Source organism: Pelophylax lessonae (genome assembly GCF_965119305.1).
Source record: "Pelophylax lessonae genome assembly, chromosome: 6".
In the NCBI taxonomy this organism is placed as follows: Eukaryota; Metazoa; Chordata; class Amphibia; order Anura; family Ranidae; genus Pelophylax; species Pelophylax lessonae.
The window spans coordinates 1,566,528-1,689,364 of NC_138773.1; the positions used below are offsets into that span (position 1 = coordinate 1,566,528).

At 50.7% G+C, this 122,837-nt stretch overlaps 1 protein-coding gene and 1 pseudogene across 2 annotated transcripts; one reads left to right on the plus strand and one right to left on the minus strand.

Annotated features, from left to right (window-relative positions):
* Positions 1-4,552: 4,552 nt before the first annotated feature.
* Positions 4,553-104,358, minus strand: ITGAL (integrin subunit alpha L; the record flags this gene model as incomplete). Its single annotated transcript, XM_082260526.1, has 30 exons — positions 4,553-4,714; positions 19,165-19,275; positions 34,893-34,988; positions 35,249-35,329; positions 35,409-35,483; positions 35,566-35,673; positions 37,257-37,329; positions 37,477-37,563; positions 37,750-37,829; positions 41,071-41,163; positions 41,270-41,476; positions 42,224-42,286; positions 42,990-43,103; positions 43,250-43,404; positions 46,509-46,654; positions 46,736-46,857; positions 46,948-47,151; positions 52,928-53,065; positions 54,787-54,929; positions 56,085-56,205; positions 63,555-63,622; positions 71,446-71,641; positions 73,101-73,245; positions 78,357-78,502; positions 84,469-84,599; positions 84,905-85,019; positions 88,122-88,186; positions 88,269-88,351; positions 104,121-104,235; positions 104,310-104,358. The coding sequence occupies 30 exons, from the start codon at positions 104,356-104,358 to the stop codon at positions 4,553-4,555; spliced, it is 3,492 nt and encodes a 1,163-aa protein (XP_082116652.1).
* Positions 51,815-52,439, plus strand: LOC309559143 (annotated as a pseudogene). Its single transcript has one exon. The product of its transcript is annotated as an uncharacterized misc_RNA (transcript).
* Positions 104,359-122,837: the final 18,479 nt, after the last annotated feature.

Here is a 122,837-nt window from a genome sequence, read left to right on the forward strand (position 1 = left end):
CATCCAACCTGACAGAACTGGAGAGGATCTGCAAGGAGGAATGGCAGAGGATCCCCAAATCCAGGTGTGAAAGACTTGTTGCATCTTTCCCAAAAAGACTCCTGGCTGTATTAGATCAAAAGGGGGGATTCTACTAAATACTGAGCAAAGGGTCTGAATACTTAGGACCATGTGATATTTCAGTTTTTCTTTTTTAATAAATCTGCAACAATGTCAACAATTCTGTGTTTTTCTGTCAGTATGGGGTGCTATGTGTACATTCATGAGGAAGAAGAATGAACTTAAATGATTTTAGCAAATGGCTGCAATATAACAAAGAGTGAAAAATTTAAGGGGGTCTGAATACTTTCCGTACCCACTGTATATATATATATATATATATAAAAAAAAAAAAAAACCACAAATACCAGCCCTTAGAAGGGCTTTTTGGGGTGCTGATATTACAGCAGTAGTGGACCAAGAACACTGCAAGACCAGGAACACTGACTAACTGTCCCTAGCTTAACAGCAGCAGCAGCAGCTCTCTCCCTACTCTCACTACACACACTGCTTCAGAATGATCTAAGATGGATGCTGCCCTTGCTTATTTATAGGAGGTGGGAGGGTGTGGGAGGGAGGTATGCTGATTGGCTGGAAATGTGTCTGCTGACTGTAAAGTTCAGGGTCAAAGTTTGCCTCAATGATGTCTTATGGGGGGCGGACCGAACATCGCATATGTTCGCCCGCAGCGGCGAATGCGAACATGCTAAGTTCGCCGGCGAACAGTTCTATACATCTCTATAACAAACCCCACCTCACTATCTAGCAAGGGTCTATGAGACACTCCTACAATATTCTAGCAATCTGAAAAGTCAAATTGTTTATCTTCATATATTTTCCGAGTGATATTGTCCAGAAATATTATTGTCCCAAGTGAAAGAGGCCCTTCATTCTTTCAACACAAACCACACATATACAGTCAGGTCCATAAATATTGGGACATTGACACAATTCTAATCTTTTTGGCTCTATACACCACCACAATGGATTTGAAATGACACAAACAAGATGTGCTTTACCTGCAGACTTTCAGCTTTAATTTGAGGGAATTTACATCCAAATCAGGTGAACGGTGTAGGAATTACAACAGTTTGTATATGTGCCTCCCACTTTTTAAGGGACCAAAAGTAATGGGACAGATTAACAATCATAAATCAAACTTTCACTTTTCAATACTTGGTTGCAAAACCTTTGCAGTCAATTACAGCCTGAAGTCTGGAACGCATAGACATCACCAGACGTTGGGTTTCATCCCTGGTGATGCTCTGCCAGGCCTCTACTGCAACTGTCTTCAGTTCCTGCTTGTTCTTGGGGCATTTTCCCTTCAGTTTTGTCTTCAGCAAGTGAAATGCATGCTCAATCGGATTCAGGTCAGGTGATTGACTTGGCCATTGCATAACATTCCACTTCTTTCCCTTAAAGAACTCTTTGGTTTCTTTCGCAGTATGCTTCGGGTCATTGTCCATCTGCACTGTGAAGCGCCGTCCAATGAGTTCTGAAGCATTTGGCTGAATATGAGCAGATAATATTCCCCGAAACACTTCAGAATTCATCCTGCTGCTTCTGTCAGCAGTCACATCATCAATAAATACAAGAGAACCAGTTCCATTGGCAGCCATACATGCCCACGCCATGACACTACCACCACCATGCTTCACTGATGAGGTGGTATGCTTTGGATCATGAGCAGTTCCTTTCCTTCTCCATACTCTTCTCTTCCCATCACTCTGCTACAAGTTGATCTTGGTCTCATCTGTCCATAGGATGTTCCAGAACTGTGAAGGCTTTTTTAGATGTTGTTTGGCAAACTCTAATCTGGCCTTCCTGTTTTTGAGGCTCACCAATGGTTTACATCTTGTGGTGAACCCTCTGCTGTATTCACTCTGGTGAAGTCTTCTCTTGATTGTTGACTTTGACACACATACACCTACCTCCTGGAGAGTGTTCTTGATCTGACACACATACACCTACCTCCTGGAGAGTGTTCTTGATCTGGCACACATACACCTACCTCCTGGAGAGTGTTCTTGATCTGACACACATACACCTACCTCCTGGAGAGTGATCTTGATCTGGCCAACTGTTGTGAAGGGTGTTTTCTTCACCAGGGAAATAATTCTTCGGTCATCCACCACAGTTGTTTTCCGTGGTCTTCCGGGTCTTTTGGTGTTGCTGAGCTCACCGGGGCGTTCTTTCTTTTTAAGGATATTCCAAACAGTTGATTTGGCCACACCTAATGTTTTTGCTATCTCTCTGATGGGTTTGTTTTGTTTTTTCAGCCTAATGATGGCTTGCTTCACTGATAGTGACAGCTCTTTGGATCTCATATTGAGAGTTGACAGCAATAGATTCCAAATGCAAATAGCACACTTGAAATGAACTCTGGATCTTTTATCTGCTCCTTGTAAATGAGATAATGAGGGAATAACACACACCTGGCAATGGAACAGCTGAGCAGCCAATTGTCCCATTACTTTTGGTCCCTTAAAAAGTGGGAGGCACATATACAAACTGTTGTAATTCCTACACCGTTCACCTGATTTGGATGTAAATACCCTCAAGTTAAAGCTGAAAGTCTGCAGTTAAAGCACATCTTGTTTGTTTCATTTCAAATCCATTGTGGTGGATCACACCTATGGGAGAGATTGAGGTGTCAGATCACACCTGTGGGAGGGATGAGGGTCTCGGATCACACCTGTGGGAGAGATGGGGGTGTCAGATCAGTCCTGTGAGAGAGATGGGGGGGGGTGTCAGATCACACCTGTGGGAGAGATGGGGGGGGGGTGTCAGATCACACCTGTGGGAGAGAAGGGGGTGTCAGATCACACCTGTGGGAGAGATGGGGGGGTGTCGGATCACACCTGTGGGAGAGATGGGGGTGTCGGATCACACCTGTGGGAGAGATGGGGGTGTCGGATCACAACTGTGGGAGAGATGGGGGGGTTGGATCACACCTGTGGGAGAGATTGGGGGGGGTGTCAGATCACACCTGTGGGAGAGAAGGGGGGTGTCAGATCACACCTGTGGGAGAGAAGGGGGGGTGTCAGATCACACCTGTGGGAGAGATGGGGGGGTGTCGGATCACACCTGTGGGAGAGATGGGAGTGTCGGATCACACCTGTGGGAGAGTTGGGGGTGTTGGATCACACCTGTGGGAGGGATCGGGGGGGGGGGTCAGATCACACCTGTGGGAGAGATGGGGGGGTGTCAGATCACACCTGTGGGAGAGATGGGGGTGTTGGATCACACCTGTGGGAGAGATGGGGGTGTTGGATCACACCTGTGGGAGAGATGGGGGTGTCAGATCACACCTGTGGGAGGGAGGGGGGTGTCAGATCACACCTGTGGGAGAGATGGGGGTGTCATAGCTCAGATCGCTGACTGTAGCTGTGGAAGGATTTTCCATTGAGGGGGGGATACTAACTACCACTGACTTCCATCAGGAGGCGGGCTCAGCTGCAGCCTGAGGGGAGGAGATAATCTGTTTTACACCTATAATAGCTCTCCACTTCCCACTGAACCACAAGTCCAGCCCCATACCTCCTCTGGTAATGCTGAGACTTGTAGTCCGGTTGGATGAGTAGCAGATTGGGGTAAAGAATGAAGATCCATCACACATCAGTCACACTTTATTCATTTATTTATGATTATTTACAGATTTCAGAGATTGTACAGGAAGAAACCAATCATCTCTGATCACCAAATACCCTCCTACACTGGGGGGCGATAGTATCCTGATAGGACACCCATACCCCCCCTCCTCCTACACTGGGGGGGGGGGGCGATAGTATCCTGATAGGAAATCCATAACCCTCCCCCCTCCTACACTAGGGGACTATAGTATTCTGATGGGACACCCATAACCCCCCCCCCCCCACACTGAGGGGCAATAGTATCCTGATAGGAAACCCCCAAACCCTCCCCCCTTCTGTTACACTGGGAGGCAATAATATCCTGATAGGGAAACCATAAACCCCCACCCCTACCCAAACGCTGGGGGGTGATAATACAGTATACCAATAAGAAACCAGTAACTCCCGCCCCCCTTCAATGGGGGGATAACAATACCATCATAAGAGACCCATCACCCCCCCTCTCCCATCCAGCAATGGGGGATGATAATATCCTGATAAGTGACCCATCACCACCCCCCCCCCTGCACTGGGGTTGATAATATGCCAACAAGAAACCCGTCAACCCCCCCTCCCCCACTCAGCACTGGGGGGGGGGGGGGATAATATCCCAATAAGATACCCGTCATCCCTCCCCCACCCAGCACTGGTGGGTGATAGGATCCCAATAAAACACCTGTCACTCCCCCCTCCTCCACCCAGCACTGGGGAGGGGGTGATAGAAGACCCATAAGAGACTATATAGGCCTACACTGTATATATATATATATATATATATTATGGGGAGAAGTGTACGGAGGGCTGGTAATGTGTCCCCCCTCCCCCCCCCCGGAAGGTTTTGGGGGCAGATTTCCCCTGTAAGTCGTTTTTATTAAGGATCTTCATTGTCCTTCAGAGGCCTCTGGTGGAAGATCAGCAGGTTCAGTAAGTGATGTCAGTGGCTTCTGTGCCCCCTTTATGTTATCTTCATCAGACGGCGAGATTTGCTGGACAGCGGTGTAATCTTCCTCCATCGGAAATCTATTCCTCTTAAAGAAACCGCACTGAGGGAGGAGAGCAGACGGGAGGGTGAGAAGTGTAGGCAGGAGGGTAAGGAACGCAGGCGGGAGGGTGAAGAGCGCAGACGGGAGGGTGAGGAACGCAGGCGGGAGGGTGAGGAGCGCAGACGGGAGGGTGAGGAACGCAGGCGGGAGGGTGAGGAGCGCAGACGGGAGGGTGCGGAACGCAGGCAGGAGGGTGAGGAGTGTAGGCGGGAGGGTGAGGAGTGCAGGCGGGAGGGTGAGGAGTGTAGGCGGGAGGGTGAGGAGCGCAGGCGGGAGGGTGAGGAGTGTAGGCGGGAGGGTGAGGAGAGCAGGCGGGAGGGTGAGGAGCGCAGGCGGGAGGGTGAGGAGCGCAGACGGGAGGGTGCGGAACGCAGGCAGGAGGGTGAGGAGCGCGGGAGCAGGCGGGAGGGTGAGGAGCGCAGGCAGGAGAGTGAGGAGCGCAGGCGGGGGGGGGGGGTTGGGGGTGAGGAGAGCAGACGGGAGGGTGAGGAGAGCAGGAGGGAGTGAAGAGTGTGGCAGCAGGCGGGAGGGTGAGGAGTGCAGGCGGGAGGATAAGGAGTGCAGGCGGGAGGGTGAGGAGCGCAGGGGAGAGGGTGAGGAGTGCAGGCGGGAGGGTAAGGAGTGCAGGCGGGAGGGTGAGGAGTGCAGGCGGGAGGGTGAGGAGTGCAGGGGGAGGGCGAGGAGTGCAGGCGGGAGGGTGAGGAGAGCAGGCGGGAGGGTGAGGAGTGCAGGCGGGAGGGTGAGGAGTGCAGGGGGAGGGCGAGGAGTGCAGGCGGGAGGGTGAGGAGAGCAGGCGGGAGGGTGAGGAGTGCAGGCGGGAGGGTGAGGAGTGCAGACAGGAGTAGTGTGGCCTCCTGCAGTGGCCACTTTGTCAGTGTAGTTTGTAGTTCCCTCAGACTCATTGTGAAGTTCTTCACCTGGCTTTTCCCTAGGCTTCAGTTGATGTGTAATTCTTACTGTGGCCAGTAGATGTCCCTGCCATCACTGGTCATAGAAGGAGATTTCAATACTAACAAAACTTATGAATATTTATACTTCCTTCAGTCAATCCAGTAGGAGGTTTATGTCACTGGTGCATGCTGGGGCAGGATATAAATATCTGGGACAGGCCATGTGCTGTCTTTCTTCCTCTGGGCTGAAGCCTGGGGAAGTGCTGCTGGATGGGGCTGAAGTGTTCCTGAAGCTGTCCTGCCTGGTCTGGAGGAAGCTGTGCCAAGGAGGCATCAGAAGGGCCCGGTGACTCATTTGGAGGACGCATGGAATTCGGGAAAGTGCTGACAGTGTTGTCGGGACGGCTTAAAGGTTCTGACACTGAAGTTGGACCTGGATCTGGAGAGCCTATCAGTGATCAGCTACAGTATCCGGGACCCCCAACCCTCACCTCCTGCTATAAGAAGTGACTGCCGCCCCAATATCCTTCCACTGTCCCCCCATTTTATCCATAGACTCAGCCCTGACCTCTGGGGGTGCTATTCTGCCCCTGGGGTGATGCACCTACAGTATCTGACAAAAGTAAGTACACCCCTCACATTTTATTCTATCTTTTCATGTGACAACACTGAAGAAATGAGACTTTGCTACAATGTAAAGTAGTGAGTGTACAGCTTGTATAACAGTGTAAATTTACTGTCCCCTCAAAATAACTCAACACACAGCCATTAATGTCTAAACCGCTGGCAACAAAAGTGAGTACACCCCTAAGTGACAATGTCCAAATTGGGCCCAAAGTCTCAATATTTTGTGTGGCCACCATTATTTCTCTATCGTTCATTGACGGACACAGCTCCATATCTTCTTCATCCTTGGGTTATGCTGCTCCCTACAGGAGTAGGACATTAGGCAGTAAAGAATTGACTATGCCTATGGGTGGTCCCAGGGGGTATACTCCCCCTCTCTGCTATGGGCACTGCCTAGTCAGGAGTAAGGACCTCGCTCCTTGCTGGGATTTCTGTCCTGGCATTTCTTCCTTTCTAAACTGAATTTTTTTCTTCTTTTCTGTTCCTGTGAGAACGACAATCAACTGCCGGACTGCACAACGGAATGGATATCCTAGATCCTTATGGTCTTCCCAGTCTGGCCAGCGAGTGCAACCCGACTATTAGCTCCGCGATAGGTCGGCCGCAACAAAGCCCTACTGGAAGGTGGCTGATTGGTGAGTTAAACCCCTTGCGAGGACGCATAGCCCTGGTCACGACCTGAGTCCCTTCTGGTGGCTTTTTGGGGTGAAAGTGGGCCCCCGAGTGCCCTTCCTTCCCTCATGTCACTCCCCCTTACTATCGGGGTCCCTCTGCGGAGCACCCCCCGTTCACCCATGCCTAGCTCCCCCCCCCCCCTTCCTCGGGGCGGCCATGCCTGTTTTTTTCTGTTTGGGTGTGTCAAGGGGGTGCTAGGGGGCCAGGGGTGGGGGGAGGCGCGTCGCTGGCTGCGCAAAACGCAGTTTTTAGGGAGGATGGTCCTGATGGGGGTCCCTAGCGGGGTTGCCCCTTACTGTCCAGGTATAACTAGGGGTCCTCTTGGGGTCCCGGTTGCTGCATATAGCTGCCATTTTGTCGTGGATGACTGCATGTATAATCGCAGGCCATGTTTGTGTAGTCCGGCGGACATTTTCTTGTAGTTTCCTATTGCTATCACACGGCGGCCATGTTTTTGAACCATATGGAGCAGTGAATCAGCGGTGGGCCTCTAGTGTCAGTTCCTGAACTTCCTGCACAGAATGCAGCCTGGCTCTTGGCTCTGCATCTGAGGAGGGGGTGGTGAGTTTCTGTGATGGCTAAACGGCTCCCTCTTTCTGTTAATGGTATTTGCTGCGCTGGGACTTGTAGTGCCGCTGGTGCAGCGGTGGGGGGAACGTTTAACAGCGGGGTCCCTAAGCCCTTCGCTAGAAGGTATCTTTTTGAAGAGTCCCTGTTAAAGAAACTGACAGTACCCCTGGGGGTGGCTCGCAGGTTTCCAGGTTGAATAAAGCCACCCTTCTTCTGGTGGGGGACTCTCCGTCCTTTAAAGACCCTTTTGACAAGAGAGCTGAATCTCTGGTCCGATACCTTTTTACCATGGCCGGTTCTATTCTGTGGCCGGTGTTTGCCATAACTAGTGAGCCGAACAGCCCCCCCCCCCCCCCCCCCCGGTTCGGTTCGCACCATAAAATCGCCAACAGAGGAAAAGTTTGTTCGAACAAGCAAACCGCATTGAAGTCTATGGGAATCGAAAGTCAAACGGCCTCATTTTGAAGGCTTAAACGCAAGTTATTGCCCCAAAAAAGTGTATGGGGGTCCGGGTCCTGACCTGGGGAACGTGTAGCAATGAAAAAAGTTTTAAAAACGATCATTTTTAAAGGAGCACTGATTTTAATGAGGCTTAAAGTGAAACTATAAAAATGGAAACTTCCTTCAAATATCGTGCCTGGGGGTCCCCTGAATGTGCCTGTAAAATGTGGCATCTGTACGATGTAGGTAGCCTGCTGCAGCAATACTGACATTTCTAAAGGAAAAAATGTCATATACAAATATACATACAAGTTTCAAATCGAATGTACTGGTCATACGAGTGCAGAAAAATTGGGCCTTGGGTGTTGATGGTGCCTGAACACCGTAACCCCTTACAGTTACTCTTGCTGGGCGCAGGAACGGAACCTGCTGGTAAGAATTCCATGCAAATTTGAAATCGCATGTGCTATACAAGTGCCAAAAATTGGGCCTTTGGTGTTGGTGGTGCCTGAACACCGTAACCAGCCCCTCACAGTTAGCAGGGCACAGGGACAAGGCTCTTATAAATGACATACGACATTTAAATTGTATGCACCTGTCATACAAGTGCAGAAAAATTAGGCCTTGGGGGTTGGTAGTGACCAAAACCAAAAACATTGTTGGAAGCAAGCAGAATCAAGGTAGAGGAATAGGATAGGCAGCATATGCAGTCTTCAAGGGATGGCAGACCCCTAGCAAATTAAATCAGTTACATCAGAATCAGGGGCCTGATAGTTGATCCAGGACTGCTTCATTTTGATAAAAGTCAGCTGATCAACAGAGTCTGTGGACAGACGCACTCTTTTGTCCATCATAAAAACCTCCAGCAGCACTGAACGTCCATTCGGAAAGCACGCTGGAAGCAGGACAGGCCAGTAGCTCCATTGCATATTGAGCAAGTTCTGGCCAGTAGTCCATCCTCAAGACCCAGTAACCCAGTGGATGCGCAGCTGGAAAGGTCTCCAAGTCTGCTCTTGCGCCTAGATAATCCTGCACCATATGATGGAGACGCTGGCGATGGTTGCTTAAACCTAACAGCGCTGGGTGCTGCTGAGGACAAAAGAACTGTTTAAAGGCATCGGCCAGCCAGCCGCCTTCTCCACCACTACTCCTTTGGCTGAACGATGCCTCAGAAACAGGTCCACGGAATGTTGACCTCCCAGTGTCTGGAAAGGTGGTACACAATTATTTATTTTCAAGGCTTTCTCAAGATGTTTCATCCTCTGCTTCCTCTGCGAAGGCAGGGTGAGCTCTGCAACTTTACTCTTGTAATGTGGATCAAGAAGGGTTGCCAACCAATAATTATCCCTCTCCTTGATAGAACGAATCCTCGGGTCCTTTCGCAGGCTTTGCAGAATCAGGGAGCCCATGCAACGTAAGTTGGAGGAGGCATGAGCTTCTGAGTCCTCTGGGTCACTAAGGATGACATTGTCAGCAGGAGCAACCTCTCCCCAACCACGTACAACTCCTGGGATTTCTGGGGAATCAAAACCATCCCTTGTAGACTGCTGTATGCTATCCTCTTCCTCTACATCCATGCTGCCGAAATCCTCATCCTCCTCCTCTTCCTCCTGTGTGTTTTGTGGCCCTGCAGGAATGATATCTGCATAAAGGGGGCCTTGTGAGGAAAGGAAGTCCTCCTCTTCCTCCCGCTGTTCTGCCTCAAGTGCCCTGTCCATGATTCCATGCAGCGTGTGCTCCAGCAGGTAGACTAGCAGGATAGTGTCACGGATGCATGCATCGTCCTGGCTCACCATCCGAGTGGCCTCCTCAAATGGTGACAGGGCGATGCATGCATCCTTAATCAAAAGCCAAGCTCCCCTGACCCTGTCCTTGTGCCATACTCACATAGGTACTCATTGATGGCCCTCTGCTGCGTGTGCAGCCACTGCAGCATTGCCAACGTTGAGTTCCACCTGGTGGGCCTGTCACAAATGAGGCGGTTGGTGGGCAGGTTGAATTCCCCTTGAATGTCAGATAAGCGAGCACTGGCATTGAACGAATTGCGGAAATGGCCACAGACTTCCTGGCCTGCCTCAGGAGATCTTGGAAGCACGGGTATCTCCTCAAGAAACGCTGCACCACCAGATTCAGTACATGTGTCAAGCATGGAACATGTGTCAAGTGTCCCTGTCAGAGTGCGGAGCGGAGAGAAGGTTGGTGCCATTATCGCATACAACCATTCCTGGCTCAAGCTGTCATGGCGTCAACCATCTCTGAGCCTGCCCTTGCAGAGCTGACAGAATCTCTGCACCGGCGTGACTCCTATCCCCTAGACAGACCAACTGAAGCACAGCATGGCATCTTTTAGCCTGACTGCTTGCGTAGCCCCTTGAACACTTAGGGAGCACTGCTGCTGCAGAGGAGAATTGAGCAGAAGAGGATATTGAGGAAGAGGGGGTGGTGGTGGAGTAGCCAGAAGTGGCAGAACCAGCACCAGCTTTTTGGAGGCGTGGTGGCAAAACAAGCTGCAAAACCAAACCTTGTCTTGCATCCTTCCCAGCTGCCAGCAGAGTTACCCAGTGAGCCGTGAAAGAAATGTAACGTCCCTGTCCATGCCTGCTGGACCAAGAGTCACCAGTAATGTGCACCTTCCTGCTGACCGCTTTGTCCAACGAGGCCAAAACACTACCTTCCACATGACGGTAAAGAGCCAGAATGGCCTTACGCGAAAAGTAATGCCTTTTTGGGACCTGCCACTGTGGTGCAGCACCTTCCACAAATTCGTGAAAGGGAGCAGAGTCTACCAGCTGAAAAGGCAGCAACTGTAATGCTAGCAATTTGGCCAAGCTAGCATTAAGACGCTGAGCTTGTGGATGGCTGGGACAGTATTTCTTTCTACGGTTCAAATACTGGGGTAGTGAAATTTGCCTGCTGCTCAAATCAAGCGGTGGTGTACTGCTAGCAGATTGGGTGCAAGTCTCTGTGCCACTCATTGCTATACCATCATCCCTCTCAATTCTGGTATTTGAGAAGGCATAAGGTATAGGGTTAGAGATCGCAGATGAGGAGCAAGGTGCAGTATGCTTGTTTTGATCTTGTGCCTCTTTCAGGTGCTGTTGCCAACAGACTGCATAGCAGGTTGTCATATGCCTTGTCAAGCATGTGGTGCCCAAACGGCTGGTGTTCTGGCCACGCTTGATCCGTTTCAGTCAGATGTTGCAAACAGCAACGCTGCGGTCTACTGAACAGGTGCTGAAAAAAGCCCACAATAATGAACTTTATGGAGTCTGCAGGGATTTTGCAGCACCCTGCACCTGTGGAGCTCTGTGCTGTGACATAATAGTTTGGCCCCTGGAGCACATCCTGCCTCGTTGCAGTTGTGCATCCTCCTCATCCTCTTCCTCCTCCTCCTCTATCCTGTCAGGCACCCAAGTACAGTCAGTGACCTCATCATCCCCTCCCTCCTCATCACTGGAGCAAACTTGGCAATATGCTTCAGCTGTGGCAACAATATCACAGCTTTCAAATTGCTGCGCATCCTCCAGCAGCATATCACTGACACTATGATCGAATAGTTCAGGTGACTCCTCCGTGCATGATGGTGGGGCAACTGAAGGAGTAGCTGTTGAGAAGGAGCCTGTGGAATGGGCCGCTTTGGCAGCTGTGGTGGAAGGCAAACTACTGGGAGCGTGGGTGTCAGAGGAAGATGAGGATGGCTTATTGATCCCCTCCACCAACTCTTCCACATCTTGTGGATGAATAGCACGGGCAGCACCAGAAATAAAGGACGGGCGTGCCCGCCTGCAGAGGATGCACTATGTTGAATGTGACCACCACTTTTCACAATGGACACAGAGGCTGCTTACCCTCTTTTTGTGGCCTGTGAGTGTCGGCCTTTCGCATATGATGTTGATAAAGATCAATATAGGGTATACACAACTGACCAATAGATACTCAATGACCTGATATGATGTTATTGATAGCCCTATAGATGAGCTGTGGTGGTTATAGATGTCCGCAAGTGACCGATTATCAATACTCTCACTATATCTGTAATCTATAATCCTATAGATGGATGATCTGTGATCCCTATAGAAAGATCCACAACTGAGCAAAGGTTACTGTGGCTGATATCTGCAGTGATCTCTATTCCTACAGTTCTATAAATATTTTAGAATGTTGCAGAAACTGAAGGATGAACAATACTGTGACTTGTATCTGATGTAAAGAAAGAAAGCTCTCCCTACCTCACACAGAAACCTCGCCCTCCCTACACTGCTAGGAATGTCTCTCTGCACTGTCTGACTCAAAAAAAAAGACTCTCTCCCTGCCTGAATCGCATGCCTATCCCTGTCTGATCGCCTGCACAATGACTGCGCGAGCAGCCTTTATGTAGTGTGGGGGCGTGTACTTGGCCCCTGAGCCATGATTGGCTAAAGTCAGCCTGCCTTTAGTCCAATCATGGCAGAGATCATTTGATTGGCCAAAGCATGAGGTCAGGGTGCATGCTTTCGCCAATCACATAACGCGCTGCACGCGCGGTGTCCATGCAGTGCATTATGGGAAACTCAAATTTCCCGCGAAGAAGCACATTTGTTCGTCATTCGACCAACGATCGAATTGGTGATGTTTGAGTCGAACTTACCTTCGAATCAAACTCGAAGCTCATCCCTAGCCATAACCTTGGTTTCCTAGACCTTAACAGAATGGGCTAAGCTTCTGCACCAGGATTTGAAAGGGGGACAGTCCCCTCCTGACCTGGCAGAGCTGGCAGCGCAGTTGGTCCAGGGGTTGCAGTATATCTGTGATGCATCTCTGGATGCGGCCCCCTTAGCCTGTAGGGTGTCCGTGACAGCGGTGACTCTTCATCGCATGATATGGGTGAAATACTGGTCTGTGGACCAGACTTCCAAGATAGTATTGACTGATCTCCCTTTTGTAGGAGACTGCCTGTTCAGAGCTTCCATGGAGGAGATCATTAAGGGTCTTACAGGAGGTAAGAGTACTCTGCTTCTGCAGACTACCAGGAGCAGAGTCTCATTGCAAACGTGTCCCTTTCTTCTCTGTCGATAAGCGGTCCTTTCGTCCCTTGGGTTTTAAGGACCAGGGGTGGGGGGACGTCTTTGCTTCTTTCCTGGTCCATGGACCTCCTCAATTCAAGACAAATGGGTCCACGAGTTGATTTGGTCTGGTTACAAGATTGAGTTCTGGTCCTTGCCTCCGGCGAGGTTCCTTCCTTCCAACCTGTGCTTGTCCCCAGACCGCCTACGAGGTCTTCTTGGGGCTGTACAGGATCTGCTTTCTCAGGGGGTCATTTTACTGGTTCTGGAATCTGAACTCTTTAGGGGTTTATTCAAACCTATTTATTGTTCTCAGGAAGGAAGGCAAGGTCCATCCAATTCTGGACCTCAAGGCCTTGAACCGCTTTGTGCAGGTTCAGAAATTTTGATTGGAGTCCATTCACACGGTAGTGGCTTCCCTTCATCAAAGGGATTTCCTGGCCTCTATCGATATCAAGGATGCTTACCTTCATATCCCAATATATGTCAGGCATCAGTGTTTCCTTTGCTTTGCCGTGGGTGAGGAGCATTGCCAATTTGTGGCGTTTCCCTTTGGTCTCGCCTCAGCTCCTTAAGTGTTTACAAAAGTTTTGGCCCCGGTGTTAACATTGCTAAGGCAGAAGGGGATTGCGGTACTGGGGTACTTGAAAGATCTCCTTCTGCGAGCAGAGTCCCCAAATGCCTTAAAAGACAGTCTGGATATTTTGGTGCGAACTCTGCAAGAGTTCGGATGGAAAGTGAATTTCCAAAAATTGGTCCTTACCTGGTAAGTGAAAAAACGAAAAGAGTGGTATTTCACCGGCGGCGCCCCGCTGTGGGGGCGGTGGCCTCCCACTTATCCTTCACCTCTCATGTCTCTTCACAGTTGCAGATGAGAGCTAAGCTCAACAGGGTCTTCTTTCCCCACCAAGCTGAACTATCTGGGCCTGACCCTGGATACGGCCTCAGCCCGGGTGTTTCTTCCGGAGGTGAAACTCCAGAAGTTGCAGAATGCGATACGGCTCCTGTTGTCCAGCTGGCGGTCATCTCTCAGGACTTGTATGCAAGTGCTGGGCTTGATGTTCTCCACCTTTGAAGCGGTTCCATTTGCTGAGTTCCATACCAGATCTCTGCAACAGGAGATTCTTGCCAAATGGAACAAGAATCCACAGTTTCTAGACAATCTGATCCTGTTGAGCCGGGGTACGAGGGGGTCCCTGATTTGGTGGCTCCCCTCTCCGACACTTCAACAGGGAAAATCCTTTCTCCCCCTGTACTGGACGGTATTCACTACGGATGCCAGCCTGTCCGGGTGGGGAGGTGTCTTGGGTATCCTGGAAATTCAGGCGATCAGGCTTTGCCTAACCCAGGGATCCTCAAACTACGGCCCTCAAGCTGTTCCGGAACTACACATCCCATGAGGCATTGTAAAACTCTGACATTCACAGACATGACTAGGCATGATGGGAATTGTAGTTCCTGAACAAATGGAGGGCCATAGTTTGAAGACCCCTGGCCTAACCCAATAGACGGATCATCTGCAGGGGCCCTAGATAAGGATTCAATCGGACAACGCCATGGCTGTGGCATATGTCAATCATCAAGGAGGCACCAAAAGTGCCAGAGCGGCCCAGGAAGTAGCTGGCATTCTAAGGTGGCAGAACGCTTAGTTCCAGCCATCTCTGCTGTGCATATTCCAGGGGTGGAAAATTAGCAGGCGAACTACCTCAAGCGGCAGACGTTGGATCAAGGAGAATGGTCTCTCCACCCGGAGGTGTTTCATCAACTGTGTCTCCGATGGGGGACTCCCGATGTGGACCTGTTGGCCTCTCATCTCAACAGGAAGGTGCAGAGGTTCGTAGCAAGGTCTCAGAATCCTCTGCCCGATGTCACAGATACTCTGGTGGCCCCTTGGGGCCAGTATCGTCTAGTATACGTATTTCCTCCGATAACTCTTCTGCCGAGACTCCTGCGAAGAATCAAGGCAGAAGGGAATCCGGTCATCCTAGTGGCCCCGGACTGACCTCGCAGGTCTTTGGTATGCAGACCTGGTACAGCTGGTCGCCAATGTCCCAATGTCCCATGGAGACTTCCTCTCAGAGAAGATCTTTTAGCCCAAGGGCCGATCTTCCATCCTGCTTTACAGTCGCTGGCTTTAACGGCCTGGCTATTGAAAGCCAGGTGCTGAAAGATAACGTGTCTGATAAGGTGTCTGAATTCGTGAGTCCTACACTGTTCAGACCCGGTTCACACTCATGCGAGTGCCGGGTTCGCATGTAATGTCGGAGCGCACTGCTCCGACATTACATGCGATCAGCTGTGCGGTGCGAGTTTAGCCATACAGTTTGTATGGCTAAATTCGCATCGCACCCGGTGCAAACACGCACAGGAGGCATTTTTGCAGCCGCATCAGGATCGGATCGCACAGCGGTTCACACTTGTGCGATCCCATCCTGTGCGAACTGCACGATCGCACTGCGATATGCGATCAAACTGGGGGTGTCGTTAAGATTACATTGACACCCCCAGCGTATCGCATATGGCAGTGTGAACTGCCGGGGGTGCGTGTGCGATGCGGGAAAAGGCTGCGAATTCGCAGCCTTCCCGCATCGCATAAGTGTGACCCGAGCCTAAAAGCTAGAAAATCTACTTCTAGGAAGATTTATCATTGAGTCTGGAGGGCATACATTGCGTGGTGTGAGTCTCGGGGGGTCTCCCCCCGTTCCGTTGTCTTGTGTCTTGGAGTTTCTCCAAAGAGGTGTAGATCAGCGTTTGGCCTTAAGTACCATCAAAGGCCAGATTTTGGCCCTGCGATTTTCTTTCAGCGCCTGTTGGCCACGAATTCCTTGGTTCACACCTTTGTTCAGGGGGTCCACCAGTCTCTGTCACCTCAGTGGGACCTCAATTTGGAGCTGTCGGTTCTTCAGAAACCGCCTTATGAAAATATTTGTGGGCTTCCTCTACTTACTTTGTCGCAGAAGGTAGCCTTTTTGGTGGCTATTACGTCTGCGCGCAGGGAGTCGGAGTTGGCTGCGTTGTTTTGTTGTTCACCTTACCTGGTTGTTCACAGGGACAAAGTGGTGCTTCGTCCATACCAGCCGTTCCTTCCTGAGGTCCTCTCCATTTAAAGGAAGACATTGTGTTGCCTTGCTTGTGTCCTAAGCCTAAGCATCCTAAAGAGTTTGCCTTGCATTCTTTGGATGTGGTTCGGGCAATAAGGGTGTACCTGGCGGTGACTGAGTCGTTCCAAAAATCGGATTCTGTAATTGTCCTTATCGATGGACCCCGTAAGGGGCTGGCCGCTTCTGCTGCAACCATTTCCAGATGGATCAGGCAGACGGTGGTGCAGGCCTACTCCATTTAGGGTCTGGATCCTCCTTTCCCTGTTAAAGAGCATTCTACGAGGGCGCTTAGTGCCTCTTGGGCCTTCCGTCATCAGGCGTCAGTGGTGCAGGTTTGCAAGGCGGCCACCTGGATATCCGCGCACACTTTCACAAAACTTAATAAGGTGGCTGTGTTGGCATCTGCAGATGCTGCCTTTGGCCGCAAGTTTTTACAGGCCACTGTTGGAGAGGATTAGTCCTCTTTGAGGGTGTATTTTTTGTCAGGTGAGCTCCAGTTGTTCCTGGTTGAGCTCCAGTTGTTCCTGGTTGACTGCGTTTAGCCTTTTGGGAAGTGTGTTTATTGCTGTGTTCTTCCCACCCCTTATGTTGACACTGCTTTGGGACGTCCCAAGGGTCAAGAACATATGAAGTTGTGTCCGTCAACGAATTAAAGTGAAAACTGGATTTTTGTCTTACCGTAAAATCCTTTTCTCTGATGTTCATTGACGGACACAGCACCCGCCCTTCTATTAAGTTGGGTTATATTTCCTTCTGACACTGCTTGTTACAAAACTGAAGACGTATAGCAGGAAGTGGAAGTATACCCCCTAGGACTGCCCTATAGGCGTAGTCAAACTATATTTCCACCTAGTATCCTACTCCTGTAGAGGGCAGCATAAACCCAAGGGTCAAGAAGATATGGAGCTGTGTACGTCAAAGAACATCAGAGAAAAGGATTTTACGGTAAGACAAAAATCCAGTTTTTCCAGCACTGCCTTAACCCTCTTGGGCATGAAGTTCACCAGAGCTTCACAGGTTGTCACTGGAGTCCTCTTCCCCTCCTCCATGATGACATCACAGAGCTGGTGGATGTTAGAGATCTTGCGCTCCTCCCCCTTCTGTTTGAGGATCCCCACAGATGCTCAATAGGGTTTAGGTCTGGAGACATGCTTGGCCAGTCCATCACCTTCACCCTCAGCTTCTTTAGTAAGGCAGTGGTTGTCTTGGAGGTGTTTGGGGTCGTTATGTTGGAATATTGCCCTGCCCCCCAGTCTCTGAAGGGAGGGGATCATGCTCTGCTTCAGTATGTCACAGTACATGTTGGCATTCATGGTTCCCTCAATGAACTGTAGCTCCCCAGTGCCGGCAGCACTCATGCAGCCCCAGACCATGACACTCCCACCACCATGGTTGACTGTAGGTAAGAAACACTTGTCTTTGTACTCCTCACCTGGTTGCCCCCCCACACGCCTGACACCATCTGACACCAAATAAGTTTATCTTGGTCTCATCAGAGCACAGGAGATGGTTCCAGTAATCCATGTCCTTAGTCTGCTTGTCTTCAGCAAACTGTTTGTGGGCTTTCTTGTCCATCATCTTTAGAAGAGGCTTCCTTCTGGGATGACAGCCATGCAGACCAATTTGATGCAGTGTGCGGCGTATGGTCTGAGCACTGACAGGCTGACCCCTCCCCCACCCCTTCAACCTCTGCAGCAATGCTGGCAGCACTCATACGTCTATTTCCCAAAGACAACCTCTGGATATGACGCTGAGCACGGCACTCAACTTCTTTGGTGGACCATGGTGAGTCCTGTTCTGAGTGGAACCTGTCCTGTTACACCGCTGTATGGTCTTGGCCACCGTGCTGCAGCTCAGTTTCAGGGTCTTGGCAATCTTCTTATAGCCTAGGCCATCTTTATGTAGAGCAACAATTCTTTTTTTCAGATCCTCAGAGAGTTCTTTACCATGAGGTGCCATGTTGAACTTCCAGTGACCAGTATGAGAGAGTGAGAGCGATAACACCAAATTTATCACACCTGCCCCCCATTCACACCTGAGACCTTGTAACACTAACGAGTCACATGACACCGGGGAGGGAAAATGGCTAATTGGGCCCAATTTGGAGATTGTCACTTAGGGGTGTACTGACTTTTGTTGCCAGCGGTTTAGACATTAATGGCTGTGTGTTGAGTTATTTTGAGGGGACAGTAAATTTACACTGTTATACAAGCTGTACACTCACTACTTTACATTGTAGCAAAGTCACATGGGAGGGGTGTACTTACTTTTGTCAGATACTGTATATACATTATGGAATTTTCTTTGTGCACTGGTGCGCAGTCATGTTGGAACAGGGAGGGGCCATCCCCAAACTCCTCCCACAATGTTGGGAGCATGAAATTGTCCAAAATATTTTCGTATTCTGACGCCTTAAGAGTTCCCTTCACTGGAACTAAGGGGCCAAACCCAACCCCTGAAAAACACCCCCACACCATAATCCCCCTCCCCCACATCATAATACCCCCTCCACCAAATGATTTGGACCAGTGCACAAAGCAAGGTCCAAAAAGACATGGATGAGCGAGTTTGAGGTGGAGGAACTTTACTGGCCTGCACAGAATCCTGACCTCAACCCGATAGAACATCTTTGAGATGAATTAGAGCAGAGACTGTGAGCCAGGCCTTCTCATCCAACATCAGTGCCTGACCTAAGAAATGCTCTTCTGGAAGAATGGTGAAACATTCCCATAGACACTCCTAAACCTTGTGGACGGCCTTCCCAGAAGAGTTGAAGGTGTTATAGCTGCAAAGGGTGGAGCCAACTCAATATTGAACCCTACGGACTAAGACTGGGGGGTCATTAAAGGTCATGTGTGTGTAAAGGAGGCGTCCCAATACTTTTGGTAATATAGTGTATATAGAGGGGGGTGTATAGTGTATATATAGAGGAGGGAAGGGGGTGTATATATAGAGGGGGGTGTATAGTGTATATAGAGGGGGGGGAGGGTGTGTGTATAGTGTATATAGAGGGGGGAGGGGGTGTATACTATGTGTGACCGATAACAGAAGGCCTCCATGCCACTGACTAGAGGGGATGACACGGCCACCTACCTGTCACTTACCTTATAGAGCAGCACAATGATGACGCAGAGCAGGAGCACCCCTCCGGCCGTTCCTCCAGCAATTAACGCCACACTATTGGGAGGAACTACAAAATCCACTTGTGTCATCACCTGGAGAGATGGAGAACGTCACTCTCGTCATATGATCGGTCAGGACTCCCCCGTCACTCTCGTCATGTGATCGGTCAGGGCTCCCCGTCACTCTCGTCATGTGATCAGTCAGGACTCCCCGTCACTCTCGTCATGTGATCGGTCAGGGCTCCTCCGTCACTCTCGTCATATGATCGGTCAGGACTCCCCCGTCACTCTCGTCATGTGATCGGTCAGGGCTCCCCGTCACTCTCGTCATGTGATCAGTCAGGACTCCCCGTCACTCTCGTCATGTGATCGGTCAGGGCTCCTCCGTCACTCTCGTCATGTGATCGATCAGGACTCCCCCGTCACTCTCGTCATGTGATCAATCAGGACTCCCCCGTCACTCTCGTCATGTGATCGGTCAGGGCTCCCCCGTCACTCTCGTCATGTGATCGATCAGGACTCCCCCGTCACTCTCGTCATGTGATCGGTCAGGGCTCCCCGTCACTCTCGTCATGTGATCAGTCAGGACTCCCCGTCACTCTCGTCATGTGATCGGTCAGGACTCCCCCGTCACTCTCGTCATGTGATCGGTCAGGGCTCCCCGTCACTCTCGTCATGTGATCAGTCAGGACTCCCCGTCACTCTCGTCATGTAATCGGTCAGGACTCCCCCGTCACTCTCGTCATGTGATCGGTCAGGGCTCCCCGTCACTCTCATCCTGTGATCGGTCAGGAGGACTCCCCGTCACTCTCGTCATGTGATCGATCAGGACTCCCCCGTCACTCTCGTCATATGATCGGTCAGGGCTCCCCGTCACTCTCGTCATGTGATCGATCAGGGCTCCCCGTCACTCTCGTCATGTGAACGATCAGGGCTCCCCGTCACTCTCGTCATGTGATCGGTCAGGAGGACTCCCCGTCACTCTCGTCAAGTGATCGATCAGGACTTTCCCGTCACTCTCGTCATATGATCGGTCAGGGCTCCCCGTCACTCTCGTCATGTGATCGGTCAGGGCTCCTCCGTCACTCTCGTCATGTGATCGATCAGGACTCCCCCGTCACTCTCGTCATATGATCGGTCAGGGCTCCCCGTCACTCTCGTCATGTGATCGGTCAGGGCTCCCCGTCACTCTCGTCATGTGATCGGTCAGGGCTCCCCCGTCACTCTCATCCTGTGATCGGTCAGGAGGACTCCCCGTCACTCTCGTCGTGTGATCGATCAGGACTCCCCCGTCACTCTCGTCATATGATCTGTCAGGGATCCCCGTCACTCTCGTCATGTGATCGGTCAGGACTCCCCGTCATTCGAGTCATGTGATCGGTCAGGACTCCCCGTCACTCTCGTCATGTGAACAGTCAGGAGGACTCCCCGTCACTCTCGTCATGTGATCGATCAGGACTCCCCCGTCACTCTCGTCATGTGATCGGTCAGGGCTCCCCGTCACTCTCGTCATGTGATCAGTCAGGACTCCCCGTCACTCTCGTCATGTGATCGGTCAGGGCTCCTCCGTCACTCTCGTCATGTGATCGATCAGGACTCCCCCGTCACTCTCGTCATGTGATCGGTCAGGGCTCCCCCGTCACTCTCGTCATGTGATCGATCAGGACTCCCCCGTCACTCTCGTCATGTGATCGGTCAGGGCTCCCCGTCACTCTCATCCTGTGATCGGTCAGGAGGACTCCCCGTCACTCTCGTCATGTGATCGATCAGGACTCCCCCGTCACTCTCGTCATATGATCGGTCAGGGCTCCCCGTCACTCTCGTCATGTGATCGATCAGGGCTCCCCGTCACTCTCGTCATGTGAACGATCAGGGCTCCCCGTCACTCTCGTCATGTGATCGGTCAGGGCTCCCACGTCACTCTCATCCTGTGATCGGTCAGGAGGACTCCCCGTCACTCTCGTCAAGTGATCGATCAGGACTTTCCCGTCACTCTCGTCATATGATCGGTCAGGGCTCCCCGTCACTCTCGTCATGTGATCGGTCAGGGCTCCCCGTCACTCTCGTCATGTGATCAGTCAGGACTCCCCGTCACTCTCGTCATGTGATCGGTCAGGGCTCCTCCGTCACTCTCGTCATGTGATCGATCAGGACTCCCCCGTCACTCTCGTCATGTGATCAATCAGGACTCCCCCGTCACTCTCGTCATGTGATCGGTCAGGGCTCCCCCGTCACTCTCGTCATGTGATCGATCAGGACTCCCCCGTCACTCTCGTCATGTGATCGGTCAGGGCTCCCCGTCACTCTCGTCATGTGATCAGTCAGGACTCCCCGTCACTCTCGTCATGTGATCGGTCAGGACTCCCCCGTCACTCTCGTCATGTGATCGGTCAGGGCTCCCCGTCACTCTCGTCATGTGATCAGTCAGGACTCCCCGTCACTCTCGTCATGTGATCGATCAGGACTTTCCCGTCACTCTCGTCATATGATCGGTCAGGGCTCCCCGTCACTCTCGTCATGTGATCGGTCAGGGCTCCTCCGTCACTCTCGTCATGTGATCGATCAGGACTCCCCCGTCACTCTCGTCATATGATCGGTCAGGGCTCCCCGTCACTCTCGTCATGTGATCGGTCAGGGCTCCCCGTCACTCTCGTCATGTGATCGGTCAGGGCTCCCCCGTCACTCTCATCCTGTGATCGGTCAGGAGGACTCCCCGTCACTCTCGTCGTGTGATCGATCAGGACTCCCCCGTCACTCTCGTCATATGATCTGTCAGGGATCCCCGTCACTCTCGTCATGTGATCGGTCAGGACTCCCCGTCATTCGAGTCATGTGATCGGTCAGGACTCCCCGTCACTCTCGTCATGTGAACAGTCAGGAGGACTCCCCGTCACTCTCGTCATGTGATCGATCAGGACTCCCCCGTCACTCTCGTCATGTGATCGGTCAGGGCTCCCCGTCACTCTCGTCATGTGATCAGTCAGGACTCCCCGTCACTCTCGTCATGTGATCGGTCAGGGCTCCTCCGTCACTCTCGTCATGTGATCGATCAGGACTCCCCCGTCACTCTCGTCATGTGATCGGTCAGGGCTCCCCCGTCACTCTCGTCATGTGATCGATCAGGACTCCCCCGTCACTCTCGTCATGTGATCGGTCAGGGCTCCCCGTCACTCTCATCCTGTGATCGGTCAGGAGGACTCCCCGTCACTCTCGTCATGTGATCGATCAGGACTCCCCCGTCACTCTCGTCATATGATCGGTCAGGGCTCCCCGTCACTCTCGTCATGTGATCGATCAGGGCTCCCCGTCACTCTCGTCATGTGAACGATCAGGGCTCCCCGTCACTCTCGTCATGTGATCGGTCAGGGCTCCCACGTCACTCTCATCCTGTGATCGGTCAGGAGGACTCCCCTTCACTCTCGTCAAGTGATCGATCAGGACTTTCCCGTCACTCTCGTCATATGATCGGTCAGGGCTCCCCGTCACTCTCGTCATGTGATCGGTCAGGGCTCCTCCGTCACTCTCGTCATGTGATCGATCAGGACTCCCCCGTCACTCTCGTCATATGATCGGTCAGGGCTCCCCGTCACTCTCGTCATGTGATCGATCAGGACTCCCCCGTCACTCTCGTCATGTGATCGGTCAGGGCTCCCCGTCACTCTCGTCATGTGAACGGTCAGGGCTCCCCGTCACTCTCGTCATGTGATCGGTCAGGGCTCCCCCGTCACTCTCATCCTGTGATCGGTCAGGAGGACTCCCCGTCACTCTCGTCGTGTGATCGATCAGGACTCCCCCGTCACTCTCGTCATATGATCTGTCAGGGATCCCCGTTACTCTCGTCATGTGATCGGTCAGGACTCCCCGTCATTCGAGTCATGTGATCGGTCAGGACTCCCCGTCACTCTCGTCATGTGAACAGTCAGGAGGACTCCCCGTCACTCTCGTCATGTGATCGATCAGGACTCCCCCGTCACTCTCGTCATGTGATCGGTCAGGGCTCCCCGTCACTCTCGTCATGTGATCAGTCAGGACTCCCCGTCACTCTCGTCATGTGATCGGTCAGGGCTCCTCCGTCACTCTCGTCATGTGATCGATCAGGACTCCCCCGTCACTCTCGTCATGTGATCGGTCAGGGCTCCCCCGTCACTCTCGTCATGTGATCGATCAGGACTCCCCCGTCACTCTCGTCATGTGATCGGTCAGGGCTCCCCGTCACTCTCATCCTGTGATCGGTCAGGAGGACTCCCCGTCACTCTCGTCATGTGATCGATCAGGACTCCCCCGTCACTCTCGTCATATGATCGGTCAGGGCTCCCCGTCACTCTCGTCATGTGATCGATCAGGGCTCCCCGTCACTCTCGTCATGTGAACGATCAGGGCTCCCCGTCACTCTCGTCATGTGATCGGTCAGGGCTCCCACGTCACTCTCATCCTGTGATCGGTCAGGAGGACTCCCCGTCACTCTCGTCAAGTGATCGATCAGGACTTTCCCGTCACTCTCGTCATATGATCGGTCAGGGCTCCCCGTCACTCTCGTCATGTGATCGGTCAGGGCTCCTCCGTCACTCTCGTCATGTGATCGATCAGGACTCCCCCATCACTCTCGTCATATGATCGGTCAGGGCTCCCCGTCACTCTCGTCATGTGATCGATCAGGACTCCCCCGTCACTCTCGTCATGTGATCGGTCAGGGCTCCCCGTCACTCTCGTCATGTGAACGGTCAGGGCTCCCCGTCACTCTCGTCATGTGATCGGTCAGGGCTCCCCCGTCACTCTCATCCTGTGATCGGTCAGGAGGACTCCCCGTCACTCTCGGCGTGTGATCGATCAGGACTCCCCCGTCACTCTCGTCATATGATCTGTCAGGGATCCCCGTCACTCTCGTCATGTGATCGGTCAGGACTCCCCGTCATTCGAGTCATGTGATCGGTCAGGGCTCCTCCGTCACTCTCGTCATGTGATCGATCAGGACTCCCCCGTCACTCTCGTCATGTGATCGGTCAGGGCTCCCCGTCACTCTCATCCTGTGATCGGTCAGGAGGACTCCTCATCACTCTCGTCATGTGATCGATCAGGACTCCCCCGTCACTCTCGTCATATGATCGGTCAGGGCTCCCCGTCACTCTCGTCATGTGATCGATCAGGACTCCCCCGTCACTCTCGTCATATGATCGGTCAGGACTCCCCGTCACTCTCGTCATGTGATCGGTCAGGACTCCCCGTCACTCTCGTCATGTGATCGGTCAGGGCTCCCCGTCACTCTCATCATGTGAACGGTCAGGGCTCCCCCGTCACTCTCGTCATATGATCGGTCAGGGCTCCCCTGTCACTCTCGTCATGTGATTGGTCAGGGCTCCTCCGTCACTCTTGTCATGTGATCCGTCAGGGCTCCCCATCACTCTCGTCATGTGATCGGTCAGGACTCCCCGTCACTCTCGTCCTGTGATCGGTCAGGGCTCCCCCGTCACTCTCGTCATATGATCGGTCAGGGTTCCCCCGTCACTCTCGTCATATGATCGGTCAGGGCTCCCCCGTCACTCTCGTCATGTGAACGGTCAGGGCTCCTTCGTCACTCTCGTCATGTGATCGGTCAGGACTCCCCGTCACTCTCGTCATGTGATCGGTCAGGGCTCCTCCGTCACTCTCGTCATGTGATCGATCAGGACTCCCCCGTCACTCTCGTCATGTGATCGGTCAGGGCTCCCCCGTCACTCTCGTCATGTGATCGATCAGGACTCCCCCGTCACTCTCGTCATGTGATCGGTCAGGGCTCCCCGTCACTCTCATCTTGTGATCGGTCAGGAGGACTCCCCGTCACTCTCGTCATGTGATCGATCAGGACTCCCCCGTCACTCTCGTCATATGATCGGTCAGGGCTCCCCGTCACTCTCGTCATGTGATCGATCAGGACTCCCCCGTCACTCTCGTCATATGATCGGTCAGGACTCCCCGTCACTCTCGTCATGTGATCGGTCAGGGCTCCCCGTCACTCTCGTCATATGATCGGTCAGGACTCCCCGTCACTCTTGTCATATGATCGGTCAGGGCTCCCCGTCACTCTCGTCATATGATCGGTCAGGGCTCCCCGTCACTCTCGTCATGTGATCGATCAGGACTCCCCCGTCACTCTCGTCATATGATCGGTCAGGGCTCCCCGTCACTCTCGTCATGTGATCGATCAGGACTCCCCCGTCACTCTCGTCATATGATCGGTCAGGGCTCCCCGTCACTCTCGTCATGTGATCGGTCAGGACTCCCCGTCACTCTCGTCATGTGATCGGTCAGGGCTCCTCCGTCACTCTCGTCATGTGATCGATCAGGACTCCCCCGTCACTCTCGTCATGTGATCGGTCAGGGCTCCCCGTCACTCTCATCTTGTGATCGGTCAGGAGGACTCCCCGTCACTCTCGTCATGTGATCGATCAGGACTCCTCCGTCACTCTCATCATATGATCGGTCAGGGCTCCCCGTCACTCTCGTCATGTGATCGATCAGGACTCCCCCGTCACTCTCGTCATATGATCGGTCAGGACTCCCCGTCACTCTCGTCATGTGATCGGTCAGGGCTCCCCGTCACTCTCGTCCTGTGATCGGTCAGGACTCCCCGTCACTCTCGTCATATGATCGGTCAGGGCTCCCCGTCACTGTCGTCATATGATCGGTCAGGGCTCCCCGTCACTCTCATCCTGTGATCGGTCAGGAGGACTCCCCGTCACTCTCGTCATGTGATCGGTCAGGACTCCCCCGTCACTCTCGTCATATTATCGGTCAGGGCTCCCCGTCACTCTCGTCATGTGATCGATCAGGACTCCCCCGTCACTCTCGTCATATGATCGGTCAGGACTCCCCGTCACTCTCGTCATGTGATCGGTCAGGGCTCCCCATCACTCTCGTCCTGTGATCGGTCAGGACTCCCCGTCACTCTCGTCATGTGATCGGTCAGGGCTCCCCGTCACTCTCGTCATGTGAATGGTCAGGGCTCCCCGTCACTCTCGTCATGTGATCGGTCAGGGCTCCCCCGTCACTCTCGTCATGTGATCGGTCAGGACTCCCCCGTCACTCTCGTCATGTGATCGGTCAGGGCTCCTCTGTCACTCTCGCCATGTGATCGGTCAGGGCTCCCCCGTCACTCTCGTCCTGTGATCGGTCAGGGCTCCCCCGTCACTCTCGACATGTGATCGGTCAGGGCTCCCCCGTCACTCTCGTCATGTGAACGGTCAGGGCTCCTCCGTCACTCTCGTCATATGATCGGTCAAGACTCCCCGTCACTCTCGTCATGTGATCGGTCAGGGCTCCTCCGTCACTCTCGTCATGTGATCGATCAGGACTCCCCCGTCACTCTCGTCATGTGATCGGTCAGGGCTCCCGCGTCACTCTCGTCATGTGATCGATCAGGACTCCCCCGTCACTCTCGTCATGTGATCGGTCAGGGCTCCCCGTCACTCTCATCCTGTGATCGGTCAGGAGGACTCCCGTCACTCTCGTCATGTGATCGATCAGGACTCCCCCGTCACTCTCGTCATATGATCGGTCAGGGCTCCCCGTCACTCTCGTCATGTGATCGATCAGGACTCCCCCGTCACTCTCGTCATGTGATCGGTCAGGACTCCCCGTCACTCTCGTCATATGATCGGTCAGGGCTCCCCGTCACTCTCGTCATATGATCGGTCAGGGCTCCCCGTCACTCTCGTCATGTGATCGATCAGGACTCCCCCGTCACTCTCGTCATATGATCGGTCAGGGCTCCTCCGTCACTCTCGTCATGTGATCGGTCAGGACTCCCCGTCACTCTCGTCATGTGATCGGTCAGGGCTCCTCCGTCACTCTCGTCATGTGATCGATCAGGACTCCCCCGTCCCTCTCGTCATGTGATCGGTCAGGGCTCCCCGTCACTCTCATCCTGTGATCGGTCAGGAGGACTCCCCGTCACTCTCGTCATGTGATTGATCAGGACTCCTCCGTCACTCTCGTCATATGATCGGTCAGGGCTCCCCGTCATTCTCGTCATGTGATCGATCAGGACTCCCCCGTCACTCTCGTCATATGATCGGTCAGGACTCCCTGTCACTCTCGTCATGTGATCGGTCAGGGCTCCCCGTCACTCTCGTCCTGTGATCGGTCAGGACTCCCCGTCACTCTCGTCATATGATCGGTCAGGGCTCCCCGTCACTCTCGTCATATGATCGGTCAGGGCTCCCCGTCACTCTCGTCATGTGATCGATCAGGACTCCCCCGTCACTCTCGTCATATGATCGGTCAGGACTCCCCGTCACTCTCGTCATGTGATCGGTCAGGGCTCCCCGTCACTCTCGTCCTGTGATCGGTCAGGACTCCCCGTCACTCTCGTCATGTGATCGGTCAGGGCTCCCCGTCACTCTCGTCATGTGATCGGTCAGGGCTCCCCCGTCACTCTCGTCATGTGAACGGTCAGGGCTCCCCGTCACTCTCGTCATGTGATCGGTCAGGGCTCCCCCGTCACTCTCGTCATGTGATCGGTCAGGACTCCCCCGTCACTCTCGTCATGTGATCGGTCAGGGCTCCTCTGTCACTCTCGCCATGTGATCGGTCAGGGCTCCCCCGTCACTCTCGTCCTGTGATCGGTCAGGGCTCCCCCGTCACTCTCGTCATGTGATCGGTCAGGGCTCCCCCGTCACTCTCGTCATGTAATCGGTCAGGGCTCCCCGTCACTCTCGTCCTGTGATCGGTCAGGACTCCCCGTCACTCTCGTCATATGATCGGTCAGGGCTCCCCGTCACTCTCGTCATATGATCGGTCAGGACTCCCCCGTCACTCTCGTCATGTGATCGGTCAGGACTCCCCGTCACTCTCGTCATGTGATCGGTCAGGGCTCCCCGTCACTCTCGTCCTGTGATCGGTCAGGGCTCCCCCGTCACTCTCGTCATGTGATCGGTCAGGGCTCCCCGTCACTCTCGTCCTGTGATCGGTCAGGACTCCCCGTCACTCTCGTCATATGATCGGTCAGGGCTCCCCCGTCACTCTCGTCATGTGATCGATCAGGACTCCCCCGTCACTCTCGTCATATGATCGGTCAGGGCTCCCCGTCACTCTCGTCATGTGATCGATCAGGACTCCCCCGTCACTCTCGTCATATGATCGGTCAGGGCTCCCCCGTCACTCTCGTCATATGATCGGTCAGGAGGACTCCCCGTCACTCTCGTCCTGTGATCGGTCAGGGCTCCCCCGTCACTCTCGTCCTGTGATGGGTCAGGGCTCCCCCGTCACTCTCGTCATGTGATCGGTCAGGGCTCCCCGTCACTCTCGTCCTGTGATCGGTCAGGACTCCCCGTCACTCTCGTCATATGATCGGTCAGGGCTTCCCGTCACTCTCGTCATGTGATCGATCAGGACTCCCCCGTCACTCTCGTCATGTGATCGGTCAGGACTCCCCCGTCACTCTCATCATATGATCAGTCAGGGCTACCCCTTCACTTTCGTCATGTGATTGGTCAGGGCTCCCCGTCACTCTCGTCATGTGATCGGTCAGGACTCCCCGTCACTCTCGTCATGTGATCGGTCAGGGCTCCCCGTCACTCTCGTCATGTGATCGGTCAGGGCTCCCCGTCACTCTCGTCATGTGATCGGTCAGGGCTCCTCCGTCACTCTCATCATGTGATTGGTCAGGGCTCCCCGTCACTCTCGTCATGTGATCGGTTAGGACTCCCGTCACTCTCGTCATGTGATCGGTCAGGGCTCCCCCGTCACTCTCGTCATGTGATCGGTCAGGGCTCCCCGTCACTCTCGTCATGTGATCGGTCAGGAGGACTCCCCGTCACTCTCGTCATATGATCGGTCAGGACTTCCCCGTCACTCTCGTCATGTGATCGGTCAGGGCTCCCCGTCACTCTCGTCATGTGATCGGTCAGGAGGACTCCCCGTCACTCTCGTCATGTGATCGGTCAGGAGGACTCCCCGTCACTCTCGTCATATGATCGGTCAGGAGGACTCCCCGTCACTCTCGTCATGTGATCGGTCAGGGCTCCCCCGTCACTCTCGTCATGTGATCGGTCAGGACTCCCCCGTCACTCTCGCCATGTGATCAGTCAGGGCTCCTCCGTCACTCTCGTCATGTGATCGGTCAGGAGGACTCCCCGTCACTCTCGTCATATGATCGGTCAGGACTCCCCCGTCACTCTCATCATATGATCAGTCAGGGCTACCCCTTCACTCTCGTCATGTGATTGGTCAGGGCTCCCCGTCACTCTCGTCATGTGATCGGTTAGGACTCCCCGTCACTCTCGTCATGTGATCGGTCAGGGCTCCCCCGTCACTCTCGTCATGTGATCGGTCAGGGCTCCCCCGTCACTCTCGTCATGTGATCGGTCAGGGCTCCCCCGTCACTCTCGTCATGTGATCGGTCAGGGCTCCCCGTCACTCTCGTCATGTGATCGGTCAGGAGGACTCCCCGTCACTCTCGTCATATGATCGGTCAGGACTCCCCCGTCACTCTCATCATATGATCAGTCAGGACTCCCCCGTCACTCTCATCATATGATCGGTCAGGGCTACCCCTTCACTCTCGTCATGTGATTGGTCAGGGCTCCCCGTCACTCTCGTCATGTGATCGGTCAGGACTCCCCGTCACTCTCGTCATGTGATCGGTCAGGGCTCCCCGTCACTCTCGTCATGTGATCGGTCAGGGCTCCCCGTCACTCTCGTCATGTGATCGGTCAGGGCTCCTCCGTCACTCTCGTCATGTGATTGGTCAGGGCTCCCCGTCACTCTCGTCATGTGATCGGTCAGGACTCCCCGTCACTCTCGTCATGTGATCGGTCAGGGCTCCCCCGTCACTCTCGTCATGTGATCGGTCAGGACTCCCTCGTCACTCTCGTCATGTGATCGGTCAGGGCTCCTCCGTCACGCTCGTCATGTGATCGGTCAGGGCTCCCCCGTCACTCTCGTCGTGTGATCGGTCAGGAGGACTCCCCGTCACTCTCGTCATATGATCGGTCAGGACTCCCCCGTCACTCTCATCATATGATCAGTCAGGAGGACTCCCCGTCACTCTCGTCATGTGATCGGTCAGGGCTCCCCGTCACTCTCGTCCTGTGATCGGTCAGGACTCCCCGTCACTCTCGTCATGTGATCGGTCAGGGCTCCCCGTCACTCTCGTCATGTGATCGGTCAGGGCTCCCCCGTCACTCTCGTCATGTGAACGGTCAGGGCTCCCCGTCACTCTCGTCATGTGATCGGTCAGGGCTCCCCCGTCACTCTCGTCATGTGATCGGTCAGGACTCCCCCGTCACTCTCGTCATGTGATCGGTCAGGGCTCCTCTGTCACTCTCGCCATGTGATCGGTCAGGGCTCCCCCGTCACTCTCGTCCTGTGATCGGTCAGGGCTCCCCCGTCACTCTCGTCATGTGATCGGTCAGGGCTCCCCCGTCACTCTCGTCATGTAATCGGTCAGGGCTCCCCGTCACTCTCGTCCTGTGATCGGTCAGGACTCCCCGTCACTCTCGTCATATGATCGGTCAGGGCTCCCCGTCACTCTCGTCATATGATCGGTCAGGACTCCCCCGTCACTCTCGTCATGTGATCGGTCAGGACTCCCCGTCACTCTCGTCATGTGATCGGTCAGGGCTCCCCGTCACTCTCGTCCTGTGATCGGTCAGGGCTCCCCCGTCACTCTCGTCATGTGATCGGTCAGGGCTCCCCGTCACTCTCGTCCTGTGATCGGTCAGGACTCCCCGTCACTCTCGTCATATGATCGGTCAGGGCTCCCCCGTCACTCTCGTCATGTGATCGATCAGGACTCCCCCGTCACTCTCGTCATATGATCGGTCAGGGCTCCCCGTCACTCTCGTCATGTGATCGATCAGGACTCCCCCGTCACTCTCGTCATATGATCGGTCAGGGCTCCCCCGTCACTCTCGTCATATGATCGGTCAGGAGGACTCCCCGTCACTCTCGTCCTGTGATCGGTCAGGGCTCCCCCGTCACTCTCGTCCTGTGATGGGTCAGGGCTCCCCCGTCACTCTCGTCATGTGATCGGTCAGGGCTCCCCGTCACTCTCGTCCTGTGATCGGTCAGGACTCCCCGTCACTCTCGTCATATGATCGGTCAGGGCTTCCCGTCACTCTCGTCATGTGATCGATCAGGACTCCCCCGTCACTCTCGTCATGTGATCGGTCAGGACTCCCCCGTCACTCTCATCATATGATCAGTCAGGGCTACCCCTTCACTTTCGTCATGTGATTGGTCAGGGCTCCCCGTCACTCTCGTCATGTGATCGGTCAGGACTCCCCGTCACTCTCGTCATGTGATCGGTCAGGGCTCCCCGTCACTCTCGTCATGTGATCGGTCAGGGCTCCCCGTCACTCTCGTCATGTGATCGGTCAGGGCTCCTCCGTCACTCTCATCATGTGATTGGTCAGGGCTCCCCGTCACTCTCGTCATGTGATCGGTTAGGACTCCCGTCACTCTCGTCATGTGATCGGTCAGGGCTCCCCCGTCACTCTCGTCATGTGATCGGTCAGGGCTCCCCGTCACTCTCGTCATGTGATCGGTCAGGAGGACTCCCCGTCACTCTCGTCATATGATCGGTCAGGACTTCCCCGTCACTCTCGTCATGTGATCGGTCAGGGCTCCCCGTCACTCTCGTCATGTGATCGGTCAGGAGGACTCCCCGTCACTCTCGTCATGTGATCGGTCAGGAGGACTCCCCGTCACTCTCGTCATATGATCGGTCAGGAGGACTCCCCGTCACTCTCGTCATGTGATCGGTCAGGGCTCCCCCGTCACTCTCGTCATGTGATCGGTCAGGACTCCCCCGTCACTCTCGCCATGTGATCAGTCAGGGCTCCTCCGTCACTCTCGTCATGTGATCGGTCAGGAGGACTCCCCGTCACTCTCGTCATATGATCGGTCAGGACTCCCCCGTCACTCTCATCATATGATCAGTCAGGGCTACCCCTTCACTCTCGTCATGTGATTGGTCAGGGCTCCCCGTCACTCTCGTCATGTGATCGGTTAGGACTCCCCGTCACTCTCGTCATGTGATCGGTCAGGGCTCCCCCGTCACTCTCGTCATGTGATCGGTCAGGGCTCCCCCGTCACTCTCGTCATGTGATCGGTCAGGGCTCCCCCGTCACTCTCGTCATGTGATCGGTCAGGGCTCCCCGTCACTCTCGTCATGTGATCGGTCAGGAGGACTCCCCGTCACTCTCGTCATATGATCGGTCAGGACTCCCCCGTCACTCTCATCATATGATCAGTCAGGGCTACCCCTTCACTCTCGTCATGTGATTGGTCAGGGCTCCCCGTCACTCTCGTCATGTGATCGGTCAGGACTCCCCGTCACTCTCGTCATGTGATCGGTCAGGGCTCCCCGTCACTCTCGTCATGTGATCGGTCAGGGCTCCCCGTCACTCTCGTCATGTGATCGGTCAGGGCTCCTCCGTCACTCTCGTCATGTGATTGGTCAGGGCTCCCCGTCACTCTCGTCATGTGATCGGTCAGGGCTCCCCGTCACTCTCGTCATGTGATCGGTCAGGACTCCCCGTCACTCTCGTCATGTGATCGGTCAGGGCTCCCCCGTCACTCTCGTCATGTGATCGGTCAGGACTCCCTCGTCACTCTCGTCATGTGATCGGTCAGGGCTCCTCCGTCACGCTCGTCATGTGATCGGTCAGGGCTCCCCCGTCACTCTCGTCGTGTGATCGGTCAGGAGGACTCCCCGTCACTCTCGTCATATGATCGGTCAGGACTCCCCCGTCACTCTCATCATATGATCAGTCAGGAGGACTCCCCGTCACTCTCGTCATGTGATCGGTCAGGACTCCCCGTCACTCTCGTCATGTGATCGGTCAGGGCTCCCTCGTCACTCTCGTCATGTGATCGGTCAGGACTCCCTCGTCACTCTCGTCATGTGATCGGTCAGGGCTCCTCCGTCACGCTCGTCATGTGATCGGTCAGGGCTCCCCCGTCACTCTCGTCGTGTGATCGGTCAGGAGGACTCCCCGTCACTCTCGTCATATGATCGGTCAGGGCTCCCCCGTCACTCTCGTCGTGTGATCGGTCAGGAGGACTCCCCGTCACTCTCGTCATGTGATCGGTCAGGACTCCCCCGTCACTCTCGTCATGTGATCGGTCAGGAGGACTCCCCGTCACTCTCGTAATATGATCGGTCAGGGCTCCCCGTCACTCTCGTCATGTGATCGGTCAGGAGGACTCCCCGTCACTCTCGTCATGTGATCGGTCAGGGCTCCCCCGTCACTCTCATCATGTGATCAGTCAGGGCTCCCCCGTCACTCTCATCATGTGATCGGTCAGGGCTCCCCCGTCACTCTCGTCATGTGATCGGTCAGGACTCCCCCGTCACACTCGTCATGTGATTGGTCAGGACTCCCCGTCACTCTCGTCATGTGAACGGTCAGGGCTCCCCCGTCACACTCGTCATGTGATCGGTCAGGGCTCCCCCATCACACTCGTCATGTGATCTGTCAGGGCTCCCCGTCACTCTCGTCATGTGATCGGTTAGAGCTCCCCGTCACTCTCGTCATGTGATCGGTCAGGAGGACTCCCCGTCACTCTCGTCATGTGATCGGTCAGGGCTCCTCCATCACTCTCGTCATGTGATCGGTCAGGGCTCCCCCGTCACTCTCGTCATGTGATCAGTCAGGGCTCCCCCGTCACTCTCATCATGTGATCGGTCAGGGCTCCCCCGTCACTCTCGTCATGTGATCGGTCAGGACTCCCCCGTCACACTCGTCATGTGATTGGTCAGGACTCCCCGTCACTCTCGTCATGTGAACGGTCAGGGCTCCCCCGTCACACTCGTCATGTGATCGGTCAGGGCTCCCCCATCACACTCGTCATGTGATCTGTCAGGGCTCCCCGTCACTCTCGTCATGTGATCGGTTAGAGCTCCCCGTCACTCTCGTCATGTGATCGGTCAGGAGGACTCCCCGTCACTCTCGTCATGTGATCGGTCAGGGCTCCTCCATCACTCTCGTCATGTGATCGGTCAGGGCTCCCCCGTCACTCTCGTCATGTGATCGGTCAGGAGGACTCCCCGTCACTCTTGTCATATGATCGGTCAGGACTCCCCCGTCACTCTCGTCATGTGATCGGTCAGGAGGACTCCCCGTCACTCTCGTAATATGATCGGTCAGGGCTCCCCGTCACTCTCGTCATGTGAACGGTCAGGGCTCCCCGTCACTCTCGTCATGTGATCGGTCAGGGCTCCCCCGTCACTCTCGTCATGTGATCGGTCAGGAGGACTCCCCGTCACTCTTGTCATATGATCGGTCAGGGCTCCCCGTCACTCTCGTCATGTGATCGGTCAGGAGGACTCCCCGTCACTCTCGTCATGTGATCGGTCAGGGCTCCCCCGTCACTCTCGTCATGTGATCGGTCAGGACTCCCCCGTCACACTCGTCATGTGATTGGTCAGGACTCCCCCGTCACTCTCGTCATGTGATTGGTTAGGGCTCCTCCGTCACTCTCGTCATGTGATCGTTAGGGGCTCCCCCGTCACTCTCGTCATGTGATCGTTCAGGGCTCCCCCGTCACTCTCGTCATGTGATCGGTCAGGGCTCCCCCGTCACACTCATCATGTGATCGGTCAGGGCTCCCCCGTCACTCTCGTCATGTGATGTTATTGGCCGGTCAGGACTGATCAGTCAGGCGGTGGCCCCGGTGAAAGCATGAAGTTCCCATCCCCCGATATATAGAAGCCACCCCGGAGTTACCTGTACATGGTGGAACTTCCTCCCCAGCTGGCTGTGATATCGCGTCTCATTATAGCCGACCATCACCACGGTACTGAGATTCACCGACTTCGTCACCTGGAATTCACACACATCGATCGTCATTATGGGAAGTGTGATCGGTGGACACAGGAAGAGAGGAGAGTAACCAGAAATTGCTTCCCCCAACACTCCCACCTCCAGCTGACCTCTAACCCCATCACCCGATACCCCTACATCCTCCAACCCTCAGATCCAACCCTTTATACATGGACTGAATTGTGCCGAACTCTCCCATCCCACCACCAAACCAGCCGGCATCACATGACACACCATGGGGGGGGGGGGGGGGTAATTACCGTCCAGGCGTGCCTTGGCCTCAGCGTCCCCGTCACTTGTATGTTGATGGTTCCGTGTTGCTCCACTCTACATAGAAAAATCTGTGGATGAGAAAGGAACATATGATGTCATAGTCTGCCGTCGCTATGACATCACCACCACCAGCCAATCACACCATACCTGGTTTCCTGGTGGTTTTATGGGTGGCTCTGGGGTCTGGGAAGGGTCCGGCTCTTCACAGCTACCATTGGTGACCTGGAAGATGGATTACACATCATGTACACGCGTGTCACAGAGACAACATCCCAGATGTATGAAACAATGTGCCGGATCTTACCCAACGTGTCACATGGTAATCCCAAACAAGGTCATCCGTCTGTACCGCCGGAGTCATCACTGTGACGCTAAACTCCGTGTCTACCAGGCTGGATCCCAGGTTCCGGATCTGGAAAGGGTTCATATGGAGGGTCAACCCAACAAGTCTCCACCCTTAATGTACAGAACCCACCGAGGAGCCGGCGTGTGGAGGCTGCTGACCCTTCCCCCATACACACTATGGTCTCACCTGATACCCCCCATACACACTATGGTCTCATCTGATACCCCCATACACACTATGGTCTCACCTGATACCCCCCATACACACTATGGTCTCACCTGATACCCCCCATACACACTATGGTCTCACCCGATACCCCCCATGCACACTATGGTCTCACCTGATACTCCTCCATACACACTATGGTCTCACCTGATACCCCCCCATACACACTATGGTCTCACCTGATACCCCTCCATACACACTATGGTCTCACCTGATACCCCCCATACACACTATGGTCTCACCTGATACCCCTCATACACACTATGGTCTCACCCGATACCCCCCATACACACTATGGTCTCACCCGATACCCCCCATACACACTATGGTCTCACCTGATACCCCCCATACACACTATGGTCTCACCTGATACTCCTCCATACACACTATGGTCTCACCTGATACCCCCCATACACACTATGGTCTCACCTGATACCCCCCATACACACTATGGTCTCACCTGATACCCCTCATACACACTATGGTCTCACCCGATACCCCCATACACACTATGGTTTCACCTGATACCCCCCATACACACTATGGTCTCACCCGATACCCCCCATACACACTATGGTCTCACCCGATACCCCCCATACACACTATGGTCTCACCTGATACCCCCCATACACACTATGGTCTCACCTGATACCCCCCATACACACTATGGTCTCACCCGATACCCCCCATGCACACTATGGTCTTACCTGATACTCCTCCATACACACTATGGTCTCACCTGATACCCCCCCATACACACTATGGTCTCACCTGATACCCCTCCATACACACTATGGTCTCACCTGATACCCCCCATACACACTATGGTCTCACCTGATACCCCTCATACACACTATGGTCTCACCCGATACCCCCCATACACACTATGGTCTCACCCGATACCCCCCATACACACTATGGTCTCACCTGATACCCCCCATACACACTATGGTCTCACCTGATACCCCCCATACACACTATGGTCTCACCTGATACCCCTCATACACACTATGGTCTCACCCGATACCCCCATACACACTATGGTTTCACCTGATACCCCCCATACACACTATGGTCTCACCCGAAACCCCCCATACACACTATGGTCTCACCCGATACCCCCCATACACACTATGGTCTCACCTGATACCCCCCATACACACTATGGTTTCACCTGATACCCCCCATACACACTATGGTCTCACCCGATACCCCCCATACACACTCCACCCTCACCCGATACCCCCCATACACACTCCACCCTCACCCGATCCCCCCCATTCACACTTCACCCTCAGCCGATCCCCCCATTCACACTTCACCCTCACCCGATCCCCCCCATTCACACTTCACCCGTTCCCCCCCCCCCCGTTAACACTTCACCCGTTCCCCCCCCCCCCCCCCCGTTCACACTTCACCCTCACCCGATATGCATGGGTCACATCGCTCTGATTTTCTTTTTCGATGAACCGAAGATACTTTGTTGAGTTTTCCACCCTGTGAGGTGACAACATACATAGAACATGAAGAACACAGCCCATCATAGACCTCATCAAAACACATGGGGAGACACGTATGTACAACCCCCCCCACACGCACACACAGATCACATAGGAAATGACCTATGAATACGGGTGAACAGACCTGTGACTGATGATGTTGATCGGATACATGACAGGGATCTCTTTGGTCACCTTATTCGTCATGCTGGTCTCATTCCCATCGTTCTCACTGTCCAGAAAATAAAATATCAGCAAACTTCTCCTTTCTTTTGTCCCCCATCCATTGAAAACCCCCCCTGACCAATCACAGGACTGAATATATTCCCCCGACCTCCTGTGAGCCCGAACCATAAACAGTTACAGGGAGGAAATGGGATATCTGCAGACAATGAACTATGGCCTCTTCCACTCTCACCTTGTGACCTGAAGAGTTAGCTGGACCCGATCCGGCCAGGAGACATTGGTGACAATTCCAAACATGATGTGGATCTCCGCCTGTAAACCAAAATCACCGTTCAGTTGGTCCTTCATACCTGAAGATCATCACTAACCAGCATCTTCTATTCCTCGACTCCCTCTGTCTTCTCTAAAGTCATTTTCATCCTTTCTAGGATGTTCATCTCCTTTCTCTCATGTCTCATGGAATCTATTTTTCCCTGCCTGGATGTCATCTGTCATCTCGTGTCCTCCATACATCTTATCCAAATATCTCCATACATTTCATCCAAACATCTTCACACATATCCTCCCTACATCTCATCAAAACATCTCCTTCATAAATATCCCCAATACATGTCCACCAAACATCTCCTCCATAAATATCCCCAATACATGTCCTCCAAACATCTCCTCCATAAATATCCCTAATACATGTCCTCCAAACATCTCCTCCATAAATATCCCTAATACATGTCCACCAAACATCTCCTCCATAAATATCCCCAATACATGTCCTCCAAACATCTCCTCCATAAATATCCCCAATACATGTCCTCCAAACATCTCCTCCATAAATATCCCCAATACATGTCCACCAAACATCTCCTCCATAAATATCCCCAATACATGTCCTCCAAACATCTCCTCCATAAATATCCCCAATACATGTCCTCCAAACATCTCCTCCATAAATATCCCTAATACATGTCCACCAAACATCTCCTCCATAAATATCCCCAATTCATGTCCTCCAAACATCTCCTCCATAAATATCCCCAATACATGTCCTCCAAACATCTCCTCCATAAATATCCCTAATACATGTCCACCAAACATCTCCTCCATAAATATCCCCAATACATGTCCTCCAAACATCTCCTCCATAAATATCCCTAATACATGTCCACCAAACATCTCCTCCATAAATATCCCTAATACATGTCCACCAAACATCTCCTCCATAAATATCCCCAATACATGTCCTCCAAACATCTCCTCCATAAATATCCCCAATACATGTCCTCCAAACATCTCCTCCATAAATATCCCTAATACATGTCCACCAAACATCTCCTCCATAAATATCCCTAATACATGTCCTCCATACATCTCCTCCATAAATATCCCCAATACATGTCCTCCATACATCTCCTCCATAAATATCCCCAATACATGTCCACCAAACATCTCCTCCATAAATATCCCCAATACATGTCCACCAAACATCTCCTCCATAAATATCCCTAATACATCTCCTTCATACATGTCCTCCAAACATCTCCTCCATAAATATCCCTAATACATCTCCTTCATACATGTCCTCCAAACATCTCCTCCATAAATATCCTCAATACATGTCCTCCAAACATCTCCTCCATAAATATCCCTAATACATCTCCTTCATACATGTCCTCCAAACATCTCCTCCATAAATATCCCTAATACATGTCCTCCAAACATCTCCTCCATAAATATCCCTAATACATGTCCACCAAACATCTCCTCCATAAATATCCCCAATACATGTCCTCCATACATCTCCTCCATAAATATCCCCAATACATGTCCTCCAAACATCTCCTCCATAAATATCCCTAATACATGTCCTCCAAACATCTCCTCCATGAATATCCCCAATACATGTCCTCCAAACATCTCCTCCATAAATATCCCCAATACATGTCCTCCAAACATCTCCTCCATAAATATCCCCAATACATGTCCTCCAAACATCTCTTCCATAAATATCCCTAATACATGTCCTCCAAACATCTCCTCCATGTTCATCTCCTTTCTCTCATGTCTCATGGAATCTATTTTTCCTGCCTGGATGTCATCTGTCATCTCGTGTCCTCCATACATCTTATCCAAATATCTCCAAACATCTCATCCAAACATCTTCACACATATCCTCCAAACATATCCTCCAAACATCTCCTCCATAAATATCCCTAATACATGTCCTCCAAACATCTCCTCCAAACATCTCCTTCATAAATATCCCCAATACATGTCCACCAAACATCTCCTCCATAAATATCCCCAATACATGTCCTCCAAACATCTCCTCCATAAATATCCCTAATACATGTCCTCCAAACATCTCCTCCAAACATCCCCTTCATAAATATCCCCAATACATGTCCACCAAACATCTCCTCCATAAATATCCCCAATACATGTGCTCCATACATCTCCTCCATAAATATCCCCAATACATGTCCTCCAAACATCTCCTCCATAAATATCCCCAATACATGTCCTCCAAACATCTCCTCCATAAATATCCCCAATACATGTCCTCCAAACATCTCCTACATAAATATCCCCAATACATGTCCACCAAACATCTCCTCCATAAATATCCCCAATACATGTCCTCCATACATCTCCTCCATAAATATCCCCAATACATGTCCTCCAAACATCTCCTCCATAAATATCCCTAATACATGTCCTCCAAACATCTCCTCCATAAATATCCCCAATACATGTCCTCCAAACATCTCCTCCATAAATATCCCCAATACATGTCCTCCAAACATCTCCTCCATAAATATCCCTAATACATGTCCTCCAAACATCTCCTCCATAAATATCCCCAATACATGTCCTCCAAACATCTCCTCCATAAATATCCCCAATACATGTCCTCCAAACATCTCCTCCATAAATATCCCCAATACATGTCCTCCAAACATCTCCTCCATAAATATCCCCAATACATGTCCTCCAAACATCTCCTCCATAAATATCCCCAATACATGTCCTCCAAACATCTCCTCCATACATTTCATCCAAACATCTTCACACATATCCTTCCTACATCTCATCAAAACATCTCCTTCATACATATCCCCAATACATGTCCTCCAAACATCTCATCCAAACATCTCCTCCATAAATATCCCCAATACATGTCCTCCAAACATGTCCTCCATACATCTCATCCAAACATCTCCTCCATGCATCTCATTCAAATACCCCCCCCCCCATGCATCTCATCCAAACATATCCTGCATACATGTCCTCCATGCATCTCCTACATACATCTCATCAAAACATCTCTTCCATACATCTCTTCCAAACATCTCCTCCATACATGTCCTCCATGCATCTCCTCCATACATCTCATACAAACATCTCCTGCATAAATCCTCTTCCTCACACCATCCAATGTCTCCCCTCCACCTGCCTTCCCATACTTTCTTCCTCATCTAACAAAAACACAATTCTCTTCCATTTCCTTCCTTGAACCTCTCTTCTTCACACCTTCCCTTCCCACTTATAGACTCACCCAGGAGGCCCGTCTCATGATAGGGTGACTGATATTACAGGAGAGGCTTTGGGTCTCCAAATCTTCACACAATATTGAGATCCTCCTTGATGCCTTCAAAGACCAAGAGATTATGGTTATTTCTAAAGAATAATGGACAGAAACTAAGAGAATTACTTAGCTGACCCCCACAACCCCATCACATGACCTCACTCAGTACCTCTGTGATATTGACTTTGCGGAAAGACAATCCAGTTGAGTAGTTGACCCAAAGATTAACCCTTTGGGCATTTTCTCCCTTGTTCTGAAGTTTGAGGAACACAGAGAATGAGGCTCCCTCCTCCACAACCAAATCTTCCATCCTGCAACAGACAATGTATGTGATCCAGTAACACGGACATAAGGTCACAGAAATAGAGTTGACCTTCTAGTAAAATGTAAGTTCAACCTGTGTGGTTCAGTTTGAAGAACCCCTGAACAAACCTGGTCATATTTAGCCAATTTGCCTGCCTGAATACCCAACTGCAGTATGAAGACAAACTAGCCAGGGATCCCCAGTGATGTCATTGACAAATTAAGGTCATGACCATATTTGGGCATTTAAGTCACCTGGAATCCTTGGTGCTGTTGTATAAATGATGGGAGTGCCGGTGATTCTGTTATTTAGTGGTTGTAGTGTGGTGCTGAGGAAACATACTCAGGAGGCAGGTCGCTGCCAATGATCTCCACCAAGCACGTTATTTAAAGCATTTGTAGAAACACCCCCCCCCCCCCACACACACACACAACCCCCAACTGTACAGTATGGTATTTACCAGCATTTAGCCTATGGCAGTGCCCAACTCCCCATGCCCCATACCTCCATTTTATCAACAGATTGTTAAATTAGCCTGTAGGCTTAAAAAAGGTTTCACTGCTAAGTTCATTGTTGGCAGATTTGCAGCTGGTTTCACTGAACTCCCCTTCCCTGTGAATCGAACGCGGCCTGGTTTACTCATCTCTACGCTCATTCACTGTAGGGTATGATCTGGGCTCAGAGTACTGGAATATCTGGATAAATACTGACTACACCCTAAAGGCTAGAGACCCAATCCGTTGCTTAGATCTCCTCCACAGAAACTCTGTTGGAAGTCCTGGAGCAGATTTAAACCTCTGGGTGAAAATTTGGTACTTACGATAGATGAAGGTGAAAGTCGGGCTCACAGCTTCCTCCACTGCCACACAGCTGGAAGGGAATCTACGAGGGGCAAAAAAGATGCCATGAGATTATGGGATATTTGGGTTTTTATACACCCAGTGGCCACTTTATTGGGTAAACCTATTCACTAACACACAATGCCAATGTGCATTCCAGGTCAAAAGGCTCAACCAATCAGAATGGAGAAGAAGTATGAGTTGAGTAAGCATTGAATAATTAATGGTGGCAGACTTGGTTGTAGCATCTCTGAACCTGCTGACCTCCTGGCATTTCACACAATGCCATCTCTGCAGATCTACTCTAGAGAAGATGTGACTGTCAGCTCTGTGGTAAACACACCTTGTTATTGGGAGAGGTGGAAGGAGAATGGCCGGACTGGAAGTCTATGGCTTCCCTGATAACTGCTCTTTACAGCTGTGCAGAGAGGCGTCTCTGGACAACAATACGAGGAACCTTGAAGACGATAAAACAAGAACAACACCCTGGGCTCCTCTCCAGGAAAATGAGGCCACAGGGGACACCAGATCATCAGCAATGGAGGACTGAAGATTGAAGAGTGTTGCTTTTCTGTTCAGTCTCGATTCATTGAGCGTCAGGAATTGAGTCATGACCCCTGAGTCCATGGATCCATCCTCTCTGGTGTCAGTGGTTCAGGCAGATGATGTGATAATAGTTTGCTATTGTTTTTTGTGTTGGCCCATTGTGAGGGCCAATCAGTGAGCCTAAGAGGCTCCAGACGTACCTGGGTGCTGTCTGTAAGACTGCTGGATGGAGAGAGAAGCCAATGAGAGACATGTGGGATCCGAGAGGCCGTAACAGACACCAACACCGGAGAGCTGTCTTCCAGAAAACAGTCCTGAGAGAGACAGAGACCTCAGTCACAACCCAGGACAAGAAATCCAATATGATGAGATTCTGTACAACACCCAGCCTATTGGAATGCCCCCATCAAGAACGACCAATCAGAGGGAGGGACAGAGATAGCATGAGGACATCTCTTACCAGAAGGGAAATGCTGTGATTCTGGCACACAGGCTCCTCCATTTGGAGAACGATGGTCTTATTCATCTCCTTCTGACTGTTTGTGAAGGACATTCGACTGACAGATCGCTCAGATTCCAGAAATACAGAGTACTGGAGGGAGACATTCAGGGGCTCTAAAAGAGAGGAGATAACGTGACCGGGGGCCTGGGGCTGAAGTCTCCGATAATGGGGCATATAAGAATGTTCAGGGATCCTGAGAGGGAGAATAATGGGGGATCTTAGAGAGAGGAAAGGAGAGTAATGGGGGGGGGGTCTTCATAAAAAGAAAAGGAGAGCAATGGGGGGGGGGGGGGGTCCTTAGAGAAAGGAAACAAGAGTATTCAGAAGGATCCTTAGAAGAAAGAAGAGTAATAAAGGGTCCTTAGGGAGAGGAGAGCAGTTGGGGGAAGGAGTTAATTAGAGAGAGGAAAGTTGAGTATTTGGTGGTGGGGGGGGGGGGTCCTTAGAGAGAGGAAAGGAGAGTAATGGGGGACGGAGACTCTTAGAGAGAGGAAAGGAGAGTAATGGGGGAAGGAGACTCTTAGAGAGAGGAAAGGAGAGTAATGGGGGACGGAGACTCTTAGAGAGAGGAAAGGAGAGTAATGGGGGACGGAGACTCTTAGAGAGAGGAAAGGAGAGTAATGGGGGACGGAGACTCTTAGAGAGAGGAAAGGAGACTAATGGGGAACAAAGACTCTTAGAGAGAGGAAAGGAGAGTAACGGGAGATGGGGACTCAGAGAGAAGAAAGGAGAGTAATGGGGCACAGAGGACTCTTAGAGAGAGGAAAGGAGACTAATGGGGGACAGAGACTCTTAGAGGAAAGGAGAGTAACGGGGAATGAAGACTCTTAGAGAGAGGAAAGGAGACTAATGGGGGACAGAGACTCTTAGAGGAAAGGAGAGTAACGGGGAATGAAGACTCTTAGAGAGAGGAAAGGAGACTAATGGGGGACAGAGACTCTTAGAGGAAAGGAGAGTAAGGGGGAATGAAGACTCTTAGAGAGAGGAAAGGAGAGTAATGGGGGGCAGAGACTCAGAGAGAGAAAAGGAGAGAGGAAAATAGGGTAATGGAGGACGGGGACTCTTAGAGAGAGGGAAGAAGAGTAATGGAAAAGAGAGTAATGATGAAGGGAATCCTTAGACAGAGGAAAGGAGAGTAATGGGGGACGGAGACTCTTAGAGAGAGGAAAGGAGAGTAATGGGGGACGGAGACTCTTAGAGAGAGGAAAGGAGACTAATGGGGAACAAAGACTCTTAGAGAGAGGAAAGGAGAGTAACGGGAGATGGGGACTCAGAGAGAAGAAAGGAGAGTAATGGGGCACAGAGGACTCTTAGAGAGAGGAAAGGAGACTAATGGGGGACAGAGACTCTTAGAGGAAAGGAGAGTAACGGGGAATGAAGACTCTTAGAGAGAGGAAAGGAGACTAATGGGGGACAGAGACTCTTAGAGGAAAGGAGAGTAACGGGGAATGAAGACTCTTAGAGAGAGGAAAGGAGACTAATGGGGGACAGAGACTCTTAGAGGAAAGGAGAGTAAGGGGGAATGAAGACTCTTAGAGAGAGGAAAGGAGAGTAATGGGGGGCAGAGACTCAGAGAGAGAAAAGGAGAGAGGAAAATAGGGTAATGGAGGACGGGGACTCTTAGAGAGAGGGAAGAAGAGTAATGGAAAAGAGAGTAATGATGAAGGGAATCCTTAGACAGAGGAAAGGAGAGTATTTTGGGAGGTCCTTGGATACAGGAAAGGAGATTAACTGGGGGGGGGTAAGGGGGGTCCTTGGAGAGTGAAAAGGAGAGTGTGGGGTCCATAGATAATGGGGGGTGAAAACTCTTAGAGAGAGAAAAGGGGAGTAATGGGAGAGGGGCTCCTAGAGAAATGTAGGGGGGGGGGGGTAATGAATGGGGGGAATCACTAAAGAGAGAAAATGAGTGTAATGGGGTCCTTATAGAGGGGGGAGAGAAGAGTAGCAGAGGGGGGTCCATAAAGAGAGGAAAGGAGAGTATTGGGGGGGATCCTTAGAGAGAACAAAGGAAAGTAATTGAGGGGTCCCTAGAGAGAAGAAAGAAGAGTATTGGGGGGATAGGGGCTTAGAGAGAGGAAAGAGGAGTAAAAAGGGGTTCTTAGACATAGGAGAGTGTGACGGGGATCCTTTGAGAGAGGTAAGGAGAGTAATGGTGGGGGCCCTTAGAGACAGCAAGGAGACTAATTGGGGGTTCCTTGAAGAGGGGAAAGTAGAGTATTTGGGGGATCCTTAGAGGGAGGAAAGGAGAGTAATAGTGGGCGGTCCTTGGAGAGAGGAAAGGAGAGTAATGGAGGGATGGGGGCTCTTGGAGAGAGGAAAGAAGAGTAATGGAGGAATGGGGGCTCTTGGAGAGAGGAAAGGAGAGTAATGGAGGGATGGAGGCTCTTGGAGAGAGGAAAGGAGAGTAATGGAGGGATGGGGGCTCTTGGAGAGAGGAAAGGAGAGTAATGGAGGGATGGAGGCTCTTGGAGAGAGGAAGGGAGAGTAATGGAGGGATGGAGGCTCTTGGAGAGAGGAAAGGAGAGTAATGGAGGGATGGAGGCTCTTGGAGAGAGGAAAGGAGAGTAATGGAGGGAGGGGGGCTCTTGGAGAGAGGAAAGGAGAGTAATGGAGGGATGGAGGCTCTTGGAGAGAGGAAAGTAGAGTAATGGAGGGATGGAGGCTCTTGGAGAGAGGAAAGGAGAGTAATGGAGGGATGGAGGCTCTTGGAGAGAGGAAAGGGGAGTAATGGAGGGAGGGGGGCTCTTGGAGAGAGGAAAGGAGAGTAATGAAGTGATGGGGGCTGTTGGAGAGAGGAAAGGAGAGTAATGGAGGGATGGGGGCTCTTGGAGAGAGTAAAGGAGAGTAATGGAGGGATGGGGGCTCTTGGAGAGAGGAAAGGAGAGTAATGGAGGGATGGAGGCTCTTGGAGAGAGGAAAGGAGAGTAATGGAGGGATGGAGGCTCTTGGAGAGAGGAAAGGAGAGTAATGGAGGGATGGGGGCTCTTGGAGAGAGCAAAAGGAGAGTAATGGAGGAATGGGGGCTCTTGGAGAGATGAAAGGATAGTAATGGAGGGAAGGGGGCTCTTGGAGAGAGGAATGGAGAGTAATGGGGGGGGGGGGTCATAGAAAGAGGAGAGGAGTATAATAGAATGGTCCTTCTAGAGAAAAGTATAGAAGAGATCTCTCAGTTGATAGGATGACTCATAGAATGACACAATATGGAGGACCTCTTCACCTTTATATTGGGTGGTGAGGATTTCGGGCTCCACACATATCTGCAGGATGACTTCAATCCCACAGCTGGCGCCCTCCAGGGTGGGGATGGGGATCTCCGGCGGGATGGAGGTCAGGGTGACACTGACATTGAGCAGAGGTTGTGACCTGGACAGGAGACACCAGAAGGGTCATTAACAATTCTGAATCCAACAAATCTAAAATAGAAAAGAGGAGAAGAAGAAGGACCTGAAAAGGGTGACACTGCCCGCCGCTCCCACCACAACGTCCATCAGTCCGTCCTGCGTCATGTCCATCACTCCATCAACTGACAGCCCGAAACCAGAAATCCCAGCCGGAGCCGTCAGACGCTGAGAAGAGGAGAAAACAGCTCAATGCCCATAGAAGGGGCCACTCAGCCCTCCCGAGACCCCTTCATACAACCTCTTCCATCTACTTACCTGGCTGTATTCAGAGTTCACCCCTCCGGACCCTCCTCCGAATATATACAGTGCTCCTCTCCCCTCCATCTCATATGGAGCTCCAACAGCCACATCGCTGAATCCATCCCCATCCAGATCACCCAGAGACGAGACCGCCGCTCCAAACTGAGAGTGAAGGTGACCCGACTCCCCATGGAGAAACCCCCCGAAATGGAGACGACCCTGAGAGTGCAGGAGAGAGATGACCCAGAATACATGAGAGAAGGGGAAAGGGCAGGAGAGAGGGAGGAAAGGAAGGAGAGGGAGGAAAGGAAGGGGAGGGAGGAAAGGAAGGGGAGGGAGGAAAGGAAGGAGAGGGAGGAGAGAGGGAGGAGAGAGAGGAAAGGAAGGTAAGGAGAGAGAAGAGGAGGGAGAGAGAGGAGAGAGAGAGAGGAGGGAGGAAAGGAAGGAGAGAGACAATGAAGGGAAGGGAAGAGAAGAGAGCGGAAATAAGGGAAGGAGAGAGAGAGAGGGAAGGGAAGGTGAGGGAGGATTAGAAAGAAGGAAGGAGGGAGAAGATAGAGGAAGGGAAGGGGAAGAGAAGAGAAGAGGAAGGGAAGAGAAGAGGAAGGGAAGGGAAGGGAAGGGAAGGGAAGAGGAAGAGGAAGGGAAGAGGAAGGGAAGAGGAAGGGAAGACAAGAGGAAGAGGAAGAGAAGAGGAAGGGAAGGGAAGAGGAAGAGGAAGAGAAAGAGAAAGAGGAAGGGAAGGGGAAGAGGAAGGGAAGGGGAAGAGGAAGGGAAGAGGAAGGGAAGGGGGGGAGGGAAGGGGAGGGAAGGGAAGGGAAGGGAAGAGGAAGGGAAGGGAAGAGGAAGGGAAGAGGAGAAAGAGGAAGAGGAAGAGGAAGGGGAAGAGGAAGGGAAGGGGGGGAGGGAAGGGGAGGGAAGGGAAGAGGAAGGAGGGAAGAGGAAGGGAAGGGAAGAGGAAGGGAAAGGAATGGAAGGGAAGAGGAAGGGAATGGAAGAGGAAGGGAAGGGAAGAGGAAGGGAAGGGAAAAGGAAGGGAAGGGGAAGGGAATGGAAGAGGAAGGGAAGGGAATGGAAGGGAAGAGGAAGGGAAGGGAAGAGGAAGGGAATGGAAGAGGAAGGGAAGGGAAGAGGAAGGGAAGGGAAGAGGAAGGGAAGGGGAAGGGAAGGGAATGAAGAGGAAGGGAAGGGAAGGGAATGGAAGGGAAGAGGAAGGGAAGAGGAAGGGAAGGGAATGGAAGAGGAAGGGAAGGGAATGGAAGGGTAGAGGAAGGGAAGGGAAGGGAAGGGAAGAGGAAGGGAAGGGAATGGAAGAGGAAGGGAAGGGAAGGGAAGGGAAGAGGAAGGGAATGGAAGAGGAAGGGAAGGGAATGGAAGGGAAGGGAATGGAAGAGGAAGGGAAGGGAAGAGGAAGGGAAGGGAATGTGTTAGCATACAAGGTTTGTATTTAATCAGCAACAAATACTATATGTCATTGTTGTGTGCCTATTACATTGTATGACCACTGGATGGCAGTGTTACATTTGTGAGTTCATGTTTTGTCTATGCCTCAAAGAGTAATAAAGAAGAGTTCCTGCTCAGAACAGGAAGCAGTGTTCAGTGAAACAACAGACTGTCTGCTCTGTGCATTGTTTTAGCCCCAAAAGGTTATATCTAACAGGTTATGGGCCCAGGACAAGTTACAGAAGGCCAGGATATAATACAGATTACCCCTGGATATAGCCAGATACAGTGAGCTAAAGCAAGTGAGTACAGGAGACAGCAACAGAAAGACAAACAGCAGAAATGGCTGCTGCCATCCCCTCAGCAAAGTTCTCCATTGCAAATCTGACAAATCAGAACTACCAATCTTGGAAATTCAAGATGAAAATGCTGCTTATAAGAGAAGGTACGTGGAAATGTATAAATGAATCAAGACCTGCACAGCCCACAGAGGAGTGGTTAGACAGAGATCAGAAAGCACAGAGCACAATCTCCCTGTGCATAGATGATGATCAAATCATACATATATGTAACTGTCAGACTGCTAAAGACATGTGGGAAGAGTTACAGAAAGCACATGAAAGAGTTAATCTCAGCAATAAACTGTATTTAATCAGAAAGCTCTATCAGACTAAGCTACAGAAAGACCAGGACATGCAGGACTATATAAGACAGACCTTAGAGATGGTGGAGAGACTGAGAGGGATTGGAGAAGAAATAAAAGATTTCCATGTTGCAGCACTGTTATTAAGTGGACTTCCTGAAAGTTATGAGACACTTGTCACAGCACTAGATGCACGTCCAGATGATGATCTGACACTGGAATATGTTAAAGGCAAGCTTGTGGATGAATACAAGCGCAAAACTGAAAGCATGAGTAATGTGAGTGTGTGTTCAGAGACAGCTTTAAAGACAAAAATCAAAAATAAACACAGTAACGTGCAGCTAGAAAAGCGGGAATGCTTTGTGTGCAAGAAACCAGGACACCTAAAAGCAGATTGTAGAATCTGGAAAGCTAGAATGCAAAAACAAATTGCATTACAACAAGCTAAGAATGTCATAGAAACAAAGGAGTATGCATTCGGATCCAAAAATGGTGTCACCTCTGTGCAAGCATGGTGTGTGGACTCAGGTGCTACAAGTCACATGACAAATGACCGAAGTTTCTTCACTCAGCTTGATGAAAGCAAAACAGAAGGGATAACTACAGCTAATGGACAATTTATGAAATCAGTGGGAATAGGAGATGGCTTTCTATACTGTCCTATCTCTCCAGATATCACTAAAAAGATCCATATGAGGAATGTTCTGTATGTGCCAGATCTTGAAAGCAACCTTTTGTCAGTAAAGAAACTCACTAACCAAGGCAATGTAGTCACATTTCAGGGTGACAGTTGTATCATAACAAAAGGGGATTGCTTGCTTGCAAAGGCTAAAATCATAGATGAACTGTATCAGCTGAACTGCAGTGAAATGGTTAAAATAGCCAAAGAGGATAAACATTCAAACTGCATCCACACTTGGCACAGACGATTGGGGCACAGAAATTCTGATACAATAAAGAAAATAGTTGAGAATAACTATGCAAGTGGTATTAAGATTAATCCATGTGATCACATAATGATTTGTACCAGCTGTATTAAAGGAAAAATGGCAAGGACACCTTTTCCCAAGCAGACCAACAGCAAATTCCAAAAACCTCTGGACTTAATACATTCAGATCTTTGTGGTCCAATGAAAACTATGACTCCAGGAAAGAAAAAATACTTCCTGACCTTCATTGATGATTACTCCAGGTATACCACAGTATTTCTACTTCACAATAAAGATGAAGTGCCAGAGAAATTAGAAGAGTATCTCGCTCAAGTAAATAATATTTTTGGCAGAATGCCCAGAGTACTACGAACAGATAATGGCTCAGAATATACAAGTGGTAAAACACAAGCCATTCTCAGGAAGCATGGAATTATGTTCCAGACAACAGTTCCATATAACCCAGAGCAAAATGGAGTTGCAGAGAGAATGAACCGCACAGTGTGAAAGTGGGAGGAGCATGCTATTTGATGCTGATATGCCAACTACATACTGGGGAGAAGCTATCACAACTGCATGTTATCTTCAAAATCGTTTGCCGGGAAAAGCAACAACAAAAACTCCATATGAACTGTGGAACAAAAGGAAACCAGATTTAAGACACATCAGAATTTTTGGAAGTAAAGCCTATGTACACATTCCAAAAGAAAAACTTACAAAATGGGATGCATGTGCAAAAGAAGGTGTACTTGTGGGGTACAGTGAATCTCAAAAAGGATACAGGATTTTACATCAAGACACGAACAAAGTAACAGTCAGCAGAAGTGTGATTATTGATGAAAGTTCTGTGTGCTCAAAGTTTGAACAACAGACTCAAACTTTTCAAACTGAGAAAGAATCAACATCAGTCACTCAAGAAAATAAGGAAAGTGATACAGAAATAGAAATTACTGCAGAAGAATCAAAACCTGAAACTGAACCAGAAAAACCTTCAGTCAGAAAATCAACCAGAATCAATAAAGGTGTTCCAGCTGAACGTTTATCTTACATAGCTCGCAGAGCTGTTCAAACTGAACCAGGTTCATGGAAAGAGATGCAGAAACTGCCAATGCATGAGAAACAAGTATGGTATAAAGCCGCTGATGAAGAAATTACATCACTCAAAGATCTCCAGACATGGACACTTTCAGAGCTACCTCAAGGTAAACATGCCATAGGATGCAAATGGGTTTTTAAAACCAAATGTAACTCTGAAGGGAAAGTCTGTCGGTACAAGGCAAGGCTGGTTGCTAAAGGTTACTCACAGAAGTTCGGTGAGGACTATGATGCTACTTTTGCTCCAGTTGCTAAACAAAGTACTTTCAGAACACTAATGACAGTGGCTGCCATGCGTACAATGATTGTGAAACATCACGATATTAAGACAGCTTTTCTTAATGGTGATATTGAAGAAGAAATTTACATGTCACAGCCAGAAGGATATTTAAAAAAGGGACAAGAGCATCTTGTCTGCAAGTTGAATAAATCTCTTTATGGCCTTAAACAATCAGCTCGAGCATGGAACCTGAAGATTAATCAAGTTCTACTAAATGAAGCATTTACAAGAAGCAAAGCTGATCCGTGCCTATATGCTAAACAAGTAGACACTGAGTGGATGTATCTGCTAATTTATGTAGATGACCTGATCATTGCTCACAAAAACGACAATGAAATTGCAAAGTTAACAGGAGTACTCAACAAGCACTTTGAAACTAAAGACCTAGGTGAAGTGACATATTATCTTGGAATTGACATCCAGCGTGAGAAAGATGGAAGTTTCCTGTTGAATCAGAGTGCAAAAATTGAATCTATTCTTCAGCAATTCAACATGACAGAGGCGAAAGGAGCAAGCACACCTATGGATACAGTCTATCCAAAGTTAGAAGGAGAAGATGATCTTCTCACATCCAATGAACAATACAGACAAGCAGTGGGGGCACTTCTCTACATTGCAACCACTACACGTCCAGACATTGCAGCCAGCATGTCTCTTCTTTGCAGGCGAGTTGATAAACCACGTCAAAGAGACTGGAATGCGATCAAAAGAGTTATGAGATATCTGAAACAGACAAAAGACTTAAATTTGAAACTATCAGGAAGTGGTGGTTTAAACCTCGTGGGATATGTGGACTCCGATTGGGCAGGTGATCACAGCACACGCAAATCCACAAGTGGTTACTTATTAAAATTGGGAGACAGTCCTATATCATGGTCCAGCAAGAAACAGATGTCAGTGGCATTGTCCTCTACAGAAGCTGAATACATATCTGCAGCTTATGCCAGTCAAGAAGTTGTGTGGTTACAGCAATTACTCAAGGATCTTGGAGAAGCAACATCAGAACCTACCGTCTTATTTGAGGACAATCAGGCTTGCATTAAGCTTGCAACAAGTGAGAAAATTAATGGAAGAACCAAGCACATCGATGTCAGACATCATTACATTCATGACTTAGTTGATCAGAAAGTGATTGTACTTGTGTATTGTGAGTCGGAAAAAATGATTGCTGATGCTTTGACAAAGCCACTAGCTAGAACCAGATTTGTGGATCTTAGATCAGAAATGGGATTGACATAGATAGTAGTTGTTGAGTGGGGGTGTTAGCATACAAGGTTTGTATTATATCAGCAACAAATACTATATGTCATTGTTGTGTGCCTATTACATTGTATGACCACTGGATGGCAGTGTTACATTTGTGAGTTCATGTTTTGTCTATGCCTAAAAGAGTAATAAAGAAGAGTTCCTGCTCAGAACAGGAAGCAGTGTTCAGTGAAACAACAGACTGTCTGCCTGTGCATTGTTTTAGCCCCAAAAGGTTATATCTAACAGAATGGAAGAGGAAGGGAAGGGAAGAGTAAGGGAAGGGGAAGAGGAAGGGAAGGGGAAGGGAAGAGGAAGGGAAGGAAAGGGAAGAGGAAGGGAAAGAAAATATGGTCTCACCTGAATATAGTGATATACAGACACCTGTCCAGACCTTCGAATATCATAGAAATGAGGAGCCGCAATCAGCACCACATCTGAGCGACCGTCCTGGTCAATGTCACAGACCTCCATCTCTGCGCCAAAGTATGAGCCGACCTGACACAGCACAGAGAAGATACAAATCCAATGACTCCATCTATATATTTATATAGTCTGTATCCTCTGTGCAGTCTCTGTACCCTCTGGGCAGTCTCTGTACTCTCTGTGCAGTCTCTGTACCCTCTGGGCAGTCTCTGTACCCTCTGGGCAGTCTCTGTACCCTCTGTGTAGTCTCTCCCTGTCTATAGTACAATAGGAGGACCTCTTGCATGGAGAAGTCTCTGTACCCTCTGTTCAGTCTCTGTACTCTCTGTGCAGTCTCTGTACCCTCTGGGCAGTCTCTGTACCCTCTGGGCAGTCTCTGTACTCTCTGTGTAGTCTCTCCCTGTCTATAGTACAATAGGAGGACCTCTTGCATGGAGAAGTCTCTGTACCCCCTGTTCAGTCTCTGTACCCTCTGGGCAGTCTCTGTACCCTCTGGGCAGTCTCTGTACCCTCTGTGCAGTCTCTGTACCCTCTGTGCAGTCTCTGTACCCTCTGTGTAGTCTCTGTACTCTCTGGGCAGTCTCTGTACCCTCTGTTCAGGCTCTGTACTCTCTGTGCAGTCTCTGTACCCTCTGGGCAGTCTCTGTACCCTCTGGGCAGTCTCTGTACTCTCTGGGCAGTCTCTGTACCCTCTGGGCAGTCTCTGTACTCTCTGGGCAGTCTCTGTACCCTCTGTGCAGTCTCTGTACCCTCTGGGCAGTCTCTGTACCCCCTGTTCAGTCTCTGTACCCTCCGGGCAGTCTTTGTACCCTCTGGGCAGTCTCTGTACTCTCTGTGCAGTCTCTGTACCCTCTGTGCAGTCTCTGTACCCTCTGTGTAGTCTCTGTACTCTCTGGGCAGTCTCTGTACCCTCTGTTCAGGCTCTGTACTCTCTGTGCAGTCTCTGTACCCTCTGGGCAGTCTCTGTACCCTCTGGGCAGTCTCTGTACTCTCTGGGCAGTCTCTGTATCCTCTGGGCAGTCTCTGTACCCTCTGGGCAGTCTCTGTACCCTCTGTGTAGTCTCTCCCTGTCTATAGTACAATAGGAGGACCTCTTGCATGGAGAAGTCTCTGTACCCTCTGTTCAGTCTCTGTACTCTCTGGGCAGTCTCTGTACTCTCTGGGCAGTCTCTGTACCCTCTGGGCAGTCTCTGTACTCTCTGGGCAGTCTCTGTATCCTCTGGGCAGTCTCTGTACCCTCTGTGTAGTCTCTGTACCCTCTGTGTAGTCTCTGTACCCTCTGGGCAGTCTCTCCCTGTCTATAGTGCAATAGGAGGGTCTCTTGTATGGAGAAGTCTCTGTACTCTCTGTGTAGTCTCTGTACTTTCTATGTGGTCTCTCCCTGTCTATAGTATAATAGGAGGGTCTCTTATGGAGCAGTCTATGGACTCTCTGTGTGGTCTCTCCCTGTCTATAGTATAATAGGAGGGTCTCTTATGGAGCAGTCTATGGACTCTCTGTGTGGTCTCTCCCTGTCTATAGTATAATAGGAGGGTCTCTTATGGAGCAGTCTATGGACTCTCTGTCAGTCTCTCCCTGTCTATAGTATAATAGGAGGGTCTCTTATGGAGCAGTCTATGGACTCTCTGTCAGTCTCTCCCTGTCTATAGTATAATAGGAGGGTCTCTTATGGAGCAGTCTATGGACTCTCTGTGTGGTCTCTCCCTGTCTATATTATAATAGGAGGGTCTCTTATGGAGCCGTCTATGGACTCTCTGTCAGTCTCTTGTGTTGCAGATTACTTCATTCCCCACCTGCTCTCCTGAGATTTTCTGGATCGTCTCTGTGCCATCCGGTGTCTCTCGGTAGACAGTCACAATCCCGACATACTGATGTCTCGGGGCTCCGGCCACATAGAAGGTCCCCTCTGGGAACTGCAGAACTTCTACAGAGTATCCTGCAGATTGTCAGAGAATATTAGAGAACACGGCTGGAAGTCACAAGTCTCACAAGTGTTTTGTGTGATCTGGTAGAGGAGAATACAGCTGAATATCTGGAGGATCTCCAATGCTATCCTTCTGCCAGCAGCCTCCTGTTCACAAAATTGTGTGATTGGAAAGACAATAGGCTGACCCCAGACCAGTGACCCCGACCAGACCTGTGACCCCGACCAGACCAGTGACCTGTGACCCTGACCAGACCAGTGACCTGTGACCCCCCGATCAGACCAGTGACCTGTGACCCCGACCAGACCAGTGACCTGTGACCCCCCGATCAGACCAGTGACCTGTGACCCCGACCAGACCAGTGACCTGTGCCCCCGACCAGACCAGTGACCCTGACCAGACCAGTGACCTGTGACCCTGACCAGACCAGTGACCTGTGACCCCGACCAGACCAGTGACCTGTGACCCCGACCAGACCAGTGACCTGTGACCCCGACCAGACCAGTGACCTGTGACCCCGACCAGACCAGTGACCTGTGACCCCGACCAGACCAGTGACCTGTGACCCCGACCAGACCAGTGATCTGTGACCCCGACCAGACCAGTGACCTGTGACCCCGACCAGACCAGTGACCCCGACCAGACCAGTGACCCCGACCAGACCAGTGACCTGTGACCCCGACCAGACCAGTGACCTGTGACCCCGACCAGACCAGTGACCTGTGACCCTGACCAGACCAGTGATCTGTGACCCCGACCAGACCAGTGACCTGTGACCCCGACCAGACCAGTGACCCTGACCAGACCAGTGACCTGTGACCCTGACCAGACCAGTGACCCCGACCAGACCAGTGACCTGTGACACCGACCAGACCAGTGACCTGTGACCCCGACCAGACCAGTGACCTGTGACCCCGACCAGACCAGTGACCTGTGACCCCGACCTGCCCAGTGGCCTGTGACCCCGACCTGCCCAGTGGCCTGTGACCCCGACCAGACCAGTGACCTGTGACCCTGACCAGACCAGTGACCCGTGACCCCGACCAGACCAGTGACCTGTGACCCCGACCAGACCAGTGACCTGTGACCCCACACCTATGCAGAGTTTTCTCTGTCACTCCCTTAATCACATAGATGAAATCCATTACACATCTGATATCACTCACCCAGATATCCGTATTTGTCATCCTCCTGGAGAGATATGTTAATCAGCTTCTCTGGCTCAGAGATATCGAGCATTCCACCTGCCCAATCAAAGATACCGGGGTCTCCCAGGATCTGCCGCTCCTGCAATGGAAAGAATTTACTACTATACACCATCAGACCTGTAACAACCATAATCTGTAATAGCTAAGAGGATAGTCAGATACACAGTGACTTAAGCCTCGTACACACGCGTCGAAAATTGGCCGTGAATTTTCGTCCAACGTCCGATCTGCCGATTTTCGGCTTGTTAGTATGATGATTCCGACAACCGACAACTTTTCGGCCGAAAAAATCCTGGTGTGCAGGCTATAACATTTTTGTTGGCCGTCAACACAACGGCCGATTTTTGTGCAGTCAGTACAGATTTCCACAGGGAAAAATCTTATGAGCAAGACTGGGCATGCTCAGAGAAGAAAAAACACAAAGAAAGCAATCCAACACATGACATCACTTCTATCACATGACATCACTTCTATCACATGACATCACTTCTATCACATGACATCACTTCTATCACATGACATCACTCCTATCACATGACATCACTCCTATCACATGACATCACTCCTATCACATGACATCACTCCTATCACATGACATCACTCCTATCACATGACATCACTTCTATCACATGACATCACTCCTATCACATGACATCACTTCTATCACATGACATCACTCCTATCACATGACATCACTCCTATCACATGACATCACTTCTATCACATGACATCACTCCTACCACATGACATCACTTCTATCACATGACATCACTCCTATCACATGACATCACTTCTATCACATGACATCACTCCTATCACATGACATCACTTCTATCACATGACATCACTTCTATCACATGACATCACTTCTATCACATGACATCACTCCTATCACATGACATCACTCCTATCACATGACATCACTTCTATCACATGACATCACTTCTATCACATGACATCACTCCTATCACATGACATCACTTCTATCACATGACATCACTCCTATCACATGACATCACTTCTATCACATGACATCACTCCTATCACATGACATCACTTCTATCACATGACATCACTCCTATCACATGACATCACTTCTATCACATGACATCACTTCTATCACATGACATCACTTCTATCACATGACATCACTTCTATCACATGACATCACTTCTATCACATGACATCACTCCTATCACATGACATCACTCCTATCACATGACATCACTTCTGAAGTAGAATTTTGTCATGCGGGAAAATTTGTGTGCAGTCTAGGTACATTCCAACCAACAGACACCACTCTGGACAAAAGACAGACGACCGGTCGGCGGAAATTCGTTGCGTGTGTACGAGGTTTAAGAGGACGTAATCCAACCAGACAAGATCTCTAATGATTGGGATACAATCCAACCAGAGTGAGAATATCTGTCAGATTTACCATGTGTACAGAGACTGCAAAAAATAATTTCCTCCCTTCAAATTGGCCACCTGATACCGGCCCACATACAGTAATGGAAACCCAACCAGCATTTGGTTGAGTCCTGGAAAGAGTCCAGAGAAGGGCAACAAAAATAATTAGGGGAATGGAGGACATCAGCTATGAGGAAAGACTACAAGCACTGAACTTATTCTCTCTGGAGAAGAGACGATTGAGGGGGGATATGATCAGTGCCGTATTTTGGCCTAGGCCAACAAGGCCCAGGCCTAGGGCAGCACTTTGCAGGGGGGGCAGCAAAAAAGCCCCCCCCCTCCACCTGAGACTATTGGAGCCGCCTCTCTCACCCCCCTCTCTCTCTCTCTCTCTCTCTCTCTCTCACCCCCTCTCTCACCCCCCTCTCTCTCTCTCTCTCTCTCACCCCCTCAATCACCCCCCTCTCTCTCTCTCTCTCTCACTCACCCCCCTCTCTCTCTCTCTCTCTCTCACTCACCCCCTCTATCACACCCCCTCTCTCTCACCCCCCTCCTCTTTCTCTCACTCACCCCCTCTCTCTCTCACTATCTCTCTCTCACCCACCCTCTCTCTCTCTCACCCCCTCTCTCTTTCTCTGTCACCCCCCTCTCTCTTTCTCATCCCCCTCTCTCTCTCAACCCCTCCTCTCTCACCCATTTCTCTCTCATCCCCTCTATCACACCCCCCTCTCTCTCTCACCCCCTCCTCTCTCTCTCACTCACCCCCCCTCTCTCTCTCACTCACCCCCTCTCTCTCTCACCCCCCTCTCTCTCTCACTCACCCCCTCTCTCTCACTCACCCCCTCTCATCCCCCCTCTCTCTCTCTCTCTCTCTCACGTACCCTCTCTCTCTCTCTCTCACCCCCTCTCTCTCACGCAATCTCTCTTTCTCTCTCACCCCCTCTCTCTCTTTCTCATTCCCCTTTCTCTCTCTCAACCCCTCTCTCTCTCACTCACCCCCTCTATCACACCCCCCTCTCTCTCTCACCCCCTCCTCTCTCTCTCACTTACTCACCCCCCTCCCTCTCTCTCTCACCCACCCTCTCTCTCTCTCACCCACCCCCCTCTCTCTCACCCCCCCTCTCTCTCACCCACCCCCCTCTCTCTCTCTCTCACCCCCCCTCTTTCACCCCCTCTCTCTCTCTCATCCACCCCCCCTCTCTCTCACCCCCTCTCTCTCACGCAATCTCTCTTTCTCTCTCACCCCCCCCTCTCTCTCACCCCCCTCTCTCTCTCACTCACCCCCCCTCTCTCTCACCCCCCTCTCTCTCTCACTCACCCCCCCCTCTCTCTCTCTCACCCACCCCCCCTCTCTCTCTCTCTCTCACCCCCTCTCTCTCACGCAATCTCTCTTTCTCTCTCATCCCCACTCTCCCACTCACCCACCCCCTCTCTCTCTCTCTCTCTCACCCTCTCTTTCTCTCACGCAATCTCTCTTTCTCTCTCACCCCCCCCCCTCTCTCTCTCTCTCTTGCCTAGGGCAGCACAAAACCAAAATACACCACTGGATATGATATCAATTTACAAATATTGTACTGGCACTCACTAAAACTAGAGGAAAGGCGGTTTAACCTTAAAATACGCAGGGGGTTCTTCACTGTCAGAGCGGTAAGGATGTGGAATTCTCTTCCACAAGCAGTCGTATCAGCAGGGAGCATCGATAGTTTCACCTTAAAGACCACAACATACAGGGGGTATACAATGTACAACATACAGGGGGTATACAATGTACAACATACAGGGGTATAAAATGTAAAACATACAGGGGGTATACAATGTACAACATACAGGGGTATACAATGTACAACATACAGGGGTATACAATGTACAACATACAGGGGGTATACAATGTACAACATACAGGGGTGTACAATGTACAACATACAGGGGGTATACAATGTACAACATATAGGGGTATACAATGTACAACATACAGGGGGTATACAATGTACAACATACAGGGGGTATACAATGTACAACATACAGGGGTATACAATGTACAACATACAGGGGTATACAATGTACAACATACAGAGGTATACAATGTACAACATACAGGGGTATACAATGTACAACATACAGAGGTATACAATGTACAACATACAGGGGTATACAATGTACAACATACAGGGGGTATACAATGTACAACATACAGGGGTATACAATGTACAACATACAGGGGTATACAATGTACAACATACAGGGGGTATACAATGTACAACATACAGGGGGTATACAATGTACAACATACAGAGGTATACAATGTACAACATACAGGGGTATACAATGTACAACATACAGGGGTATACAATGTACAACATACAGGGGTATACAATGTACAACATACAGGGGGTATACAATGTACAACATACAGGGGTATACAATGTACAACATACAGGGGTATACAATGTACAACATACAGGGGGTACACAATGTACAACATACAGAGGTATACAATGTACAACATACAGGGGGGGTATACAATGTACAACATACAGGGGGGTATACAATGTACAACATACAGGGGTATACAATGTACAACATACAGGGGTATACAATGTACAACATACAGGGGGTATACAATGTACAACATACAGGGGTATACAATGTACAACATACAGGGGTATACAATGTACAACATACGGGGGCATACAATGTACAACATACAGGGGTATACAATGTACAACATACAGGGGTATACAATGTACAACATACAGGGGTATACAATGTACAACATACAGGGGGTATACAATGTACAACATACAGGGGTATACAATGTACAACATACAGGGGTATACAATGTACAACATACAGGGGGTACACAATGTACAACATACAGGGGTATACAATGTACAACATACAGGGGGGTATACAATGTACAACATACAGGGGTGGTATACAATGTACAACATACAGGGGTATACAATGTACAACATACAGGGGGTATACAATGTACAACATACAGGGGTATACAATGTACAACATACAGGGGTATACAATGTACAACATACAGGGGTATACAATGTACAACATACAGGGGGTATACAATGTACAACATACAGGGGTATACAATGTACAACATACAGGGGTATGCAATGTACAACATACAGGGGTATACAATGTACAACATACAGGGGGTACACAATATACAACATACAGGGGTATACAATGTACAACATACAGGGGGGGTATACAATGTACAACATACAGGGGTATACAATGTGCAACATACAGGGGTATACAATGTACAACATACAGGGGGTATACAATGTACAACATACAGGGGTATACAATGTACAACATACAGGGGTATACAATGTACAACATACAGGGGGTATACAATGTACAACATACAGGGGTATACAATGTACAACATACAGGGGTATACAATGTACAATATACAGGGGTATACAATGTACAACATACAGGGGTATACAATGTACAACATACAGGGGTATACAATGTACAATATACAGGGGTATACAATGTACAACATACAGGGGTATACAATATACAACATACAGGGGGTATACAATGTACAACATACAGGGGTATACAATATACAACATACAGGGGGTATACAATATACAACATACAGGGGGTATACAATGTACAACATACATGGGTATACAATGTACAACATACAGGGGTATACAATGTACAACATACAGGGGTATACAATGTACAACATACAGGGGGTATACAATGTACAACATACAGGGGTATACAATGTACAACATACAGGGGTATACAATGTACAACATACGGGGGCATACAATGTACAACATACAGGGGTATACAATGTACAACATACAGGGGTATACAATGTACAACATACAGGGGTATACAATGTACAACATACAGGGGGTATACAATGTACAACATACAGGGGTATACAATGTACAACATACAGGGGTATACAATGTACAACATACAGGGGGTACACAATGTACAACATACAGGGATATACAATGTACAACATACAGGGGGGTATACAATGTACAACATACAGGGGTGGTATACAATGTACAACATACAGGGGTATACAATGTACAACATACAGGGGGTATACAATGTACAACATACAGGGGTATACAATGTACAACATACAGGGGTATACAATGTACAACATACAGGGGTATACAATGTACAACATACAGGGGGTATACAATGTACAACATACAGGGGTATACAATGTACAACATACAGGGGTATACAATGTACAACATACAGGGGTATACAATGTACAACATACAGGGGGTACACAATGTACAACATACAGGGGTATACAATGTACAACATACAGGGGGGGTATACAATGTACAACATACAGGGGTATACAATGTGCAACATACAGGGGTATACAATGTACAACATACAGGGGGTATACAATGTACAACATACAGGGGTATACAATGTACAACATACAGGGGTATACAATGTACAACATACAGGGGGTATACAATGTACAACATACAGGGGTATACAATGTACAACATACAGGGGTATACAATGTACAATATACAGGGGTATACAATGTACAACATACAGGGGTATACAATGTACAACATACAGGGGTATACAATGTACAATATACAGGGGTATACAATGTACAACATACAGGGGTATACAATGTACAACATACAGGGGTATACAATGTACAACATACAGGGGTATACAATGTACAACATACAGGGGTATACAATGTACAACATACAGGGGGTATACAATGTACAACATACAGGGGGTATACAATGTACAACATACAGGGGTATACAATGTACAACATACAGGGGTATACAATGTACAACATACAGGGGGTATACAATGTACAACATACAGGGGTATACAATGTACAACATACAGGGGTATACAATGTACAACATACAGGGGGTATACAATGTACAACATACAGGGGGTATACAATGTACAACATACAGGGGTATACAATGTACAACATACAGGGGTATACAATGTACAACATACAGGGGGTACACAATGTACAACATACAGGGGTATACAATGTACAACATACAGGGGGGGTATACAATGTACAACATACAGGGGTATACAATGTGCAACATACAGGGGTATACAATGTACAACATACAGGGGGTATACAATGTACAACATACAGGGGTATACAATGTACAACATACAGGGGTATACAATGTACAACATACAGGGGGTATACAATGTACAACATACAGGGGTATACAATGTACAACATACAGGGGTATACAATGTACAATATACAGGGGTATACAATGTACAACATACAGGGGTATACAATGTACAACATACAGGGGTATACAATGTACAACATACAGGGGTATACAATGTACAATATACAGGGGTATACAATGTACAACATACAGGGGTATACAATGTACAACATACAGGGGTATACAATGTACAACATACAGGGGTATACAATGTACAACATACAGGGGTATACAATGTACAACATACAGGGGGTATACAATGTACAACATACAGGGGGTATACAATGTACAACATACAGGGGTATACAATGTACAACATACAGGGGTATACAATGTACAACATACAGGGGGTATACAATGTACAACATACAGGGGTATACAATGTACAACATACAGGGGTATACAATGTACAACATACAGGGGGTATACAATGTACAACATACAGGGGGTATACAATGTACAACATACAGGGGTATACAATGTACAACATACAGGGGGTATACAATGTACAACATACATGGGTATACAATGTACAACATACAGGGGTATACAATGTACAACATACAGGGGGTATACAATGTACAACATACAGGGGTATACAATGTACAACATACAGGGGTATACAATGTACAACATACAGGGGTATACAATGTACGGTTAACATCAAACACACACATCATAGGTTGAACTGGATGGACTGATGTCTTTTTTCAACCTCACTAACTATGTAATTATGTATTTCTTTCAAACCCACCTGTGTCAGTGCCATGCTGAGACCTGCAGATGAAAGTTCTCGGTAGAAACTGGTTCCTTGAGCTGATACTGGGGAAATAAAAGAGGTTATCAGTCATCTACCCATAGAACATGGAGTCATACATCGTAATTCTTCACAGCTTCCATCTGCCCATTGCTACTCAAACAGTTCACTAAAAATCATGGATTCCCAACTCATTGAACCCATAACTCAGGGCTTGTTCTAGAGTATGGCTTTTAGGGCAATAGGGTGCAGTTCACTTAGTGTGCATCGCCATCATACACCCCCTCCTCCAGGCTATCCCCAAATTCTGTACCACAGACCGGACCTCATCAATTACATCTCCCAATCCCCCACCACAGACCGGACCTCATCAATTACATCTCCCAATCCCCCACCACAGACCGGGCCTCACCATCACGCCACCCCATTCCCCACCACAAACCAGGCCTCACCATCACGCCACCCCATTCCCCACCACAAACCAGGCCTCACCATCACACCACCCCATTCCCCACCACAGACCAGGCCTCACCATCACACCACCCCATTCCCCACCACAGACCAGGCCTCACCATCGCACCATCCCATTCCTCCACCACAGACCAGGCCTCATCATCACGCCACCCCATTCCCCACCACAGACCAGGCCTCACCATCACGCCACCCCATTCCCCACCACAGACCAGGCCTCACCATCACGCCACCCCATTCCCCACCACAGACCAGGCCTCACCATCACGCCACCCCATTCCCCACCACAAACCAGGCCTCACCATCACACCACCCCATTCCCCACCACAAACCAGGCCTCACCATCACACCACCCCATTCCCCACCACAAACCAGGCCTCATCATCACGCCACACTATTCCCCACCACAGACCAGGCCTCACCATCACGCCACCCCATTCCCCACCACAGACCAGGCCTCACCATCACACCACCCCATTCCCCACCACAGACCAGGCCTCACCATCACACCACCCCATTCCCCACCACAGACCAGGCCTCACCATCACGCCACCCCATTCCCCACCACAAACCAGGCCTCACCATCACGCCACCCCATTCCCCACCACAGACCAGGCCTCACCATCACACCACCCCATTCCCCACCACAGACCAGGCCTCACCATCACGCCACCCCATTCCCCACCACAAACCAGGCCTCACCATCACACCACCCCATTCCCCACCACAGACCAGGCCTCACCATCACGCCACTCCATTCCCCACCACAGGCCAGGCCTCACCATCACGCCACTCCATTCCCCACCACAGACCAGGCCTCAGCATCACGCCACCCCATTCCTCCACCACAGACCAGGCCTCATCATCACGCCACCCCATTCCCCACCACAGACCAGGCCTCACCATCACACCACCCCATTCCCCACCACAGACCAGGCCTCATCATCACGCCACCCCATTCCCCACCACAGACCAGGCCTCACCATCACGCCACCCCATTCCCCACCACAGACCAGGCCTCACCATCACGCCACCCCATTCCCCACCACAGACCAGGCCTCATCATCACGCCACCCCATTCCCCACCACAGACCAGGCCTCATCATCACGCCACCCCATTCCCTACCACAGACCAGGCCTCACCATCACGCCACCCCATTCCCCACCACAGACCAGGCCTCATCGTCACGCCACCCCATTCCCCACCACAGACCAGGCCTCACCATCACGCCACCCCATTCCCCACCACAGACCAGGCCTCACCATCACGCCACCCCATTCCCCACCTAGACCAGGCCTCACCATCACACCACCCCATTCCCCACCACAGACCATGCCTCACCATCACGCCACCCGCTTCCTCACCACAGACCAGGCCTCAGCATCACGCCACCCCATTCCCCACCACAGACCAGGCCTCAGCATCACGCCACCCCATTCCTCCACCACAGACCAGGCCTCATCATCACACCACCCCATTCCCCACCACAGACCAGGCCTCACCATCACACCACCCCATTCCCCACCACAGACCAGGCCTCACCATCACACCACCCCATTCCCCACCACAGACCAGGCCTCACCATCACGCCACCCCATTCCCCACCACAGACCAGGCCTCACCATCACGCCACCCCATTCCCCACCACAGACCAGGCCTCACCATCACACCACCCCATTCCCCACCACAGACCAGGCCTCATCATCACACCACCCCATTCCCCACCACAGACCAGGCCTCACCATCACACCACCCCATTCCTCCACCACAGACCAGGCCTCACCATCACACCACCCCATTCCCCACCACAGACCAGGCCTCACCATCACACCACCCCATTCCCCACCACAGACCAGGCCTCACCATCACACCACCCCATTCCCCACCACAGACCAGGCCTCACCATCACGCCACCCCATTCCTGCACCACAGACCAGGCCTCACCATCACACCATCCCATTCCCACCACAGACCAGGCCTCACCATCACGCCACTCCATTCCCCACCACAGACCAGGCCTCACCATCACGCCACCCCATTCCCCACCACAGACCAGGCCTCATCATCACACCACCCCATTCCCCACCACAGACCAGGCCTCACCATCACACCACCCCATTCCCCACCACAGACCAGGCCTCACCATCACGCCACCCCATTCCCCACCACAGACCAGGCCTCACCATCACACCACCCCATTCCCCACCACAGACCAGGCCTCACCATCACACCACCCCATTCCCCACCACAGACCATGCCTCACCATCACGCCACCCCATTCCCCACCACAGACCAGGCCTCAGCATCACGCCACCCCATTCCCCACCACAGACCAGGCCTCACCATCACGCCACTCCATTCCCCACCACAGACCAGGCCTCACCATCACGCCACCCCATTCCTCCACCACAGACCAGGCCTCACCATCACACCACCCCATTCCCCACCACAGACCAGGCCTCACCATCACACCATCCCATTCCCCACCACAGACCAGGCCTCACCATCACGCCACCCCATTCCCCACCACAAACCAGGCCTCACCATCACACCACCCCATTCCCCACCACAGACCAGGCCTCACCATCACGCCACCCCATTCCTCCACCACAGACCAGGCCTCACCATCACGCCCACTCCATTCCCCACCACAGACCAGGCCTCACCATCACACCACCCCATTCCCCACCACAGACCAGGCCTCACCATCACACCACCCCATTCCCCACCACAGACCATGCCTCACCATCACGCCACCCCATTCCCCACCACAGACCAGGCCTCAGCATCACGCCACCCCATTCCCCACCACAGACCAGGCCTCAGCATCACGCCACCCCATTCCTCCACCACAGACCAGGCCTCACCATCACGCCACCCCATTCCCCACCACAGACCAGGCCTCACCATCACACAACCCCATTCCTCCACCACAGACCAGGCCTCATCATCACACCACCCCATTCCCCACCACAGACCAGGCCTCATCATCACACCACCCCATTCCCCACCACAGACCAGGCCTCACCATCACACCACCCCATTCCTCCACCACAGACCAGGCCTCATCATCACACCACCCCATTCCCCACCACAGACCAGGCCTCACCATCACACCACCCCATTCCCCACCACAGACCAGGCCTCACCATCACACCACCCCATTCCCCACCACAAACCAGGCCTCACCATCACACCATCCCATTCCTCCACCACAGACCAGGCCTCAGCATCACGCCACCCCATTCCCCACCACAAACCAGGCCTCACCATCACACCATCCCATTCCTCCACCACAGACCAGGCCTCACCATCACACCATCCCATTCCCACCACAGACCAGGCCTCACCATCACACCACCCCATTCCCCACCACAGACCAGGCCTCACCATCAAGCCACCCCATTCCCCACCACAGACCAGGCCTCACCATCAAGCCACCCCATTCCCCACCACAGACCAGGCCTCACCATCACGCCACTCCATTCCCCACCACAGACCAGGCCTCACCATCACACCACCCCATTCCCCACCACAGACCAGGCCTCACCATCACACCACCCCATTCCCCACCACAGACCAGGCCTCACCATCACACCACCCCATTCCCCACCACAGACCAGGCCTCACCATCACGCCACTCCATTCCCCACCACAGACCAGGCCTCACCATCACGCCACTCCATTCCCCACCACAGACCAGGCCTCACCATCACGCCACCCCATTCCCCACCACAGACCAGGCCTCACCATCACACCACCCCATTCCCCACCACAGACCAGGCCTCACCATCAAGCCACCCCATTCCCCACCACAGACCAGGCCTCACCATCAAGCCACCCCATTCCCCACCACAGACCAGGCCTCACCATCACGCCACTCCATTCCCCACCACAGACCAGGCCTCACCATCACACCACCCCATTCCCCACCACAGACCAGGCCTCACCATCACACCACCCCATTCCTCACCACAGACCAGGCCTCACCATCACACCACCCCATTCCCCACCACAGACCAGGCCTCACCATCACGCCACTCCATTCCCCACCACAGACCAGGCCTCACCATCACGCCACTCCATTCCCCACCACAGACCAGGCCTCACCATCACACCACCCCATTCCCCACCACAGACCAGGCCTCACCATCACACCACCCCATTCCCCACCACAGACCAGGCCTCACCATCACACCACCCCATTCCCCACCACAGACCAGGCCTCATCATCACACCACCCCATTCCCCACCACAGACCAGGCCTCACCATCACACCACCCCATTCCCCACCACAGACCAGGCCTCACCATCACGCCACCCCATTCCCCACCACAGACCAGGCCTCACCATCACACCACCCCATTCCCCACCACAGACCAGGCCTCACCATCACTCCACCCCATTCCCCACCACAGACCATGCCTCACCATCACGCCACCCCATTCCTCACCACAGACCAGGCCTCAGCATCACGCCACCCCATTCCCCACCACAGACCAGGCCTCACCATCACGCCACTCCATTCCCCACCACAGACCAGGCCTCACCATCACGCCACCCCATTCCTCCACCACAGACCAGGCCTCACCATCACACCACCCCATTCCCCACCACAGACCAGGCCTCACCATCACACCATCCCATTCCCCACCACAGACCAGGCCTCACCATCACGCCACCCCATTCCCCACCACAAACCAGGCCTCACCATCACACCACCCCATTCCCCACCACAGACCAGGCCTCACCATCACGCCACCCCATTCCTCCACCACAGACCAGGCCTCACCATCACGCCCACTCCATTCCCCACCACAGACCAGGCCTCACCATCACACCACCCCATTCCCCACCACAGACCAGGCCTCACCATCACACCACCCCATTCCCCACCACAGACCATGCCTCACCATCACGCCACCCCATTCCCCACCACAGACCAGGCCTCAGCATCACGCCACCCCATTCCCCACCACAGACCAGGCCTCAGCATCACGCCACCCCATTCCTCCACCACAGACCAGACCTCATCATCACACCACCCCATTCCCCACCACAGACCAGGCCTCACCATCACACCATCCCATTCCCACCACAGACCAGGCCTCACCATCACGCCACTCCATTCCCCACCACAGACCAGGCCTCAACATCACGCCACCACATTCCCCACCACAGACCAGGCCTCACCATCACGCCACCCTATTCCCCACCACAGACCAGGCCTCACCATCACACCACCCCATTCCCCACCACAGACCAGGCCTCACCATCACACCACCCCATTCCCCACCACAGACCAGGCCTCACCATCACACCACCCCATTCCCCACCACAAACCAGGCCTCACCATCACACCATCCCATTCCTCCACCACAGACCAGGCCTCAGCATCACGCCACCCCATTCCCCACCACAAACCAGGCCTCACCATCACACCATCCCATTCCTCCACCACAGACCAGGCCTCACCATCACACCACCCCATTCCTCCACCACAGACCAGGCCTCACCATCACACCACCCCATTCCCCACCACAAACCAGGCCTCACCATCACACCATCCCATTCCTCCACCACAGACCAGGCCTCAGCATCACGCCACCCCATTCCCCACCACAGACCAGGCCTCACCATCACACCATCCCATTCCCACCACAGACCAGGCCTCACCATCACACCATCCCATTCCCACCACAGACCAGGCCTCACCATCACACCACCCCATTCCCCACCACAGACCAGGCCTCACCATCAAGCCACCCCATTCCCCACCACAGACCAGGCCTCACCATCAAGCCACCCCATTCCCCACCACAGACCAGGCCTCACCATCACGCCACTCCATTCCCCACCACAGACCAGGCCTCACCATCACACCACCCCATTCCCCACCACAGACCAGGCCTCACCATCACACCACCCCATTCCCCACCACAGACCAGGCCTCACCATCACACCACCCCATTCCCCACCACAGACCAGGCCTCACCATCACGCCACTCCATTCCCCACCACAGACCAGGCCTCACCATCACGCCACTCCATTCCCCACCACAGACCAGGCCTCACCATCACGCCACCCCATTCCCCACCACAGACCAGGCCTCACCATCACACCACCCCATTCCCCACCACAGACCAGGCCTCACCATCAAGCCACCCCATTCCCCACCACAGACCAGGCCTCACCATCAAGCCACCCCATTCCCCACCACAGACCAGGCCTCACCATCACGCCACTCCATTCCCCACCACAGACCAGGCCTCACCATCACACCACCCCATTCCCCACCACAGACCAGGCCTCACCATCACACCACCCCATTCCCCACCACAGACCAGGCCTCACCATCACGCCACTCCATTCCCCACCACAGACCAGGCCTCACCATCACGCCACTCCATTCCCCACCACAGACCAGGCCTCACCATCACACCACCCCATTCCCCACCACAGACCAGGCCTCACCATCACACCACCCCATTCCTCCACCACAGACCAGGCCTCACCATCACACCATCCCATTCCCACCACAGACCAGGCCTCACCATCACGCCACTCCATTCCCCACCACAGACCAGGCCTCACCATCACGCCACTCCATTCCCCACCACAGACCAGGCCTCACCATCACGCCACCCCATTCCCCACCACAGTGCAGACATTTCCTTTACACTTCTTATTCCTGCAACACAGGCTGGGCCTCACCCATACAACCCCTGATTCTCCTTCACAGGCTGGCCTCTCTAATACATTCTCCATTCCTCCAACACAGGTCAGGCCCCAGCATTACACCTCCAATTATTCCACCATAGGCCAGGCCCTATATTACACCCCCCATTCCTCCACCACAGGTCATGCCTCATTTTTATACCCCATTACTCCACCATAGGCCAGGCATCTATATTACATTGCCCGCTTTCCTGCACTGGCTGCGCCTCAATTACACATATCCCATTCCACAACCACTGACTGGGATCAATATTAAACCTCCTTTTCCTCCACCACAGGTCATGCCTCATTATAACCCCACCATGACCCCACCACAGGCCAGGTCTCACTGTTACAGACCCCATACCTCTACCACATCCTCAATATTTCAACTCCCATTACCCCACCACAGGCTGGGCCTCACCAATTACACTCCTCCGCTCATTACTCCACACCATCACTCTACTACAGGCCAGGTCTCACCATTACACCCCCCCCCATTATTTCACCACATCCCAGGCCTCAACATTACAGCCCCCATATCTCTACCACAGGTTGAGCCTCAAAATTTCAACTCCCATTACCCCTCCACAGGCCTGGGTCTCACCATTACAACCCCCCCCCCCCAATTACTCCACCACAGGCTGGGACTCACAGTTTTACCCCCCATTCCTACACCACCACAGGCTTGTGCTCACCATTGCAGACACCTCCTGAAGCTACAGCACAGGTCTGGACACCCTCAATGGCCAGGATTTTTTGCTGCAGTTCTGAAAACAGGTTCTCCAGCTCTTTGAAGTTTTTCAGCACCCGGGTGTGAAGGTCATTCGGTTCTGAAGCAAGTTCTTTCATCTGTTTCTTTGCTAGGTCAGAAGTATTGAAATTGTTCCCAACCTGGTGGTGAGAGTCATGAAGACTGAGATAAGAGATAGATGGCAGCAGACAGGGTGACGCTACCCCCCCAGAAAAGGGCTGAAGAAGAACAAAATCCCACCAGGCTCTTGACCCTCGATACCCAGGAGACCTAACACATCTATTCACCAAGAAGAATCAGAGAGAGGAGTCACAATAGGCAGGTCTACAGTGCAGGGTGGGGGGATGGGCAAGAAAACCAAAAGGAAGGTGATATTCGGGAAATCATGGACAAAGTTAGCTAACAATCATTCCATACAGACAGTACCGTATTTTGGCCTAGGCCAACAAGGCCCAGGCCTAGGGCAGCACTTTGCAGGGGGGCAGCAAAAAAGCCACCCCCCCCTCCACCTGAGACTCTATTGGAGCCGCCTCTCTCATCCCCCTCTCTCTCTCACCCCCCTCCTCTCTCTCTCACTCACCCCCTCTCTCTCTCACCCCCCTCTTTCTCTCACTCACCCCCTCTCTCTCTCTCTCTCTCTCACTATCTCTCTCTCACCCACCCTCTCTCTCTCTCTGTCTCACCCCCTCTCTCTTTCTCTCTCACCCCCTCTCTCTTTCTCATCCCCCCCTCTCTCTCTCTCTCAACCCCTCCTCTCTCATTCCTCCCCTCTCTCTCTCTCACTCACCCCCTCTCTGTCTTTCTCATCCCCCTCTCTCTCAACCCCTCCTCTCTCACCCCCTCTCTCTCTCACTCACCCCCTCTATCACACCCCCCTCTCTCTCACTCACCCCCCCTCTCTCTCTCACTCACCCCCCCCTCTCTCTCTCTCTCACCCACCCTCTCTCTCACCCACCCCCTCTCTCTCTCTCTCTCTCTCTCTCTCTCATCCACTCTCTCTCTCACCCCCCTCTCTCTCTCACACAATCTCTCTTTCTCTCTCATCCCCCCCTCTCTCTCTCACCCCCCCTCTCTCTCACTCACCCACCCCCCTCTCTCTCTCTCTCACCCACCCTCTCTCTCACCCCCCTCTCTCTCTCACCCCTCTCTCTTACGCAATCTCTCTCTCTCTCACCCCCTCTCTCTCTCTCTCTCTCTCACCCCCTCTCTCTTTCTCTTTCTCTCTCACCCCCCTCTCTCTTTCTCATTCCCCTTTCTCTCTCTGGCCCCCCTCTCTCTGTCACCCCCCCCCTCTCTCTCTCTCTCTCGCCCAATTTAAGTCTTGCTTAGGGCAGCACAAAACCAAAATACACCACTGCATACAGAACAGATATTTTGTTATAAATGGTTGCTTGGGGGCTGAAGTACCACCAGCTTGATATATGCTAATGGACGGAGCTGGAATCCCAGATGAGGAGATTTTACTCCTTGTGTATCGGGGGGCCAGCAAGTGACTAAACTGTCCAGTAGTCAGTCAAACTTGACTTCTGGTTGGGGGTTGAGCTCTAAACATTACAGTAAATCCAGATGAGAATTAAAAGGAAGCAATTGGATAGTTACCCCGATGAGATAACGTTTCACTCCCAGCCTCTCCGCCTGGTCGATGATGTCACCTTTATCATCATTTGCTTCTCCATCTGTCAGCATCAGAATGACCCTCTTAGCCTTTGGACGGTGTCCGGCCTTCTCTGTATAAATTCTATCCCTGTATGAAATACACGGCATGCTAAGAACAGCATTTATATCCTGCTTCTGATAGGTCAAAGTGCTGACATTACAGCAATAGATACCGACAGCCACAAGTAAACCCGAAGAACACGAGAAACATGAAATCTTCTGGAAGCTGATGAAGCTCCGTCCATCCAACCAATTTATTGATGTCACAACCATAGCTTCCAACTGTCTCCAATTCAGAGGGACTGTCCCTCTATGAAAGCTGCAGGACTTCCTTTCATCCATTCCTCTGCAGTTCTCCCTCTTTTTTGGTCTGATGTTTACTTCTTTATAAATGAAACGCACATCTTACCTACCAAATGTGTTGGCCTTCTACCCAACCTCCAAATGACTTACTTTGTTATGTAAAGTAGCCACTATAATAGTAAAGTATTTGTGGGCTGTTGTGGAAATTTAATTGTGGAAATTTCTTTAGTTAAATAGTTATAATGTCTCCCAGTGTCGGGTTTTACCGATAATCGTTATTCACAGTGATTGTCGCTTTAACTGTCATTGCAGGAAAGACTTGTTAGTGAAAACCTTCCATTGGAGATGGCACAATACTAGTAGCAAAGAGAGTTCATCACACAGATCTATATCCGCCATTCGGGGCCCCGTACTGCTGAGATATGTTTGTGATATGGAAATTCTTAGCATTGTACCAAGATTAATAGATGGCTCCTTTTAGTCACATTCGATCGGTGTGACTGAGGGGCTGCTGCTATTATCTTATGCAGATAAAACCTCATCAACTGGAACAAATAGAATGGTCACTGTCACATTTGGTTTATATATGAATCATGTATGATTGGACCCACTAACAAGTATGAGTCCATGTTTATGGATTGACATGGGTGAACAATAGGAAACCATGTGCTCCAGTTGGAATTCCCTTTTGTTCGGCCGTGTCCATTCATGGGCATCCACTCTACAGTTTCTATTGTACTTTGAATGTATACATGTTCTGTGATTGGTGGTCTTGAAGCCACTCCCTATAACACCCTTTTGTTAAATAAACCCACTGGTCTTGGAGGAGTCAGTCACTCTCCAGATAGCATCAAATTGACTACAGCAAGCTTGTCTGTTCATTTCCTTTGCTGCCGAGTGCTTAGAAACCTTATACAAAAGAGAGGTACAATTGTACTTTTCAGTACCAGGTAATAACAGTGTTCGGTGCGTGTGATGGTGTTCACCATCACTGGAATTTAAGGACAGATGGGTGAGGGGTTGAATTGCGTCATTTTTGTCAGCAAGGTCAATTGTTCCCTTTGCCACTAGGTTTCTGAGCAGGAAGCCCTCTCCTAATATGGTCATCCCAGGAAGTTCTGAGGAGCCGGACTGTCTGGGGTGGCTCCCCATTCAACTATTGTCAGGTGGGCTAATGCTAATGACCGCACCTGTGGTCTGCTAAGGGAGGTATTGACACAGAGTAATGTGTATTCAGGGCTCGTTAGACAACCATTGTTCTGTGTCTGACTATTGTGTACATTGATTGCCCCCTGGGGCTTCTGTCTCCTTGCATTGGTCAAAGTTATCTGACCAATCACTACTGACTCATTTTCAAGCCCTCATTTGCATTGGTCAAAGCTATCTGACCAATCCCTGTTGACTCATTTCAAGCCCTCATTTGCATGGATATTCCACTTTCTGTATAAAGTGTGCTGTGTTCTTCCAATAAATTGTCTTCCAGTTTGAACTTACATACAGCCTGCTTGGTGTTTGTTGTAATGGATTCCGAACGGCACATAGCTGTAGTTCGGATCCCGGATCCTTGGTTGACCGAACCATCAGACGATGCGATCTGCAAGCTGACTGACTAGAAACAGAGGAGTGTCGGGAGAGCGGACAGGGCGAGCAAGGGTCTCGTCACATTGGTTGGCAGCGGTGGGATTTGCTCTCCAGTTACCGGGACACTCCAAACCACCAGAGTCAATGACCAGCTATGCAGCATGCAGGAGAGCCACGCTGAAAGACTTACTTGAGAGCCGCGGAGGGACCGGTGGGACAAAGAACAAGGCCCCCTGATCAGTGAGCTAGGCGAGATGGATCAGAGGGATGGTGATGCAGGACCCCGGTCAGTTGAAGACTTTTTTCAGCAACGAGTTCGGGAGCGGTTGGCATTATATGGTGCTAACCCATCAGAGACCGCCATACAGAATGCCATTAGAGACATCCAGCTGCAGGATGAGCGACAAGAGAAAGAACGAGAACGGCAAGAGAGGGAACGAGAGCGGCAACATGAGCAGAAAATGGCAGAAATACGGCAATCGGAGAAAACGCCTAAAGATGCAGCGACTGTCCGTAAGTTGCCCTTTCGGGCGTTCAAACTATTTAAGGAAGGAGAGGAGGAAATTGACGCATTCCTGCAGGACTTTGAGAGACTTTGCCAGATACATGAAGTACTGTCCCAAGATTGGGTCGTTTTACTGGCGAGTAATTTAACGGGCAGAGCGGCGGATGCATTTTGGGCCCTGGAGGACGAAGACGCTAAAGACTACGACCGGGTAAAAGAAGCTTTGCTAGCCCGATTTGCCATTACACCCGAAGCCAACCGGATTAAGTTTCGAGAATCCCGGAAACAAACCAACACAACATACGTGGAGTGGGCACATCATATGCAGCGGAACCTTAAGAGCTGGTTCCAGGGAAGCCACGCTCATACCATAGAGGACATCACCCAGCTAGTACTATTAGAACAGTTTTTTAACCACACCCCTCCGGTAGTACGGGATTGGGTGCGAGATAAACAACCACAGACGGTACAACAAGGTCAGGCGAAAACGAGCGCTATCCACTATCTCGGCCCAGTTTACCAGCCTCTAAGCCGACTTCAGTACCTCAGTGGTCTGCCTCGAGACCCCCAGCCCGACCCAACCCTCCTACCGGACCTAAGTGCTATACCTGTAACCAAACTGGTCATCTGCAACGACATTGCCCTAGCCAATCCACGAGGTATCGAGAGACTAATCATCCATCCAGACCAGCGGCTCATTGCTACCAGAATGAGCCCATCCATCGAGATGTTCAGGAAGAGTGCGGCGAACTTTTCGAAGCGGATCCTGTCCAAGCTGCTGCCGGAAATAATCGGCAGCACCATCGCCAGGCAGTATGGGTTAATGGGCAGCCGGCCCAGGGACTCCGCGATTCCGGGGCTACAATTACCCTCATCCAGCCTCACATGATTCCCCAGTCAGCCCGGACCGGCCAGACTGTTGCAGTCAGGGTAGCAGGGGGCCAGGTGCTACGTTTATCCACCGCCCAAGTCCTCTTGGATTGGGGCTCAGGGGAGCGATATGTGCGAGTGGGATTGCTACGCGAGTTACCCGCAGAAGTACTTTTGGGAAACGATTTGGGCCATTTAACTTCCTCTTATGCCCCAGAGGCCACCATGGCCGGGACCACCAGACGTCACAGCCACAGTCGCTCTCCCATGTCAAATCGAAGGCGGCATATAGGAAGTAGAGTACGTCCGGTAAATCCTGATCCTAACTGCTGTTTGGGCGTGTTTGGCCTAAGTCGTTACACAACGGAGCGAGATCTAAGAGAAGTATTTTCAGAATATGGTCCAATGGCTGATGTATCCATTGTGTATGATCGGCAGTCTCGGCGTTCCAGGGGTTTCGCGTTTGTCTGCTTTGAAAATGTTGAAGACGCAAAGGAAGCAAAAGAACATGCAAATGGCATGGAACTTGATGGAAGACACATACGTGTAGATTTCTCAATTACACAAAGGCCCCACACCCCTACACCAGGAATATACATGGGAATGCTGAGGGGTTATCCCGGCAGACAGACCTAGAACCTTAAGACTACTTTTCCAACATCCTCGAGTTGACCCGTTCGGGGTCCCACTGTGGCTGTTGGACTGTTTACCCGGGGGAAGATATGTGATGGTGTTCACCATCACTGGAATTTAAGGACAGATGGGTGAGGGGTTGAATTGCGTCATTTTTGTCAGCAAGGTCAATTGTTCCCTTTGCCATGAGGTTTCTGAGCAGGAAGCCCTCTCCTTATATGGTCATCCCAGGAAGTTCTGAGGAGCCGGACTGTCTGGGGTGGCTCCCCATTCAACTATTGTCAGGTGGGCTAATGCTAATGACCGCACCTGTTGTCTGCTAAGGGAGGTATTGACACAGAGTAATGTGTATTCAGGGCTCGTTAGACAACCATTGTTCTGTGTCTGACTATTGTGTACATTGATTGCCCCCTGGGGCTTCTGTCTCCTTGCATTGGTCAAAGTTATCTGACCAATCACTACTGACTCATTTTCAAGCCCTCATTTGCATTGGTCAAAGCTATCTGACCAATCCCTGTTGACTCATTTCAAGCCCTCATTTGCATGGATATTCCACTTTCTGTATAAAGTGTGCTGTGTTCTTCCAATAAATTGTCTTCCTGCTTGAACTTACATACAGCCTGCTTGGTGTTTGTTCTAATGGATTCCGGACGGCACATAGCTGTAGTTCGGATCCCGGATCCTTGGTTGACCGAACCATCAGACGATGCGATCTGCAAGCTGACTCGCTAGTAGCAGAGGAGTGTCGGGAGAGCGGACAGGGCGAGCAAGGGTCTCGTCACAGTGCGTATTAACCTTCAGCGCACTGAGCGGGTTTCTATGCTCCAAGCCCTATTAATTTCCACGACAGGGTTTAATCAACCATTTGTAGGGTTTTCTGGTCCTCTAAGCTGGGGGAATGTTCTTCGCCTCCATACTTTGTGATGTAAGGTGTCCCGCTCTCCTATCTCAAACAGTTGGGAGATATGGTTGAAACTCCATTTCTGACTAAACTGAAGGAGCATGCTCCACGCTCCACGCTCCACGCTCCGCGCTCTACGCTCCACGATCCACGCTCTACGCTCCGCGCTCCACGATCCGCGCTCTACGCTCCGCGCTCCACGATCCACGCTCTACGCTCTACGCTCCGCGCTCCACACTCCGCGCTCCACACTCCGCGCTCCACGCTCCTTCAATGGTCACAACAACAAAAGGGCCACAAGGAAGACTTTTCCTGGAGGCCATTATTTTAGGTAAAATGTATAAATATCTTATGGTTAATATCCAACATATATAAGACCGTCCATATACACAAGATGGTTACTTACAGGGTGTATTTGATGGCACTGAAAGTTAAAGTTCTCCCTCCTAACAAAGACAAATTATTTATTACATCGGTGAGGTTATTGAATTTCTGATACTGATTGAAGTCTAATTCTGTCCTAAATCTGCCAGCAAACTGCACAATGGCCAACTGAAAGAGAAAGAAGGGAAGTGGAGATTACTTTGGTGGAAGATGATGAATTAGAGAGTGGGGGAGGATAATAGAGACGTGTATTGGAGGGTGGGGGAGGATAGTAGAGATGGTGTATTGGAGGGTGGGGGGATAGTAGAGATGGTGTATTGGAGGGTGGGGGAGGATAGTAGAGATGGTGTATTGGAGGGTGGGGGAGGATAGTAGAGACGGTGTATTGGGGGGTGGGGGAGGATAGTAGAGATGGTGTATTGGGGGGGTGGGGGAGGATAGTAGAGATGGTGTATTGGAGGGTGGGGGAGGATAGTAGAGATGGTGTATTGGAGGGTGGGGGAGGATAGTAGAGATGGTGTATTGGAGGGTGGGGAGGATAGTAGAGATGGTGTATTGGGGGGTGGGGAGGATAGTAGAGATGGTGTATTGGAGGGTGGGGGAGGATAGTAGAGATGGTGTATTGGGGGGTGGGGGGAGGATAGTAGAGATGGTGTATTGGAGGGTGGGGGAGGATAGTAGAGATGGTGTATTGGAGGGTGGGGGAGGATAGTAGAGATGGTGTATTGGAGGGTGGGGGGAAGATAGTAGAGATGGTGTATTGGAGGGTGGGGGAGGATAGTAGAGATGGTGTATTGGAGGGTGGGGGAGGATAGTAGAGATGGTGTATTGGAGGGGTGGGGGAGGATAGTAGAGATGGTGTATTGGAGGGTGGGGGAGGATAGTAGAGATGGTGTATTGGGGGGTGGGGGAGGATAGTAGAGGTGGTGTATTGGGAGGGTGGGGGAGGATAGTAGAGATGGTGTATTGGGGGGTGGGGGAGGATAGTAGAGATGGTGTATTGGAGGGTGGGGGAGGATAGTAGAGATGGTGTATTGGAGGGTGGAGGAGGATAGTAGAGATGGTGTATTGGAGGGTGGGGGAGGATAGTAGAGATGGTGTATTGGAGGGTGGGGGAGGATAGTAGAGATGGTGTATTGGAGGGTGGGGGAGGATAGTAGAGATGGTGTATTGGGGGGTGGGGGAGGATAGTAGAGATGGTGTATTGGAGGGTGGGGGAGGATAGTAGAGGTGGTGTATTGGAGGGTGGGGGAGGATAGTAGAGATGGTGTATTGGGGAGTGGGGGAGGATAGTAGAGATGGTGTATTGGGGGGTGGGGGAGGATAGTAGAGATGGTGTATTGGGGGGTGGGGGAGGATAGTAGAGATGGTGTATTGGGGGGTGGGGGAGGATAGTAGAGATGGTGTATTGGAGGGTGGGGGGAGGATAGTAGAGACGGTGTATTGGGGGGTGGGGGGGGGATAGTAGAGACGGTGTATTGGAGGGTGGGGGAGGATAGTAGAGACGGTGTATTGGAGGGTGGGGGAGGATAGTAGAGATGGTGTATTGGAGGGTGGGGGAGGATAGTAGAGATGGTGTATTGGAGGGTGGGGGGGAGGATAGTAGAGATGGTGTATTGGAGGGTGGGGGAGGATAGTAGAGATGGTGTATTGGGGGGTGGGGGAGGATAGTAGAGGTGGTGTATTGGAGGGTGGGGGAGGATAGTAGAGATGGTGTATTGGAGGGTGGGGGAGGATAGTAGAGACGGTGTATTGGAGGGTGGGGGAGGATAGTAGAGACGGTGTATTGGAGGGTGGGGGAGGATAGTAGAGATGGTGTATTGGGGGGGTGGGGGAGGATAGTAGAGATGGTGTATTGGGGGGTGGGGGAGGATAGTAGAGATGGTGTATTGGGGGGTGGGGGAGGATAGTAGAGGTGGTGTATTGGAGGGTGGGGGGGATAGTAGAGATGGTGTATTGGAGGGTGGGGGAGGATAGTAGAGATGGTGTATTGGAGGGTGGGGGAGGATAGTAGAGACGGTGTATTGGGGGGTGGGGGAGGATAGTAGAGATGGTGTATTGGAGGGTGGGGGAGGATAGTAGAGATGGTGTATTGGGAGGGTGGGGGAGGATAGTAGAGATGGTGTATTGGGGGGTGGGGGAGGATAGTAGAGATGGTGTATTGGAGGGTGGGGGAGGATAGTAGAGACGGTGTATTGGAGGGTGGGGGAGGATAGTAGAGACGGTGTATTGGGGGGTGGGGGAGGATAGTAGAGATGGTGTATTGGAGGGTGGGGGAGGATAGTAGAGATGGTGTATTGGAGGGTGGGGGAGGATAGTAGAGACGGTGTATTGGAGGGTGGGGGGAGGATAGTAGAGACGGTGTATTGGAGGGTGGGGGAGGATAGTAGAGATGGTGTATTGGAGGGTGGGGGGAGGATAGTAGAGATGGTGTATTGGGGGGTGGGGGAGGATAGTAGAGATGGTGTATTGGAGGGTGGGGGAGGATAGTAGAGACGGTGTATTGGAGGGTGGGGGGAGGATAGTAGAGATGGTGTATTGGAGGGTGGGGGAGGATAGTAGAGATGGTGTATTGGGAGGGTGGGGGAGGATAGTAGAGATGGTGTATTGGGGGGTGGGGGAGGATAGTAGAGATGGTGTATTGGAGGGTGGGGGGAGGATAGTAGAGATGGTGTATTGGGGGGTGGGGGAGGATAGTAGAGACGGTGTATTGGGGGGTGGGGGAGGATAGTAGAGATGGTGTATTGGGGGGTGGGGGAGGATAGTAGAGATGGTGTATTGGAGGGTGGGGGGAGGATAGTAGAGATGGTGTATTGGAGGGTGGGGGAGGATAGTAGAGATGGTGTATTGGGGGGTGGGGGAGGATAGTAGAGGTGGTGTATTGGAGGGTGGGGGAGGATAGTAGAGATGGTGTATTGGAGGGTGGGGGAGGATAGTAGAGATGGTGTATTGGAGGGTGGGGGGAGGATAGTAGAGATGGTGTATTGGAGGGTGGGGGAGGATAGTAGAGATGGTGTATGGGAGGGTGGGGGAGGATAGTAGAGACGGTGTATTGGAGGGTGGGGGAGGATAGTAGAGATGGTGTATTGGAGGGTGGGGGAGGATAGTAGAGATGGTGTATTGGAGGGTGGGGGAGGATAGTAGAGATGGTGTATTGGAGGGTGGGGGAGGATAGTAGAGATGGTGTATTGGAGGGTGGGGGAGGATAGTAGAGATGGTGTATTGGAGGGTGGGGGGAGGATAGTAGAGACGGTGTATTGGAGGGTGGGGGAGGATAGTAGAGATGGTGTATTGGAGGGTGGGGGAGGATAGTAGAGATGGTGTATTGGAGGGTGGGGGGAGGATAGTAGAGACGGTGTATTGGAGGGTGGGGGAGGATAGTAGAGATGGTGTATTGGAGGGTGGGGGAGGATAGTAGAGATGGTGTATTGGAGGGTGGGGGAGGATAGTAGAGATGGTGTATTGGAGGTTGGGGGAGGATAGTAGAGATGGTGTATTGGAGGGTGGGAGGATAGTAGAGATGGTGTATTGGGGGGTGGGGGAGGATAGTAGAGATGGTGTATTGGAGGGTGGGGGAGGATAGTAGAGATGGTGTATTGGAGGGTGGGGGAGGATAGTAGAGATGGTGTATTGGAGGGTGGGGGAGGATAGTAGAGATGGTGTATTGGAGGGTGGGGGAGGATAGTAGAGATGGTGTATTGGAGGGTGGGGGAGGATAGTAGAGACGGTGTATTGGAGGGTGGGGGAGGATAGTAGAGATGGTGTATTGGGGGGTGGGGGAGGATAGTAGAGATGCTGTATTGGGGGGTGGGGGAGGATAGTAGAGACGGTGTATTGGAGGGTGGGGGAGGATAGTAGAGATGGTGTATTGGAGGGTGGGGGAGGATAGTAGAGATGGTGTATTGGGGGGTGGGGGAGGATAGTAAAGATGGTGTATTGGGGGGTGGGGGAGGATAGTAGAGATGGTGTATTGGAGGGGTGGGGGAGGATAGTAGAGATGGTGTATTGGAGGGTGGGGGAGGATAGTAGAGATGGTGTATTGGAGGGTGGGGGGAGGATAGTAGAGATGGTGTATTGGAGGGTGGGGAGGATAGTAGAGATGGTGTATTGGGGGGTGGGGAGGATAGTAGAGATGGTGTATTGGGAGGGTGGGGGAGGATAGTAGAGATGGTGTATTGGAGGGTGGGGGAGGATAGTAGAGATGGTGTATTGGAGGGTGGGGGAGGATAGTAGAGACGGTGTATTGGGAGGGTGGGGGAGGATAGTAGAGACGGTGTATTGGAGGGTGGGGGAGGATAGTAGAGATGGTGTATTGGGGGGTGGGGGAGGATAGTAGAGATGGTGTATTGGAGGGTGGGGGAGGATAGTAGAGATGGTGTATTGGAGGGTGGGGGAGGATAGTAGAGATGGTGTATTGGGGGGTGGGGGAGGATAGTAGAGATGGTGTATTGGAGGGTGGGGGAGGATAGTAGAGATGGTGTATTGGAGGGTGGGGGAGGATAGTAGAGATGGTGTATTGGAGGGTGGGGGAGGATAGTAGAGATGGTGTATTGGAGGGTGGGGGAGGATAGTAGAGATGGTGTATTGGAGGGTGGGGGAGGATAGTAGAGATGGTGTATTGGAGGGTGGGGGAGGATAGTAGAGATGGTGTATTGGGGGGTGGGGGAGGATAGTAGAGATGGTGTATTGGAGGGTGGGGGAGGATAGTAGAGATGGTGTATTGGAGGGTGGGGGAGGATAGTAGAGATGGTGTATTGGAGGGTGGGGGAGGATAGTAGAGATGGTGTATTGGAGGGTGGGGGAGGATAGTAGAGATGGTGTATTGGGAGGGTGGGGGAGGATAGTAGAGACGGTGTATTGGAGGGTGGGGGAGGATAGTAGAGATGGTGTATTGGAGGGTGGGGGAGGATAGTAGAGATGGTGTATTGGAGGGTGGGGGAGGATAGTAGAGATGGTGTATTGGAGGGTGGGGGAGGATAGTAGAGATGGTGTATTGGAGGATGGGGGAGGATAGTAGAGATGGTGTATTGGAGGGTGGGGGAGGATAGTAGAGACGGTGTATTGGGGGGTGGGGGAGGATAGTAGAGATGGTGTATTGGGGGGTGGGGGAGGATAGTAGAGATGGTGTATTGGGGGGTGGGGGAGGATAGTAGAGATGGTGTATTGGAGGGTGGGGGAGGATAGTAGAGATGGTGTATTGGAGGGTGGGGGAGGATAGTAGAGATGGTGTATTGGAGGGTGGGGAGGATAGTAGAGATGGTGTATTGGAGGGTGGGGGGAGGATAGTAGAGATGGTGTATTGGGGAGTGGGGGAGGATAGTAGAGATGGTGTATTGGAGGGTGGGGGAGGATAGTAGAGATGGTGTATTGGAGGGTGGGGGAGGATAGTAGAGATGGTGTATTGGAGGGTGGGGAGGATAGTAGAGACGGTGTATTGGAGGGTGGGGGAGGATAGTAGAGATGGTGTATTGGGGGGTGGGGGAGGATAGTAGAGATGGTGTATTGGAGGGTGGGGGAGGATAGTAGAGATGGTGTATTGGAGGGTGGGGGAGGATAGTAGAGATGGTGTATTGGAGGGTGGGGAGGATAGTAGAGACGGTGTATTGGAGGGTGGGGGAGGATAGTAGAGACGGTGTATTGGAGGGTGGGGGAGGATAGTAGAGACGGTGTATTGGAGGGTGGGGGAGGATAGTAGAGACGGTGTATTGGAGGGTGGGGGAGGATAGTAGAGATGGTGTATTGGAGGGTGGGGGAGGATAGTAGAGATGGTGTATTGGAGGGTGGGGGAGGATAGTAGAGATGGTGTATTGGGGAGTGGGGGAGGATAGTAGAGATGGTGTATTGGAGGGTGGGGGAGGATAGTAGAGACGGTGTATTGGGAGGGTGGGGGAGGATAGTAGAGATGGTGTATTGGAGGGTGGGGGAGGATAGTAGAGATGGTGTATTGGAGGGTGGGGGAGGATAGTAGAGATGGTGTATTGGAGGGTGGGGGTGGGGGTGGGGGGGGCTTACAGATGGTGTATTGGACGGGGGGGGCGGGGTAGACATGGTGTATTGGAGGGTGGGGGAGTAGAGATTGTGTATAGAGACAGCAGAGATATTGCCCCCCCCCCCTCCCCCGTCTCATATCTTACATGCACTGTGGTGTTCCTCAGGTTCTCGATGGCGTTGTTCAGGAAAATTTGGATGGATCTCAGCTCAGGGGGCCCGGAACTGCTGGAACCATCAAACAGGAAGCAGAGGTCCACTTCGGCCTTCTGGCATTCTATGGAGAGAAGAAGATTAGGTGGGGGTCTCCCCCCCGTCATCATGGGACCAATGAGGAGACTCCGCTGATTGTTATATAGGAATCCAGACAGCTGAGTGGGAGGAGCTTTATCTACAGAAGATGTGGGAGGAGCTTTATGCTACAGAAGATGTGGGAGGAGCTCTATGCTACAGCGGGAGGAGATATTTGTCATGGGAGGGAGGAGCTGTATATGACAGGTGACTAGTAAGATGAGCTATGAATGAATAGATAAGTAGTGGGAGGAGCTCTGTTATCTCAGGTGACCCTAGCCCCGCCCTCACCTTGATACCCAGGGGTGAGTTTCGGGGACGGGGTCAGGCTGGAGTTCACGGAATAACACGCGGCATTCATGTACATCGTCTGGTCACATTCATGAGGGGTGTCGGAGCCACAAACCTGGGGGGAGGGGGTGACAGCGTTATAATCAACACCCCACTATATATATAATATATATTCTATAACACACACCCCACTATATATATAATATATAATCTATAATATACACCCCACTATATATATATAATATATATTCTATAACACACACCCCACTATATATATAATATATATTCTATAATATACACCCCACTATATATATATAATATATATTCTATAACACACACCCCACTATATATATAATATATATTCTATAACACACACCCCACTATATATATAATATATATTCTATAACACACACCCCACTATATATATAATATATATTCTATAACACACACCCCACTATATATATAATATATATTCTATAATATACACCCCACTATATATATATAATATATATTCTATAACACACACCCCACTATATATATAATATATATTCTATAATATACACCCCACTATATATATATAATATATATTCTATAACACACACCCCACTATATATATAATATATATTCTATAACACACACCCCACTATATATATAATATATATTCTATAACACACACCCCACTATATATATAATATATATTCTATAACACACACCCCACTATATATATAATATATATTCTATAATATACACCCCACTATATATATATAATATATATTCTATAACACACACCCCACTATATATATAATATATATTCTATAACACACACCCCACTATATATATATAATATATATTCTATAACACACACCCCACTATATATATAATATATATTCTATAACATACACCCCACTATATATATAATATATATTCTATAACACACACCCCACTATATATATATAATATATATTCTATAACATACACCCCACTATATATATAATATATATTCTATAACATACACCCCACTATATATATAATATATATTCTATAACACACACCCCACTATATATATATAATATATATTCTATAACATACACCCCCACTATATATATAATATATACTATAACATACACCCCACTATATATATAATATATATTCTATAACACACCCCACTATATATATAATATATATTCTATAACACACACCCCACTATATATATAATATATATTCTATAACATACACCCCACTATATATATATAATATATATTCTATAACATACACCCCACTATATATATATAATATATATTCTATAACATACACCCCACTATATATATATAATATATATTCTATAACATACACCCCACTATATATATATAATATATATTCTATAACATACACCCCACTATATATATATATAATATATATTCTATAACACACACCCCACTATATATATATATAATATATATTCTATAACACACACCCCACTATATATATAATATATATTCTATAACATACACCCCACTATATATATATAATATATATTCTATAACACACCCCACTATATATATATGATATATATTCTATAACACACACCCCACTATATATATATAATATATATTCTATAACATACACCCCACTATATATATATAATATATATTCTATAACATACACCCCACTATATATATATAATATATATTCTATAACATACACCCCACTATATATATAATATATATTCTATAACACACACCCCACTATATATATAATATATATTCTATAACATACACCCCACTATATATATAATATATATTCTATAACATACACCCCACTATATATATATGATATATATTCTATAACATACACCCCACTATATATATATGATATATATTCTATAACATACACCCCACTATATATATATAATATATATTCTATAACATACACCCCACTATATATATATAATATATATTCTATAACATACACCCCACTATATATATATGATATATATTCTATAACATACACCCCACTATATATATAATATATATTCTATAACACACACCCCACTATATATATATAATATATATTCTATAACATACACCCCACTATATATATATAATATATATTCTATAACATACACCCCACTATATATATAATATATATTCTATAACACACACCCCACTATATATATAATATATATTCTATAACATACACCCCACTATATATATATATAATATATACTCTATAACATACACCCCACTATATATATATAATATATATTCTATAACACACACCCCACTATATATATAATATATATTCTATAACATACACCCCACTATATATATAATATATATTCTATAACATACACCCCACTATATATATAATATATACTCTATAACATACACCCCACTATATATATATAATATATATTCTATAACATACACCCCACTATATATATAATATATATTCTATAACACACACCCCACTATATATATATAATATATATTCTATAACATACACCCCACTATATATATATAATATATATTCTATAACATACACCCCACTATATATATAATATATATTCTATAACACACACCCCACTATATATATAATATATATTCTATAACATACACCCCACTATATATATATATAATATATACTCTATAACATACACCCCACTATATATATATAATATATATTCTATAACACACACCCCACTATATATATAATATATATTCTATAACATACACCCCACTATATATATAATATATATTCTATAACATACACCCCACTATATATATAATATATATTCTATAACACACACCCCACTATATATATAATATATATTCTATAACATACACCCCACTATATATATAATATATACTCTATAACATACACCCCACTATATATATATATAATATATATTCTATAACATACACCCCACTATATATATAATATATATTCTATAACATACACCCCACTATATATATAATATATATTCTATAACACACACCCCACTATATATATATATAATATATATTCTATAACATACACCCCACTATATATATAATATATATTCTATAACATACACCCCACTATATATATAATATATATTCTATAACATACACCCCACTATATATATATAATATATATTCTATAACATACACCCCACTATATATATAATATATATTCTATAACACACACATGGCCCCTCCCTATACATTATACTCACAATGCTGCCTCCGGACTTTGGCTCCACCTCCAGCGTCAGTCCAATGTGGTTGGTGGTGTTCTGACCTGAGACAGAAGAGGACAGACTGAATCCAGTTCATTCAGGTTATGGCGGGGAGACACTGAAAAATCGATTGTATTCTCTTACTGGGGAGGGGGATGATGTCACACTTCCCTCTGATGACATCACAGGAGTGCAGCCGACCCAAATCTGGATCACCAACCAGGATTCTGCGGAGGAAAATAGAAAGTGTGAGAGGTGAAGACCAGATGGCGAGTACACACCTACCCTTCCAGAACCTTCTTCTGAGGTCACATGGTGATAACAAGGTAAGTGAAAGGGGCGGAGTCTCTGGACTGAGGTCACATGGTGATAACAAGGTAAGTGAAAGGGGCGGAGTCTCTGGACTGAGGTCACATGGTGATAACAAGGTAAGTGAAAGGGGCGGAGTCTCTGGACTGAGGTCACATGGTGATAACAAGGTAAGTGAAAGGGGCGGAGTCTCTGGACTGAGGTCACATGGTGATAACAAGGTAAGTGAAAGGGGCGGAGTCTCTGGACTGAGGTCACATGGTGATAACAAGGTAAGTGAAAGGGGCGGAGTCTCTGGACTGAGGTCACATGGTTTTAACAAGGTAAGTGAAAGGGGCGGAGTCTCTGGACTGAGGTCACATGGTTTTAACAAGGTAAGTGAAAGGGGCGGAGTCTCTGCACCGAGGTCACATGGTGATAACAAGGTAAGTGAAAGGGGCGGAGTCTCTGGACTGAGGTCACATGGTGATAACAAGGTAAGTGAAAGGGGCGGAGTCTCTGGACTGAGGTGTATTAGCAGAACTTCATGTCAGGAGCCTAAGAAATTCCTGGAGAGGAGCAGCAGGTTGGAGCTCCTCGCCAACACCAGGATATGGACTCCATGAATGCCAATCTTATCCCAAACTGCCACCATCCCAACTTCTTCTGGATCAACTAAGCTACCTGACTTTTCTTATACCTGTATAGATTGCAAGCTCTTCTGCCTTCTCTATCAATCCCCCACACTGCAGACCTTCATGTTTGTTAGGTATGACTCTTCATTATCATTCAGGGCTGTTCATCCTTCTCCCTTTCCCTTCCGCCATGTTAGCTCTGAAATCTGCGGGTCCCCTAACTGTCACCAACACTTAGCCTGTTCCTAGAGGTACCCTAAAGGACGCCTCACCCCCCCCCCTTCACCTAAAGCGTAACCCCACATTTACTGAGAAAGGGTCCTAGAGCTGCAAAAACAGAAAAACTACTGGCAAGAACAGTGAAGCAATCCCATGGGATGACATTCCTTGGGGGCGGTCCATGAAGCAACCAATCCCATGGGATGATATTCCTTGGCGACGGTCCATGAAGCAACCAAACCCATGGAATGACATTCCTTGGGGGAGGTCCATGAAGCAACCAATCCCATGGGATGACATTCCTTGGGGGCGGTCCATGAAGCAACCAATCCCATGGGATGACATTCCTTGGGGGAGGTCCATCAAGCAACCAATCCCATGGGATGACATTCCTTGGGGGAGGTCCATGAAGCAACCAATCCCATGGGATGACATTCCTTGGGGGCGGTCCATGAAGCAACCAATCCCATGGGATGATATTCCTTGGCGGCGGTCCATGAAGCAACCAAACCCATGGGATGACATTCCTTGGGGGAGGTCCATGAAGCAACCAATTCCATGGGATGACATTCCTTGAGGGCGGTCCATGAAGCAACCAATCCCATGGGATGACATTCCTTGGGGGAGGTCCATGAAGCAACCAATCCCATGGGATGACATTCCTTGGGGGAGGTCCATGAAGCAACCAATCCCATGGGATGACATTCCTTGGGGGCGGGCCATGAAGCAACCAATCCCATGGGATGATATTCCTTGGCGGCGGTCCATGAAGCAACCAAACCCATGGGATGACATTCCTTGGGGGAGGTCCATGAAGCAACCAATCCCATGGGATGACATTCCTTGGGCGCGGTCCATGAAGCAACCAATCCTATGGGATGACATTCCTTGGGGGAGGTCCATGAAGCAACCAATCCCATGGGATGACATTCCTTGGGGGAGGTCCATCAAGCAACCAATCCCATGGGATGACATTCCTTGGGGGCGGGCCATGAAGCCAACAGATTGAACTCATTGAATTTTCTGCCGGCTTCAACTGTCCTAAATGGTGATGGAGGAAAGAACTTCCATATTGGAAGAACCCCCAGACAGAGGGGACGGCTGAAGACCTGACGATGAGATCAGATCCGGACATGTCGCCAGGAGATCCCTTCCTCCATACTACTGACTATGGTGGAGGGGCAGAAATACAAACAGGGGGAGGGAGGAACTTTTCAGAAAGCCCAGATAATAAAGAATAGAATTCTAAAAACATCAAATCTGGGTGAAGGCTGAACCAGGAAGGACATTCGTTCCACTACAGAAGTCTTGTAGAACAAATAATAGTTCATTCTAAAGTGGAACTCTAGCCAGGGTTGGGCCGGGCCAAGGCACTACTATTAGGTTGCCAAACAACAGCTAGTTGAAGGCTGTATGAGCCTCTCCATTTTAAACCCCCATCACCCCTCCCCCCTCCCCCTCCAGGGCTCATGTACAGACAGCTAGGACAATCCACTGGGCACAGAACCAGAACCATATCCTGACCTTCATTCCTCATTGCCTCATTCCAGGCCCTCCTTTCTCCCTCCCTCCCCACCTCCATGCAGGATCTTCTACATCCCTCATAACCTCCTCCTTGGACCTTTTACATCTCTCATCATCTCCTTCTAGGATCCACCTCTCTCATCGTCTCCTCCAAGAACCTCCTACCTCCCTCGTCACCTCCTCCCAGGACCTTTTACCTCCCTCCTCACCTCCACCCAGGATCTTTTACCTCCTTCCTCCCAGTACCTCCTACCTCCCTCGTCACCTCTTCATAGGACCTTTTACCTCTCTCCTCCCAGGACCATTTACCTCCATCCTCACCTCCACCCAGGATCTTCTACATCCCTCATCACCTCCTCCTTGAACCTTTTACAACCCTCATCATCTCCTTCTATGATCCACCTCTCTCATTGCCTCCTAAAAGAACCTCCTTCCCCCTTCGTCACTTCCTCCCAGGACCTTTTACTTCCCTCCTCACTTCCTTCCAGAACCTCCTACCCCTTCGTCAACTCCTCCTAGGACCTTTTACCTCCCTCATCACCTCCCCCCAGGACCTTCTACATCTCTCCTCATCTCCTTCTAGGATCCACCTCTCTGATTGTCTCCTCCAAGAACCTCCTCCCCCCTTCATCACCTCCTCCCAGGACCTTTTACCTCCCTCCTCACTTCCTTCCAGAACCTCCTACCCTCTCATTACCTCCTTCTAGGACCTCTTACCTCCCTCCTCCCAGGTAGGAATGATCGAACTTTTCAAAAGATCGGTTCGGCCAGAACATCCAAACTTCCCAAAAGTTCGGCCCGGATTTCAGAACCCCATTGAAATCAATGGGACCCGAACTTCGGTAATCAAAAAACACAATTTTGAAGCCCTAAAACCCAATAAATGCCCCTAAAAAGTGCCTAGGGTTCTGGGTCATACCCCAGGGACTATTAATCACACAAAAAAAAGTTCTTAAAAATTGTCATTTTTGATAGAGAGACAATTATTGAAAAAATGTTTAAAAAAAGAGAGATTTTTGGATTTTGACTTTAGATTTAGTGTCTGGGGGGTCTATAAAGTGTACCTGTGAAGTGTCAGCTCTGTGGCATGTCCAGAACCAGAAAAAAAGATTGTTTGTATTAGAATTAATATAGAACAGGGATATGGCTTCGCTATTTTCACACCTTGCCGGTTTTGTAGCAAGCGTTTTTTTGGGCATTTTTTTGGGGACTTTGGAGGCAGGCAAAACATCTGAACTTCTGTGTAGTGGTATATATACACACATACTTATATGTATATATACACCTAGACATATATAGGTGTGATAGTAGCAGAAATATATGCTTGCGCTAATTCACACTAATATGGCTTCTCTCCTATAACACCTATATATATGTGTATGTGTAAAATACATATATGTGTGTGTGTGTTTATATATATACACCTATACAGAAGTTCAGATGTTTTGCCTGCCTCCAAAGACCCCAAAAAAATGCCCAAAAAAACACCCTCAAGAACACACCTGGGCATTTTTTTTTGGCGCAGGCATTTTTTTGGGGTCTTTGGAGGCAGGCAAAACATCTGAACTTCTGTATAGGGTTATATATATATACACACACACACACTTGTATATATTTATACTCATACACACATATAGGTGTGATAGGAGCGGAGCCATATGCCTGTTAATTATTTAATTAGCACAAGCATAGTGTTCTGCTATTTTCACACCTATATACATGTAGGTGTATATATACAGACATGGGTGTGTGTATATATATACCCCTACACAGAAGTTCAGATGTCATGCCTGACTCCAAACATCTCCTCAAAAAAACCCTATAAATGCCTGCAGCCAAAAAGCAGGGTGACAGGGGAGAAGCCATATCAGTGCTCTGAATGTGACACAAGAGAAACAATCTTTTCTCTATAGCGGTCACCCTGACATGGAAGGGTTTTGTCACCCTGCCATAGCAGTCAGAGTCAGTTAACCCTACACTACACTACGGTCCCCTTACACTTAACACTTTCCCTACAGAAACTAGATTTTTAAATCTAACTATAGTGGAAAATAGCACCCTAACTACACTAGATATCCCTTTCCTCACACTAATAATTGCTAAATGACACTTTGAAGCAGAAGTAACAGAACTGCTTCCACTCTCTTCCACATCCCTGTATAACAATGCTAGGAATTTGGCGGGGGCTATCTTATCTTATATACTGGGGGGCGTATTCACTAATGATTGGACTCTGGACCCCCTAGTCACTCCAATCACATTCCTAGCATTCTCCTGCCCCCTCAATTGGCTTTTACTGATAGTTCTGGTCCAATCACTGGCTTTTAAAGCCCATTTCCTGAACCATTGCATTTTGGTCGGTTCTGGTTGCCGAATTCCGAACTTTTTCAGCAAAAAGTTCTAAATTTGGCCGAACCTCGAACAGCCAATGTTCGGGTCGAACCAATGGTCGACCCGAACTGTTCGATCATCCCTACTCCCAGGTGCTCCTACCTCCTTCGTCACCTCCTCCCAGGACTTTCCCCTCCTAAGTACCTTTGCCTCCCTTATTACCTGCGCCTAGGACCTTCAATTTCCCTTATCGCCTCCTTCCAGGACCTCCTACCTCCCTCATTACCTCCTCCCAGAATCTCCTGCTTCCCTCATTAGGACCCCCTACCTCCCTCATCATTTCCTCCTAGAACCTTCTCCCCCCTCGTCACCTCCTCCCAGGCCCTTCCTACTCACCTTCTCCTCCAGGAGAGTGTGTACACAGAGGTAATGTCAGGAGCACGGTGTGTACACAGAGGTAATGTCAGGTGCACGGTGTGTACACAGAGGTAATGTCAGGTACACGGTGTACACAGAGGTAATGTCAGGTGCACGGTGTGTACACAGAGGTAATGTCAGGTGCACGGTGTGTACACAGAGGTAATGTCAGGTGCACGGTGTGTACACAGAGGTAATGTCAGGTGCACGGTGTGTACACAGAGGTAATGTCAGGTACACGGTGTACACAGAGGTAATGTCAGGTGCACGGTGTGTACACAGAGGTAATGTCAGGTGCACGGTGTGTACACAGGGGTAATGTCAGGTGCACGGTGTGTACACAGGGGTAATGTCAGGTGCACGGTGTGTACACAGAGGTAATGTCAGGTGCAGGGTGTGTACACAGAGGTAATGTCAGGTACACGGTGTGTACACAGAGGTAATGTCAGGTGCACGGTGTGTACACAGAGGTAATGTCAGGTGTACGGTGTGTACACAGAGGTAATGTCAGGTGCACGGTGTGTACACAGGGGTAATGTCAGGTGCAGGGTGTGTACACAGAGGTGATGTCAGGTGCAGGGTGTGTACACAGAGGTAATGTCAGGTGCACGGTGTGTACACAGAGGTAATGTCAGGTGCAGGGTGTGTACACAGAGGTAATGTCAGGTGCACGGTGTGTACACAGAGGTAATGTCAGGTGCACGGTTTGTACACAGAGGTAATGTCAGGTGCACGGTGTGTACACAGAGCTAATGTCAGGTGCACGGTGTGTACACAGAGGTAATGTCAGGTGCACGGTGTGTACACAGAGGTAATGTCAGGTACACGGTGTGTACACAGGGGTAATGTCAGGTGCACGGTTTGTACACAGAGGTAATGTCAGGTGCACGGTGTGTACACAGAGGCAATGTCAGGTGCACGGTGTGTACACAGAGGTAATGTCAGGTGCACGGTGTGTACACAGAGGTAATGTCAGGTGTACGGTGTGTACACAGAGGTAATGTCAGGTGCAGGGTGTGTACACAGAGGTAATGTCAGGTACACAGTGTGTACACAGAGGTAATGTCAGGTGCACGGTGTGTACACAGAGGTAATGTCAGGTGCACGGTGTGTACACAGAGGTAATGTCAGGTGCAGGGTGTGTACACAGGGGTAATGTCAGGTGCACGGTGTGTACACAGAGGTAGTGTCAGGTGCAGGGTGTGTACACAGAGGTAATGTCAGGTACACGGTGTGTACACAGAGGTAATGTCAGGTACACGGTGTGTACACAGAGGTAATGTCAGGTGCACGGTGTGTACACAGAGGTAATGTCAGGTACACGGTGTGTACACAGAGGTAATGTCAGGTGCACAGTGTGTACACAGAGGTAATGTCAGGTGCACGGTGTGTACACAGAGGTAATGTCAGGTACACGGTGTGTACACAGAGGTAATGTCAGGTGCACAGTGTGTACACAGAGGTAATGTCAGGTGCACGGTGTGTACACAGAGGTAATGTCAGGTGCACGGTGTGTACACAGAGGTAATGTCAGGTGCACGGTGTGTACACAGGGGTAATGTCAGGTGCACGGTGTGTACACAGAGGTAATGTCAGGTACACGGTGTGTACACAGAGGTAATGTCAGGTGCACAGTGTGTACACAGAGGTAATGTCAGGTGCACGGTGTGTACACAGAGGTAATGTCAGGTGCACGGTGTGTACACAGAGGTAATGTCAGGTGCACGGTGTGTACACAGAGGTAATGTCAGGAGCACGGTGTGTACACAGAGGTAATGTCAGGTGCAGGGTGTGTACACAGAGGTAATGTCAGGTGCAGGGTGTGTACACAGGGGTAATGTCAGGTGCACGGTGTGTACACAGGGGTAATGTCAGGTGCACGGTGTGTACACAGAGGTAATGTCAGGTGCAGGGTGTGTACACAGGGGTAATGTCAGGTGCACGGTGTGTACACAGGGGTAATGTCAGGTGCACGGTGTGTACACAGAGGTAATGTCAGGTGCACGGTGTGTACACAGAGGTAATGTCAGGTGCAGGGTGTGTACACAGAGGTAGTGTCAGGTGCACGGTGTGTACACAGAGGTAGTGTCAGGTGCACGGTGTGTACACAGAGGTGATGTCAGGTGCACGGTGTGTACACAGACGTAATGTCAGGTGCACGGTGTGTACACAGACGTAATGTCAGGTGCACGGTGTGTACACAGAGGTGATGTCAGGTGCAGGGTGTGTACACAGAGGTGATGTCAGGTGCACGGTGTGTACACAGAGGTAATGTCAGGTGCACGGTGTGTACACAGAGGTAATGTCAGGTGCACGGTGTACACAGAGGTAATGTCAGGAGCAGGGTGTGTACACAGAGGTAGTGTCAGGTGCACGGTGTGTACACAGAGGTAGTGTCAGGTGCACGGTGTGTACACAGAGGTGATGTCAGGTGCACGGTGTGTACACAGACGTAATGTCAGGTGCACGGTGTGTACACAGAGGTAATGTCAGGTGCACGGTGTGTACACAGAGGTAATGTCAGGTGCACGGTGTGTACACAGAGGTAATGTCAGGTGCATGGTGTGTACACAGGGGTAATGTCAGGTGTACGGTGTGTACACAGAGGTAATGTCAGGTGCAGAGTGTGTACACAGAGGTAATGTCAGGTGCATGGTGTGTACACAGGGGTAATGTCAGGTGTACGGTGTGTACACAGAGGTAATGTCAGGTGCACGGTGTGTACACAGAGGTAATGTCAGGTGCATGGTGTGTACACAGAGGTGATGTCAGGTGCACGGTGTGTACACAGAGGTAATGTCAGGTGCAGGGTGTGTACACAGAGGTAATGTCAGGTGCACGGTGTGTACACAGAGGTAATGTCAGGTGCATGGTGTGTACACAGAGGTGATGTCAGGTGCACGGTGTGTACACAGAGGTAATGTCAGGTGCATGGTGTGTACACAGAGGTAATGTCAGGTGCACGGTGTGTACACAGGGGTAATGTCAGGTGCACGGTGTGTACACAGAGGTAATGTCAGGTGTACGGTGTGTACACAGAGGTAATGTCAGGTGCACGGTGTGTACACAGAGGTAATGTCAGGTGCACGGTGTGTACACAGAGGTAATGTCAGGTGCACGGTGTGTACACAGAGGTAGTGTCAGGTGCACGGTGTGTACACAGAGGTAATGTCAGGTGCAGGGTGTGTACACAGAGGTAATGTCAGGTGCACGGTGTGTACACAGAGGTAGTGTCAGGTGCACGGTGTGTACACAGAGGTAATGTCAGGTGCACGGTGTGTACACAGAGGTAGTGTCAGGTGCACGGTGTGTACACAGAGGTGATGTCAGGTGCACGGTGTGTACACAGAGGTAATGTCAGGTGCAGGGTGTGTACACAGAGGTGATGTCAGGTGCACGGTGTGTACACAGAGGTAATGTCAGGTGCACGGTGTACACAGAGGTAATGTCAGGAGCAGGGTGTGTACACAGAGGTAGTGTCAGGTGCACGGTGTGTACACAGAGGTAGTGTCAGGTGCACGGTGTGTACACAGAGGTGATGTCAGGTGCACGGTGTGTACACAGACGTAATGTCAGGTGCACGGTGTGTACACAGAGGTAATGTCAGGTGCACGGTGTGTACACAGAGGTAATGTCAGGTGCACGGTGTGTACACAGAGGTAATGTCAGGTGCATGGTGTGTACACAGGGGTAATGTCAGGTGCACGGTGTGTACACAGAGGTAATGTCAGGTGCACGGTGTGTACACAGAGGTAATGTCAGGTGCACGGTGTGTACACAGACGTAATGTCAGGTGCACGGTGTGTACACAGAGGTAATGTCAGGTGCAGAGTGTGTACACAGAGGTAATGTCAGGTGCATGGTGTGTACACAGGGGTAATGTCAGGTGTACGGTGTGTACACAGAGGTAATGTCAGGTGCACGGTGTGTACACAGAGGTAATGTCAGGTGCATGGTGTGTACACAGAGGTGATGTCAGGTGCACGGTGTGTACACAGAGGTAATGTCAGGTGCAGGGTGTGTACACAGAGGTAATGTCAGGTGCACGGTGTGTACACAGAGGTAATGTCAGGTGCATGGTGTGTACACAGAGGTGATGTCAGGTGCACGGTGTGTACACAGAGGTAATGTCAGGTGCATGGTGTGTACACAGAGGTAATGTCAGGTGCACGGTGTGTACACAGGGGTAATGTCAGGTGCACGGTGTGTACACAGAGGTAATGTCAGGTGTACGGTGTGTACACAGAGGTAATGTCAGGTGCACGGTGTGTACACAGAGGTAATGTCAGGTGCACGGTGTGTACACAGAGGTAATGTCAGGTGCACGGTGTGTACACAGAGGTAGTGTCAGGTGCACGGTGTGTACACAGAGGTAATGTCAGGTGCAGGGTGTGTACACAGAGGTAATGTCAGGTGCACGGTGTGTACACAGAGGTAGTGTCAGGTGCACGGTGTGTACACAGAGGTAATGTCAGGTGCACGGTGTGTACACAGAGGTAGTGTCAGGTGCACGGTGTGTACACAGAGGTGATGTCAGGTGCACGGTGTGTACACAGAGGTAATGTCAGGTGCACGGTGTGTACACAGAGGTGATGTCAGGTGCACGGTGTGTACACAGAGGTAATGTCAGGTGCAGGGTGTGTACACAGAGGTGATGTCAGGTGCAGGGTGTGTACACAGAGGTAATGTCAGGTGCACGGTGTGTACACAGAGGTAGTGTCAGGTGCACGGTGTGTACACAGAGGTAATGTCAGGTACACGGTGTGTACACAGAGGTAATGTCAGGTGCACGGTGTGTACACAGAGGTAATGTCAGGTGCACGGTGTGTACACAGAGGTAATGTCAGGTGCACGGTGTGTACACAGAGGTAATGTCAGGTGCACGGTGTGTACACAGAGGTAGTGTCAGGTGCACGGTGTGTACACAGAGGTAATGTCAGGTGCAGGGTGTGTACACAGAGGTAATGTCAGGTGCACGGTGTGTACACAGAGGTAGTGTCAGGTGCACGGTGTGTACACAGAGGTAGTGTCAGGTGCACGGTGTGTACACAGAGGTAATGTCAGGTGCAGGGTGTGTACACAGAGGTGATGTCAGGTGCAGGGTGTGTACACAGAGGTAATGTCAGGTGCACGGTGTGTACACAGAGGTAATGTCAGGTGCAGGGTGTGTACACAGAGGTGATGTCAGGTGCACGGTGTGTACACAGAGGTAATGTCAGGTGCAGGGTGTGTACACAGAGGTGATGTCAGGTGCAGGGTGTACACAGAGGTGATGTCAGGTGCACGGTGTGTACACAGAGGTAATGTCAGGTGCATGGTGTGTACACAGAGGTGATGTCAGGTGCACGGTGTGTACACAGAGGTAATGTCAGGTGCACGGTGTGTACACAGAGGTAATGTCAGGTGCACGGTGTGTACACAGAGGTGATGTCAGGTGCACGGTGTGTACACAGAGGTAATGTCAGGTGCAGGGTGTGTACACAGAGGTGATGTCAGGTGCACGGTGTGTACACAGAGGTAATGTCAGGTGCAGGGTGTGTACACAGAGGTGATGTCAGGTGCACGGTGTGTACACAGAGGTAATGTCAGGTGCAGGGTGTGTACACAGAGGTAATGTCAGGTGCAGGGTGTGTACACAGAGGTAATGTCAGGTGCAGGGTGTGTACACAGAGGTAATGTCAGGTGCACGGTGTGTACACAGAGGTAATGTCAGGTGCAGGGTGTGTACACAGAGGTGATGTCAGGTGCACGGTGTGTACACAGAGGTAATGTCAGGTGCACGGTGTGTACACAGAGGTAATGTCAGGTGCAGGGTGTGTACACAGAGGTGATGTCAGGTGCACGGTGTGTACACAGAGGTAATGTCAGGTGCACGGTGTGTACACAGAGGTAATGTCAGGTGCACGGTGTGTACACAGAGGTAATGTCAGGTGCACGGTGTGTACACAGAGGTAGTGTCAGGTGCACGGTGTGTACACAGAGGTAATGTCAGGTGCAGGGTGTGTACACAGAGGTAATGTCAGGTGCACGGTGTGTACACAGAGGTAGTGTCAGGTGCACGGTGTGTACACAGAGGTAGTGTCAGGTGCACGGTGTGTACACAGAGGTAATGTCAGGTGCAGGGTGTGTACACAGAGGTGATGTCAGGTGCAGGGTGTGTACACAGAGGTAATGTCAGGTGCACGGTGTGTACACAGAGGTAATGTCAGGTGCAGGGTGTGTACACAGAGGTGATGTCAGGTGCACGGTGTGTACACAGAGGTAATGTCAGGTGCAGGGTGTGTACACAGAGGTGATGTCAGGTGCAGGGTGTACACAGAGGTGATGTCAGGTGCACGGTGTGTACACAGAGGTAATGTCAGGTGCATGGTGTGTACACAGAGGTGATGTCAGGTGCACGGTGTGTACACAGAGGTAATGTCAGGTGCACGGTGTGTACACAGAGGTAATGTCAGGTGCACGGTGTGTACACAGAGGTGATGTCAGGTGCACGGTGTGTACACAGAGGTAATGTCAGGTGCAGGGTGTGTACACAGAGGTGATGTCAGGTGCACGGTGTGTACACAGAGGTAATGTCAGGTGCAGGGTGTGTACACAGAGGTGATGTCAGGTGCACGGTGTGTACACAGAGGTAATGTCAGGTGCAGGGTGTGTACACAGAGGTAATGTCAGGTGCAGGGTGTGTACACAGAGGTAATGTCAGGTGCAGGGTGTGTACACAGAGGTAATGTCAGGTGCACGGTGTGTACACAGAGGTAATGTCAGGTGCAGGGTGTGTACACAGAGGTGATGTCAGGTGCACGGTGTGTACACAGAGGTAATGTCAGGTGCACGGTGTGTACACAGAGGTAATGTCAGGTGCAGGGTGTGTACACAGAGGTAATGTCAGGTGCACGGTGTGTACACAGAGGTAATGTCAGGTGCACGGTGTTGTAACGGAACCGTCGACCCACACCGTGCTTGTGGTCTTCCGTCAGTATGTGGCTTCCTCCAGTCTGGACATAGATGGAGATATTCCAGCTGCCCTACATACAAAAACTAGCCTGAACTTAGCTTGTATGTCTCTGAAAAGCAACTAACACTTTATTGAACACAGGCACAAAAGATCACAACTCAGAGGACAATCCCCCCTCCCCCTCTTTGCATAACAACAACACACTGGGCGGGGAACTACATTCTGTAACATGACACACAGCTGTATATTCAACTTTCCAACAGACAGTCTAGGAAGGGCTGCTGGAGAAATCCCCTCCTCCCCTCTAGAAGCTAATACACATACACATGTACATCCCATAATAGGTTTAAGGCAGACAGAACAACAATAGAACAAAGAAATGCAGGAACTTAACCATAACAAACCCCACCCCCATCTCAACCTATCTAGCAGAGGTCTATGGGACACCATTTCCAATATTATAACAGTCTGAAATTGTTCATCTTTATATATTTCTTTGAGGAATATTGTTCTTAAATATTGCTGTCATAGGTTCAACACAAACCACACATACAGAACCCAGGATAGCCGGGATAACACCAAATGCTGAGTCCGGTGTGGTTGTACAGCGAGTCTGGTTAGTGCAGACCCAACTGGGGTTCTTGGTCACCCTGTGCCCCTAATAGACACAGGGGACTTACATATAAGAGGAGACTAGGGGGCAGAGAGAGGGATTTCCCAACCCCTCTAAGGTAAGCTGAGTTCCACAGGACCTCCAACCAAAGTGACTCCCATCACATCGGTGTGTACACAGAGGTAGTGTCAGGTGCACGGTTTGTACACAGAGGTGATGTCAGGTGCACGGTGTGTACACAGAGGTGATGTCAGGTGTACGGTGTGTACACAGAGGTAATGTCAGGTGCACGGTGTGTACACAGAGGTAGTGTCAGGTGCACGGTGTGTACACAGAGGTAATGTCAGGTGCACGGTGTGTACACAGGGGTAATGTCAGGTGCACGGTGTGTACACAGAGGTGATGTCAGGTGTACGGTGTGTACACAGAGGTAATGTCAGGTGCACGGTGTGTACACAGAGGTAATGTCAGGTGTACGGTGTGTACACAGAGGTAATGTCAGGTGCACGGTGTGTACACAGAGGTAATGTCAGGTGCACGGTTTGTACACAGAGGTAATGTCAGGTGCACGGTGTACACAGAGGTGATGTCAGGTGCACGGTGTGTACACAGAGGTAATGTCAGGTGCACGGTGTGTACACAGAGGTAATGTCAGGTGCAGGGTGTGTACACAGAGGTAATGTCAGGTGTACGGTGTGTACACAGAGGTAATGTCAGGTGCACGGTGTGTACACAGAGGTGATGTCAGGTGCACGGTGTGTACACAGAGGTAATGTCAGGTGTACGGTGTGTACACAGAGGTAGTGTCAGGTGCATGGTGTGTACACAGAGGTGATGTCAGGTGCACGGTGTGTACACAGAGGTAATGTCAGGTGCACGGTGTGTACACAGGGGTAATGTCAGGTGCAGGGTGTGTACACAGAGGTAATGTCAGGTGTACGGTGTGTACACAGAGGTAATGTCAGGTGCACGGTGTGTACACAGAGGTAATGTCAGGTGCACGGTGTGTACACAGAGGTAATGTCAGGTGCACGGTGTGTACACAGAGGTGATGTCAGGTGCACGGTGTGTACACAGAGGTAATGTTAGGTGCACGGTGTGTACACAGAGGTAATGTCAGGTGCACGGTGTGTACACAGGGGTAATGTCAGGTGCACGGTGTGTACACAGAGGTAATGTCAGGTGCACGGTGTGTACACAGAGGTAATGTCAGGTGTACGGTGTGTACACAGAGGTAATGTCAGGTGCACGGTGTGTACACAGAGGTAATGTCAGGTGCACGGTGTGTACACAGAGGTAATGTCAGGTGCACGGTGTGTACACAGAGGTGATGTCAGGTGCACGGTGTGTACACAGAGGTAATGTCAGGTGTACGGTGTGTACACAGAGGTAATGTCAGGTGCACGGTGTGTACACAGAGGTGATGTCAGGTGCACGGTGTGTACACAGAGGTAATGTCAGGTGTACGGTGTGTACACAGAGGTAGTGTCAGGTGCATGGTGTGTACACAGAGGTGATGTCAGGTGCACGGTGTGTACACAGAGGTAATGTCAGGTGCACGGTGTGTACACAGAGGTAATGTCAGGTGTACGGTGTGTACACAGAGGTAATGTCAGGTGCACGGTGTGTACACAGAGGTGATGTCAGGTGCACGGTGTGTACACAGAGGTAATGTCAGGTGTACGGTGTGTACACAGAGGTAGTGTCAGGTGCATGGTGTGTACACAGAGGTGATGTCAGGTGCACGGTGTGTACACAGAGGTAATGTCAGGTGCACGGTGTGTACACAGAGGTAATGTCAGGTGCACGGTGTGTACACAGAGGTAATGTCAGGTGCAGGGTGTGTACACAGGGGTAATGTCAGGTACACGGTGTGTACACAGAGGTGATGTCAGGTGCATGGTGTGTACACAGAGGTAATGTCAGGTGCACGGTGTGTACACAGAGGTAATGTCAGGTGCACGGTGTGTACACAGAGGTAATGTCAGGTGCACGGTGTGTATACAGAGGTAATGTCAGGTGCACGGTGTGTACACAGAGGTAATGTCAGGTGCACGGTGTGTACACAGAGGTAATGTCAGGTGCACGGTGTGTACACAGAGGTAATGTCAGGTGCACGGTGTGTACACAGAGGTAATGTCAGGTGCACGGTGTGTACACAGAGGTAATGTCAGGTGCACGGTGTACACAGAGGTAATGTCAGGTGCACGGTGTGTACACAGGGGTAATGTCAGGTGCACGGTGTGTACACAGAGGTAATGTCAGGTGCACGGTGTGTACACAGAGGTGATGTCAGGTGCACGGTGTGTACACAGAGGTAATGTCAGGTGCACGGTGTACACAGAGGTAATGTCAGGTGCATGGTGTGTACACAGACGTTATGTCAGGTGCACGGTGTGTACACAGAGGTAATGTCAGGTGCACGGTGTGTACACAGAGGTAGTGTCAGGTGTAGGGTGTGTACACAGAGGTAATGTCAGGTGCACGGTGTGTACACAGACGTTATGTCAGGTGCACGGTGTGTACACAGAGGTAATGTCAGGTGCACGGTGTGTACACAGAGGTAGTGTCAGGTGCAGGGTGTGTACACAGGGGTAATGTCAGGTGCACGGTGTGTACACAGACGTTATGTCAGGTGCACGGTGTGTACACAGAGGTAATGTCAGGTGCACGGTGTGTACACAGAGGTAATGTCAGGTGCACGGTGTGTACACAGAGGTAATGTCAGGTGTACGGTGTGTACACAGAGGTAATGTCAGGTGTAGGGTGTGTACACAGAGGTAATGTCAGGTGCACGGTGTGTACACAGAGGTAATGTCAGGTGCACGGTGTACACAGAGGTAATGTCAGGTGCACGGTGTGTACACAGAGGTAATGTCAGGTGCACGGTGTGTACACAGGGGTAATGTCAGGTGCACGGTGTACACAGAGGTAATGTCAGGTGCACGGTGTGTACACAGAGGTAATGTCAGGTGCACGGTGTGTACACAGAGTCAGGTGGGTCGGCGGCTCACCTCTCTCCATTGGTGGATTGGATTTGCCGGACTCGGTAGCCGAAGAATTTGCTTCCATTGCCAGGGAAGATCCTCTCTGGGGAGACGTCCACATTATAGGCCAAGACCACGCCCACTGCTGGGAGAGAGGAGGGATGAGGAGGAGCCTCCCACAGACTGAGCCGGCCACACCTACCTGAGAGTACCTACCTTCTACCAGGAGGGCCAGCAGGGCACAACACCCGGCTACAGGGGGCATTCTTCTATGTGCCTAGGGGGGCAAAACCAGAGAAGTGAGGGAGGAGATGAGAGAGAAGAGGAGAGGAGAGGAGAGAGGAGAGGAGAGAGGAGAGGAGAGGAGGAGAGGAGAGGAGAGAGGAGAGGAGAGAGGAGAGGAGGAGAGAGGAGAGGAGAGAGGAGAGGAGGAGAGAGGAGAGGAGAGAGGAGAGGAGAGAGGAGAGGAGGAGAGAGGAGAGGAGAGAGGAGAGGAGGAGAGAGGAGAGGAGAGAGGAGAGGAGAGGAGGAGAGGAGAGGAGAGAGGAGAGGAGAGAGGAGAGGAGGAGAGAGGAGAGGAGAGAGGAGAGGAGGAGAGAGGAGAGGAGAGAGGAGAGGAGGAGAGAGGAGAGGAGAGGAGAGGAGAGAGGAGAGAGGGGAGAGGAGAGAGGGGAGAGGAGAGGAGAGAGGAGAGAGGAGAGGAGAGGAGGAGAGAGGAGAGGAGAGAGGAGAGGAGAGAGGAGAGGAGGAGAGAGGAGAGGAGAGAGGAGAGGAGGAGAGGAGAGGAGAGGAGAGGAGAGGAGAGGAGAGGAGAGGAGGGGAGGGAAGAGGAGTGGAGGGGAAGGGAGAGGAGGGGAGATGAGAGAGGAGAGAGAGAGTGAAGAAGGGAGTGGAGAGCAGATAAAGGAGATGAAGGAATGAAAAGAAAGGAGCCACTTACTTGCCACTAATAGAGAGGACGGGGAGGAGTGGAGGGAGAGGAGGGGAGTGGAGGGGAGAGGAGGGGAGGGGAGAGGAGAGGAGGAGAGTGGAGAGGGGTGGAGGGGAGAGGAGAGGAGGAGAGTGGAGGGGAGAGGAGTGCAGGAGAGGAGTGGAGGGGAGAGGAGTGGAGGAGAGAGGAGAGGAAAGGAAAGAGAGAGAAGAGGAGAGAGAGAAGAGGAGAGGAGAGAGGAGGGGAGAGGAGAGGAGAGGAGAGGAGAGGAGGGGAAGGGAGAGGAGGGGAGGGGAGAGGAGAGGAGGGGAGAGGAGTGAAGGGGAAGGGAGAGGAGGGGAGAGGAGATGGGAGAGGAGAGGAGATGAGGGGAAGGGAGAGGAGGGGAGAGGAGAGGAGGGGAGGGGAGATGAGAGAGGAGAGGAGAGGAGAGGAGAGGAGAGGAGAGGAGGGGAGGGGAGTGGAGGGGAGAGGAGAGGAGAGGAGGGGAGAGGAGAGGAGAGCAGATAAAGGACTTGAAGGAATAATAAGAAAGGAGCCACTTACTTGCCACTAATAGAGAGGAGAGGAGAGAGGAGGGGAGGTAGAGGAAGAGAGGAAAGAGAGAGAAGAGGAGAGGAAAGAGAGAGAAGAGGAGAGAGAGAAGAGGAGAGGAGAGAGGAGAAGAGTGCAGAAGAGAAGAGGAGAGGAGGAATGAGAGAGGAGAGAGGAGAGGAGAGGAGTGGAGGGGAGTGGAGAGGATGGGAGAGGGGGGGAGGGGAGAGGAGGGGAGGGGAGATGAGAGAGGAGAGGAGGGGAGAGGAGTGGAGTGGAGGGGAGAGGAGAGGAGAGGAGGGGAGAGGAGGGAAGGGGAGATGAGAGAGGAGGGGAGAGGAGTGGAGGGGAGAGGAGAGGAGAGGAGAGGAGGGGAGAGGAGGGGAGGGGAGAGGAGGGGAGGGGAGAGGAAAGGGGGGAGAGGAAAGGGGGGAGAGGAGGGGAGAGGAGAGGGGGAAGAGGAGAGGAGAGCAGATAAAGGAGATGAAGGAATGAAAAGAAAGGAGCCACTTACTTGCCACTAATAGAGAGGAGAGGAGAGGAGAGGAGAGGAGGAGAGAGAAGAGGAGAGGAGAGGAGGGGAGTGGAGAGGAGTGGAGAGTAGGGGAGAGGAGGGGAGTGGAGAGGAGAGGAGTGGAGGGGAAAGGAGAGGAGCGGAGAGGAGAGTAGGGGGAGAGGAGTGGAGGAGAGAGGAGGGGAGAGGAGTGGAGGGGAGGGGAGATGAGAGAGGAGAGAGAGAGTGAAGAAGGGAGTGGAGAGCAGATAAAGGAGATGGAGGAAAAAGAAAGGAGCCACTTACTTGCCACTAATAGAGAGAAGAGGAGAGGAGGAGAGAGGAGAGGAGAGGAGGGGAGTGGAGAGGAGGGGAGTGGAGAGGAGAGGAGGGGAGAGGGGGGGAGTGGAGAGGAGGGGAGTGGAGAGGAGAGGAGTGGAGGGGAGAGGAGTGGAGGGGAGGGGAGAGGAAGGGGAGGGGAGAGGAAGGGGAGGGGAGAGGAGAGGAGCGGAGAAGAGAGTAGGGGGAGAGGAGTGGAGGAGAGAGAAGAGGAGAGGAAGGGAGGGGAGAGGAGAGAAGGGGAGAGGAGTGGAGGGGAGATGAGAGAGAGAGTGAAGAAGGGAGTGGAGAGCAGATAAAGGAGATGGAGGAATGAAAAGAAAGGAGCCACTTACTTGTCACTAATAGAGAGGAGAGGGGAGGAGAAGAGGAGAGGAGAGGAGGGGAGTGGAGAAGAGTGGAGTGGAGTGGAGAGTTGGGGAGAGGAGGGGAGTGGAGAGGAGAGGAGTGGAGGGGAGAGGAGTGGAGCGGAGAGGTGAGTGGAGAGGAGAGTAGGGTGAGAGGAGTGGAGGAGAGAGGAGAGGAGAGGAGGGGAGAGGAGAGGAGAGGAGGGGAGAGGTGGGGAGAGGAGTGGAGGAGAGAGGAGAGGAGAGGAGGGGAGTGGAGAGGAGAGGAGAAGCGAGAGAGAGAGAGAGTGAAGAAGGGAGTGGAGAGCAGATAAAGGAGATGGAGGAATGAAAAGAAAGGAGCCACTTACTTGTCAGTAATAGAGAGTTAGGATGGGCAGACAGCCCTCTCACATGCTGGAGAGACGGTCACTGTAGACTGTAGAGAGGGGAGAGGAGAGCCTTGTGAAATGCTGTCTGATGCTTGCAAGGAATTACAGATAATCGCACACTGACTGAGATTCTGAAAATTTTGAAATGTGGGCAGGAAGAGGAAGTTACCGAGATGGTGGAAAGGAGGCCGAACTGTGAACTAAGTGCTGCAAGAACCTGCATGGGAAACTAAGCCTCTCACTGCTGACAATATCACCATTACGGTCACTGCTGGGGGGTCACCATTACTGTCACTGCTGGGGGTCACCATTACTGTCACTGCTGGGGGGTCACCATTACGGTCACTGCTGGGGGGTCACCATTACTGTCACTGCTGGGGGGTCACCATTACGGTCACTGCTGGGGGGTCACCATTACGGTCACTGCTGGGGGGTCACCATTACGGTCACTGCTTGGGGGGGGTCACCATTACTGTCAATGCTGGGGGGTCACCATTACTGTCACTGCTGGGGGGTCACCATTACGGTCACTGCTGGGGGTCACCATTACTGTCACTGCTGGGGGGTCACCATTACTGTCAATGCTGGGGGGGTGTTAGCTCAATCTTGTCAGGAGGCAATTACATGATGATATACAGCCCTTCAGTCCCAACTACCTCTGTATAGTGAATTCTCTCTCTTCTGGCCAGGAGATGCGGCGACACAGAGCACTTAAGCAAAGCGTAGACACATCTCATGTTATTGCAAGTTTCGCTCTCATTTAAAGGAAGTTTGAGCGGCAAAAACTGCTTTAAACCAGTTACAATTCATGGGTCAACTTAACAATAGAACATATCTCCACACAAAACAATACATGAAAAGGCCCTTGTGTTCCCTATATATCTGTGTCAATATGAGGTGTCTTGTGTCTGAAATTGTGTTTTGTGGGAGAGCCGCTCCGTCTGTGTTCAGCTGTCTGATGTGTTAATGTAAGCAATTGTCAATTGTGTTTAGGTGGTGTCAGTAATCTCTATGCGAAGCCTAACTTGTTAAGTGTCCAAATGAATGAATGAAAATGTGTTTAACATGTCAACACCTATCAATGTCTTGTAGTCTATATGCAAAATATCCAACTGTCTGATGTCCTGGGTGTATGAATGAGGTGTGTCAAATGGCTCGTTAATGTCATTTGCAAGAGCCCACATTCCATAGTAGAATGGGCATGAGCTGAAATGTATTATGAAAATATAATATTTCAGTAAGGCATGTTGATACACTCTTTCAACCCAAACTTTGATCCCAACCTTATTCATAAGGGTGGGATCAGGGGGGGTCACCATTACTGTCACTGCTGGGGAGTGTCACCATTACTGTCACTGCTGGGGGTCACCGTTACTGTCACTGCTGGGGAGTGTCACCATTACTGTCACTGCTGGGGGTCACCGTTACTGTCACTGCTGGGGAGTGTCACCATTACTGTCACTGCTGGGGGTCACCGTTACTGTCACTGCTGGGGGGTCACCATTACGGTCACTGCTGGGGGGTCACCATTACTGTCACTGCTGTGGGGTCTACAATATGAGATATAGTGCAGCGCTGCCTCCTCAATGTGACCTTCCTATGACATTATCATGAATAGAAGTATTTTATATCCATGGTAAAAATGGTGATGATAAAAGATAATCAATAAATAAAGTGCTCAGCGTCCGTATGATTGGTGCTCTAAATTTCATATAAAATAATTTTTCCGCATATATCCGTGTGAAAATCCATAAAGTAAGTGAAAAAAATATATATTTGCCAAAAGTGTGTAAAATGAAGCAAACAGATGAATAGGAATATAAATGTCCTATTGGGGTGTAGATGGTGAACCCCTTCACCTATCGGTGATCTTCAGTGTGGTGCCACCAAACCCGTGTGACCGGCCTCTCACCTCTCACTTTCTTTAGAGTGGGTTGGTTTCTCCAGGGGGTCCTGGATACATCGGGCCCGTACGGTGTCACTCGTTCCACGGCTCCCTATAGTTACACCTATCAGCCTCTTAGAGGTCGGGACGCAGGAAATCCTCTCATGGTGAAGTATTTAATAGAGAAGTAACATAAAGATTCACATTTATAATTGCATAATCCGCCACTGCTTTGTCTTTCCTGGTGTGGACGTCACTTCCAGGTACGCTCTGTCTCTGCCCTACGCGTTACGTCACGTACCTCGTGACTTCTTCTGGGGATCCCGGTTTGGGCCAATGTAACTATGTATACACCATACCTGGCTGATGGCCCTGGAAGATGGAAATCACTGAAGTAGACATCGCTGCTACACCTCTACTACACCTCTACTACACCGCTACTACACCACTGCTACTCCAGTGATCTCCGCTAGCTTCTGGGTCCCGTGCTGAGCAGCTGCCCTTCTGCATACTGAACACAGGAGATCAACCAATCAGCACAGGCGCCATGGACGCACAGCGTTGTCTGCTTGGACTAGCTGGATCAAGGGATGTCACCCCCCTCCTCTCCTTCTAAGCTGTATATGTCTGTTCTCCAACCCCCTAGGACTATTATCACCCCCCCCCCCCTGGACCATTATCACCCCCCTGGACCATTATGACCTCACTGGACCATTATCAACCCCCTGGACCATTATCACCCCCTTGGACCATTATCACCCTCCTGGACTATTATCACCCCCCTGGACCATTATCACCCTCCTGGACCATTATCACCCCCCCTGGACCATTATCACCCCCCTGGACCATTATCACCCTCCTGGACTATTATCACCCCCCTGGACCATTATCACCCTCCTGGACTATTATCACCCCCCATGACCATTATCACCCTCCTGGACCATTATCACCCCCCTGGACCATTATCACCCCCCTAGACCATTATCACCCCCCCTGGACCATTATCACCCCCCTGGACCATTATCACCCCCCTGGGGGGGGGGGACAAAGGGGGGCCATGGCCCCCACAACATTATGCTGTGCCCCCCAACAGGATCACACCTCCTGCTCTGGGATGGCGGGTCGGTAAGCCCAGATTGCGGTTTTCTGACCCGCCATCCCCGAGCATTATTGTGAAGGAACAGAGCTAGAGGAGGCGGAGCCAATTCTTTCTGTATAGCGCCACCTCCTGTCATAGGCAGAGTGATACCAAATATACTCCGCCTCCGCCTGTGACAGGAGGGATACAGGAAGCATCTGCTCTGCTTTTTACTGCAACCACATGCTTCTTCCAGCGCCGCTTCTGCCACATCTCCATTGGTGTCAGAGGAGCCAGCAGTACCCACCAGCAGCACCAGCCAGCAGTACCCAGCCAACAGTATCCAGCCAACAGTACCCGCCAGCAGCACCCGTCATCAGTACCCAGCCAACAGTACCCAGCCAACAGTACCCACCAGCAGCACCCGTCATCAGTACCCAGCCAACAGTACCAGCCAACAGTACCCACCAGCAGCACCCGTCAGCAGTACCAGCCATCAGTGCCAGCCAACAGTACCCGCCAGCAGCACCTGCCAGCAACACCCGCCAACGGTACCTAAAAGCAGTACCCACCAGCAGTACCAGCCAGCAGTACCCACCAGCAATACGAGCCAGCAGTACCCACCAACAGTACCAACCAGCAGGACCCAGCCAACAGAACCAGCCAGCAGTACCCGCCAGTAGTACTAGCCAGCAGTACCCTCCATGCTGGGAGCATGGCATCAATACTAGGCTTTATTACTGCATAAACTGGCATCAATACTAGGCTTTGTTACTTTGTAAAGTGGCACCAATACTAGGCTTTATTACTGCGTAAACTGGCACCAATACTAGGCTTTATTACTGCGTAAACTGGCACCAATACTAGGCTTTATTACTGCGTAAACTGGCATCAATAGTAGGCTTTATTACTGCGTAAACTGGCAACAATACTAGGCTTTATTACTACGTAAACTGGCAACAATACTAGGCTTTATTACTACGTAAACTGGCATCAATACCAGGCTTTATTACTGCGTAAACTGGCACCAATACTAGGCTTTATTACTGTGTAAACTGGCATCAATAGTAGGCTTTATTACTACGTAAACTGGCAACAATACTAGGCTTTATTACTACGTAAACTGGCATCAATACTAGGCTTTATTGCTGCGTAAAGTGGCATCAATATTAGGCTTTATTACTGCGTAAACTGCCACCAATACCAGGCTTTATTACCGCGTAAACTGCCACCAATACCAGGCTTTATTACTGCATAAACTGGCACCAATACTAGGCTTTATTACTGCGTAAACTGGCATCAATAGTAGGCTTTAATACTGCGTAAACTGGCACCAATACTAGGCTTTATTACTGCATAAACTTGCACCAATACTAGGCTTTATTACTGCATAAACTGGCACCAATACTAGGCTTTATTACTGCGTAAACTGGCACCAATACTAGGCTTTATTACTGCGTAAACTGGCACCAATACTAGGCTTTATCACTGCGTAAACTGGCACCAATACTAGGCTTTATTACTGTGTAAACTGGCACCAATACTAGGCTTTATCACTGCGTAAACTGGCACCAATACTAGGCTTTATTACTGTGTAAACTGGCACCAATACTAGGCTTTATTACTGCGTAAACTGGCACCAATACTAGGCTTTATTACTGCGTAAACTGGCATCAATAGTAGGCTTTAATACTGCGTAAACTGGCACCAATACTAGGCTTTATTACTGCATAAACTGGCACCAATACTAGGCTTTATTACTGCATAAACTGGCACCAATACTAGGCTTTATTACTGCGTAAACTGGCACCAATACTAGGCTTTATCACTGCGTAAACTGGCACCAATACTAGGCTTTATTACTGCGTAAACTGGCACCAATACTAGGCTTTATTACTGCGTAAACTGGCACCAATACTAGGCTTTATCACTGCGTAAACTGGCACCAATACTAGGAGTGATTACTGTGTAAACTGGCACCAATACTAGGCTTTATTACTACGTAAACTGGCACCAATACTAGGCTTTATTACTGCGTAAACTGGCACCAATACTAGGCTTTATTACTGCGTAAACTGGCATCAATAGTAGGCTTTAATACTGCGTAAACTGGCACCAATACTAGGCTTTATTACCGCGTAAACTGCCACCAATACCAGGCTTTATTACTGCATAAACTGGCACCAATACTAGGCTTTATTACTGCGTAAACTGGCATCAATAGTAGGCTTTAATACTGCGTAAACTGGCACCAATACTAGGCTTTATTACTGCATAAACTTGCACCAATACTAGGCTTTATTACTGCATAAACTGGCACCAATACTAGGCTTTATTACTGCGTAAACTGGCACCAATACTAGGCTTTATTACTGCGTAAACTGGCACCAATACTAGGCTTTATCACTGCGTAAACTGGCACCAATACTAGGCTTTATTACTGTGTAAACTGGCACCAATACTAGGCTTTATTACTGCGTAAACTGGCACCAATACTAGGCTTTATTACTGCGTAAACTGGCATCAATAGTAGGCTTTAATACTGCGTAAACTGGCACCAATACTAGGCTTTATTACTGCATAAACTGGCACCAATACTAGGCTTTATTACTGCATAAACTGGCACCAATACTAGGCTTTATTACTGCTTAAACTGGCACCAATACTAGGCTTTATTACTGCGTAAACTGGCACCAATACTAGGCTTTATTACTGCGTAAACTGGCACCAATACTAGGCTTTATCACTGCGTAAACTGGCACCAATACTAGGAGTGATTACTGCGTAAACTGGCACCAATACTAGGCTTTATTACTACGTAAACTGGCACCAATACTAGGCTTTATTACTGCGTAAACTGGCACCAATACTAGGCTTTATTACTGCGTAAACTGGCATCAATAGTAGGCTTTAATACTGCGTAAACTGGCACCAATACTAGGCTTTATTACTGCATAAACTGGCACCAATACTAGGCTTTATTACTGCGTAAACTGGCACCAATACTAGGCTTTATTACTGCGTAAACTGGCACCAATACTAGGCTTTATCACTGCGTAAACTGGCATCAATACTAGGCTTTATTACTGCGTAAACTGGCACCAATACTAGGCTTTATCACTGCGTAAACTGGCACCAATACTAGGAGTGATTACTGCGTAAACTGGCACCAATACTAGGAGTGATTACTGCGTAAACTGGCACCAATACTAGGCTTTATTACTGCGTAAACTGGCACCAATACTAGGCTTTATCACTGCGTAAACTGGCATCAATACTATTAATTTGATTTGTGAGGAAATCTCCACTCTACAGGTATCTCCCCTACTTACCACCCCACGTCAACAGGTACAATCAACACCCCCCTTTTTTTTAACACTTTTTATTAACGTATGTGCGTTACAGTAAAATGCTCAACATGAGCACAATAGCAATAAAATACAGGTAACCTGACATGTATCAAGTTATATGAAAATTGCTTGGATGACAAAATAAGATATATAAAGCATACACCGAGTCACCGTTATTTCCCTATATTCAGGGCTGGCCCAAGACATTGTGCTGCCTGGGTCCGAGAATGAAATGCTGCCCCCCCCAAAAAAAAAAAAATTCACGCCCTCCAAAAGGCCCCCACATTCTATAGGACTATGAAAGCAGTCAGAGGGGTGTGAGTGTGTACGGAGTGACAGCAAGAGCAGGACAGAGCAGTTGACACTGGGCAGATGAGCGCACCAGGCTTTCTACTGTCTATAATGCCACAGTGCCCTGCAGGGCTGCGGGAATGGTACAGGAGAATGCAGGGCTGCGGGAATGGTACAGGAGAATGCGGGGCTGCGGGCATGGTACAGGAGAATGCGGGGCTGCGGGCATGGTACAGGAGAATGCAGTGCTGCGGGCATGGTACAGGAGGATGCAGGGCTGAGGGCATGATACAGGAGAATGCAGTGCTGCGGGCATGGTACAGGAGAATGCAGGGCTGCAGGAATGGTACAGGAGAATGCAGGGCCTAGGACATGGTACAGGAGAATGCAGGGCTGCGGGCATGGTACAGGAGAATGCAGGGCTGAGGGCACGGTACAGGAGAATGCAGTGCTGCGGGCATGGTACAGGAGAATGCAGGGCTGCAGGAATGGTACAGGAGAATGCAGGGCCTAGGACATGGTACAGGAGAATGCAGGGCTGCGGGCATGGTACAGGAGAATGCAGGGCTGAGGGCACGGTACAGGAGAATGCAGTGCTGCGGGCATGGTACAGGAGAATGCAGGGCTGCAGGAATGGTACAGGAGAATGCAGGGCCTAGGACATGGTACAGGAGAATGCAGGGCTGCGGGCATGGTACAGGAGAATGCAGGGCTGAGGGCACGGTACAGGAGAATGCAGTGCTGCGGGCATGGTACAGGAGAATGCAGGGCTGAGGGCATGGTACAGGAGAATGCAGTGCTGCAGGCATGGTACAGGAGAATGCAGGGCTGCAGGAATGGTACAGGAGAATGCAGGGCCTAGGACATGGTACAGGAGAATGCAGGGCTGCGGGCATGGTACAGGAGAATGCAGGGCTGAGGGCATGGTACAGGAGAATGCAGTGCTGCGGGCATGGTTCAGGAGAATGCAGGACTGAGGGCACGGTACAGGAGAATGCAGTGCTGCGGGCATGGTACAGGAGAATGCAGGGCTGAGGGCATGGTACAGGAGAATGCAGTGCTGCGGGCATGGTACAGGAGAATGCAGTGCTGCGGACATGGTACAGGAGAATGCAGAGCTGCAGGCATGGTACAGGAGAATGCAGTGCTGCGGGCATGGTGCAGGAGAATGCAGAGCTGCGGGCATGGTACAGGAGAATGCAGGGCTGAGGGCATGGAACAGGAGAATGCAGTGCTGCGGGCATGGTACAGGAGAATGCAGTGCTGCGGGCATGGTACAGGAGAATGCAGGGCTCTAGGCATGGTACAGGAGAAAACAGGGGTGTGGGCATGGTACAGGAGAATGCAGGGCTGCGGGCATGGTACAGAAGAACGCAGGGTGGCGGACATGGCACAGGAGAATGCAGGGCTGCGGGCATGGTACAGGAGAATGCGGGGCTGCGGGCATGGTACAGGAGAATGCAGGGCTGCGGGTATGGTACAGGAGAATGTGGGGCTGCGGGCATGGTGCAGGAGAATGCAGGGCTGCGGGCATGGTGCAGGAGAATGCGGGGCTGCGGGCATGGTGCAGGAGAATGTGGGGCTGCGGGCATGGTGCAGGAGAATGCGGGGCTGCGGACATGGTGCAGGAGAATGCGGGGCTGCGGGCATGGTACAGGAAAATGCGGGGCTGCGGGCATGGTGCAGGAGAATGCAGGGCTGCGGGCATGGTGCAGGAGAATGCAGGGCTGCGGGCATGGTGCAGGAGAATGCGGGGCTGCGGGCATGGTGCAGGAGAATGCGGGGCTGCGGGCATGGTACAAGAGAATGCGGGGCTGCAGGCATGGTGCAGGAGAATGCGGGGCTGCGGGCATGGTACAGGAGAATGCGGGGCTGCGGGCATGGTGCAGGAGAATGCGGGGCTGCGGGCATGGTACAGGAGAATGCGGGGCTGCGGGCATGGTACAGGAGAATGCGGGGCTGCGGGCATGGTACAGGAGAATGCAGGGCTGCGGGCATGGTACAGGAGAATGTGGGGCTGCGGGCATGGTGCAGGAGAATGCGGGGCTGCGGGCATGGTACAGGAGAATGCGGGGCTGCGGGCATGGTGCAGGAGAATGTGGGGCTGCGGGCATGGTGCAGGAGAATGCGGGGCTGCGGACATGGTGCAGGAGAATGCGGGGCTGCGGGCATGGTACAGGAAAATGCGGGGCTGCGGGCATGGTGCAGGAGAATGCAGGGCTGCGGGCATGGTGCAGGAGAATGCGGGGCTGCGGGCATGGTACAAGAGAATGCGGGGCTGCAGGCATGGTGCAGGAGAATGCGGGGCTGCGGGCATGGTGCAGGAGAATGCAGGGTGCGGGCATGGTACAAGAGAATGCAGGGTGCGGGCATGGTGCAGGAGAATGCAGGGTGCGGGCATGGTGCAGGAGAATGCGGGGCTGCGGGCATGGTGCAGGAGAATGCAGGGTGCGGGCATGGTGCAGGAGAATGCAGGGCTGCGGGCATGGTACAGGAGAATGGGGGGCTGCGGACATGGTGCAGGAGAATGCGGGGCTGCGGGCATGGTACAGGAAAATGCGGGGCTGCGGGCATGGTGCAGGAGAATGCAGGGCTGCGGGCATGGTACAGGAAAATGCGGGGCTGCGGGCATGGTGCAGGAGAATGCAGGGCTGCGGGCATGGTACAAGAGAATGCGGGGCTGCGGGCATGGTGCAGGAGAATGCGGGGCTGCGGGCATGGTGCAGGAGAATGCAGGGTGCGGGCATGGTACAGGAGAATGCGGGGCTGCGGGCATGGTACAGGAGAATGCAGGGCTGCGGGCATGGTACAGGAGAATGTGGGGCTGCGGGCATGGTGCAGGAGAATGCGGGGCTGCGGGCATGGTACAGGAGAATGCGGGGCTGCGGGCATGGTGCAGGAGAATGTGGGGCTGCGGGCATGGTGCAGGAGAATGCGGGGCTGCGGACATGGTGCAGGAGAATGCAGGGCTGCGGGCATGGTGCAGGAGAATGCGGGGCTGCGGGCATGGTACAAGAGAATGCGGGGCTGCAGGCATGGTGCAGGAGAATGCGGGGCTGCGGGCATGGTACAAGAGAATGCGGGGCTGCAGGCATGGTGCAGGAGAATGCAGGGTGCGGGCATGGTGCAGGAGAATGCAGGGCTGCGGGCATGGTGCAGGAGAATGCAGGGTGCGGGCATGGTGCAGGAGAATGCAGGGCTGCGGGCATGGTGCAGGAGATGCAGTGCTGTGGGCATGTACCATGCCCGCAGCACTGCATCTTCTGTAGCATGCATGCAGCCCCACATAATGGCAGGTAGTGTGGCTGTGTATGGAGCAGTCTCACTTACCTGTTCCTAAAGGGCGGCTTAGGTTTTAAAAATGGCTGGGGAGGCGGAGCTGGAGTTCAGAAGGCTGGAGGAAGCTGGAGGGGCGGAATCCATGTGTGCTGGGGAGGCGGAGTTCCGATCAGAGCCGAGTGCCTGGGGAAACGAACGTCGGCACAAGGTCCGCGGCTGGCCTGACATGCACACTGCGCATGTGCCGCCCGCCGCCGCCGCTCGGTGAAGTCCGTACATGTTCGGCTATTCCCGGAAATAGCCGAACTTTTACGGGCTTTTCCGAGCGGCGGTGGCCGGCGGCACATGCGCAGTGTGCATGTCAGGCCAGCCGCGGACCTTTTTTTTTTTTTTTTTTTAGCAATAGCCGAAGAGAAGAGGCGGCCGGGGGCCGCCCCTCTCTAAGTGCCGCCTGGGTCCCATGGTCCCACCGGGACCCATGGTAGGGCCGGCCCTGCCTATATTAGATATCAACTTTGAGAAGTCTGAATTCTAACGGTTATTTTACGGTACGTCTGAGTCCATGGGCTTCCTAATTGTTGGAAATGGTAAGGGTAGATGCAAACCACACATCCCAAGTCTTATATTTTGTTGGGCACCCTCTGTGTTCATATACAAGTTTTTCATATGGCAGTGTTTGATTTACCATCTTTATCCACGTAGGAACAGATGGAGGATTGGGTTAAATCCATTGGAGTGCAAAGGCTTTCCTAGCCAGAAACATTTCTTTCAGTAAGACTCTATGACACCTCTGCCACTGTTCCTCATCCAGAATACCCAAGAGGCATATTCTAGCAGTGGCGGCCCGTCCATTAGGGGTGCAGGATCCCCGCCCCCCCATCCATGCGTCCGGCCCCCTAATCTACATGCAGGCTGCCGGATGCGTGTATTCCAATGGGGGATTTTTTTTTTAAGCACGTGGTTAGAGGCAGAGGCTCTAATAGGCTTCAAAAAAGGGTGGGCTCGGGGGTGGGGGGGGGGGGGATATGTGTCAGAGCACTGCACCCTGAGCCCACCCAGTTGTGTGACAGTAGCGACAATATCGCTATTGTCACATGGATTCTCCTTCTGGCCAATCAGGAAACGGGTCCCGATTGGCCGAAAGGAGAAGCCATCCTATTGGCGAAAGAGGAGGGAGGAAACACAAGGGAAGCCCGACCAACAAAGCGGGACATGGAGGAGTCCGAGGGGGAAGCCGCCGCCGCCTCCACATGTCAGTCCGGGGGCAGCACAGGGTGAGTGAGCTGGCGACCGGAGGGGGGGGGAGGTATGGGGTGCGGGCTGGAGCTGGTGTGGTCCGTGGTCAAGTTAGTCTGCCGCCCCCCCGACCCATGGAGCACCAGCTGCCACTGTATTCTAGGAGTACATGGAACAGCTGAGGACAGAATATCTGTCACCTGTTTCCAGTAATGAGCTATGACAGGCCATACCCAAACTCCATGTGCAGAACCAGCTTTCGTGTGATTACAGTTAGACGTGGGCATGCGATGCCTAGCATGCAATCTCACCGGAGTCAGGTAGGACTGGTGTATTGTGTATAGTTACAGGCATCCCAACCTGCAAAAACTCATTTCAGGGAGGTGGAAAACTCATTTTGGGGAGGTGGCACTCCGCGCAACAGACAAAGCCCCCCCCCCCCCCTCACCACTGCGCCCTTCCCGTGCTCCCCAATTTAACATAACTAGAGAATGATGAAATGGAATCAGTATACAGAGGTTTACTTCTTCTGAGAGATATTAAAGAAACAATCTAACCACCATGATCAGTGATTCGAAGTGTTACATAGTTACATAGTTAGTGAGGTTGAAAAAAGACATCAGTCCATCCAGTTCAATCTATGATGTGTGTGTGTGTTTGCTGTTAACCGTACATTGTATACCCCTGTATGTTGTACATTGTATACCCCTGTATGTTGTACATTGTATACCCCTGTATGTTGTACATTGTATACCCCTGTATGTTGTACATTGTATACCCCCGTATGTTGTACATTGTATACCCCCGTATGTTGTACATTGTATACCCCCTGTATGTTGTACATTGTATATCCCTGTATGTTGTACATTGTATACCCCCTGTATGTTGTACATTGTATACCCCCTGTATGATGTACATTGTATACCCCTGTATGTTGTACATTGTATACCCCTGTATGTTGTACATTGTATACCCCCCCTGTATGTTGTACATTGTATACCCCCTGTATGTTGTACATTGTATACCCCCTGTATGTTGTACATTGTATACCCCTGTATGTTGTACATTTTATACCCCTGTATGTTGTACATTGTATACCCCTGTATGTTGTACATTGTATATCCCTGTATGTTGTACATTGTATACCCCCGTATGTTGTACATTGTATACCCCTGTATGTTGTACATTGTATACCCCTGTATGTTGTACATTGTATATCCCCTGTATGTTGTACATTGTATACCCCTGTATGTTGTACATTGTATACCCCCGTATGTTGTACATTGTATACCCCCTGTATGTTGTACATTGTATACCCCCTGTATGTTGTACATTGTATACCCCCTGTATGTTGTACATTGTATACCCCCTGTATGTTGTACATTGTATACCCCTGTATGTTGTACATTGTATACCCCCTGTATGTTGTACATTGTATACCCCTGTATGTTGTACATTGTATACCCATGTATGTTGTACATTGTATACCCCTGTATGTTGTACATTGTATACCCTCTGTATGTTGTACATTGTATACCCCCTGTATGTTGTACATTGTATATCCCTGTATGTTGTACATTGTATATCCCTGTATGTTGTACATTGTATACCCCCTGTATGTTGTACATTGTATACCCCTGTATGTTGTACATTATATACCCCCTGTATGTTGTACATTGTATACCCCTGTATGTTGTACATTGTATACCCCTGTATGTTGTACATTGTATACCCCTGTATGTTGTACAATGTATACCCCTGTATGTTGTACATTGTATACCCCCTGTATGTTGTACATTGTATACCCCTGTATGTTGTACATTGTATACCCCTGTATGTTGTACATTGTATACCCCCTGTATGTTGTACATTGTATACCCCCTGTATGTTGTACATTGTATACCCCCTGTATGTTGTACATTGTATACCCCCTGTATGTTGTACATTGTATACCCCCTGTATGTTGTACATTGTATACCCCCTGTATGTTGTGGTCTTTAAGGTGAAACTATCGATGCTCCCTGCTGATACGACTGCTTGTGGAAGAGAATTCCACATCCTTACCGCTCTGACAGTGAAGAACCCCCTACGTATTTTAAGGTTAAACCGCCTTTCCTCTAGTTTTAGTGAGTGGCCACGTGTCTTATTGTATTCCCTTTCTCTGAATAGTTTGTTCCTTATGCTAGGGTCACCAGTACAGTATTTGTACATTGATATCATATCCCCCCTCAATCGTCTCTTCTCCAGAGAGAATAAGTTCAGTGCTTGTAGTCTTTCCTCATAGCTGATGTCCTCCATTCCCCTAATTATTTTTGTTGCCCTTGTGGTGATGGTGGGAGGAGTCGGACACGCTGCACATGCTGGGATAGTTACAGTTATGTGCTGGGGGAAAGTTGCACCCAGGGCCGGTGCTTCCACTAGGCAAACTAGGCAGCCGCCTAGGGTGCATTGCCGCCTAGGGGCGCAGCCAGGAGTTGGCACTCTCTCTCCATCATGAATTATTGTGAGCTGAGGGGAGAGGTGGCGGTAGGGGAGGAAGAAGGGACAGGCAGGAATGGAGCGCACCAGAGTGCTGCCTGCATGATGATCCTCTTCAGCTGGAGCTGAACGGTCTTAACCCCAGGCAGGAAGTGACCCTCTGTACTGAGCTGGTGGGCAGCCGTTCATTTCCCTGGGTCGGTATTAAGCAGGGAGCGGAGGAGAGCTGAACCTGAGCCGAAGCTCGGCACTGGAGGGCGGAACCTTTACTGGGGCAGAAGCGACGAGGCACCGGAATGGTCTGAGGAGGTTGGGGATGAAGAACATGCGGAGCTCTCTGACTGCTGCTTTTCCCTCCACCAGGAGCCGGTTGGAGCTGTGGTGAGCACTGTGGTCCAGGAGAGGAGTGTCCTGGGAGCAGGAATCAGCAGGATCACTGTGAAGGAGGGCAGAGTGGGGGCCACTCTCTTCATACCGCACAGTTAGTGTCCCCAGAACAGGGGATCGGGGTCCCTGGGTGTTACATGGAGCATCACTGGTATGAAAGGGAATCGAGGTCACCAGGTGAGCCATGGGGGATTGGGGTCCCCAAGTGTGACACGGAGGAACATCAGGGTCCCCAGGTGTGACATGGAAAAACATCAGGGTCTGACAGAGGAACATTGGGGTCACTGAGTATGACAGCATGACATGGAGGAACACGGGGGTCCCTGGGTGTGACATGGAGGAACATCAGTGTCATTGGGTATGACGGCATGACATGGAGGAATATTGGGGTCTCTGGGTGTGACACGGAGGGACATTAGGGTCCCCGGGTGTGACATGGAGGAATATGGGGGGTCACTGGGTATGAAAGCATAACATGGAGGAACCATTGGATCAGGGTCACTGGGTATGACATAGAGGAGTTTTTAACACCTTCCCTTTTTTTTGGGGGGGGGCGCAAGTAGCTGGTCTTGCCTAGGGCGTAAAATAGTCTAGCACCGGCCCTGGTTGCACCCCTAGCACATGTGACTTAGACAGCCAGAAATTTACACACACTAATGCACATACCTTTTCTACTTATTGTGCAGACTGCTGGCGGGTACTTCTGGTGGGTACTGCTGGCGGGTACTGCTGGCGGGTACTGCTGGTGGGTACTGCTGGCGGGTAATGCTGGCGGGTAATGCTGGTGGGTACTGCTGGCGGGTACTGCTGGCAGTAATATGGCCCTCAGCGCCTAAGGCTTGGGGCCTCCTCTATTCTATATGGCCTCCAGCCTCTGGGGTCTCCTCCATCCATTTTATATATCCCTCAGTGCCTGGACCTCCTCCATTCTATATGTTCCAAGTCCAGACAGAATGTACGTTGTTGGGTTCAGTAAGAGTTGGGAAGGTTTAGAAGTCCTCACTTCCTATCATGGTGACCACACAGGAAGGGAGGGCATCTTCTGCACTGGGTGGGGGATGGGGATTTCACATCCCAGAAAAATGAAATCATTCAGGTAGATAAACCCCAAAAGAACCGACCACTAAATGTAGAGAAATAGAAGTTGTGTGCGGAATAAGGAGAACCCTAAAACTACATTTCCCCTTCACAGTCCAACTCCCACAGGGGCATTAAAGGGGAACTCCACAATGAATCCATTTATAAATAGTGACATTGTACAGCGATCTAGAAACTGATGGAGGGGAAGCTGGTGAGCGATCTGGGGACTTCCCCTCCCCCAAGAAAAACACAATCATCATTTACACCCATCCACAAAATGACAGCGCCTGACCACGGTCTCCGCGCCGTCCCTGCTGATCTGACAAAGATGAAGCTGGCAGAATACAAACAAACGGCATTTCACCAACTCCTTCACCCCGATGTCTAGATGTGGGGAGCACCTTTACACCCACATATTACTCCTGTGGTTTATGCCTGACTATGGGGTGCCTCCCATACTATGCACCAACAAATGACCTGAGGTATCTGGAGGGGGTGCCTTCCTTGCAATGCGCACACATGACCCCCTGCAGCTTATGCCTAAATGTGGGGTACCCCCCAGCCAGTCTCCTTCACCATACACCCACATATTACTCCTGGGCCTCATATCTGGATTTGGGGTGCCTCCCATACTGTGTACCCACATATGACCCCTGTAGTTTATG